Raw genomic sequence first — 144179 nt, forward strand, 5'->3', positions numbered from 1 at the left:
CTTACTTTTTAATAAAATATACATCCTTTTTCTCACATGATTTGCTATTATTCACATTCATTGTATCAAAGATCCTTGATCTTCTGATTAGTGCTTTTTTCAACTTATTCATCCATAGCATGCTTTAATCCTTTTTTTTGTCTCTATTTTTCAAGTTTTGGTCTTCTAAGATTGAAGTGGAGCAAGAAATCGAGCAGGAAGAGGATTTAATCAAGGATCTATTTAATTAAATAAGTAAGTCCCGTTTAAACTTTACTAGAGAAAGATATTATGCATTTCCTTATTTTTTCTAGATTTGATCATTGAGTCTAAGGATATTTCTCTTGCCTGCAAGAGGGATTTATCCAATAACAAACATAATAAAACCTATAAACAATTACAATCCATTCGACTAAGCTATTCACAATGGGAGATCCTAAACCAAATATCGAGGAGAATATGTGGAGCTAAATTTTGAATCCATGAGTTGTAAATTAGTTGGTTTTTGTGGGGTTTAGTCCCTATCATGTCTCAAGTTCATATCTCACGGGGAGAGGTTGAGGTTGGGAGCCAATTTTGGGGGTTACATTGTCCCAAGGGGCATCCAAGCTTGATTGAGTCTCACACAATCCCGATGACAACATCTTGTACATATTGTTGAAAACAATATGTAGAACCAAACTTTTCTAAAATATAAATATACTATGATAAAAGTTACATAGATTAAAATTTGGTTCTTTCATCCAACATGTGGGTTGGGCCCAACCTATGCATAATATAGTGTTGAAAAAAAAACACAGATCCAAACTTTTTTGAAATATAACTATATTGTGATAATGAAGAATACATAGATTGAGATTTGGTTCATCCATCCAATATGTGGGATGGCCCCAGCCTAAGCACAATCTAGTGTTGAAAAAGAAAATAATGTAGAACAAAACTTTTTAAAAAATATAAATATAATATAATAACGAAGAATACATAATAAAGAATACACATAATGAAGAAAATAACTATATGTAATAATGAAGAATAAATATATTGAAATTTTGAAATAATGAGGAATACATATAAAATTTCAATCTTTATATTCTTCATGATTACAATATAGTTATCTTCATTATTATGTATATTCTTATATGTATTCTTCATTATTATTTTTTATTTTTTTGTATCCCAAAGGAACCCAATAAGCTTCTTGACATGTAACTACTAGTAAACCTCTGGGAGTCACGACCTGTCCTCCTGTCCGTAAATCAAGTCACAACTTAGGGGATTTGAACCTTAGATCTCTTATTTTTCATAGAACTTACATTACTTGGATCACCAATTGAGTTTCCCCCTAGGACTATTTATTCTTCATTATTATAATGTACTTATATTTCAAAACCAAAAAAAAAATGTCTCTACAATTTTTTCAACACTAGACTGTACCTAGGTTGGGAAACCCACATGTTGGATAGAAGAATGCTTTTCACAACAATGAGATGTTGTCACCAGGATTGTGCAAGACTCAATTGAGATTGGATGCTCCTTGGGACATTGTAATCCCCATAAATAGGTACCATCCTCAACCCCTCCCCATGAGATATGAACTTCAGACCTGATAGGGACTAAAGATGTTTGGTTCTAAGAACAATTGTTCTTCCATCCAACATGTGGATTAGCCCTTGCCTAAGCATAATGTACAATTAAAAAAATTATAGAACCAAACTTTATATAAATATAATTACCTTTCATAATGAAAAATACATAAATTAAAATTTGATATAAATTATAAAATTTAGTATTAACATATATCTAACCACCATAAATGTAATGATGTTGCCAATTTTTATGTTATGTTTATTTTTAACTTGATGAATAGTTATGATATTAATAACTTTTCACCATTGGATCATTTTCATTGACTCCCCTAATCCTTAACTTAGGTGTAGGATCTTTTAGTTATGTCTATCATTTCATTAATGTTCTTTATTTCCCTTTGAATTTGATTATCAATTTAATTCACTTTGATATTTTAAAGCACTTGTATTAGGAATTTCTTCCGTCTATGAATCTGTTTTAGAGTGCAAGCATCAGTACCTGCCTAAGCATATCATAGCATGAAAAATACATAAATTAAAACTTAATATACATTTTATAATTTACTATTAACATATGTCTAACCATCATTAATGTAATGATGTGGCAAGTTTTTATGTTAGGTTTATTTTTAACTTTTTGAAATTTTTTAGCATTAATATCTTTTCATTGTTGGATCATTTTCATTGAGTCCCCACATCTTTAACTTAGGTGTGTGATATTTTAGGCATGTCTATCACTTCGTCAAGGTCCTTTATTTCATTTTGACTTTATCAATTTAGTTCACTTTGATATTTTAAAGCACTAGTATTGGACATTTCCTCATTCCATGTATTTATTTTGGAGTGTGAGCATTAGCCTAAGAATAGCATAACATTATATATATATATATATAATTTAGTACTAAAAGATATTTGAGCACCATAAATGTAATGATGTCGCCAATTTTTACGTTATGTTTATTTTTATCTTGTTAAATAATTATAACATTAATATATTTTTACTATTGGATCATTTTCATTGACTCCCCTAAACCTTAACTTACGTATGTGATATTTTAAGGTTGTTGGATCACTTTCATTGATTCCCCTAACCCTTAACTTAGGCGTGTGATCTTTTAGGGATATCTATCACTTTGAAAATGTCCTTTATTTCCTTTTGACTTTGGTTATTAATTTAGTTCACTTTGATATTTTAAAGCACTAGAACTAGGCATTTCCTCACTTTATGCATCTGTTTTAGATATTTTTTATTTGGTCATCAAATTGGTATTTCACGTCACTCATTTTGAGAATTTGATCTATTTTAGAGTGCAATATCTTAGTGTGTGTGTATATATATATATATATATATATATATATATATATATATATATATATATACCTTTCAAAGTGAATGTGCAATTCTTTAGAGTAATTTGGGAACTAACAAGAATCCACTAGGGCGGAGGAGCTTACTCCTTGAGCCTTATCACAAGAAGCCAAAGGTATCTTCATGGAATTTTGAGACTGAGTAAACGAGATAACATCCATTAGAAAATGCACTAATTAGTTAAATAGTTATTTCATTATGGGAGACTTCCTGAGAAATTTCCTACTATCCACCCTAGCGATTTCTCGAAAGGGCTGCTCAAAGGAGATGCAGACCAACAAACACCACCCCAAGGTCCATAATCACAAGGTACACGACCTTTCAACTTGCTTAACAACATTTATGCCTAATGAATTTCCATCCATCCAAGTTGGCCTTGGAAAACAGATACTTCCATCAATGATGTTCATCAAAAATATATATACCCATTTCCATATGGTATAAATACTTAAACATTATAATGTTACTAAACAGTCGAAGACAAGCTAATAATGGAGGGGGAGCATGCAATGTATGAAATGTATGGCAGGGAAATTCTAGAGTATGAACCATAAGACATCGAAATGGACATTAGTGAGAGATTTGGATGTGATGAAGAAAAGGCTACAAGAAATTGGAGAAGAGGAAGTCACCCTTAGAGAAATGTGATGAGCCCCATAAATGGGTAATTATATGGGCTCATTTTTCCTCCTAACATAGTTTAATCAACCATTCTCTTAGCTTATTGCATGTTTTTTTATTATATTTATGATTATGGAGTGAGTTGGGTTGGTTATGTTGCCATGGAGTCTAATATGTGTTTAATGCAGATTTTTGTTTAATTATGAAGACAAAGTCAAAGATTTAATGGACAATTGGCAGCAATAATTCGAAGTGGACAAAGGAGAGGATTTATAGGAGGGTATCCCCCTCATTTATGACTCCCCACTTCGATTTCTCCTTCATGCAGCTGGGAGCACAAACAACCAAATCAATGCACTAGGAGGCAGCCGAGAAAGTGGAGGATGACTTATGTTTATCTCGGGTTTCGGGAGCCAAACCTCCCTGATTTAAATTAGCTATTGGGAGCTTCAATTGTATAAGTAGAAGGGCCTAGGGCCTCATTAGGAAGTTAGTCAAATTTTCAAATTTTTGTTGCAGCTTTGCTCTGCTCAACTTCGAGCTTACTTTTGTTGATAGTTTCATGTAATCCTATTATTATTTTTATAATAAAGATGAGATCATTTTTGTGCTAGCATTGAGTTACCTCATAGGGCTGAAACTCTTGGGTTAGGGCCCAATCCAAGCAGCCAAGCTCCTCTCATTTTTATTTATATGCTTTGTTTCAGTTTATGGATTAGTTGTTGTTAGATAAATCTATTTCTTGGTTAAGAATAGGTTGCTTTTGGTGATTTAGAAGGTTGTTTCCATTTGAGTTTTCTATAGCAGGTTGAATAGTGATAGAAAGAAGATACAAAAAGGCCATCAACATAGCCTTTGCCTCCTTTCCTTCCCTTGGGACCATGAACTGAGGCCAAGACCCTCTTGCTACCACAAAAAACATAAATTTGCCTTCTCCATAGGATTTCTAGTGTTGCAGCTTGTTAGAAGGTTAATGCTTTGCTTTAGATCTCTTTCACCATGCTCATTTCTGTCTTGTAATAAGTTTCCTTCCATGATTTCTCTCATTATAGCATTTTTCAGCATTTCTTTCCATAGCTCATAATCTAGATTAGCTTGACGCAAAATTCTATTTTTTGATGTACTTAATTTCCTTGCTTGCTCGATCTCCTTGTTTGATTTTCAAGTCCTTTTGTAGCAAATCTCTTCTCACAGCAAGTCAGCCTACCATCCATCACCTTCTATCCATGATCTATGCCCTACAGGTCACCTAAAGTTCACCACAAATCTGCCTTAGTTTTCTGCGTTTTTCCATAGGATTTCTTTCTCTCTCCTGACTATCTTTTCCTCTCCTGGCAATCCTTGGTGACCCCTAGGTGCCTTAACACATCATCCAAACCTTCAACTACCCTTTCCACCCACTCTCACACCTTCAAAACCTCCAAAACTGCTCTCGGAATCCTCCTGTATATCCCTTGCAGCCTCCTGTAGATTTTCCTATAGGCTTCTTTTTGAAGTCCAATTGCAGGAAAAGCCTCCAGAAGGCCACCTGAGACCTCCCAGGACCCATCCACACCATCCTACATCTTCTCAAGTCCCAAAACTGTCCTCCATCGCCACCTTATCGTTGCCACATTCACAATCAAATAAATTACATGCATGACAATTTCACATAAAAATATCTAAAAATCCAAAAATATGTTTTTGCTCATTTACTTCTAGAAATAGCTTGAGTAGATGTTGTTTACTTCCTGAGTAGGTAATGGCATTCATTTCATGGTTTTCCATCTCTCTTTCTGCAAAAAAGTAGGATTAGTTGATTAAGTAGGGTTTGCTAGGTTTTGCTTTACATTTCAGTCTTCTTTTCCTTTCTGCAAGTAGAGTAGCCTCTGTAGAGTAAGCTTTCCTTTCTTTCATCACATATAGAGCTTCTTTTGGAATCCATAGAAGTTGGCTTGAGCTCCTAGTGATCTTGCACTAACTGACCAAGTGGTAGCCTACAGTAAGAGCTAGTACTTGTGCATACAGCATCATCACTTCCAAGCTTGTTACGAACTACCAGGTTGATAAAAGTAAAGTAGGAAGCCCAGGAGTTGTAGCATTATTGCTGTAATACTGGTGCTCACCACTTTTTGGCGTCGTTGCCGAGGAAGCATAAGAGTACTTAGTGATTACTGCTTTCTTCTATTTTCTATCACAAACTTCTGCTAAGTAGTTTATTTCAGCAAAATTAGCGTATTTGTTTCTTTCAGTTTCCGCATTTCCTTTCTTTCATTTTAAATTCTGCAATTTCCAAAAAGTGGTGAGCAACTTCATTTTAGCAAAAGTAGATTAGTCATTTCCTTGCTTTCATCTCTGCATTTCATTTTCTTTCAATTTAAATTCTACGAATTTCATTTCAGCAACTTCATTTCAACAATAGTAGATTAGTCATTCCTTGCTTTTAGCTCTGCATTTCATTTGCTTTCATTTTTAATTCTGCAAATTTCATTTCAGCAAGTTGATTTCAGTTAGTTACAATTTGTTTATTCAATAAATTTCAGTTTTGCAGGTACAAGCAGTGAAAAAACAAAAACCAACCAAAAAGATTTCATTTCATGCCTCGTAGGAATAGAGATAATTCAGGAAATTCTTGCCCAACACCCCCACTACATCACATAGCCACCCTTCTCTCTTCTTCGGTGGCAGTGATCAAGAAGAACCTTTAGGTGAACAACCAGAGATATTTGAATAACCTATAGGGGAAGAAGAAGAAGAATACATCCCTCCTGAGACAATGGTTGAGAACAAAAATGCTAGGGGTAATGAAGAAAGAATAGAGGGTACCTTTATCATCTGGGAGACCAATGGGGACACCAAAATGAAGAATATAAGTCCCTTAGCCCTACCTCACTTCCATGGGTTAACCACAGAAGATCCTAACAACTTCTTGTTTGAGTTTGTTGTCATCTGTCGAACCTATGACTATGCAGAAGATGAGCAAAATTTGAAACTATTTCCTTCTACTCCCAAGGATGGTTCATGGGGTTACCTGGCAATAGCATCACAACTTGGGCTCAGATGCAGTAGCCCTTTAACAACAAATACCAAGACTACTGTAGGTCAAAAGATACCAAGGAAGAAATATTCCGAATGACCATGGAAGTGATGAATCTTTGGAAGATTATGAAGAGAGGTTCCAACTCAGTTACAAAAGGGCCAGGTGTACACTTGACCCTGAATCTCTGAAGTTGGTCCTGCTCAGGGGAACTCTGAAAGACCTTCTAGACACCCTCCATTTACTGGATGGGGGAGACATCTACCAACTACCTTATGAGGACATAAATATTGTCTTTAGAAACCATTCTAGAGTGGTCAGAAAGAGAGGTAGGGGGAATCAACCCATATCCAGTACCTCCTCATCCAATTCATCCATCAAAGGTGAACTTGGAAACATGCTGGAAGACTTCAAGAGAGATGATGCAGACTCTTGCCATGAAAATGGATACCTTGCATATCAAAAGAAAACAAGAGGAAGCAGAGAGGGCTTTGGCCATTTTTTGTCCTAGGTGCACCAAGAGGCATCCTAGGAATGAATGCCCATTGAACTCTAGAGAGGTTTGTTCAGTCTATGAAGAAGATCATTATACAAAAAAGTGCCCTTCCTTGCCTGGACTTAAAGTCGTATACCAAGGGACCAAAGGAGCCACTGAACCACTCTATTTCATGAACGAAAGGAGACCGCATGGACCTAGACCATATCAGCAAGGGATGCAAGGGACATCTCAGGAATACTACAACCCTAACCAAGTCACTTCCATACCTTCTTGGGGACCTCTTGCTCATCCTTCCTAGTCCACGCCTCCTCCTTAGTCCTTTCCATCTCAATACCATGCCCAACTAGCTGCTTATTCGTTCCAATCCTATGCTCAGCCACAACCTCAGTGGAATGCATCTCATCAGGGGTGGAGGCCCCAGTACAACTCTCCTCCTGCTATTTTGTCTCCACCACCTACTCGACCACAACCATTTCCTCCTGCTCCACCAAGGCAACCCCAAATGCCTACCTAGCCAAACCCGAACTCGAACAATAGACAGACTTAGCAAGTATATAATGGGGAACCATCATGCCCAGCTTATGTTGTGGAGATTCAAGAGATTAACCTGCGATCTGGGAAGTTTCTCCCAGATAGCCATCCTCCCCCTAGGGAGGTTGAGGAAGACAAAGAGGAAAGTGAACCTAAAGCAATTCCACCCTTTCCTGAGAGACTGTCCGAGACAACACAACCCACCCCAAAAGAAACTGAACTTCTGGGAGAATTGAAACAGTTATGTGTAAAGATACCACTTCTCCAAGCCATAAAAGATGTGCCTATATACAATCGGTTGATCAAAGAGGAGTGCTTTAGGCATCCAGGTAGGCACAAGAGAGATGCCCCAACCATCAATGTCATAGGACAACTGTCCGACCTGATGTTGGGGTAGGTAATCTGTCTAAAATATTTGGACCCTGGAAGCCCAGTAGTTGATGTCCACATCAATGGCACCATGATCCCACACGCCTTGATTGATCTGGGAGCTGCCATTAATGTGATGACAAAGGATACCATGCTCAAAATCAACCTCTAGGGCTCCTTGAGGAAGACCATGACAGTACTACAGCTAGTAGACCGCTCCATCGTGACCCCTGAGGGGATTGTGGAAGATGTGATGGTCTCCATTGATTCTTGGGAGTACCCTGCTGATTTCTTGGTTCTCCAGCTGAAGGCAAAGCTCACCGGGTATCCTCTCATCTTGGGAAGACCTTGGTTGGCTACTTCCGATGGCTATATCAGCTGTTGGGCTGGGAACATGACCATCAAGAATGGGCATATGTCCAAATAGTTAGTCCTATACCCTCCTACCCAACCCTTGCTAGAGCATGATCTACCTCTCTGGTTGGAGGAGGAGGATGAGGATGAAGTCTATTCTACACCACTTTGTACATTAGAAACTGCCATGGGGAGGGAACCACAAGATGAGGTGATATCATTGAGAATTTAATTCAGAATCCACCCCCTAGTACCTTGCCATTAGATGACATAGTGAAAGAAACCCAAAACAATCCCTTAACTGATCTCTGTGTGGTTGACCCGACCTCTCTCCATGTTAAGAATATAGAGTTTGGCTGAGACAAAACCTTGAAAATCAATCAATCCATCCCTATCCACTTCCCAGAACTAGATGCCTTCGCCTAGAGTTATAAGGAGATGAAGGGAGTGCACCCTTCAGTATGCACTCATCATATATACATTAAGGAAGGTTGCAAACCCATTAGGCAGCCTCAAAGGAGGATGAATCCAGCCCTTAAAGGCATTCTTAAGGAAGAATTGCAAAAATTACTTGATGCAGGATTCATCTACCCCATCTTTGATAGTGAATGGGTCTCTCCTTTGGTTCTAGTACCAAATAAAAATGGTAAGTGGAGAATCTGTGTCTATTATTGGGAATTGAACAAAGCCACTAAAAAGGACCATTTTCCTTTGCCTTTCATAGATCAAGTGTTAGATGGTCTGGCAGGGAAAAAGTTTTTCTCCTTCCTAGATGGGTTTAGCAAATATAATTAGATCCAAATCAGCCAAGAAGACCAAGATAAGACCACTTTCACTTGTCTTTCGGGTACCTTTGCATATGGAGTCCTTCCTTTTGGTTTGTGTAATGCTTCAACCACTTTCCAGAGAGCAGTGTTGAGCATATTTTCTGAATTGGTTCATGATGCAGTGGAAATATATATGGATGATTTCACTCCGTATGGTTCTAACTTTCAGGAAGCTTTATCTAACCTAGGAAATGTTTTGGACAAGTGTATTGAAATGAACCTGTCCCTAAGTCTGGAAAAATGTGAATTTTTGATGACTGAAGGGACCGTGCTAGGTCATGCAATATCTCAACAAGGATTGCAGGTGGAACCCAACAAAGCTGCCATCATCCAAAGGGTCCCACCTCCTCAAAAGGTGAGAGATGTCAAAAGTTTCTTAGGCTTGGCTGGATATTGCAGAAGATTCATTAAAGATTTCAGTAAGTTAGCCTCTCCGTTGTTTGGTATTTTCGGAAAAGATGTCGAGCTCATATGGTTTGAAAATTGTCTAGAAGCCCTAGATACATTGAAAACAAAACTTTTGACTACCCGAATTTTGAGAGGCCCAAACTGGGCCCTACCTTTCCACATTCACACAGATGCCTCGAACAAAGCTATAGGAGCAGCTTTAGGACAAATTGATGAAAAGTCACCTTACGCCATATACTTTATAAGCAAAAATTTGTCAAGTTAAACTACACGGTGACCGAGAAGGAATTCCTAGTTGTGGTGCTTTCCTTAAACAAATTCAGACATTATATCACAGGCTATCAAACCTTTGTGCACACTGATCATGCTGCAATTATATTTTAATGAACGAACTGGATGTAAATGCTCGCATTATTAGATGGTTGCTTTTACTGCAACAGTTTGATTTGACTATTGTCGATAAGCCTGGTAAAGAAAATGTTGTTGCTGACTTTTTGTCTAGAGTAAATTTTCCTGCAGGTGAAGAAGGAATGGTAGATGATCAAATTCCAGATGAAAACCTATTTGATATCTCTGTACTCTCTCCTTGGTTTGCTAATATAGCAAACTACTTGGTTTCAGCACAGTTTCCACCACACATGTCCTCAAAGGAGAAGAGCAAGATCGTGAGGAAAAGCGTCTCTTTCACCTGGATTGGGAGCAATCTCTTCAAACTTGGCCCGGATCAGATCTTGAGAAGATGTGTCAGGGAGGAGGAAGTTGTTGACATTCTCCTAACCTGTCATGATAGGCCTTGTGGAGGCCATTTTGCAGCTAAGAGGATTGTGTTCAAAATATTGCAAGCAAGCTACTATTGGCCCACTCTTCATCAAGATGTGAGGAGATACACCAGCCAATGTGATCGTCAAAGGATGGGGAAACCTACTCCAAAGGATGATATGCCCATGCAACCTCAAGTGACCTTGGAGCCATTTGAGAAGTGGGGCATGGACTTTGTGGGTCCTATCAACCCTCCTTCAAAACAGAAGCAGTACATCATTGTGTGCACCAATTACTTGACAAAGTGGCAGAAGAAAAAGCAATCAAAGCAGCAACAGAGGAAAAAGTAGCTGAGTTTTTAAGAGAAAACATATTCTACAAGTTCGGGTATCCAAGAGAATTGGTCACAGATCAAGGCAGTTAGTTCACTTCCAATTAGATTGAAGACCTACTCACACATCATAAAATCAAGCACGGGACTTCCACCCCTTACCATCCATAAGCCAATGGGCAGGTAGAAGTCACTAACAGAGCTTTGGAAGGAATTCTGAGCAAGGTAGTGAGCAGCAGTAGAAAAGATTGGGCAGACCAATTAGTTGAGGCCACTTAGGCCTACAACACAACATGGAAGACCACCACAGGGTTCACACCCTATGAACTGGTCTATGGGAGGAAGGCTCTATTGTCAATAGAATTTAAATACAATACACTAAAGATGGCATCTTAGATGGACCTAGACCTCAGCCATGCACAAAAGGAAATACTACTCCAGCTCAATGGATTGGATGAACAAAGATTGCAGGCCCTCCTCCACACAGAGGTAGTTCAACTTCAGAGGAAGAAATGGCATGATAAAATATCAAGGAGAAGCAAATTCCAAGAGGGAGATTGGGCACTGCTCTATGATTTAAGGTATAAAGACTTCAAGGGCAAGCTAAGGACAAGATGGTTGGGACCCTACACTGTGGAAAAATGCAATGACAATGGTTCAGTTCTAATCAGAAGCATTGATGAGGAAGCCATCCCCATGCTCGTCAATGGACATAGGTTGAAAATTTACAAGAAGCCCCTCTCCAAGAGAGAGTTCATTGAAGATTTGAATAAAACAGTGATGGTAGTGGGGCATGTCTCAGCCTCCACACACTGAAGAAATAAAAAACAAAAACAAAAACAAAAACAAAAAATAATAAGGACTCAAGTGAAAACCTCCATGATGCACTTGAGTCCCATCATTGGGTTGAAAACCTCTTCTGAGGCGGCCCAATGATGCAAAAAAGAGAAAAAAGAATAAGATCCCTGGGTGAAAACCTCCCTTGGAGGCGCCCAGGGTAGGCAATCAGGGTGAAAACCTCCTTGAGGTGCCCTAGTTGTCTTTCAAAAAAAAAAAAACAGAGAAAAGAAGAAAAATAAAATTGAATTTTAATGTGCATTGCAGGTTGCAGGAGGACCACAGGGAGCAAGAGAAGATGCCAAAAAGCCTATTTCATCTCCTCCACACTATTCTTCATCATTTCTGACCTTCCTTCCACCCCACTGTGTTTTTCTTTCAGAAACTGTGTGTTTTATAGGAGGCCATGTGTTTTCTACAGGAGGCTGCTGTAGAAATCATCGAGAGCTAGAAATGATTCCAAAAGAAGTACTGAGGGGCTGGGAAGCTTCATAAAGAGCATGTAAACCCTCCTACAGTTATCTACCCTCCTTGCCATCCATCCCACACCTACATCACATCATCATCATCATTTTTTCCTTCCTATCACAGGGAAAAACATAAACTAGTGTTTAGAAAAAAACAAAAAATAAAGGGAGCAGCACCGCAAATCTCACCTACAGCTTACCAAGTACCTCTCCATCTCCATCAGCATCTCTAGCATCATCCTCACACCTCCAAGCACAAAAATCAACTAAAATTTTAAATGGAGAAGCAGCTACAGGAGCTCCTGTAGGAATTCCTGTAGCAGCTGATCCCGTTAAAATCAAGCCACAACAGCAAAAGAAGTGCAACCATGGTATTAAAGGAGACATCTAAAGCTAGATCTAGCCAGATGATACCTGCACAAACAACCAGCCATACATCAGAAAGTAGAAAGCATGCAGCAAAGGAAATACAGGCATGCAACAAAGGAAATACAAGCATGCAGCAACAAAAGGAGCCAAAATGCCTCACAGCACATCCATTCGACTCATAGGTAAGTGACTAACCCGCTCCTCTATTGCATTGGTGTAATTGAAAAATATGCATAAGCGAATGAGATGGTTAGGGTTGAACGAGAAAAGGTGGCCAGTTAACTGGCCACCCTCATCCAATTGACTGCGATCATCCGGAGTTGCCACCACACGTGCATGTAGTCAAACTCAGAAAAATCCCAAGGACAGGTAGTGGAGGGTTTGCAAACTCTGATACAATGATGGGAGGTGATTACAGGAAGAAAGCATGATGACAACGCGAGTGGGGACCAAAGGTCCAAATATGGAAACATACATTTTTTGCCAACTCATCCCCTCATCGAAAATATCTAAAAGAAGGAATAAGTACTCCTCCTCGAAACTCCTTCACCACCTTTTCTTTCATTTCATCCTTGTCCACTTAGCCACAGCAAGCTCTTTGTCACCCCCATAGCCTCAAAACCATCATTCTCCATCGCTTTCATCCATCCTATTGCTATCGACGTTTTACAGGAGCACCTACAGGCAGTTCTACAGGAGGGGAACTAAGCTGTTTTTAAGGAGAAAACAAGGGGTTTTTGCTTGATTTCTAGCTTGAGGAGGTAGGTTCTGTGCATACCCACCTTGATTATCAATATGTGCAAGGAATGATATAATTTTAAGGAGGAATTGAGTCCATAGAAGAAGAGGAATTACATAAAAAAATTATTCTTGTTTTCTTAAAAAAAACACAGTTTTTCTCTGTTTTCCTGTTTTCTACAAAATTCTTGTCTCCATCATTTGGTGTTCAAAAGGGGTATAAGAAAAATGACAGGGGGATTCATGAGGAAGGAGCCCACAAATTCAACCAGGCTCCATGAACATCCCCAGTAGTAGCCATATTCACCAGAGCAAATTGGATGCCATTTTTTGAGAAATTCCGAGGGTTTGATGAAGAAGTTGCTCAGGAATTTTCCCTTTCTTTAGTCCCTCACTCAAGGACCCATGCCACTATTACTTTTAGAGGTCTCTCCATGGAAATCACCCCATAATTTATCAGTAGGGTTACCACCCTTCCTCTTGGATTACCTTGGAGCAAAGATGAAAAACCAATTGGACAGGCTATCAAGAAAAACTTCTTCCAAAACAATGAACATCCTGTAGAAGACAAAAATGGCATTAGAAGGACAAGCATACCCTACCCTTGGGATGAGTTCAGTTACCAAATCATCAAATATATTTCCTGTGAAGGGAGGTATAGCATAGTCTATGGCTACCATTTTAGACTCCTCCATGAGCTGAGATATGGCATGGACACTCCAACACCCCAGAAACTCAGCATCCCCTATTTTCTCCTGCAATCCCTCATAGACTCCAGCATTAAGTTGAAGGTAGGAGGTCCAGATCAGCTGGCTCACCATGGGTTAATTAAAATGTTAGTGGAAGAAGCCCTCCATACCTTCACAATCCCCATAGCATGGGAAATTTTCCGAAACATGACAGCAGAAGATGACATAAAGGCCCTCACATATGATATCAGTCCTTCTGATAGTGGGGAGGAGGAGTAGCAAGGGGGAGAAGGGGAAGAAACTAAGGAACAAGAAGGGGAGAAGGAAGAAACCAAAACAAAGGAGGAATAAACCAAAATAGAAGAAACCAAATAGAACAGGAGGAAAGAAAACCAACAGAGATAGAGAAAAAGACAGAAGGAGGAGAAAAAGGGGCAGAAAAGACATAGGTGTCTCCTGAGACCTTAGAAAGAGAGGCAGCAGTTGCTCTCGCTGCCCTCAGCACCCCAATTAAACCCAAAGGAAAGAGGAAAAGGTAGACCTCAATGTATTTCAGGGCTAGGAAGAGCACAAGGATCAAACAAGGGAAACCCCAGCCTTCTTCTAAAGTGCCCATTGTTATTGAAGATTCACCCTCTACCCGAGGGAAGGAATCCCCTTCCAAGGCACCTATCACTTATGAAAGGGGGACTACTAGATCTCCGACATGGATGGAAAAAGTGGAACTACAGGACTCAAAAACAGTCCTACAGGAGGCACACACTGTTTTATAGGAGACCCTGTCAAGACTGCAGGAGACCGAAAAACTTGAAAAAATACTAGAAGGACAGTCACAGAGGAAGGAGGAAGTAACAGAGGCTCAAGAACCTGACCCCCAACCTAGTTTGGGCTCTTACTACAATCTTATTGAGGGGGGAAGAATCATTCCACAGAAATTTGCAATCCCACTTTTCTTTGAGTTGGAGAAAGAAAGAATAAGAAGCCATAGGTGGATGCAAATAGCCAAATCCAAGTGAGTTGAGGATATTGGCCATATGGAGAATCAACTTAGAGAAATGGGCAGAGAACTAAGTGTTTTCAAACATAGAGAAGCAATCATAAGAACTCACCTTCAAACAGAAAATGAATTGCTAAAAAGATAGCTGCAAGAAAAAGAGACACAACTGGCATGCATGGCTAGCTAGTCCATGGAGGCACTACAATGGAGAACACCAACAAAATCATATGGATTATACCTCAAGGACCAATGGCTGCAGTTTCAGATAAAGACTTTTGCATAGAGAGGCACAATGCCTTTCCAAGATTATAGATATTTTATGGACCTATGTGACCAAAGTTCATCAAAAGACAAGGCAAAAATAGCAGAGTTCTATTTGCATAACATGGCCCTCACCGATATGAATGTGTGGGACCCCAATGCTAGGCTAGGGTACCTGCAACTAATGGCCATGGCATCATGGATGAATCATGAGTAATTAAGGGCAGCAGAGATAAGGAAGTTGATGATAAAGGAGCTGAATGAGCCCTTAATGATCAGAGCTGAGCCATCAGATCCCATGGCTCTCATTAGCACACACTAGCTGCTTAATCCCCAAATTTCCCCTAAGTATATCAATGATAAGGCTCAGGCCATCGCACATTTTGAGGACGTGGAAAGGTTACTTGGGGATGACTGTATTCACGCTTTTATGAGGAGGTGGAACACCCTACCACACAGATTGCAGATCAGGGAGTATCACTGCCCAACAAGGATGAAAGAAGCATTAAGGAGATTGCCACTGTACAAGCGCTCTATGCAGAATTTGAAGGTCAATTGGATTGGCCTCAAATTGAATCCCCCACTGTTGCTAGGCATGCTAGAAGGTAGAAAAGAGAAAAAATAGCAACAACAGTGGGAAGAGGTGGACAGAAAGGCAGGATTCCATGACAAAGAAGAGAAGCTCACATCAGAAGCATGGGATGTCAGGGAGGCCATCAGGGCCATCAAAGATGAGGAGATGGACCAAGTTGCTCAGAGGATGAGCAACACCTTCAGTAGGGGGGTGATGGTGAGCCCCATAAATGGGTAATTATATGGGCTCATTTTGCCTCCTAACATAGTTTAATCAACCATTCTCTTAGATTTTTGCATGTTTTTTGATTATATTTATGCTTATGGAGTGAGTTTGGTTGGTTATGTTACCATGGAGTCTAATATGTGTGTAATGCAGATTTTTGTTGAATTTTGAAGACAAAGTCAAAGATTTAATGGAAAATTGGCAACAATAATTCAAAGTTAACAAAGGATAGGATTTATAGCATGGTATCCCCCTCATTTATGACTCCCCACTTCGAGTTCTCCTTTATGCAGCTTGGAGCACAAACAGCCAAATCAATGCACTAGGAGGCAGCCGAGCAAGTGGAGGATGACTTATGTTTATCTCAGGTTTCGGGAGCCAAGCCTCCTTGATTTTAAGGAAGTTGTTGGGAGCTTCAATTCTATAAGTAGAAAGGCCTAGGGCCTCATTAGGAAGTTAGTCAAATTTTCAAATTTTTGTTGCAGATTTTCTCTGCTCAACTTCGAGCTTACTTTTGTTAACAATTTCATGTAATCCTATTATTATTTTGATAATAAATATGAGATCCTTTTTGGGCTATAACTGAGTTACCTCAGAGGGCTGAAGCTCTTGGGTTAGAGCCTAATCCAAGCAGCCAAGCTCCTCTTTTTTGTAATTATATGATTTGTTTCAGTTTATGGATTAGTTGCTGTTAAATAAATCTCTTTCTTGGTTAAGAATAGGTTGCTTTTGGTGATTAGAAGGTGGTTTCCATTTGAGTTTTCTATAGCAGGTTGAATAGTGATAGAAAGAAGATACAAAAAAGCCATCAACAGAGCCTTCACCTCCTTTCCTTCCCTTGGGACCATGAAATGAGGCCAAGACCCTCTTGCTACCACAAAAAACATAGATTTGCCTTCTCCATAGGATTTCTAGTGTTGCAGTTTGTTAGAAGGTTAATGCTTTGCTTTAGATCTCTTTCACCATGCTCATTTCTATCTTGCAATAAGTTTCCTTCCATGCTTTCTCTCATTATAGCATTTTTCAGCATTTCTTTCCATAGCTCATAATCTAGATTAGCTTGATGCAAAATTCTGTTTTTTGATGTACTTAGTTTCCTTGCTTTCTTGATCTCCTTGTTTGATTTTCAGGTCCTTTTGTAGCAAATCTCTTCTCACAACAAGTCAGCCTACCAGCCATCACCTTCTCTCCCTGATCTATACCCTACAGGTCACCCAAAGTTCACCACAAATCTGCCTTAGTTTTCTGCATTTTTCCATAGGATTTCTTTCTCTCTCTCGACCATCTTTTCCTCTCCTAGCAATCCTTGGTGACCCCTAGGCACCTTAACACATCATCCCAGCCTTCAACTACCCTTTCCACCCACTCTCACACCTTCAAAACCTCCAAAACGACTCTCGGCATCCTCTTGTAGACCTCCTGTAGATCCCCTACAGCCTCCTGTAGATTTTCCTGTAGGCTTCTTTTTGAAGTCCGATTGTAGGAAAAGCCTCTAGAAGGCCACTTGAGACCTCCCAGGACCCATCCACACCATCCTACATCTTCTCAAGTCCCAAAACCACCCTCCATTGCCACCTAATCGCTGCCACATTCACAATCAAATAAATTACATGCATGACAATTTCACATAAAAATAGCTAAAAATCCAAAAAAATGTTTTTTTCTCATTTACTTCTAGAAATAGCTTGAGTAGATGTTGTTTACTTCCTGAGTAGGTAATGGCATTCATTTCATGGTTTTTCATCTCTCTTTCTGCAAAAGTAGGATTAGTTGGTTAATTAGGGTTTGCTAGGTTTGCTTTACATTTAAGTCTTCTTTTCTTTCTGCAAGTAGAGTAGCCTTTGTAGAGTAAGCTTTCCTTTCTTTCATCACATATAGAGCTTCTTCTGGAATCCATAGAAGTTGGCTTGAGCTCCTAGTGATCTTGTGCCAGCTGACCAAGTCATAGCCTGCAGTAAGAACTAGTACTTGTGCATACAACACCGTTGCTTCCAAGTTTGTTACGAACTACCAGGTTGATAAAAGTAAAGTAGGAAGCCTAGGAGTTGCAGCATTATTGCTGCATTACTGGTGCTCACCAAAATGCATGACAAGGTCACTCAATAAATGCAGATCCCCACCATGCTAGACCCTGCTACTTCAACTACTAATTTTTTTTAAATGTTATACTTAGGTTATTTATAGTATTTCCTTAGCTTCCAAGTATTACAAACCAAGAAAGGAATTTATCTTCATCCATATAAGTACGCATGTGACCTTCTTCATCATTTTCATGCGGACGATTGTAAACCAATCACTTATTCCTTAAGCATAACTAAACCTAGACACAATAACGATCCAGTTGACTAAGTTATTCACAATGGAAAATCCTAAAACATATATCGAGAAGAATATGTAGAGCCAAATTTTGAATCCATGAGGTGTAAATTAGTTGGTTTTCATGGGGTTTAGTCCCTGTCATGTCTCAGGTTCCTATCTCATGGGTAGGGGTTGAGGGTGGGAGTTAATTGTGGGGGGTTACATTGCCCCAAGAGGCTTCCAGGCTTGATTAAGTCTCACATATTCCTGTTGACAACATCTCATTGTTGGGAAAATTGTTCTTCCATCCAACATATTGGTTAGCCCCAACTTTAGCACAATCTATTATTGAAAAAATTATGTAGAAACTAACTTTTTTGAAACATAAATATACTATGATAATGAAGAAGACATAAATTGGAATTTGATTCTTTTATCCAACATGTGGGTTGGCCCCAATCTAGGCACAATCTAATGTTGAAAAAAAATATAGAACCATACTTTTGTAAAAATAGATATGTTGTAATAATCAAGAATACTGAGATTGAGATTTGGTTCTTCCATCCAACGTGTGGGTTGGCCCATAGGAAAAATCTAGCGTTGTAAAAAAAGATAATATAGAACCACACTTTTCTAAAATATCACTACACTATAATAACATAATAAATACACATAATGAATAATATAATTATAATGTAATAATGAAGAATACATAGATCGAAATTTTGAAAGAATGAAGAATACATATAGAATTTCAATCTTTGTATTCTTCATGAATACAATATAGTTATATCATTTATTATGTATATTATTCTATGTATTCTTCATTATTATAGTGTACTTTATATTTAGAAAAAGTTGGTTCTGTTTTTTTTTCAACACTAGATTGTGCCTAGGTTGGGGCCAACCCAGATGTTGGATGTAAGAATGATTTTCACAATAATGGGATGTTGTCACGAAGATTGTGTGAGACTCGATCAAGCCTGGATGCCCCTTGGGTCAATGTAATACCCATAACTATGTCCCACCCTTAGCTTCTCCCCATGATATATGAACTTGAGACTTGATAAGGAGTAAAGATGTTTCATTCTAAAAACAAATCATAATGTTTGGTTCTAAAAACAAATCATTCTTCCATCCAACATGTGAATTAGCCCCTGCCTAAGCATAGTGTAACACACACACATACATAACCCAACTTTCCATAAATATAATTACCTTTCGTAATAAAATTACATAAATTAAAATTTAATATAAATTTAATAATTTAATATTAACATATATCTAACCACCATAAATGTAATGATGTGGCCAATTTTTATGTTATCTATATTTTTAACTTGTTGAATAATTATGACATTAATATCTCTTTGTTGGATCATTTTCAGTGACTCCCCTAACACTTAACTTAGGTGTATGATCTTTTTGGGATGTCTATCACTTGAATCATCAATGTTTTTTTTTATTGCCTTTTGATTTTGATTTTCACTTCCTCAATGTTCGATTTTAATAATCAATTTAGTTCACTTTGATATTTTAAAGCACTAGTACGAGACATTTCCTTAGTGGATGGATCCATTTTAGAGTGGAAACATTAGCCCCTGCCTAAACATATCATTAAAAAACCTATAAAACCAAATTTTCTAGAAATATAATCCTCTTTAATAATATAGTTCCATGTATAAAAAACATAATATAAATTTTATTGGGTCAAGAGGTGCTCTCAGTATAGAGTAGATGTGTAGGCTTTAGATGTAGATATTTTTTAAATTTATTTATTTTTATACTATAATTTTATTTTTATTCATAAAATTAGGAACACTTTTTTAGACAAAAGAAAATCATAATATACATATCACATTAAAATATAACATATAAATTTTAGTTATAAATTAACATTCATTTCACCATAGAAATTAAAATAATAATTCCAAAACCATATTTAAATTTAATTAATAAGCACATAAAATTTTAATATTTACAATATAACCATGAATATAGTATTAACATGTATCTAACCGTCATTAATATAAAGATGTGGCCAATTTTTATGTTAGGATTATTTTTAACTTTTTGAAAATTTTTGGCATTAATATATTTTCATTGTTGGATCATTTTCATTGAGTCCCCACACCTTTAACTTAGGTATGTGATCTTTTAGGCATGTCTATCACTTTGTCAAGGTCCTTTATTTCATTTTGACTTTATCAATTTAGTTCACTTTGATATTTTAAAGCACTAGTATTGGACATTTCTTCATTCTATGTATATATTTTAGAGTGTGAGCATTAGCCTAAGAATAACATAACAATATATATATATATCTATATATATCTATATATATATATATATATATATATATATATATATATATATATAAACTTTCCATAAATATATTTACCTTTTAATAATGAAAAATACAAATATATATTTATATATATTATAATTTAGCACTAACATATATTTGAGCACCATAAATGTAATGATGTAGCCAATTTTTATGTATGTTTATTTTTATCCTGTTAAATAATTATGACATTAATATATTTACACTGTTGGATCATTTTCATTGACTCCCCTAAACCTTAACTTAGGTATATGATCTTTTAAGGTTGTTGGATCATTTTCATTGATTCCCCTAACCCTTAACTCAGGTGTGTGATCTTTTAGGAATATCTATCACTTTGTAAATGTCTTTTGTTTCCTTTTGACTTTGGTTATTAATTTAGTTCACTTTGGTATTTTAAAGCACTAGAACTAGGCATTTCCTCACTTTATGCATCTGTTTTAGATATTTTTTTATTTGGTCATCAAATTGGTAATTCAAGTCAATCATTTTGGGAATTTGATGTATTTTAGAGTGCAATCTCTTAGTAGATATATATATATATATATATATATATATATATATATATATATATATATATATATATATATATATATATATATACCTACCATGGTGAATGTGTAATTTTTTAGAGTAAATTGGGAATTAACAAGAATCCACTAGGGCGGAGGAGCCTACTCCTTGAGCCTTATCACAAGAAGCCAAAGGTATCTTCATGGAATTTTGAAACCGAGTAAATGAGATAACATCAATTGTACCATCCATTAGAAAATGCACTAATTAGTTACATAGTTACTTCATTATGGGAGACTTCCTTAGAAATTTCCCACTGTCTACCCTAGCGATTTCCTGAAAGGGTCGCTCAAAGGAGATCCAGACCAACAAACACCACCCCAAGGTCCATAATCGCAAGGTACATGATCTTTCAACTTGCTTAACAACATTTAGTCTAATGAATTTCCATCCATCCACGCTGGCCTTGGAAAACATATACTTCCATCAATGATGTTCATCAAAAATATATATACCCATTTCCATATGGTAGAAATACTTAAACAGCATAAAGTTACCAAACGTGTAGGAGACAAGCTAATAATGGATGAGGAGCATGAAGTGTATGGTAGGGAAATTCTAGAGTATGAACCATAAGACATCGAAATTGACATTAGTGAGAGATTTGGATGTGATGAAGAAAAGGTTACATGAAATCGGAGAAGAGGAAGTCACCCTTAGAGAAATGCATATCAAGGTCACTCAATAAATGTAGATCCCCACCATGCTAGACCTTGCTACTTCAACTAATATTTTTTTTTAAATGTTATACTTAGGTTATTTATAGTATTTCCTTGGCTTCCAAGTATTGCAAACAAAGAAAGGAATTTATCTTCATCCATATAAGTATGCATGTGACCTTCTCCATCATTTTCATGCGGAAGATTGTAAATCAATCACTTATTCCCTCAATATAACTAAACCTAGACACAATAACAATCCATTTGACTAAGTTATTCACAATGGAAAATCCTAAAAAAATTATCGAGAAGAATATGTAGAGCCAAATTTTGAATCCATGAGGTGTAAATTAGTTGGTTTTTATGGGGTTTAGTCCCTATCATATCTCAGGTTCTTATCTCGTGGGTAGGGGTTGAGAGTGGGAGCTAATTGTGGGGGGTTACATTGCCCCAAGAGGCATCCAGGCTCGATTAACTCTCACATATTCTTGGTAACAACATCTCCTTGTTGGGAAAATTGTTCTTCCATCCAACATGTTGGTTAGCCCCAACTTTGGCACAATCTATTATTGAAAAAATTATGTAGAACTAACTTTTTTGAAACATAAATATACTATGATAATGAAGAAGACATAAATTGGAATTTGGTTCTTCTATCCAACATGTGGGTTGGCCCCAATCTAGGCACTATCTAATGTTGAAAAAAAATATAGAACTATGCTTTTCTAAAAATAGATATATTGTAATAATGAAGAATACTTAGATTGAGATTTGGTTCTTCCATCCAAAGTGTGGGTTGGCCCCTAGGAAAAATCTAGCGTTGTAAAAAAAAATAATATAGAACCACACTTTTCTAAAATATCACTATACTATAATAATGAAGAATGCATAATAAATACACATAATGAATAATATAATTATACTGTAATAATGAAGAATATATAGATCGAAATTGTGAAAGAATGAAGAATACGTATAGAATTTCAATGTTTGTATTCTTCATTAATACAATATAGTTATATTTTTTATTATGTATATTCTTCTAGATGTATTCTTCATTATTATAGTGTACTTTATATTTATAAAAAATTGGTTCTATTTTTTTTCAACAATAGATTGTGCCTATGTTGGGGCCAACCCAGATGTTGGATGTAAGAATGTTTTTCACAATAATGGGATGTTGTCATGAAGATTGTGTGAGACTCAATCGAGCCTGCATGCCCCTTGGGTCAATGTAATAACCACAACTGGGTCCCACCCTTAGCTTCTCCCTGTGAGATATGAACTTGAGACTTGATAGGGAGTAAAGATGTTTCGTTCTAAAGACAAATCATAAGATGTTTCATTCTAATGACAAATCATTCTTCCATCCAACATGTGAATTATCTCCTGGCTAAGCATAGCTTAAAACACACATATATATAACCAAACTTTCCAGAAATATAATTACCTTTCGTAATAAAAATACATAAATTAAAATTTAATATAAATTTAACAATTTAATATTAACATATATCTAACCACCATAAATGTAATGATGTGGCCAATTTTTATGTTATCTTTATTTTTAACTTGTTGAATAATTATGACATTAATATCTTTTCGTTGGATCATTTTCAGAGACTCCCCTAACACTTAACATAAGTATATGATATTTTCGGGATGTCTATCACTTCATCAATGTTTTCTTTTATTGCCTTTTGATTTTGATTATCAATTTCTCAATGTTCTTTAGTTCACTTTGATATTTTAAAGCACTAGTACGAGACATTTCCTCTCTCTATGGATCCATTTTAGAGAGGAAACATTAGCCCCTGCTATAACATAGCATTAAAAAGCTTATAAGACCAAATTTCCTAGAAATATAATACTCTTTAATAATATAATTCCATGTCTAAAAAAACATAATATAAATTTTATTGCATCAAGAGGTGCTCTCAGTGCAGAGTAGATGTGTAGGCTTTAGATGTAGATATTTTTTTAAATTTATTTTTTATATTGTAATTTTATTTTTATTAATAAAATTAGGAACACTTTTTTAGACAAAGGAAAATCACAATATACATATCATATTAAAATATAACAAATAAATAATAGTTATAAATTAATATTCATTTTACCAAAGAAATTAAAATAATAATTCCAAAACCATATTTAAATTTAATTAATAAGCACATAAAAATTTAATATTTACAATATAACCATGAATATTAAGGCTTTCTTGCATTACCATGAGCGAATACCATGGCTTATCAATACCACATACCGAAAAACCATAACTCATTTCAAAATCAACAAATTTTATAAATATTTTATTTTAATTAATTTTATAACATTTTTATGCCGAGAGAGATGTTATGTAACATTTAACATTTTTACCAATAAAAAAACCTAAAAATAAAAATTAAACTAAATTAAAAAAATTAACATAATATAATGTAAATATATACCCAAAAACCATAACTCATTTCATTATCAATACCATATACCCAAAAAACATAACTCAGTTCAAAATCAACAAATTTTATAAATATTTTATTTTAATTTAATTTATAGCATTTTTAAAATTAAAACTTAATACTTATAATAAACATACAATATAACAAGATTCTCAACCATGGATATTATTAACTTGTAAATAGGGTTTATTACAATACTTTGGGCCAATATCATGTTTTATTGTTTTAATTTAATTTTATTTTGTAACATTTTTTAAATTAAGTCTAAAAGTAAAAAGCTAGGGGAGATGTTTTGGTGTAAATGCTTATAAACATTTACATGTGGGCTCAATTAAAAAATAATAAAATGTTAAAAACAATTTCCTAGAGGGGCTCTCTCCAACCCAGTATGTAGAGATGTTATAATGCTCTGTGAACATTTTGACTTAATCAAAATAAAATAAAATAAAATAAAGAAATTAATAATGATAATTATCAATAAAACATTTTAACTTGGTCTAATTACATAAAAAAATAAGATAAAATAAAATACAAAATAAAAAATTAATAGTTATAATTATAATCAATAATAAAACCAACCTAAATCTATTTAACTACTTATTTTCTAAGCTCCGAGAGAGACTAAATCTCTTGAGATGCACAATCTTTTTAGAGTGACAAGGGATTTGATCCTTCTGAAACTTGGTAATTTGGTCTCAATCTAAACTAATAATTTAGTATTGACAATGTTCCATTTTAACTTATTCAAAAACTAGATTATTTTCATGGAATCCCTCACCCTTAACTTACATGTGTGATCTTTTAAGCATGTTTATCACTTCATCAAGGTCTTTTATTGCCTTTTGACATTATCAATTTAGTACTTCAATATTTTAAACCACTAGTACCTAGCATTCCTCACTCTATGGATATGTTTTAGAGTTGCAGCCTTAGCCCCCTAAGCATGGGGTAGCATATTTTATATATATATATATATATATATATATATATATATATATATATATATATATATATATATATATATATATGATATTAGGTATGCCAATTTTTAAGGTTGTTGGATCATTTTCATTGAGTCACCTAATATTTAATTTAATTTAGGTGTGTGATTTTTTTTAGAGATGTTTATCACTTTGTAAATGTCTTTTATTGTTCTTTTTATTTTGGTTATTAATTTAATTCATTTTGATATTTTAAAGGAGTAGAAGTCCGCATTTCTTTATTTTATATATTTGTTTTAGATATTTTTTTTATTTGTTTATTAATGTCTTTTATTGCTTTTTTATTTTGGTTATTAATTTAATTCATTTTGATATTTTAAAAAATAAAAGTCCACATTCCTTTATTTTGTATATTCATTTTAGATATTTTTTTTATTTGATTATCAAATTGATATTCCAAGTTAGTAGTTTTAGGTATTTTACAATCTCTTATATATATATATATAGTGAAGGGGTAATTTATTGAAGTAAGGTAGTGAAAGAACTAAAAATATCTCACTGGAATTTGAAACCAGGGAAAAGAAATAACATCCATTATGACATCCGCACAACCACTACAAAGAAAGCCTTACCAAAAAAACACCACCGGGAAGTCCACATTGACAAATTGCACGGCCTTTCAGTGTGCTTAAAAACATTTCCATCCATGCATGTCGGCCGTGGCAAACAAATTGTAGAAAGACCTGCACACGACAAAGTTACCGTGGCAAGCAAATACTTCCATTAATGGTGTTCATTAAAACCATATAAACTCATCTCCATATTGTAGAAAGACCTGCACACGACAAAGTTACCCGAGACATGCTAGCAATGGAGGAGCATGAAGTGTATGGCGGGGAAATTCCAGAGTATGAACCAGAAGACACCGAAATGGGCATTAATGACAAAGAGTTGGATGTGATGAAGAAAAGGCTACAGGAAATTGAAGAAGAGGCAGCCGCCCTCAGAGAAATGCAGGCCAAGATCGCTCAAGAAATGCAGATCCCCGTTGTGCCAGACCCTGCTATTTCAGCTGTTGCGGGTCAAGCGAGCAGAGAAGAAGCGGATTCACGCTCTATTTTTGTTGGAAATGTTGATTACTCCTGCACTCCAGAGGAAGTGCAACATCATTTTCAGTCATGCGGGACAGTTAACAGGGTTACTATTAAAACTAACAAGCTTGGTCAGCCAAAAGGGTTTGCTTATGTTGAATTTCTGGACGCTGTCTCTGTTCAAAATGCACTTCGTCTGAATAACTCTTTTTTTTTTTTTTTTTCAAAAGAAAAAATCAGAATGTAATTATATTAAGATGATATAATTGATCGTCATTACAGTTTTCTCCGTGGAGACATGTTACTGATTGTATGCTATTTTCCTCATAACAGAGAAGATCCTGGACAGAGAAAAACATATATTTGGCCTGCAGTTAGCAACATCAATCTAATGAGGAGAGATATATATGCCGAATTGAAAACCATATTTGGAAAACACATATGAGCCGTAAGTATAGCAAAATGTAGAAGGTGCCAGCCTGATAAGAAGAAAGAGCTACGCCGAATAGGGCATAAATCCCGAAATGGACACCAAGATGGATTGCAGAGGCATGTTGGAGTTCTGGAATAGGCGATGATTTCTCCAATTCCAGATGTGCCAGCATGTTAAGATGAAGAGTGTGCGCCAGGAGGGCCGCTGAGAGCTCCACCAAAGGAAGGCGTCCAGTACAGAAGGAAAGGACCGATGCGAAAAACCATGAGAGAGTGAGAGCTCATACCAGATTGAAGAAGAGACTGCACACTCAAAGAACATGTGGAAGTTTGATTCATGATGTGCTGTGCATAGAAAACACCTGCTCGGACCATGCCAACCTTTTCTTTGGATTACGGCAACTGAAGATTACAGAGAAAAGGACAAATGTTCCAGGAATGGGGCAGCACCATTATCGAGGTCGAAGGTTCAATCCATATGCTCGGCCTTACTATTACGCTCCCCCTCCAATTTATGGGTATGGGTATGGGAAGATGCCAAGATACAGGCGCTCCATACGCTATCGGCCTTATTATTATTAATGGAAGTCATCAAAGCAGTTTTGATTGATTTCGCTTGCATTTTTCTTACTCTGTGAAGACATAATTTGGTTTGCATTGTTGTCATTGGATTCTCTGCTAAGAGATTTAGGGATTGCATTCTCTTTTGATTTCATTTGGTAGAGATTGAGAGTGGTCTCCTGATTAAAATTGGAAATTTGAATTGTATCCAGTAAAGAGTGTTACTGTAATGCATTCATTTGTCCGGTTTGAGGAGACAGGATTGGAAATTTGATTTGTATGTAGTAAACAATGTTACAGGATTGGAAATTTGATTTGTATGTAGTAAACAATTTTACTTTAATGCATTCATTTGTAATGTTTGAGGAGACATGAGATTCAAATATGTTAACTTTTTAAAATCAAAATTCTAATTTATATGTAATTTTTGCAGAAGTATTCACATTGTGTGAACAATGACCTAGTGTTGTATATGTAATTATTTAAATTTGGTAGATATTATCATGGTTGATGTTTTATAGAAAAGTATTTACAAAACTTAGTGAACCCAAATTTAGTATTCTCTTCTTGTATGTTTTCTTGTCCCATTTGCATGCCTGTAGGTTCTATCTTGGGTTCCTCTTCTTCCAGTGGTTTGGTATGCTACCAACCTTTGGGTTTTTTCTGTTGTTTCTTATCCCCTTTGGGCTCCTTCCTAGCTAGTGGATAGGCATATTGGAAGTGCCATGTTTGCAAGCATCCCCGACATCTGAAAGCTGTGTTCTCATAGTCAAGTGGTTGTGTCCACATTGAATTGTTAAAAAATTCAATGTGATGTGTTTGAGTAGCCCCTGACTCAGATCCACTTCTACGCATATTCTGGCAAAAGTGAAGATTCCCCGGATAGCTTTGTCTTCATCCGATTTGAGGAACTTCCCCAAGGTATTCCCAATGGCTATTAGTACTTTGTGGTGCCAAAAATGTAATTGGAGGTTATGTAGTCTTACCCAAACTGGCATTGTTGAAACTACCATGGTATAGGCATCAAAATCCAGGAACTAGGGGGTGATGAAGAGGCCAACATTGCCCCAAAACTAAGGCCCCTGATTGATGATGTTATTTCTTTCTTGTTCTGCGTTGAATCTAACTATAAAAAACCCTTTTGAGCATAGATAAACTTCACAGTTTGATGTCCATGTGGAGAAGATCCATTGATGCAGTGCATCCAATTTCGGCCAAAAGCCATTGAATCTATAGATAACAACATTTTGGGTTAAATCTGTGTATAGATCTGTTACCTTCGGTAGTGATACTGTAAGCATTGGAAATTCTAGCTTTTGTTCGACGATGTAGGGGCCTAGTAGCTCTAGTGTTGGTGCTGGTTTGTTTTGCATTTGTTCTTTCCCTTTGACTGCATCACAAAAGGAGCCTGAAATTTTTGAGTTGGCTCCCTTACATCCGTCTCACAATCTCAGATTAAGTATGATAGTTGGATCTTTGATAATGCCATAGTCCTGAACTATGTGGTTGTCTTGCAAACTTTATCCTGTGTATATCAAGTTTTGGTATTTCATTGGGGTTCACAGGGTTATTTGGATCTCGTTTTTTAACTCTTGAATGCTCATCCCCTTTCTGATCTACATGCAGTAATGTTTTCCTTCTATTGATCTAATGAAGATTTGCATCAGATCTTCCTCCATGCATGGTGGATCAACCTTGTCTAGGTCTCGATCTGTTGGATCTTCCTTCACTGGCTGCCCAAGAGCGTCGCAGAGCTTGGGAATATGCTCTGTTATCCCCTGTTTGGGCTCGCCGAGGTCATTTTCAGAGGCCCCATCATGATGCCCAGAGTACCCGTTTTTTTATCAAGGAAGCCCTGACCTCCAGATGCATGGCGGTTTTGGCAAGGAGAGTCCTGGCCATGAATCTCACCTTCCATTTGCTGTCATTAACCCGTGCTTGTCTGAAGGAGAACAGGGGCGCATCAAGCCTCAGGACCCTCAACTAATCACACGCATTCCTGTCTTGCTTGTCGGCCTCTCCCTTGTTTTTTTTCCTAAGAACAACAAATTGGTTAACACACGCCAGTCCAAAGGAGGACGGGGTTCAGCGAGCTGCGCAATCCTCAACCCTATACGCGCTACCCTATCTTGTCTGACGGCCTCTTCTTCTTCGTTTTTCTCGTGAATGGCAAGTCGATCGAAGGTATGGTCTGGTTGTTGCTGGGGTGTAACTATAATTCCTTGTCCTAGTAGTGTAGATTCCTGCTTCTCCCAGTATGAACCACCCTGAGACAAGGAGAAAGGATGCACCCTGGTCTGTTTATGTGTTGATATGCCTCATAGGAGTCATTTTCTGATTCAGATCCAAGCCAAAACGCTGACATAGAAACGTGTTCGGTTGATCCAGCTGCCGGTCTTCGTGCTGTCAACAATGACCTAGTGTCGTATATGTAATTCTTTAAATTTGGTAGATATTATCATGGTTGATGTTTTATAGAAAAGTTTTTACAAAATCTAGTGAACCCTAAGGTAGTAAGGTTTTTTTTTTTAACGTGTAATAGTAAAGTTGTTTTGTGTAATCAATGTTTTGTATAGTTAAATTTTAGTATGTGAAATAAGGTCATTATAAGGTTATTTTGTATATGTAATTTTTTGAATAGATAGATTGAGTTTGATAAATGTTTTAAAGAAGTATTTATAGGATTTAAATTATAAAATTTAGTATTAACATATATCTAACCACCATAAATGTAATGATGTTGCCAATTTTTATGTTATGTTTATTTTTAACTTGTTGAATAATTATGATATTAATAACTTTTCACAGTTGGATCATTTTCATTGACTCCCCTAATCCCTAACTTAAGTGTATGATCTTTTAGTTATGTCTATCATTTCGTTAATGTTCTTTATTTCCCTTTGAATTTTATTATCAATTTAATTCACTTTGATATTTTAAAACACTTGTACTAGGCATTTCTTCCATCTATGAATCCGATTTAGAGTGCAAGCATCAGTGCCTTCCTAAGCATATCATAGCATGAAAAATACATAAATTAAAACTTAATATACATTTTATAATTTAGTATTAACATATATCTAACCAGCATTAATGTAATGATGTGGCCAATTTTTATGTTAAGTTTATTTTGAACTTTTTGAAAAAATTTGGCATTAATATCTTTTCATTGTTGGATCATTTTCATTGAGTCCCCACACCTTTAACTTAGGTGTGTGATCTTTTAGGCATGTTTATCACTTTGTCAAGGTCCTTTATTTCATTTTGACTTTATCAATTTAGTTCACTTTGATGTTTGAAAGCACTAGTATTAGACATTTCCTCATTCCATGTACTTATTTTAGAGTGCTAGCATTAGCCCAAGAAGAGCATAACATTATATATATGTATATATGTATATATATATATATATATATATATATATATATATATATATATATATATATATATATATATATATATATATAGATATAGATATATACTTTCCATAAATATATTTACCTTTTAATAATGAAAAATACAAATATATATATATATATATATTATAATTTAGTACTAACAGATATCTGAGCACCATAAATGTAATGATGTGGCCAATTTTTATATTATGTTTATTTTTATCTTGTTAATAATTATGACATTAATATATTTTCACTATTGGATCATTTTCATTGACTCCCCTAAACCTTAACTTAGGTATATGATCTTTTAAGGTTGTTCGATCATTTTCATTGATTCCCTTAACCCTTAACTTAGGTGTGTGATCTTTTAGGGATATATATCACTTTGTAAATGTCCTTTATTTCCTTTTGACTTTGGTTATTAATTTAGTTCACTTTGATATTTAAAGCACTAGAACTATGCATTTCCTCACTTTTATGCATCTGTTTTAGATATTTTTTATTTGGTCATTAAATTGGTATTTCAAGTCACTCATTTTGGGAATTTGATCTATTTTAGAGTGCAATCTCTTTGTGTGTGTGTGTGTGTGTGTACATACCACGGTGAATGTGTAATTCCTTAGAGTAATTTGGGAATTAACAAGAATCCACCAGGGCGGAGGAGCCTACTGCTTGAGCTTTATCACAAGAAGCCAAAGGTATCTTCATGGAATTTTGAAACAGAGGCATCCAGATCTATGACACAATTGCCAGACGACAGTCACCTACAACTGACTGATGAGCATGTCTTGCATGTTGGGTTGTCTAGGGAGGAGCAGTTGGAGGCTAATGTGGAGCCCATAATGGAGGAGGATGTGCAACCATCCTTTGGGCTAGCCAATGATGAGGGGCAACATAGAGACCGCATGTTGGGATTTGAGCACAGTTCGCTTTAGAGGCACACTGACAGGATCTAAAGCGTTATCAGCCCATCCTTACGCATTGGATTGAGAGAGGCGTAGTTGTGTAGACATACCAAAGGGGATGACCAGGTTAGCAGAACTGTTGGGTCTCCTTTGCCCATTGGAGAGAGAGACAAAGGTACCTAGTCAGATCTCATGTGTTGACCTAGGTAGTGGGATGAAACGGTCAAAGTTGCACAAGATGCAACATCCGTGTGTCGGGCTTGTTCTATGTGCTAAAGTTTGTGCATTAGATCCCTCTCTTGGGGTTGGATGGCGAGATATTCTGAGTTGGTACCCGGTGGAGTGGGCTAGACTCATGGAGATGGTCGTAGTTCGGAGTAAATCTCAGTGGGAGCTCTCAGACATTGAGGGTGTTGGAGGCCTAAGTTGGCATTGGGAGGCCTAAGTTGAGCATATGCATTCCTTAGGGGAGCTCTAGTTGACGCTAGTGGCCAAGTGGTTTGTGAGAAGAATCCATTGGTTGTTTTGGCATGTTTGTTGTGCATGGGGGCACAAGATGATTAACATTCTCTAGTAGGAGTAGGTTCAAGGAGGTGGCATGGGTGGGCCACCAGACCAAATATTGTATGGAGACAATGTTCTCCCATTGAGGTTTAGGACTCAGGGGTCATAAATGATCGGCACAACAGAGATATCCCCCCTAGTAGGAGTGGAGTTAGGGTGCTCAGGTCTACCAAGATGGACGAGGTGACATGATGCGTGTCATGGTGGGGTCACTATTAGAGTGGCAGACACTTTGGCACATGCTGGATACATATGTTACACGGTGGTATGATAGTAGGTAGTCGTACACAAGACTACACAGAGTCAGGTCATATTTGGAGCACCCAGCTTTGAGGTTGTTTGAGGGCAAGCAACGTTTGGGAGGGGAGAACTGTCATGTCCCTTCTCAAACACATTAGTAACAAGGTGATGCTACACAATTTTGCACATTTTTTACTATGGAAGAGGGCCCCACACTTTCAACTTAGGGACTTAGGGGCCAAATCGACTTTATTTAGCTACTAGTGTAGAAATTTGAATAATAAACACATATTCAATGGAGATTATCCTTATCATTTACTATTACGGAATACATACACAATACATAAGCTCCTCTACGTTGATCATCAATTTAGCAGCATCAATAACAATAAAACATCAATAGCATGCACACATTAACACAGTATGTAACCCGAGGAAAGCTTGCCGCTGAAAACCCCACACTATCTGTATATTAATGATTGAGAACATGTAACATTACAATAGTCAATACTCATCAAAATTATCCAGCACTATCTCCACCTGTTACACACAAGCTAGCTCAAACCCAAACAAGTCACAAGTTCAAATCTTCTCCACTGCTTTGCTTGCCTCTATTGCATAAACCTGTTGAGAATCACTCACACTGGAAATCATGTGAGCACAGGCTATTCTACTGGGAAAATTCGATGCAATACTCATTGGCATACTCAATACATTGCTTGTGCAAATCCTCATGCACAACTATAATCACAACTGATAGCAATCTAATCCTCTAACACCTATCCCTGTTGAACTGTACATGCATTGACATGCAACTGAGTTAACTGATGTATTCTTTAGTTGCATTATGAGTTAATAATTAGTTTAACAACTCATCATTAGTCTATTTGCAGTTAGACTAATTACAAATAGTTTAACCAAGTCAAACTGAACACAACTCCATCAACTCCACAATCAACTCCACCAAACTCAACTGATTGAGTTCTAACTGAAGTCATGCATGCAACAACTCAACTGACCCACAAAGAAAGCGTACTTCCTTCTGACAGCTGCATGTGCCACATCTGTAGCTCAAACTGAAGTGCTCCAGTCTAAAAATAGACTTTGATCACTCCTGCTGTGATCACTTCTGATGTGATCACTCCTGATGTGATCACTCCTGCTATGATCCAAAAATAGAACTTGCGCCATAATTTGCTTGCGGGCCCACTTAGTGAAGGCAACTGTTTTCACTAAGCTCCATCATCTTGTTGCAATCTCAACAACTAGTGGAATGTGGGGGCCACCCACATAGGAGTTAGAATTAGCCATTCAATATACATGGAGGGAAAATTGAATGGGTGGATAGAAGGGCCCACATAAGGTTAAGGAATCTCAAGGAGTTATAAAGAGAGATCAACTCTCATTTTGTTTTCATTCTGAATATTTGACAAACAAACTCACTCTTGTACGCTCTGCTGCTTAGCGAGTCTACCGGCTGTTTAGCCACGAGTCTTCCACAGGGATGATTCAACCTCTACTTTGGGGGACCATCTATGCCCGCCCTAGGGAAGTTGTTCCACAAATATTGCAGGAGTTTCTAGCAATGATTCACAGCTCAACCAACCACGCAGAGGAAGGGACTACGTGTTTTCTGGGTAGCCAGAAATACGTAGAGGTTGGTTTAGCTAGCCAAGAGGCCCCTCACTTGCTGGGAGTTTTCGGGAGCAAGGAAGGTTGAGGACAGAGGGTATTTTATCATTTGCAGCCAGCCAGCTAGTACACACAACAATATACATTTCTGGGCAGAGAGACTACCTAGTGGCCTCCAGCTGCAAATTCTTAGGGCTTGATTGAATAGCCATCAGCGCCAAGGACCATCCAGGAAGAAAGGGATCAGATAATACAGGAGAAATCAGTATTTGAGGGGTGTTTCTAGGTGGATTTACAAGATTTTTCCTGCAATTCGAATTTGGCAGCAGTAGTCGGAGAACAGCTCCCAAGAGGCTGAAAATCCAAATTCAAAATCAGAGAAATTCCCTTCTGGGTTTTTTTGGGCTTTGTCCAAGGAGTCTAAGGCTAAAAGGACAGAATTTTATGGGTATATTTTGGCCATTTTCCATCACGGAGAAAGTCAATAGATGTAGTTGGAGAGCAATGCCCAAGAGGCCGAAAATCCAAAGTCAAAATTAGAGAAATTCTCTTCTGCCTTTTTATGGGTTTTGTCAAAAGAATCTAAGGCTAAAAGGGTGAAATTTTCTGGGTAGTTTTTGGGCACTTTCCAGCAGGCTGAAAGTGAGCAGATGTAGTCAAAGAGCAACTCCCAAGTGGCCGAAAATACAAAGTCAAAATTAGAGAAATTCCCTTCTGGGTTTTGTCCAAGGAGTCTAAGGCTAATAAGGAAGAATTTTCTGGGCAGGTTTTGGGCACTTTCCAACAAGCCGAAGTCAGCAGATCAAAAATTTACTAGGACATCGTAGAGCATAATGAAATTATTGCCCAATTTATCACCACACATCTTATGAACTATATGATACAAGAAATCTACCCAGATTTGTAGCTATTCTTTAAAAAACATCATCAAGTATTTGAGTTACCAAAGAGTTTACCTCCTTCTCAAAGAGTGCATGACAATATCATTCCCCCAAGAAGTCAACCACCTAATGTAGGTCCTTATTGACACCCTTTTGTAGAAAATAATGAAATTGGAAAATATCATTGGGGAATTGTTGGAGGAAGGGGTCATATGTCCCAATACAATCCCTTACTCATCACCAATAATCATGGTGTTAAAAAAGGAAGGCACTTAGCACATGTTTCCTAATTTTAGGGACCTAAATAAGTTGAAAATCAAGGTCAAATTTCCTATCCTAGTTATTTATGATCTCTTGGATGAACTACATGAAGATAAGCATTTCCTAAGCTTGTCCTACATTTAGGATACCAAAAAATTATAATGAAAGAGACAAACATCCCTAAGATTACTTACATAACACACACAGATCATTATCATTTCTAATTATGCATTTTGATCTTTGTCTTACACCATCCACATTCAGGAGTCTCATGAGTATGATTTTCAAACCCTTCTTACACAAGTTTGTGTTATTATTCTTTGATGATGTCTTGATCTATAGTAAAGCATTGGAATCACACATAGAGCATGGTGATAAGTCCTTGCAACTGTTGAGAGACAAAATTATTTGTGAAGGAATCCAAGCATTTGAGGTCTTGAAGTTTGGTATTTGGGTCACATTGTAAGTTAGGAAATAGTAAGAGTTGATCCCAATAATATGAAGGATATGCAAGATTGATCCCATCACAAAACAAATGAAGATTTTGAGGGGATTCTTAAGACTTATATGCTATTACATTAAATTGGGGAAAAATTATTGCAAAGTTACAACTTCCTAACTTCACTCCTTAAGAATAATTCCTTTATTTGGTGTGAGGAATCCGCATGGGCATTCACTACTTTAAAGGATGTCATATGCACTGCTCTAGTATTAAAAGTTCCTTACTATAGTAATGCTTTTATCTCAGAATGTGATGCCTCAGGAATAGATCGAAGATTAATATAGATAGAAGAAGTATGACCCTTGGCATTCATCAATTATTAATTATGTGATTTCTATTTGGGAAAATCCACATTTGAGAAGGAAATGACGACTATTATTCTTTTAGTGGAGATTTGGTGACAATGTCTCACAAGAATGAATTTTTAAATTAATATAAATCATCACAGTCTGAAGCACTTCCTTGAATAATATTTTTCTTCACTAGAGAAACAAAAATGGGTCAATAAGATATTGGGGTATGATTATGAGATCATAGATAAGAAGGGTAAAGAGAATATTGTGGCTAATTTCTTACTGAGAAGGATGCCTAGCTTCTTGCCTTATCATTACCAACTTTGGGATGGCATGAGGGATCCCATAAGGAACAATACTATAAGAAAACTCATTGAACAAATTCATAAAGATCCCAACCCTCCTAAAAATTAATCACGGAATCAAGATACATTGTAGTATAAAGAGAACATTGTTTTGGAAAAAGAATGGACTCTAAAATAATAAGTAATAGATTAGATACACTCATTAATAATAGCATGTCTCTCTGGATTTGATAAAACCTATGAAAGAACTAATTGTTCATTCTTTTGGGAAGGCATGAAGATATATATCCAATATTACATTAGCAATAACAGGTCACTTTAGTTTTGATAAAACCTTTGAAAGAATTAAGTGTTCATTCTTTTGGGAAGGATTGAAAAGAAATATCCAAGATTTTGTAGGATCTTGTGATGCTTGCTAAAGAAACAAGGGAGAGATAGTAGAAATACTAAGGATGTTACAACCTCTAACAATCCCAAAGCATATTTGGAAAAACTTTCTTTGGATTTCATTATGGGACTCGTAAAAACAAGCAACAAATCAATCATCATGATTTTGGTAGATTGTCTCTCAAAAGCTACTCATTTTTGTGCCATAACTTATCTTTCAAACCTTCTTTTGTTGTCTAGGTCTTCATGGATCAAATCTTCAAGCTACACGATATGCCACTTCCATTTGTTTTTAGATTGTGACCCCACATTCACCAATATATTTTGGAAAAATCTATTTAAAACTTAAGGTACAAAATTGAATATGATCACTGCATATTATCGTCAAATTGATATTCAAAAAAAGCAGTCAAAAAGTCATTGGAGACCTATTTTATATGGTTTAATTATGAAAATCCTCACTAGTGGGCACAATGGCTTCCCCAAACAACATTATGGTATAATACTACTTATCATGGAGCTACCAAAACGACACCATGTGAAGTAGTTTATGGCCAAAAACTCTAGTGTGGCACCCAATGTACCAAGCACATCCAAGTTTCACAGAATAGATATAATGCTTCACATTAGAGAAATTTTTATCCTTATATTTAAGTAAAACTTGGTTATTGTATGAAATTGGATGAAACAACAGGTTGATAACATAGATATGAATGTTTTTCTTTTTCTGATGGGGATCAAGTGTTCCTTCATTGGTAGCTTTATAAACAAACATGAATTGAAGATAAAGTTTCCTAGAAGCTAGCTCCTAAGTTCTGTGGGCCCCATCATAATAAAATGCACTGGCCAGGTTGCCTACAAACTAACTCTTCCACCCCCTCTAAGGTTCATCCAATCTCTCATGTGTCTTGTTTGAAAATGTTCGTGGGATTAATTTCAAAATGGAGACCAACCTACCAAAACTTGATGAAGAAGGTTCCACTAGGCTCCATCCAAAACTAGTATTGGATACCAATGAGCACCAACTGCATGAATGAACTATGAAGGAAGTATTGATCGATTGGAAATATATGCAACCAAAAGATGCCACATGGAAACTGACATTGATTCTCCAACAATTTCCTCACCTTTATCCTTAAGGAAAACTCTGCTTTCAAAGGGGGAGGTCATGCTCGAATTCTACCCTAACCCCCTTACATACACACTTTATCAATTTACAAGGCAAGTTTTCTTCAATAAGTCCCATTAATCAATTAGTTAATTTTTGTTGCTTGTAAAAATTATTTATTTTACTAATAAGGACAAAATTAGTTCATTAGGCTACATTATATGGCGACCATATGTAGTTAAGATTCTCTATGGACGGGCATATATGGATTAGAATGTTATGCAATGATTTGTCAAGAATTTTTATTGCATATGGTGCATTGCGCTTTAACGTTGCCCCTTAAAGAGGAAAGTGAACATAGCTCTCTATTTTCTACTATCCAAGAGATATTTCTTAGGGTTTAGCTTTCCTTTTTCTTGTGTCATTGGGTTTTGTGCTATATTTCATGTGAATGACATTACATTTTGATATAATAAATAAGTTCCACTGTGTGGAAGTGTTCAAGAAAACAAATCCAACCAAACAACATAAAATCAAAGCTTGTGAGTGTTGAATTTCCATGACCTTGGGTCTAGGATACAATCTTAAAATCTATGATGCTACCAAACCAAGAATATCAACAAAGCTACTTCACACAATGGAATATAAATAGAAATAAATCACACGTGCACAAGTATAGACAACTTTTTATAAAATTTTCGACCCAACTTTGTTATATTAAACAACATCTACTATAACTGTCTAGGGCTCCCATACGAGGGATAATTGCCCTCAATTATCCACAAGTACAAGAATACAAGATATAATGACAATCTCACTACTCTAGTGCACAATCACAACCTCTATGTCGTATCTCGTCCTACAGTCCTTCTCTTCCGTTCTACTCTCTAGTTTCCTCTTAGTCCATCAAAGGACAACACATAGAGACTCCAAGAGGGTTGCTACCTATCACTGCCAGAAGTTTCTTATGAAACAATGAACACAGGTTGATCCAACCTTCTCTTCTATGCTGGCCAATACCTGAGCTCCAATTTGCCAATCTGGAAGTCCACTATTCCATCAATGTATTGCACATTAGGCTCCAACAACTTCACCTAACCTTTAGTTGTCAAGATCTCTTTATGACTGCTTGTCAAGGTCTACTTTGGGCTATCAACACACTTCCCTCCACTAGTCCAATGGCACCTAATGCAATCACTGTAGGATCTGCTCCTAGATAGGGTTCCTTCTCACCCAAGACAACCCTACCACATGGCTCCCATAGGCTGCAAATAAATCTTATCCTCCAAGCAACAAACTCAACACAAAATCATCCACATACATGTACTTGAGAGTTAATGCATTGTTTTAGTCCTACAATATAGTTAGGGAATCAACATAGACCCTAACAACCACCTCTAATCATTACAACATTCCTCAATAATGCGACTTCCCTTATTTGTAAGGCTTCTATCCTACATTGCCTGTACCGTGGGTCTGTTTGTGGGAATATGGCCTTAGGGGCCTCTAAAGCTAATCCAAACAACCTTGTGTTACTTCTGTAGTTATCACAAAGCCTGCAACTTACAAAATCATGAGGTAACCCACCCTAATCTGCACCAAAACAACCAAAAGCAATTCAATGTTATCTCTGTTGTACCTCAACCTTCTCCAATCCACAAAACATACTTTAAGAATTGTCCTTAGCTACTCAACCTTCTCCTTCTTGGACAACAGCTACCACAAATGATGATTCTATATGAAAATTTTCACTTGGATGTCTCAAATGAACCTCATTCACCTCTTTTTTATATCAATCAAGAAGGCTCCGTGAAATTTTTGAAGACTCATATCTTTTGGAAAATTTTGTCTTAAGCTTACATGACTTGATTGTCCAAAAACCCATCACGATCTTCAAAAATTCATATCTCATTAAGGACAACTCGAATTTTGACAATTCTCAAAGTGATAGATTCTCCTTCCCATCCTCTATCATTTTCATCCATCACATGTCCAAAATTATCCATGGTTTTGGCCTAATCTATGGGTGCAAAATCCCAACCTTGAGTTCCAAGCCCACAATGACCTATTGTGGTGCTCCATCCTCCAAACCCCAAACCCTAAGGCTTGTAGTACCTCCCAAGCTACTCAAAAATCAACACTCCCTCTTAGTGAGGGAGGTACTTCCAAGACTAGGAAGTAGCACATCATCATCACTGCTCGAAACACTCGCCCAACTCCTGGCTCTCACAATTACAACAATCCTTGTAGCATGAACTACACTTCTTTCAGAAGTGTCACTGTCACTGGAAGCACCCTGCTTGTTCTTATTCTCCTGAAATGTCTTCCACTCTCTCCATGATTCCTTCTTGGTAGTTATAGGAGCACCTCTAAAGCCTACACTTGCACCTACTTCTCTGGAACCTGCACCTGGTCCTCTTGCTTCTTCCTCCCATGATCTATAGGCTTGCTCGTTAGCATGTATAGACCATGCTCTCTAACTCCAAGACTAACACCTGTGGGCCTAAGTCTTGCCTTACCATCCTGGAATAAGACTTCAAACCCCTTCTTCTCGATCATCGAGACAAATATTACACTATATCTAAGTCCTAGTACAAACAATACATCTTGGACCTACATCACCCCTTCTGTTTCCATCTTGAATGGCACAACTCCTGATCCTCGGATCTCCTTCTGACTCTCGTTTCCCAACACCATGTTCACTTTGAGTCCCATTCAAATAGAGTCTCGAAAATATCCTGTGGCCCTGTCATATGTTTTGGCGGACAAATGTCCATGTACCATCCATCCCCTGTCTTCCTCTTCAACAGACATCTTGACAAAAAATGACCATGAGCCAATACCATGGCTTATCAATACCACATACCAAAAAACCATAACTATTTTCAAAATCAACAAATTTTATAAATATTTTATTTTAATTTAATTTTATAACATTTTTATGCTGAGAGAAATGTTTTTTCCCACTGGAAAAATTGTAATCTTTCATTATGATTGAAAAATTACATGTTGTAGATGCCTTCTGGCATATGCTGTAAACAGATTTCAAAAATTGTGCTAGGAGAATATGCAATGATCCTTCATCACCACGCAGGGTGTATGGATTCAAGGAATAACATGTGACACAGAAAAATAAGAAAAAGAATTATGTACAAATGGGGAAAAGTCAGACTTTTCGCCCTTTTTTCTTCTCAACTTTTTTCCAAACCCCCAGTGGTTCTGTTGGAGTTATAAGTGCTAGTGCTGATTCAGCTACAGGTTGTGGATTATCCTTATCAGAATCTGACGATTCTGATATGTGTTGACGTTTGTTTCTGGTCATATCCATAGTATCTGTTGAAATTACCCGTGCTGTATCTATATGTTCCTGTGGATTTATGTCTTTCTTTGTTGGTTCTTTATTCATCTGATTAGTCTGGTTGAGGTTATCAAACTCCATCTCTTCTTCCTCCTCGTCATCTAAAGCGGGTGGGGGATATTGCCATCCCTTTGCTTGCTTTTCAGCTTTCTTCTTTCTTCGATTATCTTTTTTGGCTGTTGGACACTTGCTTTGAAGATGACCTGTTTGTCGGCATATTCGGCATCTGAAAGCTGTGTTTTCATAGTCTAGAATCTGTGTCCAGCTCCTCTGTTTATGCTTCAGCTGAATCTGATCTGGCAGGCCTTTGCTGAGATCAACTTCCACACATATTCGTGCAAAAGTATAAATTCGTTCCTCCATTCTCTGGGTGTCCATTTTGATGTAGTGTCCAATAGTGTTTCCAATTCCCGCTAGTACTTGATCATTCCAGAGATGTATTGGGAGATTGTGTAATCTCACCCAAACTGGCATCTTGGAAACGACCATTGTGTTTGCATCAAATTCTGGGAACCAAGGTGTGATGAAGAGTCCTGTGGATCCCCAGAACCAAGGTCCTTCCTGTATTACTGTGTCTCTGTCGATTGCTGATAGGAATTTTACTATAAAAAACCCTTTGGAACAGAGATGTATTTCGCATTGCATGGTCCAGTTCGTGAAGATCCAGTGGAATAGATCCATCGGTTTGGGCCAAAAGCTATTAAATCTGCATATTATTGCTTGTCTTTCATATGTATTGCAGTGCTCATCTATTTCTGGTGTATCTATGTTGTATTCTGGAGTATGATTCAGCTGTTCCACAATGTAGGGCCTGGCATCCATACCTGTTTGGTTTGGTGCTGCTTCTTCTGTGTTTTTCCCTTGTAGGATATTTTTGAAGGATATGCTGCCTGGTTTTTTCCCTGAACCAGTACCACTTCCTTCAGCCCTGTAGGGATTTCTGTCCTTGACAGATGCGCCCCCTCTTATTCTCAGATTGAGAATGATTGTTGACAGAGGTACGATTTGGTATTCCCAGAGGTATTTTGTATCTTGAAGTGCTCTGCCCCCATGTATCAGATTTTGTGATCTGATGGGGTATCCCAACTGTTGCATTATGATTTCCTGCATTTGCTTAACAGTATCGGTTTCTTTTACCCAGATTAGTCTCGTTTTTCCTTCTGGGAGCTTTAAAAGCACTTGGTATCCTCTTGCCGGGGATCCAAAGCTTGTATTCGGCGGATCTATAGCAGAGGTTTTGTTCCGCGTCTTTTGCTCACCCCTGATCAGTGGTTGGGCTTCCGGATCTGACCAGAGATGGGGACGATCTATCATGTGGTGGTCTAGATCGGAGAGCCCAAAGCTCGATCTGTGCATAGGCAGGATAAATGTTGCCCAATAGAGTCGATCTGCCACAGGATTGTCCAGATCTAACTGCCCGGGACTCGATCTGTACATGGTGCCGCAGAGCGATGGGTATGGCGCCCAATCTGGGCTCAATAGCAGCTGAATATCCAGATCGACGTCATAATAAAATAGATCATCAATCTGATATGCAAAGAACTGGAGATTTCCTTCATACCTTTGACAGGATCTGCGATTTACCATCCTGGGGTCTTCATTATTGCTTGAGACAGTTCCTCCGTCATTCATGTTTACGCCGGTAGCTACGGCTTTGGGGCGGACTGTCCTTTGGCCGGTCCATTTCATAAACTCTTCCCTCTCGCCTGTACCGATCAAGGGTTTATCGGTTTTCTTCGCCTCCTGTGGAAAACCCTTATTCACCAGGTCAGGGCAGAATCGCACCTCCGATTTCCTTATACTCCCTGTCCGCTGTAGATAACAAATATTCCTTACTCGCTGTGCTCCGGGTATGGCCCAAGCTGCACCTGAGGGTTTGCCGACGCGAGTGGAGGCCATAGTTATCGCAGAGCCCAGACACCCTATTGTTCTCTCTTGCCCATGCTGAGAGAAATGTTGTTATGTAACGTTTAACATTTTGACCAGTAAAAAAACCTAAAAATAAAAATTAAACTAAATAAAAAAAAATAATATAATAAATGTAAACATATACCCAAAAACCATAACTCATTTCATTATCAATACCATATACCCAAAAATCATAACTCATTTCAAAATCATCAAATTTTATAGATATTTTATTTTAATTTAATTTATAGCATTTTTAAAATTAAAACTTAATACTTCTAATAAACATACAATATAACAAGATTCTCAACCATGGATATTATTAACTTGTAAATAGGGTTTATTACAATACCATGGGCCAATATCATGTTTTATTGTTTTAATTTAATTTAATTTTGTAAGGTTTTTTAAATTAAATCTAAAAGTAAAAAGCGAGGGGAGATGTTGTGGTGTAAATGCTTATAAACATTTACATGTGGGCTCAATTAAAAAATAATAAAATGTTAAAAACAATTTCCTAGAGGGGCTCTCTCCAACCAAGTATGTAGAGATGTTATAATACTCTGTAAACATTTTGACTCGATCAAAATAAAATAAAATAAAGAAATTAATAATGATAATTATCAATAAAACATTTAACTTGGTCAAATTACATAAAAAAAAGAAGATAAAATAAAATACAAAATACAAAATTAATAGTTATAATTACAATTAATAATAAGACCAACCTAGATCCATTTAACTACTTATTTTCTAAGCTCCTAGAGAGACTAAATCTCTTGAGATGCAGAATTTTTTAAGAGTGAAAAGGGATTTGATCCTTCTGAAACTTGTTTATCTGGTCTGAATCTAAACTAATAATTTATTATTAACATATATCTAACTACCATAAACATAAAAATGTAATTAATTTTTATATTATGTTCAGTTTTAACTTGTTGAAAAACTAGATTATTTTCATGGAATCCCCTCACCCTTAACTTACGTGTGCGATCTTTCAAGCATATTTATCACTTCATCAAGGTCTTTTATTGCCTTTTCACATTATCAATTTAGTACTTTAATATTTTAAAGCACTATTACCGAGCATTCCTCACTCTATGGATATGTTTTAGAGTTGAAGCATTAGCCCCCTAAGCATGGATATATATATATATTAATTAGGTATGTCATCTTTTAAGGTCGTTGGATCATTTTCATTGAGTCACCTAATCTTTAATTTAATTTAGGTGTGTGATTTTTTTAGAGATGTTTATCACTTTGTAAATGTCTTTTATTGCTTTTTTATTATGGTTTTTTTTTTTTTTTTTCTAGGTTAAGACTAAACTAAGTACCCACGGGGAATTGAACCAGTGACCTATCGCAAGGAGTGCCTTAACAGCACACCCATTCACCGTCAATCCAAAGCCCCGTGGGCTCTTTTTTATTATGGTTATTAATTTAATTCATTTTGATATTTTAAAGGAGTAGAAGTCGGCATTTCTTTATTTTATGTATTCATTTTAGATATTTTTTTTATTTGGTTATCAATGTCTTTTATTGCTTTTTTATTTTGGTTATTAATTTAATTCATTTTGATATTTTAAAAGAGTAGAAGTCTGCATTTCATTATTTTATGTATTCATTTTAGATTTTTTTATTTTATTTGGTTATCAAATTGATATTCCAAGTTACTAGTTTTGGGTATTTTACTCTATATTAAAGTACATGCTCTTATATATATATATATATATATATATATATATATATATATATATGGTGAATGGGTAATTTATTGGACTAATGTGGTGAAAGAACTAAAAATATCTCACTGAAATTTGAAACCAGGTAAAAGAGATAACATCCATTATAACATCGGCACAGAAAAACCACTCTAAAGAGAGCAAGACCAAAGAGACACCACCGGAAGTCCACATTGACAAATCACACGACCTTTTTGTTTGCTTAAAAACATTTCCATCCATGGACATCGGTTGTGGCAAACAAATACTTCCATTAATGGTGTTCATTAAAACTATATAAACCCATCTCCATATTGTAGAAAGACCTGCACATGACAAAGTTACCTGAGACATGCTAGCAATGGAGGAGCATGAAGTGTATGGTGGGAAAATTCCAGAGTCTGAACCAGAAGACACTGAAATGGGCATTAATGAGAAAGAGTTGGATGTGATGAGGAAAAGGCTACAGGAAATTGAAGAAGAGGCAGCTGCCCTGAGAGAAATGCAGGCCAAGGTCGCTCAAGAAATGCGGATCCATGTTGTGCCAAACCCTGCTAGCTGTTGCGGATCAAGCGAGCAGAGAAGAAGCGGATTCATGTTCTGTTTTTGTTGGAAGTGTTGATTACTCCTACAGTCCAGAGGAAGTGCAACATCATTTTCAGTCATGTGGGACAAGTTTGGTCAGCCAAAAGGGTTTGCTTATGTTGAATTTCTGGATGTTGTCTCTGTTCAAAATGCACTTCGTCTGAATAACTCTGAACTTCATAATCAGCAGCTGAAGATTACAGCAAAAAGGACAAATGTTCCAAGAATGGGGTAACACCGTTATCGAGGTCGAAGGTTCAATCCCTATGCTTGGCCTTATTATTATGCCCCCCTCCAATTTATGGGTATGGGTATTGGTATGGGAAGATTCTAAGATATAGACGCCCCATATCTTTCTTCCCTCCCTCTCTTGGTTGTCTTTTTCTGTTCAATTGGAGTTCGCATATTAGATGTAGAGACTACTTGCTCCTCAGCCTCCTGGAGGGTATTCTCTGTCCATTCCAACTGATTCTTGAATTGTTCTATCTTAGGCCTAGCAATATGATGATATGGTGTGAACTTATTTTCCACCCTGAGTTTGGAGATGACTCCCAATGGGTCATATGACCAAGAGAAACTCAAAGAAAACTTCATTTCCTTTAGAAACTTATCAACTTCCTCCCCTGCTACCCCAGTATTACAAATGAAGGGACCAACTTGAGCTTTGAGCTTAAATTGCGATTTCTTTTTGGAAGCTACAAAATGTAATTCATCTGCATTCAATATTTGCCTCAAGTACTCCAGTGCAAAGATTCTAACAAGGAGGTACTTTGGCAGTTTGTAGGGTGGAAGCTCACAATGAAAAACCCTGTTTTCTGTGTAATTCTGGTAGCAATACCAATCTCCTATTGCAGCTTGATCTATGAACTGAAGTTCTTTGACAATCTCTTCACTGATCCTTGGTAATGGAGTGCTGCTCATAAGGCTGAGGGTTGGATGAATAAACAGTTCTATGAACTACTTATATGTGAATTCTTCTTTGTCCTTCATCCCCATTGAAGTCCAGAAAATCACTGATTGTGGAAAACCTTCTTCATCAAGTTTCTGCAAAGAAAATGGGAATTTTCCCCCCTAAAAATATATAAATAGATACACAAGTATTGAAGCATATGTGAATACTTCTTCAGTGTTAAATTTGACAAACTGCTCATGTATGGTTTCAACTATGAAATGACTTAAATCATAAATAACATTAGGCTTAGAATCAGAAGAAAACATGGATAGGAAACCAAGGATGGCTTCATTGACAGACTGATTAGAGTGATAACCAAGCAAATAGGACAGGATAGTAGTAATATGCCTGGTTCTATCAGGAAACATAGATGAATCATAAGGGGGATTTTTCTTTGGTAGAGGAATACTAATTGCTAAAAATAGTTCCAGGGTCTGGGATCTCTTGGTAAAGTCCAATTTGTTACAAGATTCTATCAGGTTTTCATGAGAAAAAGGATGAGTTGGTGTAGTGGCAGGGGCCTGCAACATTTTCTCAATGGAATCAGTGTTAATAGGACAGAGGATTTCTCCAATAAGTGAGATAATGGCTCTCTGGCTGGGATCATAGGATTCATGGCATTTTCTCACGAACTCTAGAGCTCTGTGTATTTGTGGAAAAATATAGTGAGGTAATTGGGATTCCCAGAGCCCAATTTCATCACTCTGGTCAATTAGTTGTTCTTCCCACCAACAATAAATTTCAAATAAATCAAATTGAGAAGAAGTCTCAATGATTTTGCAATCCTTGTCAACTAATGGAGTATGGTGGAAATCAATATGTGGTTGAATTAGAGGATTTGAAACTTCTGCAATTGCTTTTCCCTTGGGAGGCATTTTGTCAAACGAAACTGCGGACTGTAAATGACAAAATGGTAAAAGGAGTTACTAGAGTGGAGACAGGTAACTGACAAGTGGACCTGGAAGATGTGCTTGCGAACAAGACAAGTGGCTGCTAGAATGTCGGACAATGGTTGAGCTATTGAGTAGGCAGGCTTGAAAAATACTCTCTGTCGCAAAAGTTAACTGTGTAACTTTTGAAATGCATGACACAATGTTTATGAAGAGAAAAATGGAGTGGGAAGGTGGTGCCGAATGTTTGAAAGTTCCTTAATTATCCAATGGGTTAATTAACGGACATTTGGTTATAAATGCGTGGGAGCGGAAATGAATGGGCAATGGATAGGCGGCAGATGATTGGATGGGAAATATGAAGTGAGTGTGGCGTGGAGGTGACATGGGGTGGCAGTAACAGCTATGAAGGATACTACGTTCAGGGGTAAGATGGAGCGGTTTGTGGTTTTGGGATTTTTAGTCCCGAAAGACTAAAAGGTACTTTTGTGGTTTATATAGGCGGTATTAAAGACTGCCATTTCCCCCCCCTTGAGAAACTTCAGACAACGAATGAGGGCTGAAAGGGAGTGTGGGCCATATGATTGTGGAGGAATGTGCGGGATGAGAGGTGAGGTAGAGGGAGTTTAACGTCTGAGCGGGGAATGAATGGTGGGGTCGCGATATGATAGGCGGGCACGGCGGTTGTGGGTTCGGGTGTTTTAATGAATGAAGTGATAGCATGTGAATGAAATAACATAAAGTATAACTTTGGTTATTCGAAAAATGACACAGGAGGTCAATTGAACAACAATTGAACAATTGAACAACAATTGAACAACAACTGAACATCAATTGAACAACAACTGAACAACAACTGAATAACAATTGAATAACAATTGAATAGAAATTGAATAGCAACTGAACAACAATTGACTCTACGCCGTTGATCTCCTCTCTCCAGATCTAACGATTGGTAGTGACATCGCAAATCGCACTTTCCTCTACATAATGTTCATTCACTCATGAATGATGCGATGCGATATTGATCCCACGGTCATTAATCAACATTCATCCAACGGTTGACAACGGTATCACATAGGGAACTTGTGTGATGCTTACCCACCTTCAATGTTTTGATATTTAGGAAATAACCATTTCAGCATCTCAAACTTTCACATTTCTACCTACCCTTCTATTCCTAACATTTTTACTTATCCTTCCAGAGTGCATTTGAACTAGCATCCCAATATTTTATTTTTATGAGCAATCTATCTCTATACCTTATTTCTTCCATTGACTCATATTAAACTTTTGAGCCAATTTATTTTCTACCTATGAGAATTAATTTAAAACAAATCCAAATATGATGCAACTGTATAATTGGATAAAATAACCTAGTGTGGCAACTAAACAAAATACACAAAACTATTATTTTTCAAAATGAATTTAGAACAAAGTAGTGGCATTTAGATTTGCAACACTTTCAGAGTTGATTTCTTTTTCTTTTCTATCTAACCTAACATTTTATTTTGCCTTCATTTTTTAGTGCATCTACCCTAACATTATCTTTGATATGTACATATTTATCAAAATATTTTCCTCAATATTTTGTAGCACAAAAAGTGTTGTTACCCTTTACTTCAGCAATTGCTAAAGGACCAAACCATAGGTTATCAAACTTACCATGCTTTACCTTTTCCTCCCTCCTGGAGTCCCATATTAGAACTAGGTCACCTTCCCTGAAGTCCCTTTCCCTGGCTCTTCTGTCAAATAGGATTTCCGTCTTATTCTGATATTTCTTCAATTTGTATTGAACTTCATCTCTGTTTTCATTTAGTTCAATAATCTGATTTATACTTCTTGAAAAATCATCAGTTTCATTTGTTGAGTCCTATAAGAATTTTAAAACTGGGAAAGCCAAGTTGGTGGGAAAATTTGCATCTTTCCCATAGACTAACTAAAAAGGAGATTTCACAATGGATCTTTTTGGAGTTATTTATTTGCCCATATTGCATAAATTAAATGAGAGTCCAAACTCTTTTTATGATCTTCTAGCATCTTTTTTATTACCTTTACCAGAATTTTATTGGAGGATTTTGCGAGGCCATTACCTTGAGGGTAGTATGGAGTTGAATGATGTAATCGAATATGATATTTATGGCAAAACTCAATCATTTTAACACTAGAGAATGTTGCTGCATTATCTGTGACAATCTGAGTTGGGCAACCAAACCTAGATAAGATATTTTATTCAATGAATTTAATTAATACTAAATCGGTAGCATTTCTTACCGGAATTGCTTCCACCCATTTAGTGAAGTAGTCTGTTGTTGTGAGGATCCATCTGTGCTGATTACTTGAAGTGGGATGGATCTCTCCAAAAAAATCTAATCCCCATTGAAGGAAAGGTGTTGAGATTATCGATGGTACTAATGGAAGAGCTGCTATTTTTTGCTTACCAACAAACATCTGACAAGGAACACAACCTCTGACCTTTACGCCTACTTGCAAGAACAATGTTGGCCAATAAAATCCTCTCCTTAAAATCTTGTATGTTGTTGCTCTTTGAGCATAATGTCCTCCACAAAATCCTGCATGAAAATGATCAATGATTCCTTCAGTTTCTGATTATGTTAAACATAATAACAAAATATTCAGTGGATCTTTCCAGTACAAATTTGCATTTATTATGTAGTACTTGACTGCTTTCAATTTAAGATTTTTACACTGGGCTTTGGAAAATGATGTTGGGAATTCAAAATGGGGCAGAAAATTTACAATGTCTTGATACCAATCTAGCAATAGAAATTTGTCATCAATATGTAAAGGGCTAATTTGATCTGAAGGTAAAGGTTTTTGTGGATTCTTTTCTTCAGGTTGAAGAGAAGGTTCTTGTGGATTCTCCCCTTGTACAATTTGGAAAGGTTCTTGTGGAGTCTTCCCTTGTGTAAGGACATAAGGTTCTCGTGGATTCTTCCCTTGTACTTCTAAAATAGAATTGATTCCAAGAACTTTGCAATTCGATTATGCTAGAAGCTTGGCTAATCCCTGGTATTTTACTAGCTTTGTATTTTTGATAGTTAGATCAAACTCAAGTATTTGATTGATCCACCTACCTATTTTCCCATTAGTGTCAGGTTGAGTTAAAACAATTTTTATAGCACCATTAGGAACATAAGTAGTAATAGGTGAATGTAGGACATACATCCTAAAATATTTCAGGGCTTGAATGAGGGCATAGGCTTGCTTCTTGATTATGTCATACTTAAGCTCGACATCTCTCATAACCTTACTAAAAAAGGCTATGGGCTGGTCACGAGAATCTTCATTCTTTTGTAATAGAACAGTAACAAGGGTTGTTTCTGAGATAAAAGAAAAGATACTGAATGGTTTAGTATAATCAGGGCTGGCCAAGGTGGGAGCTTCAGAGATAGCTTTCTTGATCTAATCAAATGCATTCCTAGAAGAGATAGTCCATTTAACTTCATGATCCTTTCGGAGAGGAGAGAGACTCTACACAAGCTGAAGACGTTTGAGGTTAGCTAAGAACCCATCCCATAGAGGGGGATTGGTAACATTTATTTGTTCCCTTCAGAGGTGTTATAATAAAATCTATTCTTTGTATATCCAGTTTCCATTAGATTATTGGAGTTATCATTGTTTCATTTTTTTGTTTAACTATGATTGTGGCATAGATTAGGACTTTGGCAGATTTTGTTTCTATCAGTTGCTACAGATCTACAATGTTTAGCATCCATTGTTGAGACTTTTTGTCATCCATAGTCTTAAGTGTTTCCGTTTCATACATACTCAAGGAGAAAACACTATAACATGGAGTTAGCCTCCTAAATTTTAAGAAGATCCAGTTAACTAGTTATGTTGACTCTTGTTAATTAAAAAATATCCAGTTCAATTCCTTTATTAGAAACTCACTAATTTTAACCATTTGAATTTCATTTAAAAGGAGGAACAAATCCACAAGTTTAATCATTATTTTTATGAGCATGAGTTAGTGAGAAAAAGCAATAGGAATCACAAGTTTGTGCATGGAGATTGTGAGAGGAAGAGTGTGCAAGAGAAGCTTGTGCACAGGTTGCCAGAGGGAAACAAAGATTAACAGTCTTGTAAGGGTTTCAAGCTTATAAAAAGTAGGAAAGACACATGTATATTTTATATTAAAACAATTATTATGAAAGAGATATATTGGTCAGTTTTTTTATCAATAAAATTCTCATCAAGTAGAGGGTTTTCCTAGTTGGGTTCCCTAGTCCTCCAAAAGATCTTCCATGCAGGATATTCTTGGCCTTCTATGTTTAAGGGTTGTATTCTTGCAGTCCAAAAATGTCATGCTTGCAAAATTTACAATAGAAATATGCGCGCCCCTCCTGCTACTCCCAATCCAATAGTCATCGTCGATCCATTGGAATAATCACAATTGGTTCTTGAAGATTTGGGGAAAATTCACTATCAGAGCTCTCAAATGGTGAACAAACAAAAATGGTAAAAATGAACTATTTTTTTTACTTTTATAACCAAAAATGGTCTACATTAATAATATTTTTACCTAGTTGTTTAAAATTTCAAAATTTTCGGTCATTTTATGTTATTTTTGAGCGGAAATAATGAGCTTGAATTTACATGTGCAAATTATAGGATAGTTTTTAAAAAGTGAATCATTTTGGCAAGAGCATACTTTCTATTAATTTTTCGGGCTCTTTAAACTAATAGCGAAAAATAAACCTTCTGGAGTTACCTTTAAACCCTTTTCTAACTCTCGAAATATGAAAAGATTTTCAATTAAACTTGTTTCTTTCATGCTCGTAAATGTATATGAAGAAACATCTGCCTAATATAAGTTTACCCCTTTACAGACTACATAGACTATTTACGAAAAAAATATACTTTGATCAATCATGGTTAAAAGAGTTCTCCCTTGTATCATTTTACACATTTAGTCCCTATCATGTCTCAGGTTCTTATCTCATGGGTAGGGGTTGAGAGTGGGAGCTAGTTGTGGGGGTTACATTGCCCCAAGAGGCATCTAGGCTCGATTAAGTCTCACATATTCCTGGTAACAACATCCTGTTGTTGGGAAAATTGTTCTTCCATCCAGCATGTTGGTTAGCCCCAACTTTGGCACAATATATTATTGAAAAAATTATGTAGAAACTAACTTCTTTGAAACATAAATATACTATGATAATGAAGAAGAAATAAATTGGAATTTGGTTCTTCTATCCAACAGGTGGGTTGGCCCCAATCTAGGCACAATCTAATGTTGAAAAATAATATAGAACTATACTTTTCTAAAAATAGATATATTGTAATAATGAAGAATACTTAGATTGAGATTTGGTTCTTCCATCCAACTTGTGGGTTGGCCCCTAGGAAAAATCTAGCGTTGTAAAAAAATATAATATAGAACCACACTTTTCTAAAATATCACTATACTATAATAATGAAGGATGCATAATAAATACACATAATGAATAATATAATTATGTTCTAATAATGAAGAATACATAGATCGACATTTTGAAAGAATGAAGAATACATATAGAATTTCAATGTTTGTATTCTGCATGAATACAATATAGTTATATCGTTTATTATGTATATTCTTCTATGTATTCTTGAAGGGGGCCACCCACATTGGAGTTCGAATTAGCCATTCGATATGCTTGGAGGGAAAATTGAATGGGTGGATAGAGGGGCCCACATGAGGCTAAGGGGGCCCAAGGAGTTATAAAAAGAGACCAGCTCTCATTTTGTTTTCATTCTGAATATTTGACAAACAAACTCACTTTTGTATGATCTGCTGCTTAGCGAGTCTACCCACTGTTTAGCCATGAGTCTTTCGCAGGGAAGATTCAACCTGTACTTTCGGGGGCCATCTATGCCCGCCCTAGGGAGGTGTTAGGACTCAGAATTGACCTATTTTGACCTCATATTTTTGCCTTAATATTATCCTTTTCAGTCATAAGTTGTAAGCTTTTGATTACATAATGACTTATCACCCCAAGGTACGAAGTGACTTTCCGCATATCTATATGTTTAATTGTTCATAGCATATTCGTGAGTATCTTTATATTTATCTTGGAAAAGCTGATTAAATTGTCAAGTAATTGTCTTAAGCCTGCAAAAATTATAAGTTATAGTTGCTGTGACACCAGAAACAACAACTACACAGTTGTTGCAACACCAGAAACAACAACTACACAGTTGCTGCAACACCAGAAGCAGCAACTACGCAGTTGCTACAGTCAGCAACAGCAACCATCTAAAGCAGGCTATTTTGCAACAGCTGGAAATAACAACCGCCTACTATCTGAAGAACGCTGACGCGGCACGATCTACAGCTATCTAAAGCAGGTAGAACATAGTTACCACTGCTTAAATCAGGAACAGCATGGGGAAACAACAAAGGAATGTGAAGATCCCAAGAAGATGGTCGAAGACAGTTACCAGCTGTGTAACAGCCAGAACTTAAGAAAGAATATATTGTTATACTGTTGTAACAACGATCTGTAACTTTTATTTTTGATCAAATGAGTTGACTAAATGAACTGTAATGATCTATTGTAATAGATGTCTCCTCTATAAAGAGGAGACATCTACATTAGAAGGGGGTTAATGTGTAATCTGTAAGAGAGATTTTGAGAGACATCAGCAAGTCTGAACTTCATTGTATTTGAATCTTTTGGCAGTTGAATAAAGAATCGTTCTGAGCACTTAATCTAGTCTTTGTGTGGCGGGGAATCTTGTGAGAGGGACTGGGCCCACCTTCCTCACAAGATTCACCCATTTACTTTTCTGTTAAAGTGTGTAAGTGTGTGATAGTTTCTTTCCGCTGGTACTCTGTTTGGATTTTGTAGCATTACCTCTGGTATTTCCGCTTTGCTAGTACTCTGTTTCATTCATTGCTTGAAGTTGTGCAAGGATATTTCACCGGTGAATTTGAGTGCAGTGTGTGTTAGCAATCTGGTTACAGAGGCAGGTGCTGAACGTCCTCACCTGGAGGATAGGGTCCTGATCCTCTGCCAACAAAGCATCCATCATTTCACTTTTCAGATTTGTAATCTTAATCAATTACTTTCATTTTAACAGTACAATGATAACTTAGCGTAAGGATTACGTATACTACAGATTTTTAATGCTTTTAGGAGTAAGTACATACAGTACGCGGTAGCCTTTGTAATAAAAAGACTTTCCCAGGTTAACAATTAATGTGGTACTTGAATGTTTAATCCATAAACAATTCAACTAGCCAACATTTTGGCGCCGTTGCCGGGGAAGGCATTTAGAGATTTCTAAAAGCATTAATGATTTCTTTCTGAGAATAACAGATGCATGAGAGGACGCAAGAAACCTAATTTCACAGGCGGCAAAGGAGGAAGAAAGACTTATATCGACGAAATCATCTCAAAGGCCGAAACATCACAGAGGACAAGTTCCCGGAGACCTCAGATCCAATACTCCTCACAAACAGACCAACAGACGAAGGAAGTAATAGGACCTGAAAGGAAGCTCGAAGTACCAGAATACACTGAGGAACCGGTAGAAGAACCTGAAGAAACAGAAGACACAGAAGATAAAGCAAGTGATTCAGGAAAAAGACCAATGGAGGATAACAGAACAGAAGGAAGAGGGGAAAACTCGCTCTCTACCCTGGAATTCCCTATTGGGGAGCTCCCGAGAGGAACAACCCCCATGAAAAACATTCCACTCTCGGCATTACCCAACTTTCATGGGTTATCCTCTGAAGACCCGGATGAATTCCTCTTTGAATTCGACATACTATGTAGAAGTTATGATTATATAAGTCCTAATCAGAAGCTAAAACTGTTTCCACCAACACTAAAAGGGAATGCGTTGAGGTGGTTTATGAGCTTAGGAGCTCAGGCAATCACCACCTGGGACCAGATGAAAGAAGGATTTCTGGCCAAATATCAAGACTACTGCCGGACAAGAGAAAGGAAGGAAGAATTGTTTAAAATGGTTCAGAAAGAGGATGAGAATTTGGAAGATTTTGTGGAAAGATTACAGTATAATCTGCAGCGGTCTAATCATCCTAATATGAGTAAAGATATTTTGAAGACCATATTGCTGAAAGGGGTAAGAGATGACTGCCTGGACATGTTGAACATGCTTGGAAAAGGGGACATTTCCAAAGAACCCTTTGATGAAATTATTAATCTCTGCATGAGATGTTCAAGGGGAGCAGCAGGCAGATCAAAAAGCAGAGATAATGTGTATTCAAGAGTTCAGAAGTCAGCCAGTGGAGGAGAAACAAGAGCTGAAATAGGTAACTTATTGGAAGAATTTAAAACTGAGATGCTAAGTTCTTTTTCTTCACAAATTGATGCTCTGCAGGTTAAGAAGAAACAGGCGGAAGCAGAAGCTGCTCTGGTAATTTTCTGTTCCAAATGCAGAGAAAAACATCCACTCAGAGAATGACCACTGGATAAGATACCTATCTGCACAATCTGCGAGAAGGACCATGAAACACAGCAATGCCCTTCTCTGCCTGGAATCAAAGCAGCACTGCAGTCAACTGAAGAAGAAGCTGAAGCAGTGTACCTGATGACACAGAGGAGGCAATGGCCACAAAGACAAGGTATGAGCTCTAACACAGCATTCAATTGTTGGAATAATAACTCTCCTTTTCAAACAAACTACCCACCCATGAACCAAATGCAGTACCCACCCTTTAATACAATGAATTTTCCACTTATGCAGCAACCAAATCTTCCTTTTCCTGATTCTACTATATGGAATCCTTGGGCTCCCCAGCAACCGTATTTTAATCAATGGAATCCAAACTGGGCAGCCCAACAGATACCATTTCCTCAACAACAACAGTCTCCTTCCTTACCATCTAATACTCCTCCGAATAACCAGGCAATGAGACCACAGCTGCCTGTACAACCTAACCCCAATCCAAATAATAATAAAGCCCTGCAAGTTATTGACATTCAAAATCAGCCTGTCTCTCCCCTGCAATGTAATGATATTCACCTTCGCTCAGGGAGAATTGTTGAACCCATTATAGATGATATTACTGACTCTGACAAAGAAGAGGCTAGAAAAGAGAAACCAGCTAACAATAATGCTGAAACAGCAGAATCAACACCTAACAATAATGATCAAACAATAGATCCGCCATTCCCTGAATGGCTGGCTCTCACTAAAACACCTGAACAACCTACCTTTAACCTTTTAGGAGAGCTACAGAACTTGTATGTTAAAATCCCATTATTGCAAGCATTAAGGGATGTTCCTATTTATGCTAGAACTATTAGAGACATTTGTATAAAAAAGCCTGGAAGGAAGGCTAAAGATCCCCTCACCGTTCATGTGATGGGGGAATTAACTGCCTTAATGACTGAAAAAGATTATCCTGTGAAGTATGGTGACCCTGGTCACCCTACAGTAACAGTCCAGGTCGGAAAAACCTTTATCTCTAAAGTCCTAGTAGATTTAGGAGCTGCAATAAATATAATGACACTCGAAATAGCACAATTGCTCCAGTTAAAAAACTTTATCAGGGAAACTCCAACTATCTTAGAGTTGGCTGACCGTTCTACGATTAAACCTGAAGGGGTCATTGAAGACCTTATAATCTCTGTAGAATCCTAGAATTACCTGGTTGACTTTGTGGTGTTACAAACTAAAACAAAGTTGGGGGGTCATCCGTTGATTCTAGGGAGACCTTGGTTGGCTACAGCAGATGCTTTCATCAGCTGTAGATCTGGATCAATGAACATCTCTAATGGACATGAAACCAAACAGCTTACCCTCTATCTTCATGCTACACCCATGATTAATAATGACAATTCTGTATGGGTAGAATATGAGGATGAGGAGACCCAACCTATATTAACTATTGGACAAGCTTTGACTTTTAAGGACTCCACCGAAGATGAATTAATCAACAGCTTTATTTCTAAACCCTCTTCGGTCAGCCCTGAAACATATAATCACTTCACTACAATCTTAGAATCTGAATCCCAGCAGAACATGAAAGATGAAAACTTATTTCAGACAGCAGTAGGCAGCCCTTCCAAAAGTACAACAATCGAAATTGAACCTGGTAAAACATTAAATATAAATCCTGATTTGACTGATAATGAAAAACAGAAATTAATAAAGTTACTCCAAGAAAATAAAGAGGCATTTGCATGGGACTACACAGACATGAAAGGGATCTCCCCTGAACTATGCACTCACCGTATTTATATTAAGGAGGGATCCCGGCCAGTCTGTCAACCCCAGCGAAGAATGAACCCCAACCTTAGAGAAATTGTCAAGGAGGAACTTCAAAAACTCTTAAATGCAGGATTTCTATACCCCATATCTGATAGTGAGTGGGTTTCCCCACTTGTAATTGTACCAAAGAAAAATGGGAAATGGAGAGTATGTGTGGATTACAGAGCATTGAATAAAGCCACCCAAAAAGACCATTTCCCTTTACCATTTATCGATCAGGTATTGGATAATTTAGCAGGTAAGAAATTCTTTTCATTCTTGGATGGGTTTAGTGGATATAATCAGATCAAGATTTCACCCCAGGACCAGGACAAAACCACATTTACTAGCCCATGGGGAACCTTTGCTTATAGAGTACTTCCATTTGGGCTGTGTAACACTCCAGCAACATTTCAAAGAGCGGTAATAGGGATCTTTTCTGATATGTTAAATGATTCATTGGAAATTTTTATGGATGACTTTACTCCCTATGGAGTGACCTTTTAGGATGCACTGCAAAATCTTGAAAAAGTACTTAAGCGGTGTATAGAAGCACACCTTGCTTTAAGCACTGAAAAGTGCCATATGATGATGAATCAAGGTATTGTGTTGGGTCACTTTGTTTCATTTTTAGGGATTCAAGTCGATCTAGCTAAAATACAGGTGATTCAGAATCTCCCTATCCCAAAAACACAAACGGATGTAAGAAGCTTTCTAGGACATGCCGGATATTATAGAAGATTCATTAAGGATTTTTCCAAAATAGCTTCTCCTCTATTTGTGTTGTTAATGAAAAATGTTGAATTCAAGTGGACTGATGATTGTGAAAATGCATTCAATAAACTTAAACATCAGTTGTCCGTAGCTCCTATTTTGAGAGGACCTGATTGGGCATTACCCTTTCATATCTCCTCTGATGCCTCAGACACAACAATTGGAGTTGTCTTGGGTCAGGAAGAAAACAGTCTCCCCTATGCCATCTATTTTATCAGCAAGAACATGACACCAGCTGAGCTAAATTACACAGTTACCGAGAAGGAATTTCTAGCAGTTATTTATGCTATTAACAAATTTAGACATTATATTACTGGCTACACTACCTTTGTGCATACTGATCACTCGGCCATTAAGTATTTAATGAATAAATCAGTTACAAATGCCCGAGTCACCAGATGGCTATTACTGTTGCAGGAATTTGACATCACAATTGTAGACAGGCCAGGTAAAGAAAATGTAGTTGCTGATTTCCTTTCTCGTTTAAAAACTGATGAAAATGCTCCAGTAGATGATTCTTTTCCTGATGAGTATTTATTTGCAGTATCTGCTCACTCACCTTGGTATGCAGACATTGCCAATTATCTAGTTGCAGGAAAATTACCATCACACCTATCACACAGGGAAAGAAGGAAGATCATCCAGCAAAGTGCTAGGTACAACTGGATAAGCGGGTGTCTGTTCCACACAGGAATAGATCAAGAAATCCTGAGATGCATTGGGGAAGACGAGATTTATGATATACTGAAAGCTTGTCACGATGGTCCTTGTGGAGGACATTTTGCAGATAAAAGAACAGCTCACAAGGTACTTAGAATGGGTTATTACTGGCCATCACTTTTTAAAGATGCTAGAAAATATGTGAAGGCTTGTGATAGCTGTCAAAGAATGGGCCAGCCCAACCATAGGGATGAAATGCCACTCAATCCCCAGGTAACTCTTGAACCTTTTGAGAAATGGGCATTAGATTTCGTAGGTCCCATTAATCCTCCATCTAATCAAAGAGTTTATATTTTAGTATGCACGGATTACATGACTAAATGGGTAGAGGCCAAAGCACTCATTAAAGCTAATGAAGAAGTAGTACTAACATTCTTATTTGAAGAAATCTTTGTTAGATTTGGACTACCCAGAGAATTAGTCACTGATGGAGGACCTCCTTTCAATTCTCATGGCTTCAAAGATACGCTCCAAAAATATCATATCAAGCATAAAATAACCACACCATACCACCCCCAAGCAAATGGGCAGGTGGAAAGCACCAACAAGGTCATAGAAGCCATCTTAACAAAAACGATAAAGGAGAATAGAAGGGACTGGTTTCAGCGGTTGCCCGAGGCTCTTTGGGCCTATAGAACCACTTGGAGGAATACAACAGGCTTTTCACCCTATGAATTAGTTTTTGGAAAGAATGCTATTTTTCCTGTAGAGTTTGAGATTAAAACCTTAAGAACTGCCTTAGCTGTTAACCTTGATTTAACTGATGCACAGACAGCCAGGTTGCAGTAGCTGCAGGAATTGGATGAGAAAAGAATGGATGCCGTCCATCAAACAACTATGATACAGCAACAAAGAAGCAGATGGCATGACAGAACCATCAAGCAAAAATAGTTCCAGAAAGGTAACTGGGCTCTACTTTATGATTCACGTTTCGAGAATTTTCAAGGGAAGCTGAGAACAAGATGGTTAGGGCTGTACGAAGTGGATACTGTTTTCCCAAATGGAACAGTTAGACTTTTAACAATTGATGGAAGCAGAACACCACTGTTAGTGAATGGCTACCGACTTCGGTTATATCAGCGGTCGGTTTCCAAAGAGGATTTTAAAGCCACTTGCATGGCAATAAAACAATATTCTTTTCCAGGGGAACTTGCTGTCCCTCAAAGCACTTGAGTTTCTATTATTTATGTAATTATTTTTAGGTTAGATATTCTTTTTTATTTTTTTAGAAACTAATAAATCCTGCCAAGGATTGCGATATTACATTTTAGTATTTTGCAGATTTTGGCCCGGGAAGTAGCTGAGAACAAAAGTTTCAAAGGAATTATTTTGCAGACTCGGAACTCCTGTTGCTGCAACACCATCTCCCTGTTGCTGCAACACCATTTCCCCGTTGCTGCAACACCACCCCCGTTGCTGCAACACCATTCCCTGTTACTGCGATATCATTCCCGTTGCTGCAACATCATTTCCCGTTGCTGCAACACCATTCCCCGTTGCTGCAACACCACTCCCGTTGCTGCAACACCATTCTCTGTTGCTGCAACACCATTCCTATTGCTCCAGCACAATTCCCGTTTTTACAAACGTCTCACATCATTCCCTGTTGCCACATCAGCAATTTTCTGTGGCTGCAACACCAATCCCGGTGCTACAACATCACTTCCCGATCACGGAATATCTTTCCCAGCAGACTACTTCATGTACGAAAACGCCAGTCTTACCACTTCAGCCCCAAGGAACAAATTTTGATAAAATATACCACTCCTTGTGATGATTACAGCACCCTACTATCACTTCCCGTCATTATCATTACAAATTACCGGTATTCCCATGCTTGTAGATCCGCGGTAATCATTATGATCCGGCACAAGACAAGACAAGACTTTTTGACGCAGCAATCAAAAAGGTAAAATACGAAGGTACGCATGATTATGTATGGACATTAAATGATAGGTAATGCGGAGAAGTTGATAGGACTATTAAATCATTGTACTTCCAATCATATCATTGACACGTAGGGGGGGGATTACCAAAGCAACTCTCATAATGACATACCACGCCAACTACCGCCACCCTTAACTCTCCCGGTAATATGTAAAAGCCACCCTATCACAGCATGTTACCATTTGCGACGTTCTACTCTGAACTGAAATTGGAAGCTCGGCTCTGAACTCTGAAAGTTACTGAAACAACAGCTATGGGAGGAACCCTCATTACACATGAGCCTGGCTCGACAGCAGTCCTTGAACTCTTTCCAGAAATTTATCAAATTTTCTTGCAAGCAGGTTGGATAGAGTATTTCAAGAGACTCCCGGACTTTGACGAGCAGCAAGTCCTTGAATTCGCATGCAATTTAACAGAAGGATTCTCGGTCGTCCAGGGAATTCAAGTTCCAGTCACAGAGGAAATCATAGCCGAAGTTACCGGGCTACCAGCTAATGGCACACGGTGGTTCAGCAGAAAGCACCTGATTCTTAATGCACAGCAGGATTTTCTCCAACCAGGCGAGCACGTAGAGACCAAAGGCAGAGGTGTAGCACTTCGGTCGTTACCTCAACCGTGGCCGAAAGTCGCTGAATTTTTCAAGCAATATCTAACTTGCGAAGGCCGCTACCAGGTAATTTACCAGCACGACTTTGTCCTATTAAATCATCTAAGAAATGGTTAGTTAATAAACATGCCATATTATCTATTGGGTTGTCTCCAAAATATGTCACGTTATGCTGTGAAAGCTAAGCATCCTCTAGTTTCCTTAAAACACCACCGCTTAGCCCAATTGCTGATTAATAGAGCCTTCGCTCTAAATAACCCTCCACCCCCCATTAATCCCCATCAGGAGGCACAAATTCCACAGCCGGAACATGAAATTCCTCACCAGGAAGAGGAAATTCTCCACCAAGCTGAGGACATACCTCAGCAAGATGAAGAACTTCCTCAGCAAACGGAGGATATGCCCGAACAAACCCCTCTGGAAAACCCTCAGCAAGCAGAGCACATTCCTGAACAAATCCAGCAAACACCCCCGCAAGATGCTGAGAATGCCACTAGGACAACCCCATCTCCCAAAGGAATCAATCCTTCCATTCCCATACTGGGTATTTCTACTGATGACTCCGATGACAATATCCCCATTACCCTGCTTAAAAGAAAAAGGCAGCAGGAAAAGAAAACCCCATCGAAAAGAAGGAGAACCAGGGTTTCAGCGAAGGCACCTCCTACTCCGGCTATTGTCCCCATCCTAAAGAAAGCTAGCCTAAAAAGAAAAACGCCTGAATTCCCTGCTTCTCTACCAAAGAGAAGAACTCAGTCATCGGTAGCAGCTAAATCTCCTAATTCCCCCAGTTCACTGCCCATCACTATAAAGATCCGTACTCCCACCAGCCCTCAAAACTCCTCTCCCTCACCCTCGGAAGCAGAGATGTAGAGTGTTCATAGCTTCGTGACATCATATTTTAAGGCAGCTGACACACAAGAACCAGTTGCCGACACCCAAGATAATAGTGACCAAGTGGCTACAACACAAGAAACAACCACTACTGCAGGTGCCACACAAGAACCACCTGTGGGGAATACTGATCAGAATGATGAAACACAACCTCTGCCTCCATTGGAATCTACTGCTCCGCAGGACCAGCCTACCATACCTGCCCTACAAGAAAAAATTGAATTCCTGAAATCTCAGATTCAGGACTATCAGGAGGAAATAATAAGGGTTAAAGAAGCATATCAGAAGGAATTCAGCCTGCATGTTTTAGCATGAGTAGCGTCTGCAGCAGAAAAAAGTAAGGATAACGAATATGTGTGCACCAATTGTGGTGAAATTTACACTCAGGCAGGATATAAAGTAGTGGCAGAGCCAATGAAGGAAGCATCTAATGTTGATGGTGAAACAAAAGAGCCTGCTACTATACAGACGGAAATGTCGCAATCCTCTCCTGAAATAAAGGAACCTGTTGTCACACAAGAACCAATAGGTACTCCAGAAGAAGTGCAGACAGAAGAACCTGTTGTCACACAAGAACCAACAGGCTCTTCAGAGAAGATGCAGGACCAAACTGAAGGACTTACTGACACATAAGAACCAGTAAGTTCCCCAGAAACTGCACAAGATAATGCTGAAGGGCTTACTGACACACAAGAACCAGTAAGTTCCCCAGAAACTGCACAGGCCCGAACATAAGAACTTACTGCTACACAAGAACCAGTAAGTTCTCCAGAGATTGCGCAAGAACAAGCAGAAGGGCTTGCTGACACACAAGAACCAGCAAGCTCCTCAGAAATTATGCAGGAAGAAAGAAGGAATGAGAAAAAGGAGAATACAGACTCACCCTGGCCTACCCAAGTTACTATGGAAGAAGTTGTTGCACAAGAATCAGGGAATGCAGAAGAAAATTCAGACTCACCCCGGCCTACCCAAGTTACTATGGAAGAAGTAGTTGCACAAGAAAATCAGGAAAAAGGTATGGACTCACCTCGGCCCACCCAAACTGTTATGGAGGAAAAAGAAATAGTTTTAGGAGAAAATGAAGAAAAATCAGACTCACCCAGCTCTATTCAAATTGCCAAGGAAGCAGAAAAAGAAGAAGAAAATCAGGAAAAAGAAGAAGAAGAAAATCAGGAAGCAGAAAAAGAAGAAGAAAATCAGGAAAAAGAAGAAGAAGAAAATCAGGAAGCAGAAAAAGAAGAAGAAAATCAGGAAAAAGAAGAAGAAGAAAATCAGGAAGCAGAAAAAGAAGAAGAAAATCAGGAAGAAGAAAAAGAAGAAGAAAAACAGGAAGAAGAAAATCAGGAAAAAGGAGAAGAAGAACAAGGAAATGAGGAAAAAGGCACAGACTCACCCCGGCCCACCCAAATCACCATGGAACAAAATGAATCAGTACAACAGGAAGAAGAGACACCAGCCAGGAATGAAGAAAAAGATGTTGGATCATCCCAGACTATTCCTACAGAGCAGGTTATCCTTGTGGATGCCTTTACACAGACAGAGCTTCCCTCCGTTACTGATGTATGCACAGAAACAGATAGCTTTGAAACATTGAAGGGACAATGGTGGAGGGAATATGAGCAGTCACAAGGCAAGGCATTCCAGCAACAAAAAGGGATCTGGTTTAGTCACGCATACAAGAACTGGGAAGCACTTGAGCAGTGCAGAGCCCAGCATAAAGAAATCAAGGAACTTAAAACCAGATTGACCCAGATGTTCGAATTGTTTCAAAGACTACTTGCTGCAAGGAAACCCTCTTTTAATTACGCAACATTTTTAAGGGAAAGACTCACATTTTTGCAGATAAAGGCTGTCAAAGAAGGTAGACCTCATCAGGTAGTCACGTCAGAGCAGTTTATGCAAACCTTTGCAGAGGCACCTAAAAACGATCAACATTTGTTATGCGAGCTCTATCTCCATAATGAAGCCATGTCCGAGGAAAGAAATATGAATATGATACCTGTAGTCGGTGACATACAGTTGAGAGCCTTTATCTCCTTCTTAGCTAATCAACTTACATGGCAGAACGCCTTTGTTTCAGCTCAGCATAATGAACAGAATTGTCTTCTGTGGATTAGAGCTGAGCCGCAGAACGCAGCCACCTTTATTGCACAACACCTGAGCATGGTAAGTGATCCTGAAATGAAGGACCATGTTAAGCAACTGCAAACAATGGTCCTGAAAGACTGTCAGCATTATGTAAAGACTAAGGCATCCTTGGTTGTCAAAGCAAACAAACTGTTTTGGGAGAACTGCCCCAAGGAGAGGTAGGAATACCACCCTTATAATCCACCTAATTTGCAGGTGGCACTCTCAAGGGTACCTCATTATGTTAATTGCATGCAGCACTGTGCTGAAAATTGGATGGGTTACAGATTTAGATTCCCACTTTTATGGCTGTCTGGTGAACAGTATAAAGGACAGTTTGGATTGTCCAGCAGGGAAGAAGCAGCAGCATGGAGGCAAATACAGACTGCCTGTGGATTTAGAAAGAAGTTTGATGCCACTTCTTATAACTATTGTCTCAGTAATCTACATTGTTCATCCCAGTACTCCGACTCAGACTCAGAGTAGCCATTGCATAGGGACATGCAATCTCTTCAGTTGGGGGGGATGTTAGGACTCAGAATTGACCTATTTTGACCTCATATTTTTGCCTTAATATTATCCTTTTCAGTCATAAGTTGTAAGCTTTTGATTACATAATGACTTATCACCCCAAGGTACGAAGTGACTTTCCGCATATCTATATGTTTAATTGTTCATAGCATATTCGTGAGTATCTTTATATTTATCTTGGAAAAGCTGATTAAATTGTCAAGTAATTGTCTTAAGCCTGCAGGAATTATAAGTTATAGTTGCTGTGACACCAGAAACAACAACTACACAGTTGCTGCAACACCAGAAACAGCAACTACGCAGTTGCTGCAACACCAGAAGCAGCAACTACGCAGTTGCTACAGTCAGCAACAGCAACCACCTAAAGCAGGCTATTTTGCAACAACTAGAAATAACAACCGGCTACTATCTGAAGAACGCTGACGCGGCACGATCTACAGCTATCTAAAGCGGGTAGAACACAGTTACCACTGCTTAAATCAGGAACAGCATGGGGAAACGACAAAGGAATGTGAATATCCCAAGAAGATGGTCGAAGACAGTTACCAGCTGTGTAATAGCCAGAACTTAAGAAAGAATATATTGTTATACTGTTGTAACAGCGATCTGTAACTTTTATTTTTGATCAAATGAGTTGACTAAATGAACTGTAATGATCTATTGTAATAGATGTCTCCTCTATAAAGAGGAGACATCTACATTAGAAGGGGGTTAATGTGTAATCTGTAAGAGAGATTTTGAGAGACATCAGCAAGTCTGAACTTCATTGTATTTGAATCTTTTGGCAGATGAATAAAGAATCGTTCTGAGCACTTAATCTAGTCTTTGTGTGACGGGGAATCTTGTGAGAGGGACTGGGCCCACCTTCCTCACAAGATTCACCCATTTACTTTTCTGTTAAAGTGTGTAAGTGTGTGATAGTTTCTTTCCGCTGGTACTCTGTTTGGATTCTGTAGCATTACCTCTGGTATTTCCGCTTTGCTAGTACTCTGTTTCATTCATTGCTTGAAGTTGTGCAAGGATATTTCACCGGTGAATTTGAGTGCAGTGTGTGTTAGCAATCTGGTTACAGAGGCAGGTGCTGAACGTCCTCACCTGGAGGATAGGGTCCTGATCCTCTGCCAACAGAGCATCCATCATTTCACTTTTCAGATTTGTAATCTTAATCAATTACTTTCATTTTAACAGTACAGTGATAACTTAGCATAAGGATTACGTATACTACAACTTTTTAATGCTTTTAGGAGTAAGTACATACAGTACGCGGTAGCCTTTGTAATAAAAAGACTTTCCCAGGTTGACAATTAATGTGGTACTTGAATGTTTAATCCATAAACAATTCAACTAGCCAACAGGAGGTTGTTCGACAGAGATTGCAAAAGTTTCCAACAGTGATTCACAGCTCATCCAACCACATAAAGGAAGGGACTGTGTGTTTTCTGGGCAGCTAGAAATATGCAGAAGTTGATTTAGCTAGCCAAGAGGGCCCTCACTTGTTGGGACTTTTCAGGAGCAAGGAAGGTGGAGGACTGAGGGTATTTTATCAGTGTTTTGCAGCTAGCCAGCTAGTACACACAACAGTATACATTTCTGGGCAAAGAGACTGCGCGATGGCCTCCAACAACAAATTCGTGGGGCTTAATTGAGCAGCCATCAAGGCCAAGGATCATACGGGAAGCAAGGGATCAAATAGTATATGGGAAAGCAACATTTGAGGGGTGTTTCCAGGTGGATTTGCAGCTGTTTCCTGCAAATTGAATTTGTAGCAGTAGTCGGAGAGCAGCTCCCAAGAGGCTAAAAATCCAAAGTCAAAATTAGAGAAATTCCCTTCCGGGTTTTGTCCAAGGAGTCTAAGGCTAAAAAGGTAGTATTTTTTGGGCACTTTCCAGTAGGCCGAAGTCAGCAGATCAACAGTTTACTGGGACAACACAGAGCATAGTAGAGCAACTATTTAACAATCATCTTTCCAGCTATTCTACCACCTGGGTTTGGTCCAGATTGTCCTTGAGACAAGTTCAAGTGCACTACTCCATTTATATATTGTATTCATGCTCTCATATTTCATAATATATGGCTCAGTAGTTCTAATATTACAATGTTTCATAGTTGTTTGCTAAATGTTTTTAATTTTCCATTGTTGCACTGTTTGTTTAATTGGGTTATCACTTAAATTCCTATTTAAAAACCCCTACTTTCACTACATATTGTAGGTATCCAATTTTCATTAACATTTTAAATACCCCTTTATATTTTTTCATTAACTTTTGGATCCATTTTTTATACCTACCAATACAAAAACCCTCTACCCCCTATATATCCTCTAATATATTATGTCATTTTTTTCTCAATAAATATCCCCCAATGGGCATGTATGCACATTGATGATTTTCATTGTACACTACCAATGGCTCAAGGGAGATTCAATATGCAGGGATTTTAGGCTGGAATCCACTGGAGTGATGAGAGGTTGGCTCAGTTGAGGAAGGTGTTAGTCCAAATCCATCCTTGTCCTTACAACATAGACACTAGAGGTGCATAAGCTGTGGGATTACAACCATCCACACTATGTGGGGAATGTCGACAGAATCAGGGCACCAAATCTCCTGGAAAAGAGCAGGTAGGCCAGAGACAGTTAAAGGATGAGTCAAGGAGATGATTTTGCTAGTGGATATCTAGTCTTAGACATTAGGGGCCTAAGGAGGATATTGAACATGAGGTAGAGGACACGCGGGAGTGTGAGGATCACATTGGTATACCTAGTGTGGCACAAGAGTCACTGTTGTTGGAGGCCTCTTTGATAGAACTAGTTGACACCTTGGGGGAGAAAGTAGAGCATACACCCAGAGGACCATCCTTTCATGAGCTGTAAGGAAACATCCCCACTGTTGATGAGGAGCCAATAGATGCAAAGGCATCCAGATCTATGACACAATTGTCGGACGACAGTCACCTACAACTAACTGATGAGCATGTCTTGCATGTTGGGTTGTTTAGGGAGGAGCAGTTGGAGGCTCATGTGGAGCCCATGATGGAGTAGGATGTGCAACGATCCTTTGGGCTAGCCAATGATGAGGGGCAACATAGAGACCGCATGTTGGGATTTGAGCACAGTTCACTTTAGAGGCACACTGACAGGATCTAAAGCGTTATCAGCCCATCCTTACGCATTGGATTGAGAGAGACGGAGTTGTCTAGACATACCAAAGGGGATGACCAGGTTAGCAGAACTATTGGGTCTCCTTTTCCAATTGGAGAGAGAGGCATAGCTACATAGTCAGATCTCATGTGTTGACCTGGGTAGTGGGATGAGACGGTTAGAGTTACACAAGATGTAACATCCGTGTGTTAGGCTTGTTCTATGTGCTAGAGTTTGTGCATTTGATCCCTCTCTTAGGGTTGGATGGTGAGAGATTATGAGTTGGTACCCGGTGGAGTGGGCTAGACTCATGGAGATGGTCGTAGTTCGGAGTAAATCTCAGTGGGAGCTCTCAGACATTGAGGGTGTTGGAGGCCCAAGTTGGCATTGGGATCCAAGTAGGGCTTCCTATCTGATATAAAACATGTGGGATGGCTATGGAATTGATGAGGTAGTCAAGCCCATGCCTGAGCACATGCATTCCTTAGGGGAGCTCCAGTTGATGCTAGTGGCCAGGTGGTTTGTGATCATAATCCATTGGTTGTTTTGGCATGTTGGTTGTGCATGGGGGTACATGATGATTAACATTCTCTGGTAGGAGATGGTTCGAGGAGGTGGCGTGGGTTAGCCACCAGAACAGATATTGTATGTAGATGATGTTCTCCCATTAAGCTTTAGGATTCAGGGGTCACAGACGATCAGCACAACAGAGATATCTCGCCTAGTAGGAGTGGAGTTAGGGTGCTCAGGTCTACCAAGATGGACAAGGTGACATGACGCGTGTCATGGTGGGGTTGTTGTACCTCTGAGATAATAATGGTCAGCTATTATGCCAGAGCATCTAAGATAAATGTTTTGGGGGTTTTGTTTTTATTTGGGAGACCAATGGATGAAATAGATATAGAACTGATGTGTCTAACCTCTTGAATAATATCAATATCTCGACAGAGGGCTGCTATAAATATTTACATAGTGGAATAGCTTTTAAGATGATGAGCAGAAACATAAAAGTAATATGATTGCCATAGTTTTTAAATTGAAAGCTGGATAATCGTAAGTATGAAAACCTTTAAACTATGTTTACAAGTTTTAGAAAATACACATGAGCTTACAAAAGATGCTGATGATTTATTAATTTTGAGGGAATTAATTAAACAAACGGTCCATTAATTCATTCTCTTTATAGATTAACACTTCAGAAATCTTATAGGAATAGATTGAAATATAATCACTCCTACCTAGTTATCTGTGCAAGACACAAGTATATGAAGAAAAACATAATGAATGACACTGGAAACACTTACAGGAAACAAAAACTGTGCAAAACAGAATTCAGAATCCTTTGCTTCGTATTAATGATCCAGAAAGATTAATTACATCAATTATATAGAAATGATTATTCAAGGTGAAACCCTTAACAACTTGTGAAGAGAGTTATTTACAACAGCAGGATGAAAAATACCCTGAACTACTTTTACAAAAATAGGTTATTTACACAATCAAAAATAAAACTGTCTAATGATCTGGCACTGCTTTGGTGTTGTGCTGTTTGATGACTATCACTAAAAAAGTTGAAAAGTGGTTGAAGCTATCTGACTGTTCCCTCAAAAACTGAATGTTTTTCAATAATCCTTAATTAAGTAAATCTATTAGTTCTTCCCGACATTTCTTATATGGGATAGAAATATTTGTTACCCTCCTATAGGTTTCATCCATCTCGGTATATTTAGTAAAAGTGGGTTTTAGCAAAAATATATGCTTGATTTCATCCAGGACGAAGAAATAATCCCTGAGTGTTTTTACTATGAGAGCTGGCGTTGTTGATCCTTTGATATTGGCTACTGAAGTTGCATGGGTGCCCACCTCTGTTAACTTTTTGACATAATCCTCAATTGGAATCAATTTATCATTAATAACCATCATAGAAGGTAAATCTTTGTTGATCAAAGGTTCAATTTTGTTGAAGAATATTTGAACCATGTTGTTAATATTGCTGCACTTTTCCTGTAGCTAAAGGTTGAGATTTCTCTTAGTGATAATCTTCTTTACTTCTAATATTGTTGTAGTTTTTTCACTTATCCTTAATTCCTCAAGCTCACAGTCATCCTTGGAATTCAGAAATCTTATTAGATCAGAGGCAGTCTCTGGCATATCCTCCAGCTACCTAGTTATGGATTCCACTACTTCCTGAGCTTTCTCCAAGAGATGTTTTTGGTTGAATATTATCTTAATTGAGGGCCAAATCTCCTTGATTGCCTTTGTGATTTCTTCCCATAGAATTTCTTTTGCTAAACCCAACTTGTTTCCTATGAAAGAATCTGTGAGTTCTTTCTTCAACATTTCCACTTGGCCTTTGAGTTTGTTTGTTTCAGTTGTGTGTGAACTGTCTAATATAGACTTCATAAGTCGTAACTCTTTGAGTTCATCCTTTAGTTTATTGATTTCTCCTGTCTGGATAGACAGGTTTTGAACAGCTTTAGTAAGTTGTTCAGCTCCTTCTGTTGTACCTGTTGCTGGTGTAGTGGCTGTAGTAGAAACTATAGTGATGGGAATTGCTGCAAGAGAGACTACATCCACTAAATTTTGAATGTTCTTGATAGCTTCCTCCTTCTCCTTAACCAATTTCTCCATCTGCTCCTCCATTTGTTTTATTTTCAAATTCTATTCTGTAATGAGTTTCATCATATCTGAATTTTGAGTCTCTGTCTCCTTGATTTCTTTGGCCATTGGATCCTTAGATGTTGGTAGTTTAAGCTGTTTCTTTAATGTTGCAACCTCAGTGTTATTTTTATTAATGAGCTCCTCTGCGGCATTTATGTTTGAGGGATCATATCCCATCCTTAGCACTAGATTTTCCAAAGACTAAATCTTGGTATCTTTTTCTAATGAGGAGACCTTCTCCAACTTTAATTGTGACTGAATGTTGGCCAATGTAACCTGCATCTTTGACAAACTCATAGCAATGTTTGTCAAGGTTGAAGCAATCATCTGCCCAATTTGTTTGTGCATCTCAATTTGATTAATTGGATGCACATCCTTAACTATAAACTCAAAAGAAGTGTGTTTCTGGTATTGTGCTACAGTCCTGGGTTGAGGAACTTGGGCCTACAAGAAAGCCATTTTCATCTTCACCTTCTCAGAGTCAAAGACTGAAAGAAGCCTTGCTTAAGAGCTGGAAGAATGCTTCCATAACTGGGTGTAAGTATTCAAATTCAATTCTTCATTCTTTCTTTTGACTTCACTAAAGGCATGGAAGATGTCTTCTTCTTTATTCTCTAGAATGACTCCAGCAGTTTGAACTATCTGATATTCATGAGAAGTGGTAGACTGAGTTGGATATTTTATAGACTGTTCACCAGACTGTGAATCAACATTCATAGAGACTCTTTGTTTTTTTCCTGTGAAAAACATTGAAGCCTTGGATTATTTCCTATGTTGCAGGTGAAGGTTGTTCTTCCCTCCCTCTCTTGGTTGTCTTTTCCTGTGCAATTGGAGTTTGCATATTAGATGTAGAGACTACCTGCTCCTCAACCTCCTAGAGGGTATTCTCTATCCATTCCAACTGATTCTTGAACTTTTCTATCTCAGGCCTAGTTGTATGATGATATTGTGTGAACTTATTTTCCACCCTGAGTTTGGAGATGACTCCTAATGGGTCATATGACCAAGAGAAATTGAGAGGAAATTTCATTTCCTTTAGCAACTTATCAGCTTCCTCCCCTACTGCCCCAGTATTACAAATGAAAGGACCAACTTGAGCTTTGAGCTTAAATTGTGATTTCTTTTTGGCAGATACAAAATGTACTTCATCTGCATTCAATCTTTTCCTCAAGTACTGCATTGCAAAGATTCTAACAGGGAGGCACTTTGGTAGTTTGTAGGGTGGAAGCTCATAGCCAAAAACCCTGATTTCTGTGTAGTTCTGGTAGCAATACCAATCTCTTGTTGCAGCTTGATCTATGAACTGAAGTTCTTTGACAATCTCTTCATTGATCCTTGGTAATGGAGTGCTGCTCATAAGGCCGAGGGCTGGATGAATAGACAGTTCTATGAACTGCTTATATGTGAATTCTTCTTTGTCCTTCATCCCCATTGAAGTCTAGAAAATCATTGATTGTGGCGATCCTTCTTCATCAAGTTTCTGCAAAGAAAATGGGAATTTGTCCCCCTAAAAATATATAAACAGATACAAAAGTACTGAAGCATACTTGAATACTTCTTCAGCATTAAATTTGACAAACTGCTCATGTATGGCTTCATTGACAAACTGATCAGAGTGATAACCAAGCAAATAGGAAAGGATAGTAGTAATATGTTTGGTTCTATCAGGAAACATAGATGAATCATAAGGGGGATTTCTCTTTGGTAGAGGACTTCCAATTGCTAAAAATAGTTCCAGGGTCTAGGATCTCTTGGTAAATTCAAATTTGTTATAAGATTCTATCAGGTTTTCATGAGGAAAAGGATGGTTTGGTATAGTGGCAGGGGCCTGCAACATTTTCTCAATTGAATCAACGTTAATAGGACAGAGGATTTCTCCAGTAGGTGAGATAATGGCTCTCTGGCTGGGATCATAGGATTCATGGAATTTTCTCACGAACTCTGGAGCTCTGTGTATTTGTGGAAAAATATAGTGAGGTAATTGGGATTCCCAGAGCGTAATTTCATCACTCTGGTCAATTAGTTGTTCTTCCCACCAACAATAAATTTCAAATAAATCAAATTGAGAAGTCTCAATGATTTTGAAATCCTTTTCAACTAATGGAGTATGGTGGAAATCAATATGTGGTTGAATTAGAGGATTTGAAACTTCTGCAATTGCTTTTCCCTTGGGAGGAATTTTTTCAAACGAAACTGCAGACTGTAAATGAAAAAATGGTAAAAGGAGTTACCAGAGTGGAGACAGGCAACTGACAAGTGGACCTGGAAGATGTGCTTGTGAACAGGACAAGTGGCTTCTAGAATGTCGGACAGTGGTTGAGCTGTTGAGCAGGTGGGCTTGAAAAATACTCTCGGTCGCAGAAGTTAACTGTGTAACCTTTGAAATGCATGACACAGTGTTTATAAAGAGAAAAATGGAGTGGGAAGGTGGTGCCAAATGTTTGGAAGTTCATTAGTTATCCAACGGGTTAATTAACAGACATTTGGTTATAAATGCGCAGGAGCGGAAATGAATGGGCAACGGAAAGGCGGCAGATGATTGGATGGAAAATATGAAGTGAACGTGATGTGGGGTGGTGGTAACAGCTATGAAGGATACCACGTTCGGGGGTAAGATGGAGCGGTTTGTGGTTTTGGGATTTTTAGTCCCGAAATACTAAAAGGTACTTTTGTGGTTCATATAGGCGGTATTAAAGACTGCCCATTTCAAACCCCCCCCCCCCCGGCCGATAAACTTTGGACGACGAATGAGGGTCCAAAGGGAGTGTGGGCCATATGATTGTGGGGGATGAGAGGTGAGGTGGAGGGAGTTTAACGTGTGAGCGGGGAATGAATGGTGGGGTCGCAATATGATAGGCAGACACAACAGCTATGGGTCCGGGTGTTTTAATGAATGAAATAACATAAAGTCTGAACTTTGGTTATTCGAAAAATGACGTAGGAGGTCAATTGAACAGCAACTGAACAACAATTGAACGGAATTTGAACAACAACTGAACAACAACTGAACAACAATTGAACAACAATTGAACAACAATTGAACATCAATTGAACAATAACTGAACAACAATTGGCTCTATGCCATTGATCTCCTCTCTCTAGATCTAATGGTCAACAGTGACATCGCAAATCGCACTTTCTTCCACCCAAGGTTCATTCACTCATGAGTGATGCGATGCAATATTGATCCCACGGTCAGCAATCAGTAGTCATCCAATGGTTGATAGTGGTATCACACAGGGAACTTGTGTGACGCTTACCCCCCTTCAATGTTTTGATCTTTAGGAAATAACCATTTCAGCATCTCAAACTTTCACATTTCTACCTACCCTTCTATTCCTAACATTTTTACTTATCCTTCAAGAGTGCATTTGAACTAGCAACCCAATATTTTCTTTTTATGGACAATCTATCTCTATACCTTATTTCTTCCATTGACTCAGATTAAATTATTGAGCCAATTTATTTTCTACCTATGAGAATTAATTTAAAACAAATCCAATTATGATGCAACTATATAATTAGATAAAATAACCTAGTGTGGCAACTAAACAAACTGCACACAACTATTATTTTCAAACTGAATTTAGAACAAAGTAGAACAATTTCAGAGTTGATTTCTTTTTATTTTCTGTCTGACCTAACATTTTATTTTTCCTTAATTTTTTAGGGCATCTACCCTAACATTTTCCTTGATATGGACATATTTAGTTTATGAGAGATTTTTTAGCGTAAATCACATGATATTTCATTTGTCGACGCGTTTCAAACCAACCAGTGTGGTTCATCGTCAGGACAAGTTGAAGAATCAGATCCAGATTGCATGTTAAATAGTTAGAGCAGAACATCCAACAGCTATAATTTTAGACCAGGTAACAGCTATGTTGACTAACTAACAGTGAAATTTGACCAGGAAATGGCTAGTGCAGTCCAACTAGTCATTTCCTGGTCAAATTTAGCCGTTAGTTAGTCAACATAGCCGTTACCTGGTCTAAAATTATAGTAGTTGGATGTTCTGTTCTGACTATTTAACATGCAATCTGGATCGGATTCTTTAACTTGTCCTGATGATGAACCACACTGGTTGGTTCAAAACGCGTTGACAAATGAAATATCATGTGATTTATGCCAAAAAATCTCTCATAAACTTGATATGGATCACAGCAGCCTCAATTCAATAATGGACATATTTATCAAAATATTTTCCTAACATTTTTTATTCAATATTCTTTTTGTCCATATCCTATCTTAACATTTTGTAAATACATTTTCATTTTTTGTCTAATTTATTCTAACTTATCAAAAACAAAAAAATGCTACACCAGGGGTCACTATCAGAGTGGCAGACACTTTGGCACATGTTGGATACCATATGTTACAGGGTGGTATGATAGTAGGTAATGGTACACAAGACGACACTGAGTCAGGTCGTAGCATACAATGTTATATAGAGGGATGTGGCTTGATGCATACAAACCCAATTTTAGGCCATAGCACCCAGTGGTGTGCAGTGCTATGCAGCGAGGAGCAGTGGTTTGCAGAGGAGCACGAAGATACATGGTGGTATACCATAGCATGCCAGTTTACACTGTCGGGTAGGAGGAGTGACTCGCATCGCATTGAGGACATGCGGGGAGTGACAGGTGCAGTGACACAGGCAGGACACAGGAGGGCACATGATGATATAACTGTAGTCGGGGGTATCGAGTGGTGTACAGGGATAGGTTGTGGCATATAGTGGCATTTCATGGAGTGTAGAGGTACTTGGTGGTATGTAGTGACACATGATGCAGTGCAATGAGCTCTTGGAGCTTTGCCTCCAAGGAGACTTATGGACAAGGATAGTAGGTGTACCATTGGATGCAACTCACCTAGGATCGATGAGGACATTATCGAGCATTTGGGGACACCATGTTTAGTGGAGGCAGGGCCTCGAGGGAGTTATCAGCAGTTCCGAGGCAGAGAGAGGGTTGTCCGTAGGATTACTCATGAGCATTCTAGTAGACTCTTGATCATACTCTTTGGGACATACCCACCCATCATCCTCCAGTGTTGCTTACAATCGTAGAGAGTTTGGTTGTTTCACTTTAACACTCTCCATTCAGGTAACAGGGCATGGGGGAATCATCCTATTCACTTGGATGAGACATCACGAGTCATGGGCTGAGATGAAACTCTCTAGTTGAGACACTTGATAGGTGCACGAGTCGAAGGTTACATACTTAGGGATGGCATGGTTGATTGTCGAGGTAACATATGTTCGACCCCTAGGTTCACACTTGGGGAGGTGACTGAGAGGGAGTTACATGGTGCTTTTTCAGTTGGACAGCTTGAGGCATTAGGGGAGCATGAGGTGCGGAGGACAGTAGTCCTTGTTGGAAGGATGATGCCTAGGATTCTAGAAGTACTTGAGCACATCATCAAGAGCTTGGATAGTAGATCTCGCTATGTGATTTGGCAGGAATAGAACAATTGGATATGTGCGGCATGGTTTCTTGATGCTTAGTGCCTACCTATTGGATACCTACAGGAGGCAAAGACTAGGCACAAAGGGGTCCCAACAACTAGCAGCATATCACAATGACAGACATAGAGGATTGGGGTTTTTGGACCTCCAGTATGGTTATGGGATCCAGGGATCCAATGGATTGGTGGGATACTCCACTCCTCAGTGAGCATGGTTGGGATAACAAGCGGACTGATTCGTTCACATGCGAACACATGGGCGATCACCGAAGTCCTCACTATAGGACAAGGCAGATTGTTGCTCAAGATTTGGGCTAGCCATGGAGTCATAGGCGCTGGCACTATTGAGTCACTTTGGCAAGATTGGCCTAGCCTCAATCATCGCATAGATTATGGCCAAGAGTTATGTTAGAGGAGGTTCTGGTACGAGCATGCTAGGCAGTCATTCATGACCAGAGTGTCACGATGTCAATAGGATAGGTTCCTTTTGTGATGGGCAGGGAGTTCTGGCATAATAGGGTTGAGAAGTTCAACTACCATAGAGGTGAGCTGGTTTCTACAGGGGAGGGCCATGCAGATCTTCCATTTGGTTGTAGTGATTCATTGATGGTGTGGGGAAATTCACTGTGTGGCAGGGTGACCGATAGGAGGAGATCATGGGAGGCTCGGGTAGACGAGGGTTAAATTTCACTAGGATTGGATTTCATCTTCAGGAGTTTACTCTTGTAGTGAATAAGATGGACTATTCGATAGAGTAGCTTCATGAGGATTTGGGTAGAGTTTTACATCGTCAAGATGCTCTACTTATTGGTGATAGACATATGGGTTCTAATGCCCATATCTGGTAGGATAGTGAGTGGAGAAAGGGCGGCTTCACGTTGATTATGTTGGCTTGGGATCCTGGTATCAAGGGACTCCTTCACTATAGAATAGTACAACAATCAGAGATGATCCAATGGCACATTTGGGAGCCTAGTGAAGTTTGCATTGATAGTGGGGGTCCACAATCAGAGAGGGTGTTTGTTTAGGTATTTCTTGAGGAAAAGCGGTGTTTGGTGCATTGGAAGAACTTGCCAGATGAGGATGCCACCTAGGAGGGTGAGCATATTTCGGAGCAACCAGCTTTGAGGTTTCTTGACGGCAAGAAACATTTGGGAGGGGAGAACTGTCATTTCCCTTCTCAAACACATTAGTAACAGGGTGCTGCTACACAATTTTGCACATTTTTTACTAAGGAAGAGGGCCCCACACTTTCAACTTAGGGACTTAGGGGCCAAATCGACTTTATTTAGCTGCTAGTGGAATGTGGGGGCCACCCACATAGGAGTTAGAATTAGCCATTCAATATGCATGGAGGGAAAATTGAATGGGTGGATGGAGGGGCCCACATGAGGTTAAGGGGTCCCAAGGAGTTATAAAGAGAGATTAGCTCTCATTTTGTTTTCATTTTGAATATTTGACAAACAAACTCACTCTTGTACGCTCTGCTACTTAGCGCGTCTACAGGCTATTTAGCCACGAGTCTTCCGCAGGCAAGATTCAACCTATACTTTGGGGGACCATCCATGCCCACCCTAGGGAGGTTGTTCCATAGAGATTACATGAGTTTCTAGTAGTGATTCACAGCTTAGCCAGCCATGTAGAGGAAGGGACTACATGTTTTCTGGGCAGCCAGAAATATGCAGAGGTTGATTTAGCTAGCCAAGAGGCCCCTCACTTGATGGGAGTTTTCAAGAGCAAGGAAGGTGGAGGACTAAGGGTATTTTATCCTTTGCATCTAGCCATCCATATTTGCATACCATTCATCCTGTGTTTCCCATTTTGGCCTCTAGTCATACTATCTCCCATCCCCTCCAAAGTCGAGTCAGTTGTTTCCAGGTCAACCATGCACTTTATGCTCTGATAAGGGAAGTTGTCTGTTTGTCCCTCAGTCCCATTTTCTCCATTTTACCTGGTGTCAGCCCATCATTCACATTACTATTTTCCCTTGTGCCTTAGTTGAGGATCCTTGTTGCCTCACCTATGGCGAGCCATATTCTGTCGACGTCAACACATTTATTCCAGAAGAATGGCCTTGACAATAGTTTATCTTGGTTTGATCTTCCATTCTTGTTTGGTACCTCATATTGAGAAGAGGGACTCATTATTCCCCTTTGACTTGGTTGTTTCACGCTCCTGATTCATACACGTGATGGTCCATTGATGCAACAGTTTGTACCAGTGATTCTAGGGTGTGTGTGAGATGTTTCAGACCTCATGAGGGGGTGGCCCTTCAGGTAGCCCCCCACATGCCTAGATGCCTTCATATTATGCTACAGCCTCAGATGCAGTTCTGCAGATTTGATGGGTTCGGTTCCTACCAATCACAGTGTTCATAGCATGCACGTCTCCTTAAGATGATCCATTCAGTTTTGTAGAGCCCTTCCCTGTTCAGCAAGGATTCTTCAGTTGTTCTACCCTCCCCCCCACCCATTTTTTGAGGGAAGGGCCATTATATATCATGTACTCAGATATTATTATATTCAGTCCTGGCTCATGTTTTTCCAGGTGCATTATGAATATGGGACACATTGTATTATTTTCTGGCTCAGTTATGCCAACATGTCATGTACCATTCAACATGTACTTCATTTCTCAGTTTTATGTTTCTGGGCGCATCATTATTTTTGTACTAAGTTATCTCGGTGGGTATAGGTATGCCTCCCCTGCCTCACTGAGATCTGGTACCACAACATAAAAGGAGACTTGCATTGGTCTCGCCCCCTCTGTCCCTATCCTCTTTCGCTTCAACTCTATTGGTCTCTCTCTCTCTCTCTCTCTCTCTCTCTCTCTCTCTCTATGACTCCACTTTTTTTCTATTGATTGTGTCTTTACATCGTACTTCGGTCATACATTTTTCTCCTAACACTCGTATGTTGGTGGAAAATCCGTTATCACCAAAAAATTGATCATCTAGCCTAATTTACTAGATTGATCGAAGTACACTATGTAAGGCCAATTTTACCATAGTAAAATTGATTTCACCGTGAGAAACTTAATAAACCACATTTGTTAAGTAATTTATAAATAAACCCATGAAGAATAGTTAAATAAATCACTATTTATTTAATTATCTTCTAGGAATAATTAATTAAACCATTGTTTAATTAATATTCCTTGTCATATTTGACCCAGTTATGAAAAATAAAAAGATAAATAATTAATTATCTTATTTTTCTCTAGGAATAATTAATTAATCACTAATTAATTATTATTCCTTGTCAAGTTTGACTAAATCCCTTAGGAATAATTAAATTAATCATTATTTGTTTATTATTCCTTAACCATATTTCTTGAGATGCTAAATAATTCATTTATTTATTTATTATTTCTAAATAAAAGTCACGGGGGTTTCACTTAATGAACCTCTGACATATCACGTGCCTTCGTGGCATATTAAACAATACCCTTAATTTGACTAAATATTGGAAAATATCTATAAAAATCACATTATTTAACCCCCTACCAATATGAACCCAATACACCTTCCCAATTTAAAAACCCCTACTTTCACTACATATTGTAGGTATCCATTTTTTCATTAACATTTTTTATACCCCTTTATATTTTTTCATTAACTTTGGGATCCATTTTTCATACCTACTAATATAAAAACCCTCTACCCCCTATATATCCCCCAATATATTATGTCATTTTTTTCTCAATAAATATCCCCTAATATGAACCCACATGATATGGTATTGCTCCCCAGTGAAGCCCCCGTGATAAAAGTTTAAATACTTTTTCCCTCCTAACCAAATATAATAAAATATTCCAAGTGGTTATTCCAAGAATGGGGTTAATAATATTTTATTATTGCTCATTATTCGAGGATAACTCAATATTTTGTTATAAATAGAAGTGTTTTCCATTCATTATTCACTTTTGATTATTTTCATTGTTGCAGTCACTGTTGTAACTCTGATTTTTTTTCCCTTGGAAAAAAGTCGTAATTTCTATTAATATATAAGAAATTACATTTTTTAGATGCGAGAGCATATGCATGTGGAGGCAAGTTTCCTATCGAGTTCAAAAGAACAAAAAAGAGTTCAGATATGTATCATCCACGCATGGAGTCATGATATTAGTTCATCTGATTCCTGTTCCTGTTCTCTGTATAGAGAAACTAAATCAAAATTTGTTTCTATCTCTTCTCAGAGAGAGAATTTAAATATCAAAATTGGTACCATATGTCCTATAAAGTTGCTCAAGTGCAGTAAAAATATAAATAGCATAATATATACAAGTGTTTATGCAAAAAAAAGGGCTTATAGCCCATGTTCTCGGAGCTCCACGAAAGGTCTGTGATAATGCTGGTAGAAAGTCCCATCAATCTCTTCCTGTATCAACCAGTCATCGCTTTGCCTAAGCGTTGCCTCTTTGGAAAGGAAATCTGCCCCCAAGTTGCGCTCCTTGTAAATGTGATGATAGGTAAATGAGTCAAAAGTAGAAATCAATCTGTGTGCCTCATCCAATATATGCCTCAATGAATATGCATTGCAATGTGATGCTCTATTTAACCAATTGCAAACAATTTTGGAATCCCCAAAGATTTGTAGATGTTTGCAATGATTTTCTAATGCAAAGTGTATGAGGTGTTTTGCAGTGCATAATGCAGCATAATTGTTTTTTCCCCTCCCTAATCTCATTTGTATTTTGATACACTGAGATTCATTCAAGTATAGTATGGCTCCTCCACCACAACCTGCCTCCTGAGTGGATCCATCAAAGTATGCCCATGGTATAGACTTGTCAATGTTTTCAGGCTTGATAATTCGGGGAGGGGAATTGGAATCCTCCTCGGGTAGGAGATCAAAATCTGCAATAGTTTTGATCATGATAGCAGGCCAGTGAGGGATCTTAAGTTAAAAATAGATTGATTTCTAGCAATCCACTGTGACTAGCATATAAGAAGAGGCATATTTCTGGCTTTGCCATTGTGGTTTTCACACCATAAACTCTAGGCATCCATGATGTTCTTGCCTTGCCAGTTTTTTAAGAAAGGATAGCGAGCTATGATGAAGTTCCATTGTTCCTTGATGATGGGGCAATTTAGGAAGAGATGTTCAGTACTCTCCTCATCATTACGATAGAGATGACACCAGAATGGACCATGGAAAGTTCTCTTCATCAAATTGAGACCAGTAGGAATCTTGTCAAACAGTATATTCCACATAAGTAGGTGGGCTCGTGGAGCAGCTTTGAGTTTCCAGAGTGCTTTCCAAGTAGGGTTGATATGCTGGGGTTTGTAAGGTTCCATCAGCCTTAGATATCCATCCTTTGGAGAGTATGTACCATGCTTTGCAAACGCCCAGACAATCTCATCTGGTCCTTCAGTTAACCGAATATGTGCCTGAGTAAGGGCTTCTGTGTAGTCATACCATTCCTGCTGCCATTGATTAGGAATGTCCAAATCTTGTGCTGTTTTCCAGGCCTGTTGAAGTATGGTAGAGTTGTTGTTGTCCACTATATGTCTGATATGAGTGATGTCCCTGTTATGAAGGTGTCGTATCAACTCTGCTGGCAGTCTGTGCGCATTGCCACAACCAATCCATGGGTCCGTGCCTATACGGACTGCATTTCCTTCCTTGATTCTCCATGTTATACCTTCCCGGATGAGAGGAATAGAGTTGATTACCGCCTTCCAGATGTTGGATATGCTGTTGTTAACCCTGTGTTGTTTTCTGAACCAGTCCATCAAATCCACTGGCCAGATGTATTTTGCATGTGCCACCCGGGTCTAGAGACTATTTGTAGAAATGAGTTACCAGCCGAGCTTTTCCGCCAGTGCTTTGGAGAATAAGTCCAGTCTTTTAATTCCCCAACCGCCCCATTTCTGGGGCTTGGCAATTGTGTCCCATTTAACCCATGCAAATAATCTTCCCAGTTGATTACCTTTCCAAAGAAATCTGCAGCATAAATTTTGAAGTCTGTTCAAGCTACCTCTTGGGATCCAAGCAAGAGTCATCCAAAATATAGGTGTAGCTTCTATCACAGCCTTAATGAGAACTAGTCTTCCCGCACGAGAGAGATATTTGTGATACCAAACATTAAGTCGCTTCTCCACTTTAGCAATAAGCCAGGTCCAGTCTGCGATCTTGTATCCATATGGTTTGAGCCTGAAACCCAGATATTTCAATCCATCCTCCAACTTCTGTAATGTGAAGGGGAAGCGCTGTGTAGTAAACACGATCTCGTGCTGTGTGCATCCAAAGGCTGTAAGTGTAGACTTGTTGTCATTAATAATCATCCCCGTTGCCTACTGAAAAAGATTGAAAATATTCTGTAGGACCGTAGTATCCCCAATACTACCATTTAAGAAAATGAGAACGTCATCAACGAATAAGAGGTGGGTAAGAATACAGTTCTCTGTGATCTTGATACCAGCCATGTGACCCCTGCTTCATGATGATATGATAGCTTTGCTTAATCTTTCCATGATTAGCAAGAAAAGTAGTGGGGGGAGTGGGCATCCCTACCTGAGTCCTCCCTTTGATAGGAAAAACAGTGTGGCCTCCCCATTTAAAAGAACACTATAAGAAACATCCGTTATGCAGCACATTATCCATTTGATAAATGAATAAGGAAATCCAAGATGAGTCAGTAACAGTCTAATATAGAGCCAATTTGTTCTGTCAAATGCCTTAGATAGGTCCACTTTCAAAATCATGCCTTTCATTTTCCTCATCTGTACCGAATGGAGGAGTTCCTGGGCCGTGGCAATGGCCTCATGTATCTATCTGTGTTGTAGGAAAGTGAATTGTTCTGAGGAAATATGGTTAGATAGAATAGGCTTTAGGCGATTTGCAATGATCTTGGCAATGATCTTATAAAGGCAGTTGCAGAGGGATATGGGTCCGAAGTCATTGAAGGAGGTAGGATGGTCGGAGTTCGGAGTTCGGGATAAGGGCTATAAAGGTGGATTTGATGGCTGATGAAATTCTACCCCTCCTTCTGCAGTCCTCCACAACTTTAAGCAGGTCATCCCCTAGGATTTCGAAGAAAGCAATATAGAATTCAATTGACCATCCGTCTGGGCCGGGGCTCTTGTCTTTCTTGAACCATTTGATTGTTGCCTCAAGTTCTTCCTTCGATACTTCCTTCATAAGGTCCTCAACATCCTCCTATTCCACGAATCTTGGAAATTGTTCAGCAGTACGCATGATTTCCATGATATTAGCAGCCCTAGGGGCCTTGTATATGCTTTTAAAGTGTGCAGTGGCTAGACTAGCCAGATCCCTCTGAGTCGTGACTGATTGTCCCTATTCATTTTGAAGCTCCCAAATGGTGTTTATTGCTTTCCTACCATTGGAAAATTTGTGGTAGAACTTTGTATTATCATCTCCTTCAGTGAGCTAGATAGCCCTGCTTCTGAGTCTCCAGCTCTCCTCTCTATCCTTCAGTATTTGTGTCCGCTTCTTGATGAGGGAAGTGTAGTTGTCTTTATTTTCTTGTGTTAAGAAAGTGCCATCCGAGGAGTCCTCATGAGTGGCAATGGCCAGCTCTGCTTCTTGTAGTGTGTTGTCATCATTCTTCCGCTTCTGATGTGCCCAAGTTCTAGAGATCCCTTTCAGTGCTTTCAGTTTGCGGATGAACCCTTCAGAGTGGTCCTCATTTTCTGGAATAGGATGGGACTACCAGAAGTCAGTAACTAGCTGAATGTATGAAGGGTCCTTGAGCCAAGAGGCATTGAATTTAAATGGGCCTTTTGTTCTCTGATTGATGTCTTCCAACTCCATATATATAGGGCGATGATCAGATATACCTCTAGTCCCAACCCATTGTCTGATACGAGGATGGGTATTTAATAATGCTTCTTTTATGAGGTATTGATCTAGCCTTCTAACCAAACTATGATCTCCACTTCGATTATTTGTCCATGTATGTTGTATCCTGGTAGATGGGATGTCTACCCACTGATGCTCCTCCAGCAAGGTGGAGATCATATCAGATAATCCATCAACTTGAGCAAGGTGTCCCCAAGATTCACTAAAACCCAAAGAGAAATTTAAATCTCCACCAAGTATGATGTTGTCAGCCTGCAGAAAGTCTGAGTCTAATAATCTTCTCCAGAAATTTTCCCTATCCAAACAAGGTCCATATACATTCATAATATGGACTTCAGTTTCCAATGAGGAGGTATATATATCCGCACCAATATATCCCCTTCCTCCCCATATATTTATGAGATCTACAGACTTGTTACAAAAACCAATAGCAATGCCCCCTGATCTCCCAGTCGCATCTAGGGCATGTAAAGTCCAATTCGGCATCCACGAATTTAGAATGGTAATAAGGGCTTCGGCTGAACAAAGGGTTTCTTGTAAAAATATGATATCCACCAAAGCCGAAGTAAGGAGCCTCCTGAGTGCTAGTTTTTTAGGAGGGCTAGAAATCCCTCTACAATTGAAAGAAAGGATCTTCATGAAGGGTGTGGGAGAGGGCCATTCCTTGCTCTAAGGGCCCTATCAATAGTTTTCTGTCACCCAAGGGCGACCTCCTCTCCCACCGTATGCCTGGCTCTAGTGAGGTGAGATGGGCACCCCCTGGAAGGCTTATGCGAGGCAGGGGAAACTTCCAGATCTAATCCAATCGCATCACAACCTCTATCCCTTGATCTGGATCGCAGGGAGTATCTAGGAGATACTAAGAGAGAGGGGAGGGGCAGTGGGGGGAGGGAGGATGATGTAAGAGATGGATGACAGGGGGCAATGATAGGGGGCGGTAGGGGAAGGGAGCAATGTAGGGGGGTGGAGAGAGCCCGTCCCGGGGTACCTAGAGACAATTGCTCCAAAGAGGAAGTGTAGGAGGAGAATGATGGAGATATGTGGGGATAGGATGCAATATTATTAATATGGGATGCAATTGCAGCAGTAATATAAGATGAAGGAGTAAAGAGAGAGAAAGATGTAGGTGACATACCCAGTGGAGTGATGTCCTCCTTAGCCGAATTGGTGCTCGTCGGTGGAGAAGAGGATGGAGGGTTTGTAGCTTCGGTCCCTTTGTCAATTCCCGAATCAATAGTTTCCCCTCGAGTGTCCTCGGTGGCCATGTTGTTCTTTGCCAAATTGACTTCCTTTTCAGGTTGATTAGGAATGTCTCTGATCAGTTTTGCTTCCATGTCCTGTGTTGTACTCTTGTTCTTGCGGTTGAGAGGGAAATCTTTAAATAAATGGCCAACCTTGTGGCATCTCCTGCATCGATATGGTATGCCCTCATAGTCAATCATCTGTTTACGGGATGTATTCCTCCACTGTATAGTGATATGCTCTTGTAGGCCTCCCCTAGTATCCAGATTGATGAGAATTCTGGCATATGCCATCATGCCAGTGGTCTGGTAGGATTTGTCATATTCCATATAGGTGCCAATAGAGTTACCAATCCGCCTGAAAATATCCTCAGACCAATATTGCAGAGGTAGACCCAGGAGTCGAATCCATACCGGTCCAATGCCAATTTGCTCAGTCTCTGGGTCGAATAGAGGCATCCATCATTTCAAAAGAACAGGGGCGTGTTCAAAATGCCAATAGGAGGACAAAACCAAATTTGTATGGTCGGCTCAAGCAAATCTTAGTGCAAACCATCCCCTCGCGAATGTCTAAACAAATGGGATGTCCACCAGATGGTGTCCCCAAACCTTAGATGCCTAGGTCTTCAGACAAGAAACTGTGTAACTCCTGCCTCTGATGTGCCCTACCAGAACCCTATCAGTGAAGTCCATTGTTTCTCTCCACTGAATGTATTCTTCTAGCCTGAGAATAATATCGTTCACCTTGGACTTGTGGCACCTATATTTCTACTTAGACCTCGGATGATGAGACTGAACCGAAACCCATTCTGAATTAGGGCCCGAGGAAACAGGGGTAGGGTTAGGGTTTGTCGAGGTAGGGTTAGGGTTCCCAGTGGTGAAAGGTATGGATCCAGCGAGCGATGAAATGGAGGTGAAACTGCCTGAGGGTGGAGTGGAGGCAGTTAGGTGAGAAAAGCTGACAGTCGAGGGTACAAAACTAGCGGATACAACTTGTGGGTCAACCTGTCGGGATGACACCTCAGAAACTGGGAGGTCCAAACCAAGGTTAGGGTTTAAACAGGCTGAAACAAAACCAAGGGTAGCCAGGGAAGACGAAGGTGTAGAGAGTGACGGCCATGTGGGCGGCTCATCTGGGAGAACAATAGCGTGAGGCTGTGATGGTTCAGCATAAGAAAATGTCTCAAAATTTCTGGAGAAGCCAGAGCTATACATACCTACAGATGCGGAGTACGTGGACTGCCAGATGGAGACCACTTCCAATGGATCTTCTGAATAATCAATGGCATCGAGGTCATCCATGTTGGCAGCTGCACCTAGAAATGGAGGAAGCCTCGAAAATGCTGGTAATGGAGATTGCAAAAACGGTAACGAACGGCCTGGGATAATGACAAGAGTAACAGTCGAGTGGCGGTAATAAACAGAAAGGTAAAAAATAATATAGCAGGTAAACCCTTATACCCCAGACAGGTTGACAGGTGATAGGTAAGGCGGAACCGTAGATGTGCAAGCGTGCGGCTAGATGTCGTAATGGATTAAACGAAACCAGGTCGAGGGGAAGTCTGTAGTGTCAAGCAGTGCCCTGACTCTCATCCGAAACCTCATGAAAACTTAACCGCGGAGTCTCCATCGCTCAGCCACTATAACTCTAATTATTATCATTGTCGCACACCATATTTCTTCCATTTGAGTTCCCATTGAGCTTAAAGTTTTTATTTGTTGGGTTTACACATTATAGAGGAGAGAGACTCTACACAAGCTAAAGACATTTGAGGATAGCCAAGAACCCATCCCATAGAGGGGGACTGGTAACATTTATTTGTTCCCTTCACAGGTGTTATAATAAAATCTATTCTTTGTATATCTGGTTTCCATTGGATTATTGGAGTTATTACTATTTCATTTTTATATTTAACTATGATTGTTGCATAGATTAGGACTTTGGCAGATTTTGTTTCTATCAGTTGCTACAGATCTACAATGTTTAGCATCCATTTATATTGTTGAGACTTTTTGTCATCCACAGTCTTAAGTGTTTCCTTTTCATACATACTCGAGGAGAAAACACTATAACATGGAGTTAGCCTCCTAAATTTTAAGAAGATCTAGTTAACTAGTTATGTTGACTTTTGTTAATTAAAAAATATCCAGTTCAATTCCTTTATTAGAAACTCACTAATTTTAACCATTTGAATTTCATTTAAAAGGAGGAACGAAGCCACAAGTTTAATCATTGTTTTTGTGAGCACGAGTTGGTGAGACCAAGCAATAGGAAGCACAAGTTTGTGCGTGGAGATTGTGAGAGGAAGAGTGTGAAAAAGAAGCTTGTGCACAGGTTGCAGGAGGGAAACAAAGATTAACAGTATTGTAAGGGTTTCAAGCTTATAAAAAGTAGGAAAGACACATGTCTATTTTATATTAAAACAATTATTATGAAAGAGATCTATTGGTCAGTTTTTTTATCAATAAAATTCTCATCAAGCATAGGGTTTTCCCAGTTGGGTTCCCTAGTCATTCAAAATATCTTCCATGCAGGATATTCTCGACCTTCTATGTTTAAGGATTGTATTCTTGCAGTCCAAAAATGTCATGCTTGCCAAATTTACAATAGAAATATGTGCACACCTCCTGCTACACCCCATCCAATAGTCACCGTCGATCATTGCAATAATCACAATTGGTTCTTGAAGATTTGGGGAAAATTCGCCATCAGAGCTCTCAAATGGTGAACAAACAAAAATGGTAAAAATGAACTTTTTTTTCACTTTTATAACCAAAAATGGTCTACGTTAATAATATTTTTACCTAGTTGTTTATAATTTCAACTTTTTTGGTCATTTTATGTTATTTTTGAGAGGATATAATGAGCTTGAATTTACATGTGCAGATTACAGGATAGTTTTTAAAAAGTGAATCATTTTGGCAAGAGCATACTTTTTATTAACTTTTCGGGCTATGTAAACTAATAGCGAAAAATAAACCTTTTGGAGTTACCTTTAAGCCCTTTTCTAACTCTCGAAATGTGAAAAGATTGTCGATTAAACTTGTTTCTTTGATGCTCGTAAAAGTATATGAAGAAACATCTGCCTAATATAAGTTTACCCCTTTTACAGACTACATAGACTATTTACGAAAAAAATATACTTTGATCAATCATGGTCAAAAGAGTTCTCCCTTGTATCATTTTATAGTTTTTCGTACTTCGGGCAGGGAAAATTTTAAGAACCCCCCCTAAATTTACATGTATAATAAATGGGCGAATCTCCATGGTATATAGGAAAAATGGAAGGCGATTTTATCAATAATATGATATGTATATATAATTTTTTGGCGAATCTCTCACCAGGCATGGCGAATATTTTACTCAATTATAAAATCTTGTGTTTATTGAATACACAAATGAAATCATTGCATTTCTTTAAAATATCTTTTGAAATCAAAATTATCTCCATGGTATATAGGAAAAATGGAAGGCGATTTTATCAATAATATGATATGTATATATAATTTTTTGGCGAATCTCTCACCAGGCATGGCGAATATTTTACTCAATTATAAAATCTTGTGTTTATTGAATACACAAATGAAATCATTGCATTTATTTAAAATATCTTTTGAAATCAAAATTACCGAAATTACATATCGATAACCTAGTGGGTGTAGGATAAAATTCACTTGTGCCATTCACAAAAAGCATGAGAAAAAACCTAATACTATATATAAAACCAAGAAAAATTCAAATTCATCACTTCTAGGGACCTCGTAACCACCCTGCCAATACACAAGTATGTTCCTGTTTGCAATTAGAAAAATTACCCAAATTACAATCTGCTTACTCCAGCATATGTTGGAAAGTTATAGAAGGATGACTAGTGCAATCAATCCATTCCTTTTAGCCTTGGATTTGTTTCAATTTAAAACAGAATATACAAATATACTTGTCCAATGTCTATGCTTTAACCATTCACCTTAAGATGTTTTTACAATATAATTTCCTAAGTCTATTTAATATCTTCATTATCATAAAAACCAACCTATATCCATCTTAACTGCACATCTACCACTCTTAGGGGGATGAAATCTATTTATCCCTCTGAGCACTTGGTAGACCTAGAATTAAGATGGATCTAAGATGATAGAATTTCCCCTTTAAATAGTCTATGCTCACATGAATACCATGGTATTACCATGGGTCAATACCATGGGTTTTCATAAACCTGGAGCTTAAAAATTACTATTAGTAATTTATAAAAATTAATAAAATTAATAGTTGATTTTTATTTTATTTTTTATTTTAACCAAGCTAAAATGTTTAACATACATTAAATTACAACATCCATTTTTACTCTTGATCGGATCAAATATTTTTTCACACTATTCTAGTTTGCATATCACGATATTTGATACTTCTCGGGGGTTAGTAGATCCAGAGTAAAGTTGGATCTGGTTTAATTCCCCCATTTAAATAGGCTACATTCCAGGTAAATACCATGGGTCAATACCATGTGCCATTTTTATTTTTATTAATACTAATATTAGGGTTAATAATGTTTTTTTGCATGGTATTAATAACAATCTAGTCCATGGTATTTGTCCCATAGTATTTTTCCCATAGGTTTCACTTAAATATAACTCATTTTTTGAGTGTTCGTAAATATAAGGTGACTTAAGGAGTAAATATAAAAAAATGTTTTATTTGTTTACCATACCTCTCGTTTATTTATATTTTTATTAATTTACCATACCTCTTTTACAAATATGGTATTTGGCCCATAGGATTCACTTAAATAAAACCTCTTTCTTGAGCCTTCATAAATAGAACGAGGGTTATGGACTAAATATAAAAAGAGGTTTTATTTATTTACCATGCGTCTAGTTTATTTATATTTTGATTTATTTACCATACCTTTTGAGTAAGTATAAAAAGACGTTTTATTTATTTACCATACCTCCACTTTACTTATATTTTTATTTGTTTACACCCTTGCATGTATATAAGGTGACTTATGGAGTAAATATAAAAAATGTTTTATTTATTTACCATACCTCTCATTTATTTATATTTTTATTAATTTACCATACCTCTTTTATAAATATGGTATTTGGGCCTTTGGCCCATATGATTCACTTAAATAAAACCTATTCTTGAAAATGGGTGAATGGATTCACTTAAATAAAACCTATTCTTGAAAATGGGCGAATGGAAGGTTGTAACTCCTAATTTCAAGGGCTAAATTTACCTTTTTTACCCTCTCCCTTAAAATAAGGTGGGCTATTTGAGGTGATTTTTAAAAATGTACTATGATACAAAATATTCGCCCACTAAAAATTTAAAACCCCTTAATTTCGCCAAAGGGCGAACATTCACCCCTAAAATTTTCTATGCATGGGGGACTAAATTTACAAAAATTAACACTATGGAGTTTTCTTTTTCTAACTCTCTAAATTTGAAAAATAAGTCAAGTTACCCCTTCACTGGACTCGTAAAACATCAACAATGTAGGACTCGTCAATCATGATGAGATCAAACCACTCCTTCCCAGGGTTTGTTAAAAATACTTCGAGGTACTTATCTGAAGGATCAGCTTATACTACAAGAATATGTTATCCTCCTCAAGATCAAACCACTCCTTCCCAGGGTTTGTTAAAAATACTTCGAGGTACTTATCTGAAGGATCAACTTATACTACAAGAATATGTTATCCTCCTCAAGCTTGTGTAAAAATAAAGAGGTACTTTCCAAAAATGGTGGGGAACATTGGGAAAACAATGTATAGAGTCAATATTTGGTAGTAAGTCGCTCTTGAAAATTACACTCATTCACTTTCATGTTTGATTGGTTGGGAAATGCACTTACCTATCCGTAATCACACCTCCTTGAAAGTCTTCATACTAGTTTTTAATCCCATACTGAGTAGGTGATGCCAACTCCATATAATGTCACCAATATGTTCAAGAGAAGTTCAGCCTCAGTGAAAATATTTTTAGTACTTATAGCCCTCTTTCATGTCAACCATCCCTAAGTTAGTCCTGAATTACTATGTTTGTCATACTCAAAATCTTGATACATTTTTCGTGTTGTTGATGGGGGATACATCAAGGCCCTCCTACGACAGATCATTTCCTATCGACTTAAACACATTATCTATGAAGATGAATTAGAAACTCCCTTTAGTGCCTTGCAAAATGCATGCATCAATGACAATTCTCCTCACTTTTGACAACAGGTTCACATCATTGGCTTTCAATCATAATATTTTATAAGTGTTTGAATTCGGATTATTCATTCACACTTCATAGATTGTGCTAGTGTACCTTGAGGGCCATTGTCATTATTGGTGGTTCCTCTCGCACTTGTTAACAATCCTCATCATTGACCAGTAATTAGATGGTGTCTACCAAGTTTAAATTCAACGCATTCATTCACATGGTTAGACTCATATTATCGAGTGGTAGTGATGAAGACCCTGAATCTGGTTTCATCCATCCAGGCTGCATGGAGTTTTCATGATTGATGTATAGATACACATTGTATAATGATGACTATGTTCATATTGAGTCAATATGAGCATGGATTGATGATGTATATCTGGTCGCCATGATTTTGATTGATTTAGATGGTTTTTTTCAAATTTCCATACTTAAGTTTAGAATTATTTGTTGAAAATGCAACAAGAAAATCCTAATTTAATTTTTTCCTTGAATTAAATGAGGGATAAAATTGTAATTTCACATCACATGACAAATTCTATTAGTTAACTAAGTTAGTTTGACTTATTTGGCTCAGTTAATTCGAGTTTGGTATAAATTGAGTCATGTAGAGTGTCTCCTACATTATAGGAGCCTTGTTTGAGGTTATTTTGAGTTGTAATTAATTAATTCAGTTTAACTGAGTTAAAGTTAGTTAGACTAGTTCCAACTGATGGAGGAACTAGTAGGAGGTCAGATAGTGGGGTGTTGCTTCACGTGTTCAACCAGTTAATTGATGATTCACTCATAAATAACTCATGCATGTTAGATCTGAGAGTTACCCAATTGGGATTGGAGTTCAGGGACAATTTACTATCAGCTGTATAATTATCTGAATTGTACAGGTGGTTCATGAAGTCAGAGGAAGGCCTATGATGGATTGCACAATTCTAATTGAGGAATTTCCCTAATTAATAGGGGCTAATTCCCAAGGAAACAACACAAGGAAATAGGGAATTGGGAAAGCTAGAAATTAGTTAAGTATTGGCCTAGGCTTGTCTGGGAAGCTGTGAGACAGATAAAGATAGTGCAGAGGTTTCTCGAGCTTGAGAAAAGCATTGTAATCTTCTAATATTTTTTTACTAATGCAATATACAGATAGGAGGGCTTTTTAGCTATGGCTAGAAGAGGAGAATACGAGTTATTCTTTTGCAGGTGAAATCGAATTTGCAGTATCATTCTTCAGAGTTCGTAGGATGTCATTCTACGGATTTAGAATCGAATATGCCCTTGAGGGTAGTTAGAACTATATTGCTTAGAAGGATAGGATGGAGGCAGTGTTAGAAGACAACGAGCTAAAGGAATTCATAGACATTGATATTCCTAAGCCAACTGATGCTCAGGATCTGGTAGAGTGGAGAAAATGTGTTGCAAAGGTGAGAAGGATTATCCTAGAAGGAGTTCAAGATCATATTATCTCAAACCTCCATGGTAAGGACACTCCGTATCAAATGTGGAAGGCCTTGACAAACCTGTTTCAAAACAACAGTGACCACAGGAAGCTAGCACTGAAGGACAAGCTCATAAAAATCAAGATGGAGAAGGGCGACACAATACCAAAGTACTTGACCAAGTTCACCCAATGTTGGGATGAGCTTGGAACTGTTGGTTTTACAGTCGATGAAGATGATTTAGTTAGCCTGACACTTTTATGGTTTCCCAAGAGTTGGCACAGCTACCAAGATTTGGTAAATGGGAGGGAGAAGCTACCAGAGTGGGAGAATTTGTGGCATGACTTGGTGCAAGAAGAGATACGATGAAACACTAGAGATGGAACCTCATCCAAGCATGATAATGAGGAGAAATGTGCCTTAGCTGGAAAGGTGAAGAAAGGGAAAGGGAATTCATCCCATTCCAAATCATCTTCTAGTCAAGGCAGCAAGAAGAAGGACTCTTTAAAGATTAAATATTTTCACTAACATGAGTTGGGACGTTGTGCCACAAAGTGTCTGCACAAGAAGGTCAGAAATAAGTGCTCGGGAGGAGCAACGGATGAAGCTCTTGCTTCATAATTCAAGTTCAATTTCACCTTCATTGCTTGCATGGTGACATCGGTGATGGGTAGTGTGTGGTATCTGACTAGTGTAGCCTCATTCCATATGACTGAAAACAAATAATTCTTTGGTGACTTGGAGGAGAAGGACCTCCAGATGCACATCTAAATGGGAGATGATGGAGGGTATGGCATGACCAACATCAATACTTTTACTTTTCAGAGGGAGTCTGGTTCTCCTCTCACATTAAAATATGTCGTATATTTTTCAGGGTTTGAAGAAGAATCTAGTTTTAGTTGCTACGTTGGGGGACCATGGCTACGATGTGATATTTAAAAAAGGAAAGGCTTTCCTTCATCACATAGCCTTAGAACAAGTGAAGCAAATTGTGTTCAGTTGAAGAACCTCTACAAATTGGATGTAGAAGACTATGTTGCTTTGAGCACAAAAGCAGAGAAGGTGAAGAGTTGAGACATCGGTGAGTTGTGGCATAGAATATTGGGTCACTTGCACCACGGAGGTTTGAAGATCATGTAACAGATTTCTACAGGACTTCCAAAGGGTACACTAGTGAAAAGAGATACATGCAAAGGATGTACATTTGTTAAACACACACATGGCAGAAAGAGTATGAAAGATAAAACATGAGAGTACATTTTTTTTAAACAAAACATATACATTTATAGTACATGGTGTGACCATTGGGTTCCACATCCCAAGGTCTCTTGGACTTCCTTTGTCTATTCCGCTTCCACACTAACCCTTAAAGGATTAGGTGTCCAACATTCCCCCCCTTAATCCGAAGGGTTATGTATGAGTCCAAGAAGAAAGCTGTAATACAAAATGTGCAAAAATGCATGGCAACACTAGGTTGAATGTGCTCTCTGAAATGTTGGTGTAAAGGGCGGTGGTTTAAGGATGACCACCAACACTGGAATGCTTAGTGCAATCCCTAGAACTCTTCCAAAATTGGCAAGAAGCTGAAGTATTCTGCTATAGGAAGTGCTCCTATTATTTTGAAGAGGGAAACCTTCAACCATGAAATGGAGTTCTCACCCCACATAAAAGGGAGAACCTCAACCTGAAAAGGGAGGTCTCAACCTGTGATGGTTTAAGGATTACCACCAACTCTGGAATTCTTAATGCAATTCCTGGAACTCTTCCAAAACTGGCAAGAAGCTAAAGTCTTCTGCTAGAGGAAGTGTCCCAAATTACCAACTGAAGGCATGCTCAGGGTCATCTTTGTCTCTGGCTACAACTCTGAAACTGGTGTGGCAGGTTGTGGCTCAGGCTCACTTGATGTGGCTTTGAAGCTTGTAGATGACCATCATTTCCCCCCCCCCCCCCTGTCAAATACAAGGTGATATGATGGAGAAAAATCAACTGCAAGACTATTCAATACTCTAGAACAAGTTTTGACATGTGACTGGAATATCTTCTTGGCTGTTGATGCCCATTGCCAAGAAGCGATCCATCCAAGATGAATCTTTGTTCTTGCAGGAGGTTTGTTTTTGAAGCATATATTTGAAGAATGACTGGTTTTATGACAGTGCTTACATGGATGAAGATCAAAACAGTGATCTTTCAGATGGCCAACTCGGTCACAGTGTTGGCATTTCACAATCTGTTGTGGCTGCTGTGGAAGAGGGGCAGAATCTGGAACAACTGGAGGTGAACTGTCATGAGGAGCAGGTGAACTGTCATGAATGAATCCAGCACTTTGAAATTGGACTAGTTTGCAGTAGTTTGGAATATGAAAGGACACATCCTTGTCATATCTAAGACCAGTTCTGCGCTTGTTGTGGACAAGCTCTTCCCAAGGTCTGATGATGGGCTTGGGAAGTGCACGCTGAACTTCTGCATCTGCATGTAACCTTGCTGCTTTATAGAGTACTAAATCTAAATGAACTGTAACATTATTGTCTTGTTGTTTATGGGAGTCTGTTTCAATATTCTGAACAGAAACAGGTTCAGAATGATGACTCCATTACTATAATTCTTCCTGCTGTAGTTGAGATTCAAGCTGCAAAACGTCAATTTGTTCTTGTGTATATTGTAGATATGTCTGAATTTCAAAGAAAGAGTCTTTGTTGATTTCGACTATGTTTTCGACACTAGAATGTATTAGTGTATTCAGTAACTCTAATACTCCATAAAGTCTTCCCATTTTATCAACAAATCAAATTCTGTAAATGTGGAGTGTCGGCTTCAATTAAAAAATACATTTATTTAACTTATTTTCAAAGATATTAGAAGTTTCTCCAATTTCAATTTGCACCCAGTTTTGGCTGAATTGTGAAATAATACAACTTTTGGAATAAGGAGATAAATTCTATATACTTTAATACTCTACAGGAACTTAAACACTGAACACAAAAACCATAATGAGTTTTAAATACAATGCCACAACTGGGGCAACAACAACTGCAAACTTGCTTGGATCCTTCAAATACTCCTTCACTTTCTCGGCCAGTGGAAAAGAATATTCAAGTTCAATAGCAACTGCTAATACATTCTTGTGACTGTTGATGATAGCATGTGGAACAACTGCAATTGTGGGATAACTGATCACCAGAGAAAGAGCTGTCACACTAGAAATACCAGCAACAAATTTCTCTATTAAATCATCGTCTGTGAGATCAAGAACTTCACGATCAAATACCAATCCATTGTCGTATACAAATTGCACAATCAATCCATAGGAAAATGGCCGAATACCAGGCTTTGCCAGCAAAACTGCCTCGGAAGAACCAACCTTCTCTCCTTTCTTAATAAGCTCCAATCTCCAAATTAGTTCAAATATCGAAAACCCTACATGCTATAACTCTTGGTCATGATGATCGAGATTTGGTGGAGAAACTATTGCGTTATTCACTATTTCACTTTATATAGAGCTGTCAAAACAGATATGACCTGGGTTCAACAATATGCACTTCATATGAATGATATTGTACAGTTCAGCTGACATTTCTCTTGATTATTCTTTCAATCAAGGTCGTTTTATTCTTTCTATGAAAGGGCATGAAATCGATCATCTTTTCTATATATTTTACATGAAATATATCCCACGATTATTGAGGGCTACATCCTTAACCATCAAATTAATCTTCATCCTTCCATGTGCACTGTAATGGCCATTACAAACCATTCCAAACACACTACAAATACAAAACTATAATTTCCACCTTCATCTTTCTGTGATACAGTAATCAATGTATCTTTAAGAACTATGTGCGATATATATGTTGAATTGATGAGCGCTAGATAAAGATATTGAAGAAACCAACCATATCTAAGATGATGAGAAGTCGATATAACATTCTATAATAAATTCCAGTCCATCAATCTGCTGAAGCTCAATCCAATATTTCATTCACTAACAACAATGTTGGCATGCACTGGGAGCAACTAATGACAAATTTCTTTGCAATTAAAATCTGGGAAGGTGAAAAGGAATGAAACATATTTCTGGTGATTATGGGGGAGACATCTGTCCCAAATTTCCTCCTTGATCTTCTAAGCTTGGCCTTCATGACTATTTTTTGCGAGGGTAGTATTAATGATAGGATAGTGTTAATGGTTTCCTTAGCAAGTGAACTTATTACAAGGATTTCATTGCAGTGTAGATCCTCGCTTCTATTCAGAAGCTTAACACGGAGCCCTTAGAGACAAGTCTCAAAAAAATCAATAGAAAATAGGTTGATATTTTTCTATTTACTGGACTGTGTATGCATAGCCAAAATCTTTGCGCAATAAGATTTGACCCACAACAATTGGTTGCTCATTGTGTAGCATTTGGGATGCTATATCAACCCTCTAGCCATCATAAAGATTGAACTCATTGTTTCAATAACATACTCCATTCAACGCCCAATATTACACTTGTTTCAATGCATATATAAAATTCAATTGGAAGAGCAGTTGAGTCAAATGAAGATGAATCAATTCCACTTTTAATTATCAATGTTCAATTTAATATATACCATTCCAAATATTGTATATAGCAAGAAATATCAAAATGTTTAGTGCAGAACAATTTTACCAAAAAAACTAGATTTTGAATCAAATGAGTCGATTCAGTGCTTGCTCCACATTGTGTCAATCCTGGACAACCTTTGCCTGCATTCCTTCAAAAGCATCTTTCTAATTGCACCAAAGGATGTAACATTTGGTCTTGGTAGATCTTTAATGGTTCCCCACAGTGTATCAATTGGAGCAGCAACGTAGTGTGGAGGGTCGAGGGTTGAGCAACAAGAGACAATAAGAAATCTTCAAGTCTCCCAAAACAAGGTTGTAGGAAATACATCACCAAGAACTAGCTGCAGTAGGCTGCAAATTCAGTGTGGAGGAGAAATCTTCATTGAGTCAACTGGCATCAACCATAGCTATACACATTCGTGGAAAGAATCTAGCAACCTTAATATAAACTATCATCAATGGTAATGGACAATGTCCAACACAGGCAACATTATACCATTCAATAACATAGATATAATAGCATTCAACAGCGTACGGGAGGAGGTGAGGATTAGTATGGCAGTATTCAATGGAATGGTATTAACACTGGCCATCAATTGTATTGTTTAACACAATTGGGAGTATATAAACTGCGGAGTTGACAACATATGAAGAAAATAGATTTCGATACAGTATTTAAAGGGTTCAACAAAGTACAACGACGTGTAATGATGGCGTGACTGTGAATATTTAAGCGTAGACAGAGGAGCAGTGTGCAAACAACATAGTGGCTCGTATAACAGTCTCAATGCATAATTTTCTACAGCAGGAGTAGGTATCCAACAGCGACAGGAGCAGGTATGTCAGACCAGTGGAAGCGTTAGCGTGAGATATGTCAGAATTTTTCTATTTGGGGAATTGTGTGCAGGGAATGCAGCTAAAATATGACTGATAATACATTCATGAAATGCAGAACTGACCTGCACAGAAAGGCCATAAAACAAATGGCTCAAAGTAATTATGAAGGGAAAGAATAGGCCTGCTCTAATACCATGTTAAACACACACATGGCAAAAAGAGTATGAAAGATAAAACATGAGAGTACATTTTTTATTAACAAAACATATACATTTATAGTACATGGTATGACCGTTGGGTTCCACATCCCAAGGTCTCTTGGACTTCCTTTGTCTATTCGGCTTCCACACTAACCCTTAGAGGATTAGATGTCCAACAACATTGAGGAAGTACACCAAATCCACCTTTCATGATAAGGATAGTCGAGTGTAAGAAATCCTTGAAAGAGTTCACTCAGATGTGTGTGGACCATTCTTGAATACCTCCATGACCAAGCACATGTATTATGTAATATTTGTAGATGATTTCTCATGTAAGTGCTAGATTTTCTTCATGCAAAAGAAAGATAAGACATTATCTAAATTTTGTGAATTTAAAGCGCTTGCTAAGAAAGACACTGGCAGGAAAATGAAGGCTATCATGAGAAATAACCATGGAGAATATGTGTCGAATGAATTCAAGAACTTCTATCAATCATAAGGAATTCAACGAGAGTTAATAGTACCCCATAACCCACAACAAAATGGGGTGGAAAAAAGGAAGTACATAGGTATTGTGGGAGTTTCATGGGCGATGTTACTTGATCAGGGCCTATCGTTTCACTTATGGGCTGAAGCACGCAACACAATTATATATATGAAAAACATGAGTCCTAATGAGATTCTCAGGATGAGTACACTAGAAGAAGATTTTTCATGTAAGAAACTAGATGTGGCACACTTCAGGATATTTGGTTCATAATTTTACTGTCATGTTACGAAGGATGTAAGGAAAAAGCTAGAGCCAACAATTGAGTTGGGCATATTTGTCACATACACTAATACACCTCACAACTATTAGGTGTACCTTCCATCTCACATAATGACAGTGGTTCATAGAGATGTGAAGTTCAATGAAAAGAAGGCCATGAGATGTTCCCTTGAGATGGAGCTTCAGTTACATGCATATGAGGAGCTTTTAGATCCAATGGAAGAACCTTAGGATGATGTGGAGCACCCACATGCAGAGGAGCAAAGAGTGGAAGCACCCACACATGCAGGACTTCTAGAGATGGAAGGAAGTGCACTAGAGAAGCTGACAGATTGATGCATGATGCTAGAGAGAATTTGGGATCAACCACATCACAATGCATGCAGAGGAAGTCACTAGACCGGTACATTGGATACATGGCTTTGATGAATGAGAGTGTAGATATTGAGCCATCCTCATTTGAGGAAGCAGTGCAGAAACCAGTTTGGGTTGATGCCATGGTAAAGGAGTATGAATCCATTATCAGAAACATTGTTTGGGAAGTGGTCCCAAGGCTAGCAGACAAGTCATTGGTGAGTTCCAAATGGATTTACAAGGTAAAGAAAGTAGCAGATGGGAGTGTGGAGAAACATAAGACCATATTTGTGGTTAGAGGGTTCTCTAAGGTGGAGGGAATTTATTACAAGGAGACATTCTCTAGTAATAAGGTACTCTTCAATCAAATCTATTCTAGCACTTCCAACGCAGATGGGATGGCAGAAACATTAGTTGGATGTGAATACAACATTCATCAATAGAGTGATTGAGGAAGAGGTGTACATTAAGCATCCAAAAGGATTTGAGACCTTCAACAGAGAGTTGCATATGTGCAGACTCAAGTGAGAAATGTATGGATTGAAACAAGCACCCTGTGCTTGGTACACCAGGATTAACAATTATTTCACCAGGTTGGGCTTCACCAAAAGTGAAGTATATGCGGACCTTTACCATATTGTGTCTGAAGGTAAATTATTGATTATAGCATTATATGTCGATGATTTAATTCTAACAGGTGGTGATAAGCTGGTAAAATATTGCAAAGAGGATCTTATAAGAGAATTCGAGATGAAGGACCTGGGGCTTACGCATTAATTCCTTGGTATGGAAGTATGACAAGGAGATGAGTAATTGTTTGTCTCTCAGGGATACTATGCCATTGAGATACTGAAGAAGTTCCACATGGAGAGCTGCAAACCCCTAAAGACTCCTCTAGAAGGAATTGGAGGAAGGAATTCTACTTCAGGTGAATTAGTGGAGGCTACTATTTACAGGAAGCTTGTGGGTTCACTTGTGTATTTGGTGAACACAGGAGCAAATATAAGTTTTGCAGTTAACCAACTTAGTCAAACAATGGTTAAGCAAACCAAACATTATTGGAAGGTAGTGAAACATGTGTTGAGATACCTCAAAGGCACCACTCAGTTTGGTCTTTGGTACAAACAAACAAATAGAGTGAAGCTGCAAGGCTTCCTAGATGCAGATTGGGCAGTAGTCCATATGACAAGAAGATCACATCAGGGGGAATCTTTAGTAGTGGGTTAGCAACAGTTTCTTGGTACACTAGGAAGAAAATATTAGTTGCACTCAGTTCGGTAGAAGCAAAGTACATGGATGCTAGTCAAGCAACTTGTGAGGCTATCTAGATGAGGAAGATCCTTGTTGGGTTATTTGGTCAGTAGATGGATCCTATAGTGATTTAATTTGATAATTAGAGTTGTATCAAACTCTCTTAGAATCTAGTTTTTCATGATCATTCCAATAATATTGACATCTGGTATCACCATCTTAGAGATTGTGTGCAGAGGAGAATCATGTTGTTGGAGCACATTCCTACAGAGGAACAAGATGAAAATATTTTGACAAAGGAGTTGTCAAGATGCAAAATCAAGTTTAATAGAGGCAAGATCGGGGTAGCAGATAATCCCTTTCCTCTTGAGAGGGAGTGTTGAAAATGCAACAAGAAAATTGCTAATTTAATTTTGTCCTTGAATTAAATGAGGAATAAAATTGTAATTCCACATCACATGACAACTTATATTAGTTAAATAAGTTAATTTGACTTAGTTGGCTCAGTTAATTCGAGTGGAGGGTCTAACTTGAGTCATGTAGAGTGTCTCCCAAATTATAGGATCCCTGGTTGAGTTCATTTTGAGTTGTAATTAATTAATTCAGTTTAACTAAGTTAAAGTTAGTTAAACTAGTTCCAATTGATGGAGGAACTAGTAAGAGGTCAGACAGTGTGGTGTTGCTTCATGTGTTCAACCAATTAACTGATTATTCACTCGTAAATAACTTATGCATGTCAAATCTGAGAGTTACCCAATTGATTGGAGTTCAGGGAAAATGTACTATCAGTTTTATAATCATCTGAATTGTACAGGTGGTGTATGTAGTCATAGGAAGGCCTATGATGGATTGCGCAATTCTAATTGAGGAATTTTCCTAATTAATAGGGGCTAATTCCCAAGGAAACAACGCAAGGAAATAGGGACTTGGGGAGGTGATAAATTGGTTAAGTATTGGCCTAGGCTTGTCTAGGAAGTTGCGAGATAGATAAAGATAGTGCAGAGGTTGCTCGAGCTTGAGAAAAGAATTGTAATATTTTAATATTTTCTAACTAATGCAATATACAGATAGCAAGGGTTTTTAGTTGTGGCTTTCCCCAGGAAATCATTGTGTGATGTGTTGATTGAATTATTTCTCTTGTATTCTTTGTGATTTCACGATCGTTTAATTGTTTTTGCTGATGAGTAGAGTAGATTCAAGTATATTGTTTTAGTAAATTACAATTAGTAGTTTGAATCTACAAGGAATTTCTACATTGTTAATATGTTGTACTGAGTATGAGAATGCCTACCTCAGAGATGATTTCATGATTATATTGTAATGCAACCCTTGATTCTTCATTTTTATCTCTCCAACCAATTGGTATCTAATCTGAACTATCACATGATAAATCACTTCAATCCTCGCACACAACTTTTGGCCTTGTAATTTATGGGGCAATCTATTACACAACATTTTGTCACACTAAGGTAAAAAACCCTAATTTTGGATCTCTTGCTATCCGATGAACCCTTTTCATGCTTCCCCTACAAATATGGAAGAATATTCATTCTAAGAAATACAAGAATCCTAGATTACATTGCTAAAAACCGTAATTTTAGCCCTCATCACACCTCTCTTGTTGTCAAATTGCGATGGTGCACCAGTAACCATTAAAAAAATGCAATGATCAAAAAAAATTTCCAGACCAAAAGGTGCGATGACAATTGTACATGGGCAAAAATAAAAAGTAAAATATAGAAGCCTTGTTGAGGAATCTTATTCCAACAACATGGACTCGAGCCCCTACCTATTTGGGCCTCATCCCAAAGTTGATGGATTTAATCCCACTCATTATGGAACCTAATCCAATTATTGTGGATCTCACACCTTTAGAAGTGGATCTACAACCTCTTCTCTTCTCCTGTAAATACAATGTAGACCAAAGAAGAGGGGGTTGGTTTTTTGAGGTTTCTAAGTTATGAATCCATGTTGTGGAAGTGAAGGATTGTCATGCTAAAGGGAGGATTGAAGAATGGTGGAACGAGATTTATGAAATCAAGGCCTGGGTTGTAATATCTCCCTCTCATTTGTTAATACAATATATATTATTTTTCTCCCATGATTTTCTTATTATTCACATTCATTGTATCAAAGATCCTTGATCTTATTATTAGTACTATTTTGAACTTATTCATCCATAGTATGCTTTAATCCTTTTTTATGTCTCTATTTTTCAAGTTTTGGTCTTCGAGGATTGAAGTGGAGCAAGAAATCAAGCGAGAAGAGGATTTAATCAAGGATCTATTTCATTAAATAAGTAAGTCCCATTCAAACTTTACTAGAGAAAGATATTATGCATTTCCTTATTTTTTCTAGATTTGATCATTGAGTCTAAGGATATTTCTCTTGCTTGCAAGAGGGATTTATCCAATAACAAACATAATAAAAACTATAAACAATTACAATCCATTCGCCTAAGTTATTCACAATGGGAAATCCTAAACCAAATATCGAGGAGAATATGTGGAGCTAAATTTTGAATGCATGAGGTGTAAATTAGTTGATTTTTGTGGGGTTTAGTCCCTGTCATGTCTCAAGTTCATATCTCATGGGGAGAGGTTGAGGTTGGGACTCGGGAGCCAATTTTTGGGGGTTACATTGTCCCAAGGGGCATCCAAGCTTGATTGAGTCTCACACAATCCCGATGACAACATCTTGTACATAACCCTTAACTTGTTTTCGCTGATGAGTAGAGTAGATTCAAGTCTATTGTTTTAGTAAATTACAATTAGTAGTTTGAATCTACAAGGAATTTCTACATTGTTAATATGTTGTACTAAGTATGGGAATGCCTACCTCAGAGATGATTTCATGATTATATTGTAATGTAACCCTTGATTCTTCATTTTTATCTCTCCAACCAATTGGTCTCTAATTTGAACTATCACAAGATAAATCACTTCAAACCTCGTACGCAATTTTTGACTTTGTAATTTATGGGGCAATCTGTTACAAAACATTTTGTCACAATAAGGTAAAAAACCCTAATTCTAGATCTCTTGCTATCTGATGAAGCCTTTTCATGATTCCCCTACAAATATGGAAGAAGATTCATTATAAGAAATAGAAGAGTCCTAGATTACATTGCTAAAAACCATAATTTTAGCCCTCATCACACCTTTCTTGTTTTCAAATTGTGATGGTACACTAGTAACCATTAAAAAAATGCAATGATCAACAAAATTTTCCGGACCAAAAGGTGCGATGACAACTGTACATGGGTAAAAATAAAAAGTAAAAATAGAAGCCTTGTTGAGGAATCTTATTCCAACAACATGGACTCGAGCCCCTACCTATTTGGGCCTCATCCCAAAGTTGACGGATTCAATTCCACTCATTATGGAACCTACTCCCCTTATTGTGGATCTCACACCTTTAGAATTGGATCTACAACCTTTGCCCTTCTCCTGTAAATACAATGTAGACCAAAGAAGAGGGGGTTGGTTTTTTTAGGTTTCTAAGTTATGAATCCACATTGTGGAAGTGAAGGATTGTCATGCTAAAGGGAGGATTGAAGAATGGTGGAAGGAGATTTATGAAATCAAGGCCTAGGTTGTAATCTCTCCCTCTTACTTGTTAATACAATATACATTCTTTTTCTCACATGATTTGCTTATTATTCACATTCATTGTATCAAAGATCCTTGATCTTCTGATTAGTGCTTTTTTGAACTTATTCATCCATAGCATGCTTTAATCCTTTTGTTTGTCTCTATTTTTCAAGTTTTGGTCTTCTAAGATTGATGTGGAGCAAGAAATCGAGCAGGAAGAGGATTTAATCAAGGATCTATTTCATTAAATAAGTAAGTCCCGTTCAAACTTTACTAGAGAAAGATATTATGCATTTCCTTATTTTTTCTAGATTTGATCATTGAGTCTAAGGATATTTCTCTTGCCTGCAAGAGGGATTTATCCAATAACAAACATAATAAAACCTATAAACAATTACAATCCATTCGACTAATCTATTCACAATGGGAGATCCTAAACCAAATATCGAGGAGAATATGTGGAGCTAAATTTTGAATCCATGAGTTGTAAATTAGTTGGTTTTTGTGGGGTTTAGTCCCTATCATGTCTCAAGTTCATATCTCACAGGGAGAGGTTGAGGTTGGGAGCCAATTTTGGGGGTTACATTGTCCCAAGGGGCATCCAAGCTTGATTGAGTCTCACACAATCCCGATGACAACATCTTTTACATATTGTTGAAAACAATATGTAGAACCAAACTTTTCTAAAATATAAATATACTATGATAAAAGTTACATAGATTAAAATTTGGTTCTTTCATCCAACATGTGGGTTGGGCCCAACCTATGCATAATATAGTGTTGAAAAAAAACACAGATCCAAACTTTTTTGAAATATAACTATATTGTGATAATGAAGAATACATAGATTGAGATTTGGTTCATCCATCCAATATGTGGGATGGCCCCAGCCTAGGCATAATCTAGTGTTGAAAAAGAAAATAATGTAGAACAAAACTTTTTTAAAATATAAATATAATATAATAACGAAGAATACATAATAAAGAGTACACATAATGAAGAAAATAACTATATGTAATAATGAAGAATAAATATATTGAAATTTTGAAATAATGAGGAATACATATAGAATTTCAATCTTTATATTCTTCATGATTACAATATAGTTATCTTCATTATTATGTATATTCTTATATGTATTCTTCATTATTATTTTTTATTTTTTTGTATCCCAAAGGAACCCTGTTAAACACACATGGACAGAACAAGAGTGTGAAAGATAAATCAGTGAGTTCATTTTTTTATTAACATAAGATACACATTTATAGTACAATAGGTGACTCTTGGGATTCAGATCCCAAGGTCTCTTGGACTGCTTAGTCTTTCCGGCTTCCACACTAACCCTTTAGGATTAGGTGTCCAACATTCCCCCCCTTAATCCGAAGGGTTATGTATGAGTCCAAGAAGAGAGCTGTAATACAAAATGTGCAAAAGATGCATGGCAGCACTAGGCTGAATGTGCTCTATGAAATGTTGGTAAAAAGGGCGGTGGTTTAAGGATGACCACCAACACTGGAACGCTTAGTGCAGTTCCCGGAACTCTTCCAAAACTGGCAAGAAACTGAAGTTTTCTGCTAGAGGAAGTGATCCTATTGTTTTAAAGAGGGAAACCTTCAACCATAAAAGGGAGGTCTCACCCCGCATAAAAGGTAAAACTTCAACCTGAAAAGGGAAGTCTCAACCTGTGATGGTTTAAGGATGACCAACAACTCTGGAATGCTTAATGCAATTCCTGAACTCTTCCAAAACTGGCAAGAAGCTGATGTCTTCTGCTAGAGGAAGTGTTCTTAATCTATGATGGTTTAAGGATGACCAACAACTCTGCAATTCCTGGAATTCTTCCATGACTTTGAAGCTTGTAGATGACCATCATTTCCCCCCCTGTCAGATACAAGGTGAGAAGATGGAGAAAACTCAACTGCAAGACTGTTCAATATTTTGGAACAAGTTCTGACATGTGTTTGGAATATCTTCTTGGTTGTTGATGCCCATTGCCAAGAAGCGATCCATCCAAGATGAATCTTTGTTCTTGCAGGACGTTTGTTTCTGAAGCATCTGTGTGAAGAATGGTTGGTTTTATGACAGTGCTTACATGGATGAAGATCAAAACAGTGATCTTTCAAATGGCCAACTCGATCACAGTGTTGGCATTTTATAATCTGTTGTTGTTGTTGCTGCTGCTGTTGTGGAAGAGGGGCAGAGTCTGGAACAGATGAAGCTGAACTGTCATGAGAAGCAGGTGAATTGTCATGAATAAATCCAGCACTCTGAAACTGAATGGGCTTTGAGTAGTCTGGAATATGAAAGGACAAGTCCTTGTCATATCCAAGACCAGTTTTGTGCTTGTTGTGGACAAGCTGTTCCCAAGGTCTGATGATGGGCTTGGGAAGTGCAGACTGAACCTCTGCATCTGCATGTAACTTCTCTGCTTTATCTGAATGAACTGTAACATTATTGAGTTGCTGTTTATGGGAGTCTGCTTCATTGTTCTGAACAGAAACAGGTTCAGAATGATGACTCCACTGGTGTAATTCTTCCTGCTGTAGCTTTGTTTCAAGCTGCAAGAACTCAATATTCTCATGTGCAGTTTGCAGAGAGGTTTGGATGTCAAAGAGAGTTTCTTTGTTAACTTTGACCATCTCATCAACAGTGGAATGAATTAGGATATTCAATAACTTTAATGCATCTTCAAGTCTGGCCATTTTTCTTCAATGTCACTTAAAAAACACAACTGAGGCAACAGCAACAGAAAAATAATATTGTACTCTTACTACAAGATATTGTAAGGGCTTATCAAGTGGCAACAATGTCGCGAAAGTGGTTGATGGAGCAGGACCTGAGTAAGCTAGATGTTACCAAGTTAAACTACAATAAACATTTCTTGTCAAGCTACAATAAACATTGGTACAATTGGGCACATGGTAAATCAACAATCCACAGTTCGTTTCAAGAATGAACTGGAGCATAACATCACCAATGCAGAAAAAAAAAAAAATATAAATGTGAAGATGAGCGATGTCCTCAACTTCAAACTTCAGAGCATCTAGCTGCTATGGAAATCATGCAAAATCTCTACAAGAAACTGCTCCAAAATCTCTACAAGAAACTGCAAAAAAATGACTTCCAAAAATGTCTTCAAAAATGCTTCAAATTCACTTCACAATGCTGATCACTTCTCCACGAATCACTTCACTCAGAGGTTGTTTCAAATTGTTCCATGGACAACACCAAATCTGCTTCGAGGTGGCTTCAATACTGCTCTTAAAATCTGCTTGAGCATGTGCCAAGTCATAAAAAATTTGACTTACAAATCATCTATCAGCGTTAACTCCAGTTATACTGCATTCACCATTCAACAATACAACTGCAACGAGGCACATCCATTTGTCTATAAGCGAAAGCTTGTGCACAGTATCAAATTAAACAGACATGCATGTAGATAGCCAAATTGAATTCTGCGATAGAATTTCATCCAAAAAACTCAAATTCAGAGAAATGACAACGATAATGCTTCCCTGCTCAGAGGAATAATTATCTCCGGATGTCAGACCCTGTAGAGGGGCTCTGATACCAAATGAGAAAAGCAGACACAGACATACACACTTCAAGCACGCAGCTACAACTGCATAATTTCATTAACAAATGAGGTCGAGTGGATTTCGATTTTGTATCCTTTATGAATTCTTAAGCCCTGATTTGACCACAAGATTGCAATGATGAATAAAGAAGATGAATAGAGGCAACAGCTTCTTCAATCTTATTACACAGGCAAATCTGAAATAGCTGCTGGAGAAATGTAGCCGATTGTTTATCTGAAGCTGGACGCCGAGGGTCCGACCACCTCTGAGGCTGTTATATCAGAAACTGACTGCAATATCAGATTTGAGAGACTCACGGACTTCGAATTTGAAGCTTTCCCCAGGCTACGTGAGATATTCGCATTTTTTCGGTTCCATTTGAAATAAAATTCCTCAGAAATGGAGGGTAACAGGATCGAAAATCTCTGTGTCGAAGGTTGAAGTGTGCTTAATTTCAGATTCCATGTTTAGAAACAATTCTTGAAGATAGAAACGTCCATGGTCTTGTCTTGAGATGGTGTCAACACCTTTCCAAGGAAACAGGATCACGGTCATACAGGCATGTAGTGCGATGTCTCCCTGCTCGTCGGTTTGAACTAATGCGTTTACCACATATTTACCAAGATCTTCTGCAGTGCTATATTAAAGAATGTTGTCCTCAATGCAAATCAGTACCAGAGCAACCAGCTCTGTGCTTGCTTTGTGGTACACTTTGTTGTGCTCCAAGTCGGCGTTTATGCTGCAGTCGAAATGAATGTTACCGACATGCGATGACTTGCGGTGCTGGTGTTGGAGTTTTCTTGATGATAAGAAAAACAAATATTTTGCTTCAAAGGTCTACACGTCAGGCGCCTTGGCCTTCTCCATACTTGGATGCATACCACCGTTCTCAAACGAGGACCAGAACTTGAGTCTGGCGCCTACCGTTCAGCAACTGATACCACCGTTCAGCAACTGATACTACCGTTCTGTTTCATAATAAACTCATGAAAAATCCCAAATTCCATTTCAAAGCCCAACAGAAATCACATAATAAAATTTCCAAAATCCTATTCCCTTGGCAAATTTATTCTCCAAGTTATATAAATAACTGGATTATGGAGGCGCGGTCAGCAATCAACTTTTGTGAATGCTGTCGATACCACCGTTCTACCCCGAGGGAAAACGCAGGCCAGATTCGAAGCTATAACCATAACCTACGGCTTTCAAAAATCCTACCAAATGGAACAGCTCATGTTGCAGCCAACAGATCGTTAAGAGTTCCAGAAATGATGCCGCCATTAATGATGCCGCCATTACTGGACAAGGCGGAGTATCGGATTGTACATGCTACAACAATCTATTATTCGATTTGAAATGCACAGCGAAGTGGAGGGAGGTCGGAGCAGTTTGAATGACACGCAGACCAAAAGGAGAATCAAACGAAAATGAAGAGTTTTGTTGAGTAACGCGCAAGCGGAATTGGGATACTACGTTACCATACCATACGTTACCATACGTTAGCTCTGAGACCATACATTACCAGGCGTTTCAATTCAGCACTGGCGCTACTGCTATCGGTTACGTTACCAGGCGTTTCAATTCAGCACTGGCGCTACTGCTATCAGTGCAACTCCTCCAACTGAGCCAGCGATTATACTGGTAGTCTTCAGAAAAAGAGTCTTCAGGCAGCGTGCATTTCACTCAGCAGTGTTTCAGGCAGCGTTACCGTTTCAGCTCTGACATCATTTGGTATGCAGCTTCAGAAGAGCAGGGCGCACGTACAATGAAGGGATGGCAGAATTAATGGAGCGTTACAGAAGACTAGGCCAGCTCTAGTCAGCAATATTCAAGGCAACTCAGACCAGTTGCTCAGGGAAAACAGGCCACTCATCATGGCTCTGATACCATGTTAAACACACATGGACAGAACAAGAGTGTGAAAGATAAATCAGTGAGTTCATTTTTTTATTAACATAAGATACACATTTATAGTACAATAGGTGACTCTTGGGATTCAGATCCCAAGGTCTCTTGGACTGCTTAGTCTTTCCGGCTTCCACACTAACCCTTTAGGATTAGGTGTCCAACAGCTTCTTGACATGTAACTACTAGTAAACCTCTGGGAGTCACAACCTGTCCTCCTATCTGTAAATCAGGTCACAACTGAGGGGATTTAAACCTTAGATCTCTTATTTTTCATAGAACTTACATTACTTGGATCAGCGATTGAGTTTCCCCCTAGGACTATTTATTCTTCATTATTATAATGTACTTATATTTCAAAACCAAAAAAAAAAAAAAAATGTCTCTACAATTATTTCAACACTAGACTCTACCTAGGTTGGGAAACCCACATGTTGGATAGAAGAATGTTTTTCACAACAACGAGATGTTGTCACCAGGATTGTGCAAGACTCAATTGAGATTGGATGCTCCTTGGGACATTGTAATCCCCATAAATAGGTACCATCCTCAACCCCTCCCCATGAGATATGAACTTCAGACCTGATAGGGACTAAAGATGTTTGGTTCTAAGAACAATTGTTCTTCCATCCAACATGTGGATTAGCCCTTGCCTAAGAATAATGTAGAATTAAAAAAATTATAGAACCAAACTTTATATAAATATAATTACCTTTCTTAATTAAAAATACATAAATTAAAATTTGATATAAATTATAAAATTTAGTATTAACATATATCTAACCACCATAAATGTAATGATGTTGCCAATTTTTATTTTATGTTTATTTTTAACTTGCTGAATAGTTATGATAATAATAACTTTTCACCATTGGATCATTTTCATTGACTCCCCTAATCCTTAACTTAGGTGTAGGATATTTTAGTTATGTCTATCATTTCATTAATGTTCTTTATTTCCCTTTGAATTTGATTATCAATTTAATTCACTTTGATATTTTAAAGCACTTGTATTAGGAATTTCTTCCGTCTATGAATCTATTTTAGAGTGCAAGCATCAATCCCTGCCTAAGCATAGCATAGCATGAAAAATACATAAATTAAAACTTAATATACATTTTATAATTTAGTATTAACATATATCTAACCATCATTAATGTAATGATGTGGCGAGTTTTTATGTTAGGTTTATTTTTAACTTTTTGAAAATTTTTGGCATTAATATCTTTTCATTGTTGGATCATTTTCATTGAGTCCCCACACCTTTAACTTAGGTGTGTGATATTTTAGGCATGTCTATCACTTCGTCAAGGTCCTTTATTTCATTTTGACTTTATCAATTTAGTTCACTTTGATATTTTAAAGCACTAGTATTGGACATTTCCTCATTCCATGTATTTATTTTGGAGTGCGAGCATTAGCCTAAGAATAGCATAACATTATATATATATATATATATATATATATATATATATATATATATATATATATATATATATATATATATATTTGTATTTTTCATTATTAAAAGGTAAATATATTTATGGAAAATTTATATATATATATCTATATATATATATATATATATATATATATATATATATATATATATATATATATAATTTAGTACTAAAAGATATTTGAGCACCATAAATGTAATGATGTGGCCAATTTTCATGTTATGTTTATTTTTATCTTGTTAAATAATTATAACATTAATATATTTTCACTATTGGATCATTTTCATTGACTCCCCTAAACCTTAACTTACGTATGTGATATTTTAAGGTTGTTGGATCACTTTCATTGATTCCCCTAACCCTTAACTTAGGCGTGTGATCTTTTAGGGATATCTATCACTTTGAAAATGTCCTTTATTTCCTTTTGACTTTGGTTATTAATTTAGTTCACTTTGATATTTTAAAGCACTAGAACTAGGCATTTCCTCACTTTATGCATCTGTTTTAGATATTTTTATTTGGTCATCAAATTGGTATTTCAAGTCACTCATTTTGAGAATTTGATCTATTTTAGAGTGCAATCTCTGTGTGTGTGTATATATATATATATACCTTCCAAAGTGAATGTGCAATTCTTTAGAGTAATTTGGGAACTAACAAGAATCCACTAGGTCGGAGGAGCCTACTCCTTGAGCCTTATCACAAGAAGCCAAAGGTATCTTCATGGAATTTTGAAACCGAGTAAACGAGATAACATCCATTGTACCATCCATTAGAAAATGCACTAACTAGTTAAATAGTTATTTCATTATGGGAGACTTCTTGAGAAATTTCCTACTATCTACCCTAGCAATTTCTTGAAAGGGCTGCTCAAAGGAGATCCAGACCAACAAACACCACCCCAAGGTCCATAATCACAAGGTACACGACCTTTCAACTTGCTTAACAACATTTATGCCTAATGAATTTCCATCCATCCAAGTTGGCCTTGGAAAACAGATACTTCCATCAATGATGTTCATCAAAAATATATATACCCATTTCCATATGGTATAAATACTTAAACATTATAATGTTACTAAACAGTCGAAGACAAGCTAATAATGGAGGGGGAGCATGAAATGTATGGCAGGGAAATTCTAGAGTATGAACCATAAGACATCGAAATGGACATTAGTGAGAGATTTGGATGTTATGAAGAAAAGGCTACAAGAAATTGGAGAAGAAGAAGTCACCCTTAGAGAAATGTGATGAGCCCCATAAATGGGTAATTATATGGGCTCATTTTGCCTCCTAACATAGTTTAATCAACCATTCTCTTAGCTTATTGCATGTTTTTTTATTATATTTATGCTTATGGAGTGAGTTGGGTTGGTTATGTTGCCATGGAGTCTAATATGTGTTTAATGCAGATTTTTGTTTAATTATGAAGACAAAGTCAAAGATTTAATGGATAATTGGCAGCAATAATTCGAAGTGGACAAAGAAGAGGATTTATAGAAGGGTATCCCCATCATTTATGACTCCCCACTTCGATTTCTCCTTCATGCAGCTGGGAGCACAAACAACCAAATCAATGCACTAGGAGGCAGCCGAGAAAGTGGAGGATGACTTATGTTTATCTTGGGTTTCGGGAGCCAAGCCTTCCTGATTTAAATTAGCTGTTGGGAGCATCAATCGTATAAGTAGAAAGGCCTAGGGCCTCATTAGGAAGTTAGTCAAATTTTCGAATTTTTGTTGCAGCTTTGCTCTGCTCAACTTCGAGCTTACTTTTGTTGAAAGTTTCATGTAATCCTATTATTATTTTGATAATAAAGATGAGATCATTTTTGAGCTAGCATTGAGTTACCTCATAGGGCTGAAACTCTTAGTTTAGGGCCCAATCCAAGCAGCCAAGCTCCTCTCGTTTTTATTTATATGCTTTGTTTCAGTTTATGGATTAGTTGTTGTTAGATAAATCTCTTTCTTGGTTAAGAATAGGTTGCTTTTGGTGATTTAGAAGGTTGTTTCCATCTGAGTTTTCTATAGCAGGTTGAACAGTGATAGAAAGAAGATACAAAAAGTCCATCAACATAGCCTTCGCCTCCTTTCCTTCCCTTGGGACCATGAACTAAGGCCAAGACCCTCTTACTGCCACAAAAAACATAAATTTGCCTTCTCCATAGGATTTCTAGTGTTGCAGTTTGTTAGAAGGTTAATGCTTTGCTTTAGATCTCTTTCACCATGATCATTTCTATCTTGTAATAAGTTTCCTTCCATGATTTCTCTCATTATAGCATTTTTCAGCATTTCTTTCCATAGCTCATAATCTAGATTAGCTTGATGCAAAATTTTGTTTTTTGATGTACTTAATGTCCTTGCTTGCTCGATCTCCTTGTTTGATTTTTAGGTCCTTTTGTAGCAAATCTCTTCTCACAGCAAGTTAGCTTACCATCCATCACCTTCTATCCATGATCTATGCCCTACAGGTCACCCAAAGTTCACCACAAATCTGCCTTAGTTTTTTGCGTTTTTCCATAGGATTTCTTTCTCTCTCCTGACCATCTTTTCCTCTCCTGGCAATCCTTGGTGACCCCTAGGTGCCTTAACACATCATCCAAACCTTAAAATACCCTTTCCACCCACTCTCACACCTTCAAAACCTCCAAAACTGCTCTCGGAATCCTCCTGTAGATCCCCTTCAGCCTCCTGTAGATTTTCCTGTAGGCTTCTTTTTGAAGTCCAATTGCAGGAAAAACCTCCAGAAGGCCACCTGAGACCTCCCAGGACCCATCCACACCATCCTACATCTTCTCAAGTCCCAAAACTGTCCTCCATCACCACCTAATCGTTGCCACATTCACAATCAAATAAATTACATGCATGACAATTTCACATAAAAATACCTAAAAATCCAAAAAGATGTTTTTGCTCATTTACTCCTAGAAATAGCTTGAGTAGATGTTGTTTACTTCGTGAGTAGGTAATGGCATTCATTTCATGGTTTTTCATCTCTCTTTCTGCAAAAAAGTAGGATTAGTTGGTTAAGTAGGGTTTGCTAGGTTTTGCTTTACATTTCAGTCTTCTTTTCCTTTCTGCAAGTAGAGTAGCCTCTGTAGAGTAAGCTTTCCTTTCTTTCATAACATATAAAGCTTCTTCTATAATCCATAGAAGTTGGCTTAAGCTCCTAGTGATCTTGCACCAACTGACCAAGTGGCAGCCTGCAGTAAGAACTAGTACTTGTGCATATAGCACCGTCACTTCCAAGCTTGTTACGAACTACCAGGCTGATAAAAGTAAAGTAGGAAGCCCAGGAGTTGTAGCATTATTGCTGTAATACTAGTGCTTACCACTTTTTGGCGCCATTGCCGGGGAAGCATAAGAGTACTTTGTGATTACTGCTTTCTTCTATTTTCTATCACAACCTTCTGCTAAGTAGTTTATTTCAACAAAAGTAGAGTATTTGTTTCTTTCAGTTTCCGCATTTCCCTGCTTTCATTTTAAATTCTGCAATTTCCAAAAAGTGGTGAGAAGCTTCATTTTAGCAAAAGTAGATTAGTAATTTCCTTGCTTTCAGCTCTGCATTTCATTTTCTTTCATTTTCAATTCTGCGAATTTCATTTCAGAAACTTCATTTCAACAAAAGTAGATTAGTCATTCCTTGCTTTCAGATCTGCATTTCATTTGCTTTCATTTTCAATTCTGCAAATTTCATTTCAGCAAGTTGATTTCAGTTAGTTACAATTTGTTTATTCAATAAATTTCAGTTTTGCAGGTACAAGCAGTGAAAAAACAAAAACCAACCAAAAGGATTTCATTTCATGCCTCGTAGGAACAGAGATAATTCAGGAAAATTCTTGCCCAACAGCCCCACTACATCACATAGCCACCCTTCTCTCTTCTTCGGTGGCAGTGATCAAGAAGAACCTTTAGGTGAACAACCAGAGATATTTGAATAACCTATAGGGGAAGAAGAAGAAGAAGATATCCCTCCTGAAACAATGGCTGAGAACAAAAATGCTAGGGGTAATGAAGAAAGATAGAGGGTACCTTTCCCATCTGGGAGACCAATGGGGACACCAAAATGAAGAATATAAGTCCCTCAGCCCTACCTCACTTCCATGGGTTAACCACAGAAGATCCTAACACCTTCTTGTTTGAGTTTGTTGTCATCTGTCGAACCTATGACTATGCAAAAGATGAGCAAAAGTTGAAACTATTTCCTTCTACTCCCAAGGATGGTTCATGGGGTTACCTGGCAATAGCATCACAACTTGGGCTCAGATGCAGTAGCCCTTTAACAACAAATACCAAGACTACTGTAGGTCAAAAGATACCAAGGAAGAAATATTCCGAATGATCATGGGAAGTGATGAATCCTTGGAAGATTATGAAGAGAGGTTCCAACTCAGTTACAAAAGGGCCAGGTGTACACTTGACCCTGAATCTCTGAAGTTGGTCCTGCTCAGGGAACTCCGAAAGACCTTCTAGACACCCTCCATTTACTGGATGGGGGAGACATCTACCAACTACCTTATGAGGACATAAATACTGTCTTTAGAAACCATTCTAGAGTGGTCAGAAAGAGAGGTAGGGGGAATCAACCCATATCCAGTACCTCCTCATCCAATTCATCCATCAAAGGTGAACTTGGAAACATGATGGAAGACTTCAAGAGAGATGATGCAGACTCTTGCCATGAAAATGGATACCTTGCATATCAAAAGAAAACAAGAGAAAGCAGAGAGGGCTTTGGCCATTTTTTGTCCTAGGTGCACTAGGAGGCATCCTAGGAACGAATGCCCATTGAACTTTATAGAGGTTTGTTCAGTCTATGAAGAAGATCATTATACAGACAAGTGCCCTTCCTTGCCCGGACTTAAAGTCGTATACCAAGGGACCGAAGGAGCCACTGAACCACTCTATTTCATGAACGAAAGGAGACCGCATGGACCTAGACCATATCAGCAGGGGATGAAAGGGACATCTCAGGAATACTACAACCCTAACCAAGTCACTTCCATACATTCTTGGGGACCTCCTGCTCCTCCTTCCTGGTCTACGCCTCCTCCTTGGTCCTTTCCATCTCAATACCATGCCAGCCCAGCTGCTTATTCGTTCCAATCCTATGCTCAGCCACAACCTCAATGGAATGCATCTCATCAGGGGTGGAGGCCCCAGTACAACTCTCCTCCTGCTATTTTGTCTCCACCACCTACTCAACCACAACCATTTCCTCCTGCTCCACCAAGGCAACCCCAAATGCCTACCTAGCCGAACCCGAACTTGAACAATAGACAGACTTAGCAAGTATATAATGGGGAACCATCATGCCCAACTTATGTTGTGGAGATTCAGGAGATTAACTTGTGATCTGGGAAGGTTCTCCCAGATATCCAGCCTCCCCCTAGGGAGGTTGAGGAAGACAAAGAGGAAAGTGAACCTAAAGCAATTCCACCCTTTCCTGAGAGACTATCCGCGACAACACAACCCACCCTAGAAGAAATAGAACTTCTGAGAGAATTGAAACAGTTATGTGTAAAGATACCACTTCTCCAAGCCATAAAATATGTGCCTATATACAATCGATTGATCAAAGAGGAGTGCTTTAGTCATCCAGGTAGGCGCAAGAGAGATGCCCCAACCATCAATGTCATAGGAAAATTGTCCGACCTGATGTTGGGGTAGGTAACCTGTCTAAAATATCTGGACCCTGGAAGCCCAGTAGTTGATGTCCACATCAATCGCACCATGATCCCACATGCCTTGATTGATCTGGGAGCTGCCATTAATGTGATGACAAAGGATACCATGCTCAAAATCAACCTCCAGGGCTCCTTGAGGAAGACCATGACAGTACTACAACTAGTAGACCGCTCCATCATGACCCCTGAGGGGATTGTGGAAGATGTGATGGTCTCCATTGATTCTTGGGAGTACCCTGCTGATTTCTTGGTTCTCCAGCTGAAGGCAAAGCTCACCGGGTATCCTCTCATCTTGGGAAGACCTCAGTTGGCTACTGTCGATGCCTATATCAGCTGTTGGGCTGGGAACATGACCATCAAGAATGGGCATATGTCCAAATAGTTAGTCCTATACCCTCCTACCCAACCCTTGCTAGAGCATGATATACCTCTTTGGTTGGAGGAGGAGGATGAGGATGAAGTCTATTCTACACCACTTTGTACATTAGAAACTGCCATGGGGAGGGAACCAAAAGATGAGGATGATATCATTGAGAATTTAATTCAGAATCCACCCCCCAGTACCTTGCCATTAGAGGACATAGTGAAAGAAACCCAAAAAAATCCCTTAACTGATCTCTGTGTGGTTGACCCGACCTCTCTCCATGTTAAGAATATAGAGTTTGGCTCAGACAGAACCTTGAAAATCAATCCATCCCTATCCACTTCCCAGGAGAAGGAGCTGTGCAGCTTATTGAGGAAGCATTTAGATGCCTTCGCCTAGAGTTATAAGGAGATGAAGGGAGTGCACCCTTCAGTATGTACTCATCATATATACATTAAGGAAGGTTGCAAACCAGTCAGGCAACCTCAAAGGAGGATGAATCCAGCCCTTAAAGACATTGTTAAGGAAGAATTGCAAAAATTAATTGATGCAGGATTCATCTACCCCATCTCTGATAATGAATGGGTCTCTCCTTTGGTGCTAGTGCCAAAGAAAAATGGTAAGTGGAGAATCTATGTCGATTATTGGGAATTGAACAAAGCCACTAAAAAGGACCATTTTCCTTTGCCTTTCATAGATCAAGTGTTAGATGGTCTGGCAGGGAAAAAGTTTTTCTCCTTCCTAGATGGGTTTAGCGAATATAATTAGATCCAAATCAGCCCAGAAGACCAAGATAAGACCACTTTCACTTGTCTTTGGGGTACCTTTGCATATCGAGTCCTTCCTTTTGGTTGTGTAATGCTTCAACCACTTTCCAGAGAGCAGTATTGAGCATATTTTCTGAACTGGTTCATGATGTAGTGGAAATATATATGGATGATTTCACTCCGTATGGTTCTAACTTTCAGGAAGCTTTATCTGACCTAGGAAAAGTTTTGGATAAGTGTATTGAAATGAACCTGTCCCTAAGTCCGGAAAAATGTGAATTTTTTATGACTGAAGGGACCGTGCTAGGTCATGAAATATATCAACAAGGATTGCAGGTGGACCCCAACAAAGCTGCCATCATCCAGAGGGTCCCACCTCCTCAAAAGGTGAGAGATGTCAAAAGTTTCTTAGGCTTAGCTGGATATTACAGTAGATTCATTAAAGATTTCAGTAAGTTAGCCTCTCCGTTGTTTGGTATTTTGGGAAAATATGTCGAGCTCATATGGTTTGAAAACTGTCAAGAAGCCCTAGATACCTTGAAAACAAAACTTGTGACTACCCCAATTTTGAGAGGCCCAAAATGGGCCCTACCTTTCCACATTCACACAAATGCCTCGAAAAAAGCTATAGGATCAACTTTAGGACAAATTGATGAAAATTCACCTTACGCCATATACTTTATAAGCAAAAATTTGTCAAGTTAAACTACACGGTGACCGAGAAGGAATTCCTAGTTGTGGTGCTTTCCTTAAACAAATTCAGACATTATATCACAGGCTATCAAACCTTTGTGCACACTGATCATGTTGCAATTATATTTTAATGAACAAACTGGATGTAAATGCTCACATTATTAGATGGTTGCTTTTACTGCAACAGTTTGATTTGACTATTGTCGATAAGCCTGGTAAAGAAAATGTTGTTGTTGACTTTTTGTCTAGAGTAAATTTTCCTCCAGGTGAAGAAGGAATGGTAGATGATCAAATTCCAGATGAACACCTATTTGCTATCTCTGTACTCTCTCCTTGGTTTGCTAATATAGCAAACTACTTGGTTTTAGCACAGTTTCCACCACATATGTCCTCAAAGGAGAAGAGCAAGATCGTGAGGAAAAGTGTCCCTTTCACCTGGATTGGGGGCAATCTCTTCAAACTTGGCCCAGATCAGATCTTGAGAAGATGTGTCAGGGAGGAGGAAGTTTTTGACATTCTCCTGACCTATCATGACAGGCCTTGTGGAGGCCATTTTGTAGCTAAGAGGATTGTCTTCAAAATATTGCAAGCAGGCTACTATTGGCCCACTCTTCATCAAGATGTGAGGAGATACACCAGCCAATGTGATCGGTGTCAAAGGATGGGGAAACCTACTCCAAAGGATGAGATTCCCATGCAACCTCAAGTGACCTTGGAGCCATTTGAGAAGTGGGGCATGGACTTTGTGGGTCCTATCAACCCTCCTTCAAAACAGAAGCAGTACATCATTGTGTGCACCAATTACTTGACAAAGTGGTAGAAGCAAAATAAATCAAAGCAGCAACAGAGGAAAAAGTAGCTGAGTTTTTAAGAGAAAACATATTCTACAAGTTCAGGTATCCAAGAGAATTGGTCACAAATCAAGGCAGTTAGTTCACTTCCAATTAGATTGAAGACCTGCTCACACATCATAAAATCAAGCACGGGATTTCCACCCCTTACCATCCATAAGCCAATGGGTAGGTGGAAGTCACTAACAAAGCTTTGGAAGGAATTCTAAGCAAGGTAGTGAGCAGCAACAGAAAAGATTGGGCAGACCAATTAGTTGAGGCCACTTAGGCCTACAACACAACATGGAAGACCACCACAGGGTTCACACCCTATGAACTGGTCTATGGGAGGAAGGCTCTGTTGTCAATAGAATTTAAATACAATACACTAAGGATGGCATCTCAGCTGGACCTAGACTTCAGCCATTCACAAAAGAAAAGACTACTCCAGCTCAATGGATTGGATGAACAAAGATTGCAGGCCCTCCTCCACACAGAGGTAGTTCAACTTCAGAGGAAGAAATGGCATGATAAAATATCAAGGAGAAGCAATTCCAAGAGGGAGATTGGGCACTGCTCTATGATTTAGGGTATAAAGACTTCAAGGGCAAGCTAAGGACAAGATGGTTGGGACCCTACATTGTGGAAAAATGCAATGAAAATGGTTCAGTTCTTATCAGAACCATTGATGAGAAAGCCATCCCCATGCTCGTCAATGGACATAGGTTGAAAATTTACAAGAAGCCCCTCTCCAAGCGAGAGTTAATTGAAGATTTGAATAAAACAGTGATGGTAGTGGGGCATGTCTCAGCCTCCACACACTGAAGAAACAAAAAACAAAAACAAAAAATAATAAGGACTCAAGTGAAAACCTCCATGATGCACTTGAGTCCCATCATTGGGTTGAAAACCTCTTCTGAGGGTGCCCAGTGATGCAAAAAAGAGAAAAAAGAATAAGATCCCTAGGTGAAAACCTCCCTTGGAGGAGCCCAGGGTAGGCAATTAGGGTGAAAACCTCCTTGAGGTGCCCTAGTTGTCTTTCAAAAACAAAAAACAAAAAAAAAACAAAAAAAACAGAGAAAAGAAGAAAAATAAAATTGAATTTTAATGTGCATTGCAGGTTGCAGGAGGACCACAGGGAGAAAGAGAAGATGCCAAAAAGCCTATTTCATCTCCTCCACACTCTTCTCCGTCATTTTTGACCTTCCTTCCACCCCACTGTGTTTTTCTTTCAGAAACTATGTGTTTTATAGGAGGCCCTGTGTTTTCTACAGGAGGTTGCTGTAGAAATCATCGAGAGCTAGAAATGGTTCCAAAAGCAGTACTGAGGGGCTGGGAAGCTTCATAAAGAGCATGTAAACCCTCCTACAGCTATCCACCCTCCTTGCCATCCATCCCACACCTGCATCACATCATCATCATCATTTTTTCCTTCCTATCACAGGGAAACACAGAAACCAGTTTTTAGAAAAAAAAACAAAAAATAAAGGGAGCAGCACCTCAAATCTCACCTACAGCTTACCAAGTACCTCTCCATCTCCATCAGCATCTCTGGCATCATCCTCACAACTCCCAGCACAAAAATCAACTAAAATTTTAAAGGGAGAAGCAGCTACAGGAGCTCCTGTAGGAATTCTTGTAGCAGCTGATCCCGTTAAAATCAAGCCACAACAGCAAAAGAAGTGCAACCATGGTATTAAAGGAGACATCTGAAGCTAGATCTAGCCATATGATACCTGCACAAAACAACTAGCCATACATCAGAAAGTAGAAATCATGCAGAAAAGGAAATACAGACATGCAACAGAGGAAATACAAGCATGCAGCAGCAAAAGGAGCCAAAATGCCTCACAACACATCCATTTGACTCACAGGTAAGTGACTAACCCGCTCCTCTGTTGCATTGGTGTAATTGAAAAATATGCATAAGCGAATGAGATGGTTAGGGTTGAACAAGAAAAGGTGGCCAGTTAACTGGCCACCCTCATCCAGTTGACTGCGCTCATCTGGAGTTGCCACCACACGTGCATGTAGTCAAAATCAGAGAAAAATCCCAAGGACAGGTAGTGGAGGGTTTGCAAACTCTAATACAATGATGGGAGGTGATTACAGGAAGAAAGCATGATGACAAGGCGAGTGGGGACCAAAGGTCCAAATATGGCAACATACATTTTTTGCCAGCTCATCCCCTCATCGAAAATATCTAAAAGAAGGAATAAGTACTCCTCCTCGAAACTCCTTCACCACCTTTTCTTTCATTTCATCCTTGGCCACTTAGCTGCAGCAAGCTCTTTGTCACCCCCATAGCCTCAAAACCATAGTTCTCCATCGCTTTCATCCATCCTCCTGCTATCGACGTTTTACAGGAGCACCTACAGGCAGTTCTACAGGAGGGGCACTAAGCTGTTTTTAAGGAGAAAACACGAGGTTTTTGCTTGATTTCTAGCTTGAGGAGGTAGGTTTTGTGCATACCCACTTTGATTATCAATATGTGCAAGGAATGATATAATTTTAAGGAGGAATTGAGTCCATAGAAGAAGAGGAATTACATAAAAAAATTCTTCTTGTTTTCTTAAAAAAAACAGAGCTTTTCTCTGTTTTCATGTTTTCTACAAAATTCTTGTCTCCATCATTTGGTGTTCAAAAGGGGTATAAGAAAAATGACAGGGGGATTCCTGAGGAAGGAGCCCACAAATTCAACCAGGCCCCATGAACATCCCTGGTAGTAGCCATATTCACCAGAGCAAATTGGATGCCATTTTTTGAGAAATTTCAAGGGTTTGATGAAGAAGTTGCTCAAGGATTTTCCCTTTCTTTAGTCCCTCACCCAAGGACCCATGCCACTGTTACTTTTAGAGGTCTCTCCATGGAAATCACCCCATAATTTATCAGTAGGGTTACTACCCTTCCTCTTGGATTACCTTGGAGCAAATATGAAAAACCAATTGGACAGGCTACCAAGAAAAACTTCTTCCAAAACAATGAACATCCTGTAGGAGACAAAAATGGCATTAGAAGGACAAGCATACCCTACCCTTGGGATGAGGTCAGTTACCAAATCATCAAATATATTTCCTGTGAAGGGAGGTATAGCATAGTCTATGGCTACCATTTTAGACTCCTCCATGAGCTGAGATATGGCATGGACACTCCAACACCCCAGAAACTCAGCATCCCCTATTTTCTCCTGCAGTCCCTCATAGACTCCAGCATTAAGTTGAAGGTAGGAGGTCCAGATCAGCTGGCTCACCATGGGTTAATTAAAATGTTAGTGGAAGAAGCCCTCCATACCTTCACAATCCCCATAGCATGGGAGATTTTCCGAAACATGATAGCAGAAGATGACATAAAGGCCCTCACATATGATATCAGTCCTTCTAATAGTGGGGAGGAGGAGTAGCAAGGGGGAGAAGGGGAAGAAACTGAGGAACAAGAAGGGGAGAAGGAAGAAACCAAAATAGAATAGGAGGAAACAAAACCAACAGAGATAGAGAAAAAGACAGGAGGAGAAAAAGGGGCAGAAAAGACATAGGTGTCTCCTGAGACCTTAGAAAGAGAGGCAGCAGTTGCTCTCGCTACCCTCAGCACCCCAATTAAACCCAAAGAAAAGAGGAAGAGGCAGACCTCAATATATTTCAGGGCTAGAAAGAGCACAAGGATCAAACAAGGGAAACCCCAGCCTTCTTCTAAAGTGCCCATTGTTATTGAAGATTCACCCTCTACCTGAGGGAAGGAATCCCCTTCCAAGGCACCTATCACTTATGAAAGGGGGACTCCTAGATCTCCCACATGGAAGGAAAAAGTGGAACTACAGGACTCAAAAACAGTCCTACAGGAGGCACAGACTATTCTACAGGAGACCCTGTCAAGACTACAGGAGACCGAAAAACTTGAAAAAATACTAGAAGGACAGTCACAGGGGAAGGAGGAAGCAACAGAGGCTCAAGAACCTGACCCCCAGCCTAGTTTGGGCTCTTACTACAATCTTCTTGAGGGGGGAAGAATCATTCCATAGAAATTTGCAATCCCACTTTTCTTTGAGTTGGAGAAAGAAAGAATAAGAAGCCATAGGTGGATGCAAATCACCAAATCCAAGGGAGTTGAGGATATTGGCCATATAGAGAATCAACTCAGAGAAATGGGCAGAGAACTAAGTGTTGTCAGACATAGAGAAGCAATCACAAGAACTCACCTTCAAACAGAAAATGAATTGCTAAAAAGACAGCTGCAAGAAAAAGAGACACAACGGGCATGCATGGATAGCTGGTCCATGGAGGCACTACAATGCAGAATACCAACAAAATCATATGGATTATACCTCAAGGACCAATGGCTGCAGTTTCAGATAAAGACTTTGGCATAGAGAGGCACAATGCCTTTCCAAGATTACAAACATTTTATGGACCTATGTGACCAAACTTCATTAGAAGACAAGGCAAAAATAGCAGAGTTCTATTTGCATAACATGGTCCTCACCGATATGAATGTGTGGGACCCCAATGCTAGGCTAGGGGACCTACAACTAATGGCCATGGCATCATGGATGAATCATGAGGAATTAAGGGCAGCAAAGATAAGGAAGCTGATGATAAAGGAGCTGAATGAGCCCTTAATGATCAAAGCTGAGCCATCAGATCCCATGGCTCTCATCAGCACACACTAGCTGCTTAATCCCCAAATTGCCCCTAAGTATATCAATGATAAGGCTCAGGCCATCGCACATTTTGAGGATGTGGAAAGGTTACTTGGGGATGACTGTATTCATGCTTTTATGAGGAGGTGGAACACCCTACCACACATATTTCAGATCAGGGAGTATCACTGCCCAACAAGGATGAAAGAAGCATTAAGGAGAGTGCCACTATACAAGCGCTCTATGCAGAATTTGAAGGTCAATTGGATTGGCCTCAAATTGAGTCCCCCACTGCTGCTAGGCATGCTAGAAGGTAGAAAAGAGAAAAATACCAACAACAATGGGAAGAGGTGGACAGAAAGGCAGGATTCCATGACAGAGAAGAGAAGCTCACATCAGAAGCATGGGATGTCAGGGAGGCCATCAGGGCCATCAAAGATGAGGAGATGGACTAAGTTGCTCAGAGGATGAGCAACACCTTCAGTAGGGGGGTGATGATGAGCCCCATAAATGGGTAATTATATGGGCTCATTTTGCCTCCTAACATAGTTTAATCAACCATTCTCTTAGCTTATTGCATGTTTTTTTATTATATTTATGCTTATGGAGTGAGTTGGGTTGGTTATGTTTCCATGGAGTCTAATATGTGTTTAATGCAGATTTTTGTTGAATTTTGAAGACAAAGTCAAAGATTTAATGGACAATTGGCAACAATAATTCAAAGTGGACAAAGGATAGGATTTATAGCATGGTATCCCCCTCATTTATGACTCCCCACTTCGAGTTCTCCTTTATGTAGCTCGGAGCACAAACAGCCAAATCAATGCACTAGGAGGCAGCCGAGCAAGTGGAGGATGACTTATGTTTATCTCAGGTTTCTGGAGCCAAGCCTACTTGATTTTAAGGAAGTTGTTGGGAGCTTCAATTGTATAATTAGAAATGCCTAGGGCCTCATTAGGAAGTTAGTCAAATTTTTTCAAATTTTTGTTGCAGATTTGCTCTGCTCAACTTCGAGCTTACTTTTGTTGACAGTTTCATGTAATCCTATTATTATTTTGATAATAAAGATGAGATCCTTTTTGAGCTATAACTGAGTTACCTTAGAGGGCTGAAGCTCTTGGGTTAGAGCCCAATCCAAGCAGCCAAGCTCCTCTTTTTTGTATTTATATGCTTTGTTTCAGTTTATGGATTAGTTGTTGTTAGATAAATCTCTTTCTTCGTTAAGAATGGGTTGCTTTTGGTGATTAGAAGGTGGTTTCCATTTGAGTTTTCTATAGTAGGTTGAACAGTGATAGAAAGAAGATACAAAAAAGCCATCAACAGAGCCTTCACCTCCTTTCCTTCCCTTGGGACCATGAAATGAGGCCAAGACCCTCCTGCTACCACAAAAAACACAGATTTGTCTTCTCCATAGGATTTCTAGTGTTGTAGTTTGTTAGAAGGTTAATGCTTTGCTTTAGATCTCTTTCACCATGCTCATTTATATCTTGCAATAATTTTCCTTCCATGCTTTCTCTCATTATAGTATTTTTCAGCATTTCTTTCCATAACTCATAATCTAGATTAGCTTGATGCAAAATTATGTTTTTTGATGTACTTAGTTTCCTTGCTTTGTTGATCTCCTTGTTTGAATTTCAGGTCCTTTTGTAGCAAATCTCTTCTCACAGCAAGTCAGCCTACCAGCCATCATCTTATCTCCCTGATCTATACCCTACAAGTCACCCAAAGTTCACCACAAATCTGCCTTAGTTTTCTGCATTTTTCCATAGGATTTCTTCCTCTCTCCTGACCATCTTTTCCTCTCCTAGCAATCCTTGGTGACCCCTAGGCACCTTAACACATCATCCCAGCCTTCAACTACCCTTTCCACCCACTCTCACACCTTCAAAACCTCCAAAACTGCTCTCGACATCCTCTTGTAGACCTCTTGTAGATCCCCTGCAGCCTCCTGTAGATTTTCCCGCAGGCTTCTTTTTGAAGTCCGATTGTAGGAAAAGCCTCTAGAAGGCCACCTGAGACCTCCCAGGACCCACCCACACCATCCTACATCTTCTAAAGTCCCAAAACCACCCTCCATTGCCACCTAATCATTGCCACATTCACAATCAAATAAATTACATGCATGACAATTTCACATAAAAATACCTAAAAATCCAAAAAGATGTTTTTTTCTCATTTACTTCTAGAAATAGCTTGAGTAGATGTTGTTTACTTCCTGAGTAGGTAATTGCATTCATTTCATGGTTTTTCATCTCTCTTTCTGCAAAAGTATGATTAGTTGGTTAAGTAGGGTTTGCTAGGTTTGCTTTACATTTCAGTCTTCTTTTCTTTCTGCAAGTAGAGTAGCCTTTGTAGAGTAAGCTTTCCTTTCTATCATCACATATAGAGCTTCTTCTGGAATCCATAGAAGTTTTCTTGAGCTCCTAGTGATCTTGTGCCAGTTGACCAAGTCACAGCCTGCAGTAAGAACTAGTACTTGTGCATACAACACCATCGCTTCCAAGTTTGTTACGAACTACCGGGTTGATAAAAGTAAAGTAGGAAGCCCAGGAGTTGCAACATTATTGCTGCATTACTGGTGCTCACCAAAATGCATGCCAAGGTCACTCAATAAATGCATATCCCCACCATGCTAGACCCTGCTACTTCAACTACTAATTTTTTTTAAATGTTATACTTAGGTTATTTATAGTATTTCCTTAGCTTACAAGTATTACAAACCAAGAAAGGAATTTATCTTCATCCATATAAGTACGCATGTGACCTTCTTCATCATTTTCATGCGGACGATTGTAAACCAATCACTTATTCCATCAGCATAACTAAACCTAGACACAATAACAATCCAGTTGACTAAGTTATTAACAATGGAAAATCCTAAAACAAATATCGAGAAGAATATGTAGAGCCAAATTTTGAATCCATGAGGTGTAAATTAGTTGGTTTTCATGGGGTTTAGTCCCTATCATGTCTCAGGTTCTTATCTCGTGGGTAGGGGTTGAGGGTGGGAGTTAATTGTGGGGGGTTACATTGCCCCAAGAGGCTTCCAGGCTCGATTAAGTCTCACATATTCCTGTTGACAACATCCCGTTGTTGGGAAAAATTTTCTTCCATCCAACATATTGGTTAGCCCCAACTTTGGCACAATCTATTATTGAAAAAATTATGTAGAACTTAACTTTTTTGAAACATAAATATACTATGATAATGAAGAAGACATAAATTGGAATTTGATTCTTTTATCCAACATGTGGGTTGGCCCCAATCTAGGCACAATCTAATGTTGAAAAAAAATATAGAACCATGCTTTTGTAAAAATAGATATGTTGTAATAATCAAGAATACTGAGATTGAGATTTGGTTCTTCCATCCAACGTGTGGGTTGGCCCCTAGGAAAAATCTAGCGTTGTAAAAAAAGTTAATATAGAACCACACTTTTCTAAAATATCACTACACTATAATAATGAAGAATGCATAATAAATACACATAATGAATAATATAATTATAATGTAATAATGAAGAATACATAGATCGAGATTTTGAAAGAATGAAGAATACATATAGAATTTCAATCTTTGTATTCTTCATGAATACAATATAGTTATATCATTTATTATGTATATTCTTCTATGTATTCTTCATTATTATAGTGTACTTTATATTTAGAAAAAGTTGGTTCTGTTTTTTTTTCAACACTAGATTGTGCCTAGGTTGGGGCCAACCCAGAGGTTGGATGTAAGAATGATTTTCACAATAATGGGATGTTGTCACTGTTAGCCTCCTGCTGCAGCAGGTTAATCATCTTTCATGATCGACATTTTTACATGCCAAATATGTCGTTCTATGCATGCTGCAATGCTCCATATTTGCTACAGATGGCCAAAGAAGTGTCCATGAGAGTGTGCTAGTCTCATTGCCACTGCTGTGTTCCAATTTTGATAAGCAATCCATTTTTTGGTTTGAGGCAGTTTTTCAGTTGGAGGACTTCAAGCGAGGCATGTCTAACTCCCCTTCTTCCTCTTTCCCCAAATCACTCACTAACTTCCCCTAAAAGAGGTCAAGATCTGCTTGATACCTCTTAGTTTCATCATTCTCCATATCATTTGCCTTGGTGAAGATCTGCTTCACTCAAGGAAGGTCCATACTGCTTCTATGAGTCATTTTCCCTCTTGATAGCCTAAGACATCATACTTAGCGCTTTTTCTCATCATTGTCATATTAAATATTAACTTTACTATGTAGCTCCCCATCTATTTCCCCTTCCCCTACTAAAACTATGTATATTACTCCCCTATATACTTATCTCCTCCCCCTAGTTGAAAGATAACCATATACATCCTCGGGAATTGCTAAGTTTATCTGAAACTTAGCAAGAGCCCTCAATACCCCCTCTAACCATCTCCCAAATGCATAAGGACTCATTCCTTTGCATAGTTTCCCTTCATATGTATAAAAATCCATCTTTGGGCCTTGTTTTACCTTTCCCAAGGCATGAACCCCTTTTTTATAGGCCTAAACCCTCCTCCGATCTGAATCCCCTCCCTCCGACACGATATCGCTGTCGGAGGTGCTAACAGTGTTGGCCGCATATATATATAACACCATTTCCCTCTCCTCCGATGCGATATCGCTATCGGAGGCCCCCTTATCATATCTCCCCTTTATCGCATTATACATATCGCGACCGTCCGATCAAGCCTCAGATCCAACGGCCCGTATTAAGTCGCAACCCCCATTTCAGCGATCGCAACAAAAATGAAGTCACACCCCATGCTCTCCTTCGACGCGAAACGCCGAGTTAATCTTAGCCGCCCATTCAGGCCCAAAGATCAACGACCCATATTTAATCGCATCACTCCCGTATGGCTCCGACCCGCGGAGTCGAAAAGTAATATAGTGCGGCATAAAGGCATTTCGGGTCCGATGGGTTTCGGCGTTTTTATGTGGCAACCCCATGACCCCGCTGATAGCGAAATGCCTACTTAATCTCCGCCGTCAATTTGGGCCCTCAGATCAACAACCCGTTTTTGATCGCATTGCCCCATATATTGCTCCGACTCGCCGGAGCCGAAATATTATAAAGGCAAGTTTTGTAAAAGCTATCGGGTCCGTAAGGTCCCCGGGCACAGCGAAAAGGGAGGTCTCCGATATTCCGGAGCCGATAATTTATAAAGGGCAGTTTTGAAAGGGATTTCGGGTCCGTTGGACCCGTTTCAAATGTAAATCCGCCGATATGATGGGTTCTGATGGTTCGGACCCGATCTCCATTAAAAATGGGCACAAAGGCATTTCGGGTCCGCAAACCAAATTTTTGTAAGTCCGCCGATATGACATCGCCGATGGGCTGGACGCGATTCCAAATAAAAGGAAGGGCCTATAGCATATCGGGTCTGCGCAGTTTCGGCGATTGTTTATGTGCCACCCCCCGGTCCGCCCGACGCCGATATTGCGATTTAGCGCCAGCCGTTGGATCGGCCCGCGCCGGATCCAACGGCCATAATTTAATAAAATGAACAGTTTCCGCCTGCACCCAAATTTCATGAATTTGCACAATTTTGAAAGCATTTTTGTATTATAATAAAAGGGCCATTTTTTAAGTTTTGTGTACAGTGCTATCGCCCGCCACAACTGCAAAAGAGCGATGCCTTCCTTGGCCATTTTGAGATCGCTCCGGGCCCAAATACTTCCAAACGCAGGGATTTCTCCTCGGCATGCCGCCAGAGCTGCTTTATTCGACCCTGTGTTGCAAATTTATCAGTTTAAGGACCATTTTTGATCGGCCATGCGCCGATAGCATTCTAGGGGCCACGGAAAGCACTTGCAGTAGTTATTTTGCATTCAAAGAGCAGAATGGGGCGATTTGACAGTCAAAGAGTATCAGTTCAAAATATCAGTAGCCCAAAAGCAGCAGAACATTAAAGAGGCCCCCATCAAAGTCAATAAAGCAGCTCAGAGCCATCAAAGTCCGCCAAATCACAGTTATGAGCATTAAAGCCACTTTGCAGTAGCAGAACCGCCTAAAGAGGCAATTCAAGTGTTTGAAGCCCAGTTATTGCCAGAACAGTGTATAAAGACACCTGAAGGTAGCGCTGCAAGTTCCCAAGGCACAGCTATTGCAGAAGTGCCAGCGCATTGCTCAAAAGACCAACAATTTATTCATTCTTATGGCTGCAGTCCCTGCATAGCTGGTAGATAGGCATTCTTTCATTTATTTGCAATAAATGTTAGGTTACAATCATTCATTTCTCCAGATCTGCCCTCAGATCTGTTGTTTGTACATATTTTTAGATATTTTCTCTATAAAGACCACCCTCTGTATAGTGTAAAGGGTTGGTTGGTTGTATTTCTCATTCCAGACTTGCGCTATAAGCTTAAGAACTTCTATAATCAAAGATTGCTAGAATATTTGCATCTGAACTGGCTGGTTGTGCTTTCAATGGCTGAAGAGCTTGATGTGGAATTCATGTGCTTGCTTATGGTCCAATAAGTCTTTGCTCCCTCTGTTTTATTAGTTTATATGCATTAGTATCATCTATATATCATAATCTAAGTTGCAGGAAGAAGGAATAGATCAGAACCAGCTTTCATGCCCTCTGTGCTCAATTCTTGTAACTTTTCTATGTTTTCTTCTGAATTAGTGATGAATATGCATCCTTAATTGATCATGTTTAAGCTACTTCTCATTTCTGAATGCTGTTTAGGAATCCTTAATTGCTCCTATTTAGCCTTCATCCACTTTCCCTCTTTGGCTGGATGAGAGATCCTTAACTGCCTCTCATCCCCTGACCTCCATTTCATCCTTGTTCCAGCATTAATCATTGTGCCATGCGTAGCTATCCTGCTCCATATTCCCCTCTTCTGCCAAGGAAAACGCACCCTTCAGTTCACATTCATAGACTCCATGCCCAATGGTTTGAACTTCTTACACTTTGTATGCCAACTCTGCTTGAATAGATCAACCATCCCACCAAACTCAAACAAAACCCATGTGCATCATATCTAGCCTAAAATCATCCCTTAAACAAAGCTAAATCCTAAAGAGATAGCCCTCTCTGACTGCGGGTAGGCTAGGACCTGCAGTCCAAAGACTGGTTTGTGGTTACCTCGGCCGTATTCCCTTGGGAGTCAAAGGGAACAACCTGAGTGATAACATAATGGCGACTCAACTGGGGACCTGAAATCATTTGTTTATTACTGTATACCCCCAATTTTGATTAGTTTGCCTTGTTTTCTAGAGAAAGTGTCCCTTTTCTTCAGAGCTTCTCATGTTTAGCTCTAATCTATGACGGTGGACAGAGATCAGGCACTTCAAGGTTAATTCATCCACCTGGCGACTCCACTCAGAATAAAGACTCCACTGGAGAAATGAACCCAAAAGAGATATATGAGCAGATCAGGCTTTTGACCTGGATTACTATCCAAGAGGTCATGTTTTTTCTCCATAAAGTTTTTTTGTGTATATTGTATTTTAAAGACGATTCTATATCAGATTTTTATGATTTTCCTTTGGAAAATGTTGTTGAAAAGCCTCCTTGCACATTAGAGCAGCAGTCTTCAAATGTTGTTGAAGATCATCATACAGCCAAGGAGGAACCAAAAATAGAGCCCAGTCTTACAGTTCCTGTATATACTCCCGTGCCTCGTAAAGTTCCTGATAGATACAAGCCTCTCATTTTGCCTCCTGTGCTTAATCCTCTGCCTGCAAATCATCCTGAGTATCTCCCTAGATTTGATGGAGAGAATGGTATTACTGCCCAGAAACATATCCAGGATTTTGAAGATTATCTTAATATATTTGAAGTGGAAGATGAAGATGTTAGTCTTAGACTGTTTTCCCTTTCTTTGCAAGGCGAAGTTAGGACTTGGTTTAAAGCATTTCCTGAGGCCAACATCTCAAATCTTCAGCATTGTTCCAAGCTCTTCCTTGATAGATGGATGATCAAAGTTAGTTTCCTCTCACTCATTCAAGACTATGATGAGTTAAAAAGGCTTCCAAATGAATCTGTTCAGCAATTTTCTGATCGATTCAATCAAGTCTATCAGTCCATGCCTTTAAATATAAGACCTCCCCCTGATTTAGCTCTATTGCAGTATCCAAGAGCTTTTGATCCAGAAATGGAATTTCGTTTGAGAGAAAGATGCCCGTCCACTTTGAAACAGATGCAGGACGTAGCCGTGGACGTGGAGGCAAATCTAAAGAGGAGGGAGGAACAGCGCAAAGCAGAGCAAGAAGAGAGACTTCATAGTGTGTTACAAAGGACAGAGGAAATGATGCAGCTGATCACAATGAAAGTTGAATGCTTAGAGCACAAGAACACATCTGTTGTGCATGAGGAAAGTAGTGACATTCACGAACAAACCTACCACAAATCAGATGACATATTCATAGAGCCATATGTGAAGGAGCAGTCTCCTGATATACTGTGTGAATATAATAGCTTCTCTTCTTTCAACTCCTTGCCAAAATATGATGAGTATGATGATTATTATGAGCCTAACGACCAAATCAGCCTTGCAGAGGAATCAGATCCTATTTTGGCAGGAAGCGAAGTTCAGGCTCAGCAGCTTGAATGTAATGATCAGCTTGCCCAGTTCAGCTATGAAGTAAAGGAGGAAAGCGCAGAAAATTTTGATATCAGCGAAGGAACTTTACCTTTCTGTTTTGAATCTTTTCAATTTATTAAGGAGAACTATCATGCAATTAATAAACATTTGTCAGCAATTCTTGTTATTGACTGCCTGGAGGATGATCAAAATATTGTTCCAGATGCATCGCCTCTAGTTTTGTAGCCCCGAAGAGCCATCGAATATCAGATTGAGGAAGACTCGGCAGTAGCACCTGAGCAAATAAATCGATTCCCTTCCCTGCCACTTTGTTTTCAGCCATCTCAGGTATTTGAAGAAGAAGAGGAGCAGCCTACGCAGATCAGTCAGGTTCCAAATGAGCCTGTATGTAATAAAGTGCAGCCACCTTTGCAAGTTTTGAATGACCCATCTACTGGCAGGCAGAATGATGAAAGAGATCAACGCTTTTCTCCATTAGCAGGCTGCAAGGCTCAGTATCAAAATGTTGATGGTTTCCACATTCCAAGGCATGATAACGATCCTAAACCTTTGTACAGTTGTTTATTTCAGCTCAGCACTATTGTATATATGTTGCGGGACCCTTTTGTACAGTCTTTAGGTTCAGTGAAGGAGATAAGTAGCTTCCTGATCTTCTCAAAGATTAACAAAGCCACATCAGATTGCAAGATCTCAGTTTTTCTCACCGGCAAGCATAAGCAGCAAAGCTCACTGATGTCTATTTTGCTTAAATGGTTGCATTGGTTATTTCACTTCACCTAACGGCTAAGTAAGTGCTGGTTAGGGTAGGTAGGTAGGTAGGATCAATAAGGCAGCCAGCCAAGGGAATTTTGCAGAACACAGCAACAATTGAATACAAGGCAGTCTAACCTGTTGTTCTTGGCTTTTCACAAGGAAAAGCCATCCCCAAGTGGAGCCACTGTTAGCCTCCTGCTGCAGCAGGTTAATCATCTTTCATGATCGACATTTTTACATGCCAAATATGTCATTCTATGCATGCTGCAATGCTCCATATTTGCTACAGATGGCCAAAGAAGTGTCCATGAGAGTGTGCTAGTCTCACTGCCACTGCTGTGTTCCAATTTTGATAAGCAATCCATTTTTTGGTTTGAGGCAGTTTTTCAGTTGGAGGACTTCAAGCCAGGCATGTCTAACTCCCATTCTTCCTCTTTCCCCAAATTACTCACTAACTTCCCCCAAAGAGGTCAAGATCTGCTTGATACCTCTTAGTTTCATCATTCTCCATATCATTTGCCTTGGTGAAGATCTGCTTCACTCAAGGAAGGTCCATACTGCTTCTATGAGTCATTTTCCCTCTTGATAGCCTAAGACATCATACTTAGCGCTTTTTCTCATCATTTTCATATTAACTATTAACTTTACTATGTAGCTCCCCATCTATTTCCCCTTCCCCTACTAAAACTATGTATATTACTCCCCTATATACTTATCCCCTCCCCCTGGTTGAAAGATAACCATATACATCCTCAGGAATTGCTAAGTTTATCTGAAACTTAGCAAGAGCCCTCAATACCCCCTCTAACCATCTCCCAAATGCATAAGGACTCATTCCTTTGCATAGTTTCCCTTCATATGTATAAAAATCCATCTTTGGGCCTTGTTTTACCTTCCCCAAGGCATGAACCCCTTTTTTATAGGCCTAAACCCTCCTCCGATCCGAATCCCCTCCCTCCGACGCGATATCGCTGTTGGAGGTGCTAACAGTGTTGGCCGCATATATATATATATATATATATATATATATATATATATATATATATATATATATATATAGATATAGATATAGATATATATATATATATATATATATATATATATATATATATATATATATATATATATATATATATATATATATATAGATAGATAGATAACACCATTTCCCTCTCCTCCGATGCGATATCGCTATCGGAGGCCCCCCTTATCATATCTCCCCTTTATCGCATTATACATATCGAGGCCGTCCGATCAAGCCTCAGATCCAACGGCCCGTATTAAGTCGCAACCCCCATTTCGGCGATCACAACAAAAATTAAGTCACACCCCATGCTCTCCTCCGACGTGAAACGCCGAGTTAATCTCAGCCGCCCATTCAGGCCCAGAGATCAACGACCCATATTTAATCACATCACTCCCGTATGGCTCCGACCAGCGGAGTCGAAAAGTAATATAGCACGGCATAAAGGCATTTCAGGTCCGATGGGTTTCGGCGTTTCTATGTGGCAACCCCATGGCCCCGCTGATAGCGAAATGCCTACTTAATCTCCGCCGTCAATTTGGGCCCTCAGATCAATGGCCCGTTTTTTATCGCATTGCCCCATATATTGCTCCGACTGGCCGGAGCTGAAATATTATAAAGGCAGGTTTTGTAAAAGCTATCGGGTCCGTAAGGTCCCCGGGCACAGCGAAAAGGGAGGTCTTCGATATTCCGGAGCCGATAATTTATAAAGGGAAGTTTTGAAAGGGATTTCGGGTCCGTTGGACCCGTTTCAAATGTAAATCCACCGATATGATGGGTTCCGATGGTTCGGACCCGATCTCCATTAAAAATGGGCACAAAGGCATTTCGGGTCCGCAAACCAAATTTTTGTAAGTCCGCCGATATGACATCGCCGATGGGCTGGACGCAATTCCAAATAAAAGGAAGGGCCTATAGCATATCGGGTCCGCGCAGTTTCGGCGATTGTTTATGTGCCACCCCCGGTCCGCCCGATGCCGATATTGCGATTTAGCGCCAACCGTTGGATCGGCCCGCACCGGATCCAACGGCCAAGAATTTAATAAAATGAACAGTTGCCGCCTGTGCCCAAATTTCATGAATTTGGACAATTTTGAAAGCATTTTTGTATTATAATAAAAGGGCCATTTTTAAAGTTTTGTTTACAGCGCTCTCGCCCGCCACAACTGCAAAAGAGCGATGCCTTCCTTGGCCATTTTGAGATCGCTCCGGGCCCAAATACTTTCAAATGCAGGGATTTCTCCTCGGTATGCCACCAGAGCTCCTTTATTCGACCCAGTGTTGCAAATTTATCAGTTTAAGGACCATTTTTTATCGCCCATGCGCTGATAGCATTCTAGGGGCCACGGAAAGCACTTGCAGCAGTTATTTTGCATTCAAAGAGTAGAATGGGGTGATTTGACAGTCAAAGAGTATCAGTTCAAAATATCAGCAGCCCAAAAGAAGCAGAACATTAAAGAGGCCCCCATCAAAGTCAATAAAGCAGCTCAGAGCCATCAAAGTCCGCCAAATCACAGTTATGAGCATTAAAGCCAGCATTAAAGCCACTTTGCAGTAGCAGAACAGCCTAAAGAGGCAATTCAAGTGTTTGAAGCCCAGTTATTGCCAGAACAGTGTATAAAGACACCTGAGGGCAGCGCTGCAAGTTCCCAAGGCACAGTTATTGCAGAAGTGCCAGCACATTGCTCAAAAGACCAACAATTTATTCATTCTTATGGCTGCAGTCCCTGCGCAGCTGGTAGATAGGCATTCTTTCATTTATTTGCAATAAATGTTAGGTTACAATCATTCATTTCTCCAGATCTGCCCTCAGAGCTACTGTTTGTACATATTTTTAGATATTTTCTCTATAAATACCACCCTCTATATAGTGTAAAGGGTTGGTTGGTTGTATTTCTCATTCTAGACTTGCGCTATAAGCTTAATAACTTCTATAATCAAAGATTGCTGGAATATTTGCATCTGAACTGGCTGGTTGTGCTTTCAATGGCTGAAGAGCTTGATGTGGAATTCATGTGCTTGCTTATGGTCCAATAAGTCTTTCCTCCCTCTGTTTTATTAGTTTATATGCATCAGTATCATCTATATATCATAATCTAAGTTGCAGGAAGAAGGAATAGATCAGAACCGGCTTTCATGCCCTCTGTGCTCAATTCTTGTAACTTTTCTATGTTTTCCTCTGAATTAGTGATGAATATGCATCCTTAATTGATCATGTTTAAGCTACTTCTCATTTCTGAATGCTGTTTAGGAATCCTTAATTGCTCCTATTTAGCCTTCATCCACTTTCCCTCTTTGGCTGGATGAGAGATCCTTAACTGCCTCTCATCCCCTGACCTCCATTTCATCCTTGTTCCAGCATTAATCATTGTGCCATGTGTAGCTATCCTGCTCCATATTCCCCTCTTCTGCCAAGGAAAACGCACCCTTCAGTTCACATTCATAGACTCCATGCCCAATGGTTTGAACTTCTTACACTTTGTATGCCAACTCTGCTTGAATAGATCAACCATCCCACCAAACTCAAACAAAACCCATGTGCATCATATCTAGCCTAAAATCATCCCTTAAACAAAGCTAAATCCTAAAGAGAGAGCCCTCTCTGACTGCAGGTAGGCTAGGACCCGCAGTCCAAAGACTGGTTTTTGGTTACCTCGGTCGTATTCCCTTGGGAGTCAAAGGGAACAACCTGAGTGATAACAGTCACGAAGATTGTGTGAGACTCGATCGAGCCTGGATGCCCCTTGGGTCAATGTAATACCCATAACTGTGTCCCACCCTTAGCTTCTCCCCATGATATATGAACTTGAGACTTGATAGGGAGTAAAGATGTTTCATTCTAAAAACAAATCATAAGATTTTTGGTTCTAAAAACAAATCATTCTTCCATCCAACATGTGAATTAGCCCCTGCCTAAGCATAGTGTAACACATACACATATATAACCCAACTTTCCATAAATATAATTACCTTTCGTAATAAAATTACATAAATTAAAATTAAATATAACTTTAATAATTTAATATTAACATATATCTAACCACCATAAATGTAATGATGTGGCCAATTTTTATGTTATCTTTATTTTTAACTTGTTGAATAATTATGACATTAATATCTCTTCGCTGGATCATTTTCAGTGACTCCCCTAACACTTAACTTAGGTGTATGATCTTTTTGGGATGTCTATCACTTGAATCATCAATATTTTTTTTTATTGCCTTTTGATTTTGATTATCACTTCCTGAATGTTCGATTTTAATAATCAATTTAGTTCACTTTGATATTTTAAAGCACTAGTACGAGACATTTCCTTAGTGGATGGATCCATTTTAGAGTGGAAACATTAGCCCCTGCCTAAACATATCATTAAAAAACCTATAAAACCAAATTTTCTAGAAATATAATCCTCTTTAATAATATAGTTCCATGTATAAAAAACATAATACAAATTTTATTGGGTCAAGAGGTGCTCTCAGTATAGAGTAGATGTGTAGGCTTTAGATGTAGATATTTTTTAAATTTATTTTTTTATGCTGTAATTTTATTTTTATTCATAAAATTAGGAACAATTTTTTAGACAAAAGAAAATCATAATATACATATCACATTAAAATATAACATATAAATTTTAGTTATAAATTAACATTCATTTCACCATAGAAATTAAAATAATAATTCCAAAACCATATTTAAATTTAATTAATAAGCACATAAAAATTTAATATTTACAATATAACCATGAATATAGTATTAACATATATCTAACCATCATTAATATAAAGATGTGGACAATTTTTATGTTAGGATTATTTTTAACTTTTTGAAAATTTTTGGCATTAATATATTTTCATTGTTGGATCATTTTCATTGAGTCCCCACACCTTTAACTTAGGTATGTGATCTTTTAGGCATGTCTATCACTTTGTCAAGGTCCTTTATTTCATTTTGATTTTATCAATTTAGTTCACTTTGATATTTTAAAGCACTAGTATTGGACATTTCTTCATTCTATGTATATATTTTAGAGTGTGAGCATTAGCCTAAGAATAACATAACAGTATCTATATATATAAACTTTCCATAAATATATTTACCTTTTAATAATGAAAAATACAAATATATATATATATATATATATATATATATATATATTATAATTTAACACTAACATATATTTGAGCACCATAAATGTAATGATGTAGCCAATTTTTATGTTATGTTTATTTTTATCCTGTTAAATAATTATGACATTAATACATTTACACTGTTGGATCATTTTCAATGACTCCCCTAAACCTTAACTTAGGTATATGATCTTTTAAGTTTGTTGGATCATTTTCATTGATTCCCCTAACCCTTAACTTAGGTGTGTGATCTTTTAGGAATATCTATCACTTTGTAAATGTCCTTTGTTTCCTTTTGACTTTGGTTATTAATTTATTTCACTTTGATATTTTAAAGCACTAGAACTAGGCATTTCCTCACTTTATGCATCTCTTTTAGATATTTTTTTATTTGGTCATCAAATTGGTATTTCAAGTCACTCATTTTGGGAATTTGATGTATTTTAGAGTGCAATCTATTAGTGTGTGTGTATATATATATATATATATACCTACCATGGTGAATGTGTAATTTTTTAGAGTAAATTGGGAATTAACAAGAATCCACTAGGTCGGAGGAGCCTGCTCCTTGAGCCTTATCACAAGAAGCCAAAGGTATCTTCATGGAATTTTGAAACCGAGTAAACAAGATAACATCCATTGTACCATCCATTAGAAAATGCACTAATTAGTTACATAGTTACTTCATTATGGGAGACTTCCTTAGAAATTTCCCACTGTCTACCCTAGCGATTTCCCGAAAGGGTCGCTCAAAGGATATCCAGACCAACAAACACCACCCCAAGGTCCATAATCACAAGGTACATGACCTTTCAACTTGCTTAACAACATTTAGTCTAATGAATTTCCATCCATCCACGTTGGCCTTGGAAAACATATACTTCCATCAATGATGTTCATCAAAAATATATATACCCATTTCCATATGGTAGAAATACTTAAACACCATAAAGTTACCAAACAGTAGGAGACAAGCTAATAATGGACGAGGAGCATGAAGTGTATGGTAGGGAAATTCCAGAGTATGAACCATAAGACATCGAAATTGACATTAGTGAGAGATTTGGATGTGATGAAGAAAAGGTTACATGAAATTGGAGAAGAGGAAGTCACCCTTAGAGAAATGCATATCAAGGTCACTCAATAAATGTAGATCCCCACCATGCTAGACCTTGCTACTTCAACTAATATCTTTTTTAAATGTTATACTTAGGTTATTTATAGTATTTCCTTGGCTTCCAAGTATTACAAACAAAGAAAGGAATTTATCTTCATCCATATAAGTATGCATGTGACCTTCTTCATCATTTTCATGCGGAAGATTGTAAATCAATCACTTATTCCTTCAATATAACTAAACCTAGACACAATAACAATCCATTTGACTAAGTTATTCACAATGGAAAATCCTAAAAAAATTATCGAGAAGAATATGTAGAGCCAAATTTTGAATCCATGAGGTGTAAATTAGTTGGTTTTTATGGGATTTAGTCCCTATCATGTCTTAGGTTCTTATCTCGTGGGTAGGGGTTGAGAGTGGGAGCTAATTGTGAGGGGTTACATTGCCCCAAGAGGCATCCAGGCTCGATTAAGTCTCACATATTCTTGGTAACAACATCTCCTTGTTGGGAAAATTGTTCTTCCATCCAACATGTTGGTTAGCCCCAACTTTGGCACAATCTATTATTGAAAAAATTATGTAGAACTAACTTTTTTGAAACATAAATATACTATGATAATGAAGAAGACATAAATTGGAATTTGGTTCTTCTATCCAACATGTGGGTTGGACCCAATCTAGGCACTATCTAATGTTGAAAAAAAAATATAGAACTATACTTTTCTAAAAATAGATATATTGTAATAATGAAGAAACCTTAGATTGAGATTTGGTTCTTCCCTCCAAAGTGTGGGTTGGCCCCTAGGAAAAATCTAGCGTTGTAAAAAAAGATAATATAGAACCACACTTTTCTAAAATATCACAATACTATAATAATGAAGAATGCATAATAAATACACATAATGAATAATATAATTATACTGTAATAATGAAGAATACATAGATCGAAATTGTGAAAGAATGAATAATACGTATAGAATTTCAATGTTTGTATTCTTCATTAATACAATATAGTTATATCGTTTATTATGTATATTCTTCTAGATGTATTCTTCATTATTATAGTGTACTTTATATTTATAAAAAATTGGTTCTATTTTTTTTTCAACAATAGATTGTGCCTATGTTGGGGCCAACCCAGATGTTGGATGTAAGAATGTTTTTCACAATAATGGGATGTTGTCATGAAGATTGTGTGAGACTCGATCGAGCCTGCATGCCCCTTGGGTCAATGTAATAACCACAACTAGGTCCCACCCTTAGCTTCTCCCTGTGAGATATGAACTTGAGACTTGGTAGGGAGTAAAGATGTTTCGTTCTAAAGACAAATCATAAGATGTTTCGTTCTAAAAACAAATCATTCTTCCATCCAACATGTGAATTAGCTCATGCCTAAGCATAGCTTAAAACACACATATATAACCAAACTTTCCAGAAATATAATTACTTTTCGTAATAAAAATACATAAATTAAAATTTAATATAAATTTAATAATTTAATATTAACATATATCTAACCACCATAAATGTAATGATGTGGCCAATTTTTATGTTATCTTTATTTTTAACTTGTTGAATAGTTATGACATTAATATCTTTTCGTTGGATCATTTTCAGAGACTCCCCTAACACTTAACATAAGTATATGATCTTTTCGGGATGTCTATCACTTCATCAATGTTTTTTTTTATTGCCTTTTGATTTTGATTATCATTTTCTCAATGTTCTTTAGTTCACTTTGATATTTTAAAGCACTAGTACCAAACATTTCCTCTCTCTATGGATCCATTTTAGAGAGGAAACATTAGCCCCTGTGTAAACATAGCATTAAAAAACTTATAAGACCAAATTCAATATAATACTCTTTAATAATATAATTCCATGTCTTAAAAAACATAATATAAATTTTATTGCATAAGAGATGTGTAGGCTTTAGATGTAGATATTTTTTAATTTATTTTTTTATATTGTAATTTTATTTTTATTAATAAAATTAGGAACACTTTTTTAGACAAAGGAAAATCACAATATACATATCATATTAAAATATAAAAAATAAATAATAGTTATAAATTAATATTCGTTTTACCAAAGAAATTAAAATAATAATTCCAAAACCATATTTAAATTTAATTAATAAGCACATAAAAATTTAATATTTACAATATAACCATGAATATTAAGGCTTTCTTGCATTACCATGAGCCAATACTATGGCTTATCAATACCACATACCGAAAAACCATAACTCATTTCATTATCAATACCATATACCCAAAAAACATAACTCAGTTCAAAATCAACAAATTTTATAAATATTTTATTTTAATTTAATTTATAGCATTTTTAAAATTAAAACTTAATACTTATAATAAACATACAATATAACAAGATTCTCAACCATGGATATTATTAACTTGTAAATAGGGTTTATTACAATACTTTGGGCCAATATCATGTTTTATTGTTTTAATTTTATTTTATTTTGTAACATTTTTTAAATTAAATCTAAAAGTAAAAAGCCAATGGAGATGTTTTGGTGTAAATGCTTATAAACATTTACATGTGGGCTCAATTAAAAAATAATAAAATGTTAAAAACAATTTCCTAGAGGGGCTCTCTCCAATCCAGTAAGTAGAGATGTTATAATGCGCTGTAAACATTTTGACTCTATCAAAATAAAATAAAATAAAGAAATTAATAATGATAGTTATTAATAAAACATTTTAATTTGGTCAAATTACAAAAAAATAAAATAAAATATAAAATACAAAATTAATAGTTATAATTATAATTAATAATAAACTAACCTAGATCTATTTAACTACTTATTTTCTAGGCTCCGAGAGAGACTAAATCTCTTGAGATGCAATTTTTTTTTAGAGTGAAAAGAGATTTGATCCTTCTGAAACTTGGTAATCCCATCTGAATCTAAACTAATAATTTAGTATTAACATATATCTAACTACCATAAATATAAAAATGTAATTAATTTTTATGTTATATTTAATTTTAACGTGTTGAAAAACTAGATTATTTTCATGGAATCCCCTCACCCTTAACTTACGTGTGTGATCTTTTAAGCACATTTATCACTTCATCAAGGTCTTTTATTGCTTTTTCACATTATCAATTTAGTACTTTAATATTTTAAATCACTAGTATCGAGCATTCCTCACTCTATGGATATGTTTTAGAGTTGCAGCGTTAGCCCCCTAAGCAGGAGTAGCATATTTTTTAGAGATGTTTATCACTTTGTAAATGTCTTTTATTGCTTTATTATTTTGGTTATTAATTTAATTTATTTTGATATTTTAAAAGAGTAGAAGTCGGCATTTCTTTATTTTATGTATTCATTTTAGATTTTTTATTTATTTATTTGGTTATCAATGTCTTTTATTGCTTTCTTATTTTGGTTATTAATTTAATTCATTTTGATATTTTGAAAGAGTAGAAGTCTGCATTTCTTTATTTTATGTATTTATTTTAGATTTTTTTTTTTAATTTGGTTATCAAATTGATATTCCAAATTACTAGTTTTAGGTATTTTACTCTATTAAAATAGACGCTCTTATATATATGGTGAATGAATAATTTATTGGAGTAATGTGGTGAAAGAACTAAAAATATCTCACTGAAATATGAAACCAGATAAAAGAGATAACATCCATTATAACATCGACACAGAAAAACCACTCTAAAGAGAGCAAGACCAAAAAACACCACCCGGAAGTCCACATTGACAAATCATTTCCATCCATGAACGTCGGCCGTGGCAAACAAATACTTCCATTAATGGTGTTCATTAAAACTATATAAACCCATCTCCATATTGTAGAAAGACCTGCACACGACAAAGTTACCGTGGCAAGCAAATACTTCCATTAATGGTGTTTATTAAAACCATATAAACTCATCTCCATATTGTAGAAAGACCTGCACACGACAAAGTTACCCGAGACATGCTAGCAATGGAGGAGCATGAAGCGTATGGCGGGGAAATTCCAGAGTATGAACCAGAAGACACCGAAATGGGCATTAATGAGAAAGAGTTGGATGTGATGAGCAAAAGGCTACAGGAAATTGAAGAAGAGGCAGCCGCCCTCAGAGAAATGCAGGCCAAGATCGCTCAAGAAATGCAGATCCCCGCCGTGCCAGACCCTGCTACTTCAGGGGTTGCGGATCAAGCGAGCAGAGAAGAAGCGGATTCACGTTCTATTTTTGTTGGAA

The 144179-nt window shown here is 38.0% G+C and overlaps 2 protein-coding genes and 3 pseudogenes across 2 annotated transcripts; 3 read left to right on the forward strand and 2 right to left on the reverse strand.

Moving 5' to 3' along the window:
• The first annotated feature begins 25953 nt into the window (after positions 1–25953).
• On the forward strand, positions 25954–27188 carry LOC149140573 (polyadenylate-binding protein 2 pseudogene; annotated as a pseudogene).
• Positions 27189–44994: 17806 nt separating this feature from the next.
• On the forward strand, positions 44995–75425 carry LOC149140574 (polyadenylate-binding protein 2 pseudogene; annotated as a pseudogene).
• Positions 75426–80460: 5035 nt separating this feature from the next.
• Positions 80461–81030, reverse strand: LOC149140575 (uncharacterized). The gene has a single exon (XM_089451010.1). The coding sequence runs from the start codon at positions 81028–81030 to the stop codon at positions 80461–80463; it is 570 nt and encodes a 189-aa protein (XP_089307136.1).
• A 122-nt stretch (positions 81031–81152) lies between these two features.
• Positions 81153–81890, reverse strand: LOC149140576 (uncharacterized). The gene has a single exon (XM_089451011.1). It carries the CDS (start codon positions 81888–81890, stop codon positions 81153–81155), a length of 738 nt encoding a protein of 245 aa, XP_089307137.1.
• Positions 81891–143920: 62030 nt separating this feature from the next.
• LOC149140577 (polyadenylate-binding protein 2 pseudogene) overlaps positions 143921–144179 on the forward strand; it is a 639-nt pseudogene continuing 380 nt past the window's right edge.

The sequence above is a fragment of the Pinus tabuliformis genome, chromosome X, assembly GCF_031772625.1.
Source record: "Pinus tabuliformis cultivar Carrire ecotype Pingquan chromosome X, CPIR1, whole genome shotgun sequence".
In the NCBI taxonomy this organism is placed as follows: Eukaryota; Viridiplantae; Streptophyta; class Pinopsida; order Pinales; family Pinaceae; genus Pinus; species Pinus tabuliformis.

What these genes read in the sequence shown, in the direction of transcription:
- LOC149140575 (XM_089451010.1), bottom strand. Translation starts at nt 81,030, where the DNA reads ATGATCAAAACTATTGCAGATTTTGATCTCCTACCCGAGGAGGATTCC.
- LOC149140576 (XM_089451011.1), bottom strand. Translation starts at nt 81,890, where the DNA reads ATGGACTGGTTCAGAAAACAACACAGGGTTAACAACAGCATATCCAAC.